At 42.6% G+C, this 116658-nt stretch overlaps 6 protein-coding genes across 9 annotated transcripts; 2 read left to right on the top strand and 4 right to left on the bottom strand.

The window, feature by feature from the left end:
* Positions 1-14448: 14448 nt before the first annotated feature.
* Positions 14449-42130, bottom strand: RTF2 (replication termination factor 2). The gene is made up of 9 exons (XM_086474627.1): positions 42034-42130; positions 40773-40867; positions 40576-40669; positions 40267-40406; positions 39887-39965; positions 21640-21753; positions 18559-18613; positions 18387-18479; positions 14449-15920 (listed from the first exon to the last, which is right to left on the bottom strand). Exons 1-9 carry the CDS (start codon positions 42100-42102, stop codon positions 15736-15738), a joined length of 924 nt encoding a protein of 307 aa, XP_086330753.1. The 5' UTR covers positions 42103-42130; the 3' UTR covers positions 14449-15735.
* Positions 30322-32856, top strand: LOC104349128 (putative beta-1,3-galactosyl-O-glycosyl-glycoprotein beta-1,6-N-acetylglucosaminyltransferase 7). The gene is made up of 3 exons (XM_009954569.2): positions 30322-31297; positions 31766-31861; positions 32630-32856. Exons 1-3 carry the CDS (start codon positions 30322-30324, stop codon positions 32854-32856), a joined length of 1299 nt encoding a protein of 432 aa, XP_009952871.1.
* Positions 42131-43721: 1591 nt separating the features above from the next.
* CASS4 (Cas scaffold protein family member 4) lies at positions 43722-66130 on the bottom strand. Its single transcript, XM_086474958.1, has 7 exons — positions 66095-66130; positions 53482-53910; positions 50218-50322; positions 49029-49178; positions 45894-47228; positions 45016-45075; positions 43722-44292 (listed from the first exon to the last, which is right to left on the bottom strand). Exons 1-7 carry the CDS (start codon positions 66128-66130, stop codon positions 43879-43881), a joined length of 2529 nt encoding a protein of 842 aa, XP_086331084.1. The 3' UTR covers positions 43722-43878.
* Positions 66131-69238: 3108 nt separating this feature from the next.
* Positions 69239-77669, bottom strand: CSTF1 (cleavage stimulation factor subunit 1). Of its 2 annotated transcripts, XM_086474714.1 has the most exons (7): positions 77119-77669; positions 76307-76477; positions 75407-75602; positions 73685-73962; positions 72658-72855; positions 71698-72088; positions 69239-70170 (listed from the first exon to the last, which is right to left on the bottom strand). In XM_086474714.1, exons 1-7 carry the CDS (start codon positions 77236-77238, stop codon positions 69911-69913), a joined length of 1614 nt encoding a protein of 537 aa, XP_086330840.1. In that variant the 5' UTR covers positions 77239-77669; the 3' UTR covers positions 69239-69910. The 2 variants fall into 2 exon arrangements, with proteins under 2 accessions (XP_086330840.1, XP_086330841.1); XM_086474715.1 differs by lacking the exons at positions 76307-76477; positions 77119-77669 and adding an exon at positions 75774-75876.
* A 767-nt stretch (positions 77670-78436) lies between these two features.
* On the top strand, positions 78437-85393 carry AURKA (aurora kinase A). 3 transcript variants are annotated; one of them, XM_086474692.1, is made up of 9 exons: positions 78437-78457; positions 78838-78925; positions 80059-80341; positions 80919-80997; positions 81595-81786; positions 82628-82766; positions 83133-83281; positions 83876-84050; positions 84683-85393. In XM_086474692.1, exons 2-9 carry the CDS (start codon positions 78872-78874, stop codon positions 84866-84868), a joined length of 1257 nt encoding a protein of 418 aa, XP_086330818.1. In that variant the 5' UTR covers positions 78437-78457; positions 78838-78871; the 3' UTR covers positions 84869-85393. The 3 variants fall into 3 exon arrangements, with proteins under 3 accessions (XP_086330818.1, XP_009958007.2, XP_086330819.1); XM_009959705.2 differs by lacking the exon at positions 78437-78457 and having other exon boundaries at positions 78772-78925; XM_086474693.1 differs by lacking the exon at positions 78437-78457 and having other exon boundaries at positions 78772-78926; positions 80054-80341.
* Positions 85394-85888: 495 nt separating this feature from the next.
* MIMS2 (mitochondrial inner membrane scaffold 2) lies at positions 85889-94227 on the bottom strand. The gene is made up of 3 exons (XM_086474640.1): positions 94058-94227; positions 90580-90741; positions 85889-89129 (listed from the first exon to the last, which is right to left on the bottom strand). Exons 1-3 carry the CDS (start codon positions 94225-94227, stop codon positions 88913-88915), a joined length of 549 nt encoding a protein of 182 aa, XP_086330766.1. The 3' UTR covers positions 85889-88912.
* Positions 94228-116658: the final 22431 nt, after the last annotated feature.

Genomic DNA, 116658 nt, shown 5'->3' with positions numbered 1-116658 from the left:
GCTCGGGCTGCAGCTCCCTGTGGTGTCCTGGTCTCCGCTCCTCTCTTCCAGTTGCTTTCATTTCCCAATTAATCTCTGTGGTCACGAAGAAATGGGACATTAAATATTCAAGGATTTAATTTTTTTTATATATATATATATAAATACAGCTAAAATGTGAAGATGCAATTAGCAATAAACCGGGCTCCTGCTGGGTGTGTGTCTACTACACCCTCCCCACTTCTAAAGGGAAGATTTACATCTAACTCTTCTGGTTTAAAATTGGGACCTTTCTCCCATTTAACCCTGGTGCTTGCCCTGCGCTCCCTTACAGGTGGCTGCATTTCAGTACAATGGCTTCTCCGGGTTAATTAAACTAATGTGAATTACTGCATTTCCTAAGGGGTGACCATATGAAATACTGTGTTTGTGTTTCTGCAGCGAGAAGCACCTGAGTGCAAGCTCCCTCTGGTTAGAGGGTTGCCAGCAACGCATTAACCTCTTCAGCCTGGCCCTGGGCCAGAACTCACAGGCCAGGTCTGAAGGACAAGTAGCAACAAAAATTATCGTCCCCGTGCCCTACTTATCCACACAGAATCTGGCAAATAAACACCACTCCAAATACACACTCCAAATGAACAAAGAGCCAGAAGGGAGCAGAGAACCAGTCAAACTGACATGGGGTGGGAACCCCACTCTTTTCCTTGCAGGGAGGATGCTGTTGCTGCCTGGGTGGTGGCCCAGTCACTTGGATTGATACCTGAGTCACCAGCTCACACAACAGCAAAGCCTGACGCTATGGCTGGGGGACTCTCCTTCCCTCCTCCAAATCCTGCATACATTTCTTCAAACTTTTCTAGGCAAATTCTCTTATGATTGTACCTTGGTAAATGCAGACAGCAAAAATAAAAGAAATGAGTTTATGAGAACGTGTGCCATTGTTAAAGGAAGAGCTGTTGCAGCTGTTTGCTCACCTATGGAGTTGTCCAGAAAGGTTTGCCAACTCCTGAGGACCCTCATGGGTGACCTCTTCAGACTGGTAGTAGTAAGTGGTCACACATAGGCTATTAAGGACTAGATAGGATGTTTTAAATTCACATCCTTAACCCAAAGTAGCTTTCATGGTCAAGACTAGGTTTTGGCTAAAGAAACAGTGGTAAGATGGTAATTGTAGAGGAAGTTGTTAGGTTGAGAGCTCTGAACATTCAGACTTTTTGGGAAAAAAAATAAAATTACCTAAAAGTTGTGTCCAAAGTTTGCAGTCCTTTTTTTTGTTGACCTATCCTTGGTGGATCTGTAAATAGGCAAGGATTACTGCACTTTGCTAGAAGCAGGTAGAGTTGGGCAGCACAAAACTCCATTCTCAGCAGCCTTGGTGAGGTGATAACCAATGGATCCTGCAGCACTGTCAGCTTTGGCCTGCAGCCTCAGCTGCAACGTTCCTGAACTTTACCCAGGTGCCCAAACCAAGCTACAGTCGTGGACAAAGACAGACATATGAACACAGGTGAAGTCTCACCTCCATTACAAAACAAGTGGGTTAGCACTGGGTACCGCAGCTGCTCCCTACCAGTGGGCAACTGGACAACTCTCCCTAGAACATCTCCCATCAAACAGTAGCCAAAAATAATGTTGAAGAATTAACCCGTTCAAGCAAACAGATTTTTATTCTTCTGACATAGTATTTCTTATTCCATTTTGCCTGAGGGATGCTCTGAACAGCCCTGTTTAATACACACAGTATCCAAATGATGTGTCAGATCATCTCACCTGGATGCAGGTGCGAGTCAAGGTGTTCCTCTCCTTTCCTGTCCAGCTTTGTTTCCCATTCCCAGAAAAAGCAGGTAAGTCCTGTTATCCTGTCTGGTGAACCCTGATTATTTACTGTGATTTTTCAAGCCAACTGTGATACTTTGGCCCCAGAAGTACTAGCATAGGAGTGGCTTTTCTGGAACACCTCTTGGGGATCAAAATTCACTCCCTTTTTTTTTCCCTAGGTGATATTATTCCTTTGGGTGGGTGTGTTAAACCAGCAACACCAGCAGGGGAATGAAAGGACCTGTTATACTCTGGTGCAAGGAGGTTTTCCCATTCTTCGTGAGGAGCATAAAGACCTTGAAACTTATTAGGAATCATACAAAGCAGGATTTATATGCAGCCCAGATTGATGAGCTATGTCATGCTACCTTTTTTTTAAAAAAAAAAAAAAAAAAATCACAAAGCGATCCACACCCAGCACAAATCATGAGAATAAAGGCTTTTAACAGACAGTTGCTGCTTGTGAATTCTATAAAAAATATTCCATCCTGTCTCTACAAAAGGTTGGTGAGGAATTCACAAACATCCTAATCCCCCTCTAATCCTTTAAAACGCCAAGCTGTGGTCGCACATGCTGTTTTGTGATTATGTGTCTTCAAGGGCTTGTTTAGATACTTACTAAGAGATACCAACTCTTGTCATAGAAAGCCAAAATTGTTATGTTTTTGTTGCACTTTACATTCTTCTGAAAAGAAACAACAGGTCTGCTTGGAAAGACAAGCCACCCCCATCCTGTCTCGTGGCACTGCCAAAGCTTTTGGGGACAACCAGGAGCTTTTCTCCATGGAGGAGGCCATGTACTTCAAGCTTGTTGAAGGCGCGAGCAGAGAAATGCTCCTCTCCTTGCTCTCTGCCTCAGCTGCTTCTCCTTTGCAAGTGAGGATGGCAATGGCTCATCTAATTTTTTCAAAATATTTTAGGACCTACATAGAAAAAGCTCTAGAGAAAGGCACAGCATATTATTACGTTGTTTGGTGCTGCCTTTAGCAAGCACTTAATGGAGACTATGGCTGGTTTAAGTTGTGTGTGATATTTCTATGTGCACAGATAACCAGGGCAGAGCCAACTCTTAACTGCTCATATGTGTTTAATTAGAGCTGCATTTTAAATCCTTTTAATTTGTATCTCTTTCTTAATAACCTCAGCTTGGCAAAGGTTGAAAAGGAATAAGTTTCATTTGAATATTGGGTAAAACTTGGTAACAGCAGAGCAGATTGTTTAGCAAAAAAGGTTACAGCATGTTCTTTAAAGACTATGGGTAACAGTTTGGCTCCATTAAACTCTGTAGCTAGCTAAGCCTGTGTTTGAATCCTTTGAAAACTATTTCAGAGAAGCTTCATAAAAATACGCTGGAGCTCAGTATATCATTCAAGCTTGCTAAGGGAAGTTTAACTATATCAATGGGATGTTCTTTGCCTGTGATCTCAAGGCAAGTAAGATCACAACAACATTGATCATTCGCAGCACAGTTCTGAAATCTTAATGCAATCATGTTATAAATTCTAATTTAACTTTTGCCCAAAAGAAGAAAAAGCCATTGCAGACTATTGCAATACCTGCTGATGAAAGGAAATGTCCTCAGAGGTTAAAAAAATCCTGCAGGAATGCTCCAAGCTGAATTAGTGAAAATTGTTTCAATAATCTCAAAATCTTAAACCCAGAGCTAATAGAAAGGATAGAACCTGTTTCTCAAGCACTTGCTGCTTTGTTTCATATAAATTTGAAACTTCATTTCAGAAAATAAGACCTGTCATTAAATACAGTGTAACTTTAAAAGAAGAGCAGATAAAATCAGCAAGCTTTAGTTGTAAATGCTATCTTGAATTTTACCCAACATACTGGTGGACCTCAGCCCCAGTCAATATCACAGGAAGACAGACCAGGTTCCTCAGGCAGGCGGCTTCTGCTTTAAAAGAAAGAAGGCAAAGAGATCACATAAAACCACAGTGACTTTCAAAATGACATTTCAGATGTATTCTGCGGCATAATCTGTTTCCTGACAGTTTTGTTGTGCTATCAAAATCCAACCTTTTGGTGTTAAAAATGACTATACTGGAAAACTGTCTCTGCCTTTCAGAAAACAAACACTCGAAGTCCACCTAGAATAGATATTTGCTGGTTTTGATATATCTGACTAAATACTAACAGAGGGCAGTTCTCAGCCTGTTTAATTCTGGTGATATCCAGACTTCCCAGCAGATGCTCAGGAACACCATATAGTGAATAAAAGTTTATTTTCCTTTGTTATGATGCACAGGTCACTTGGAAACAGCTCATGAACCCCAGAGGCTGCTGTAGCTGGCTGGAAAGCAGCAGTGAAGATTAAAAAAAGGCAAAGTGTAAAAGCAATGGCTTAATTTGTGCTGTGGCAAATCGCAGCATCCTTATCCTCAGGACAACTATCATGCCAACAGCAGCAATGCAAGCTTAACAAATAACCTCATTTTTCACTCCTGAAGGTGTTAAGGAGATAGCCCAGTTCATAGACAATCCTCAGCCCAAGTCGCTGCACTGAAGCTGCTCCTCCTTCACTTTTGATATGATTCAATATGAATTCTTGTTCCAGATGCAGAAGGCTCACTACTACTTTCAGACAGCACTCCCTCCCCTGCGAGTGTCGATGCCTATACTTAAATTAAATATAAAGGCATGTCTCTGCATGAAACTTGTTGCAGCTGTTGCATATCTTCATTAAGTGATCTTCAACAGTCATTGTGTGAGCAGCATGTCTGCACCACTTTGATTCTCTCTGCCTACTCCAATTTTGCCTCGGATTGTTGTGGCCACGTAGCACTGGGATGTTTTGAAATCAATAATCGGCGCTCTGGTCAAACTTCTTGCTCAACATTGCTCCATGTCTGTGCTGTCCGTGTTTGATGGGATGTTTCATGCTGGGTATTATATGATACTTCCCAGAAGGCATCAGAGTTCTCGGATGAAATTATATAGTTTTCATAATTCCTTTTGTTCATCCCATCACTCAGTTGTTTTCATATGGACCATTTTCTGACACTGTTGAAGAACAAGGATAATCCTTGTGATCATGAAATGCCACCATCCTAGAAAAGCACGCAAAGCTTACCACAGCAGCAGAGGGTTGCAATGTCTTTGTGCAGAGGGGTATAGGGCTATTGATAGTTGCAAATACCCTGCTTCCATTTCTACTAGGAAAAGACTAGCTAATGTAGTACTTAGAGTTCAGCTGTTGAGGAGAACCTTTTCTCAAAGAGATAGATCTCGGAGGGGGATATACTGCTACAGCGTGGGTAGGGGGTGTGTGCATGCGCAGGGGGCTCAGAGTTGTATTCTGCCCTTCTCAGTGCAGGTGCTGGTAGTTTGTCTGATCCTTCTGGAGTGAAACAGCAAAGGATTTCATTATCCTGGTGGTTTGGCCGTGGAGAAGTCCAGCTCTGGCACAGCTGCACTGATGAGCGTATCCCCAAGAGAAGTATCCAGTGCAGGGGTAAACTGACAGCAACATGGGCTGTCCCTCCATCACACCAGCAGTTGCTCCCAAGGACATGCCTATGTCCTTTCTGCTGTTCACCTTTTCCACTGTACTTCCAAAATCTGTACTGCAGCCATCTAGCTTTGTTAGTGATACAAATTCTTTGAATACCTACCTGCCCTGAATTCCTTTTCTAGCAATATTATTTAGACCAGCATTCAAGACAACATTGTCAGCTATGCCAGAGTCAGAGCACGACAGCAGCTATTAGGGAAGAAACATGAGAGACATCTACTCACTCATCCAGTCAACAGTGCTAACCCACTGTCTTTTCCTAGTTTTTTAATCATCTTGTTAAAGAAATCCAGCGTCAAGTGCTGGAACCTCTTGCAGATGCAGCCTGGGTTCTCCTGGTAATAGCAAAGTCTGCGAACTTCCCAAAAGTTTGCCCTGGAACTGCCCTGACTGTGCAGCACCTCTACCAGAGCCGGAGCACTGCCTCGCAAGCACCACAGAGCAGGGGCAGGCACACAGCTCCAGCGAGCCAGCAAACCAGCCAGAGCAAACGTGGGCAAGGATCTGCAGGTGCCCCTCATCTCCAAGAGATACACACACACCTACTTTACTGCTAGATCATCACAGCCAAAGCCCACTTCCAAAGCAGACCGATACCATGTACTCAAATACAAGAGGGTTCGCATCAACATTGCTTCCAGATGCAAATGTCTTTAGTCTGAGCGAGCACAAAAACACGTACAACGATGGGAATGGAAGCTAATCACCACTGACTGCGAAAGGTATGGGCAGTCCCAGCAAAAATGCAATCCGCTTTCAGTGGCAATGTGACTTCCACCAGGACAGCACACTGCTGGAGCACACTGCCCTTCCAGGATTGTGCTGTGTCGCCGCTTCACAGAAGGCTGTTTGCTCAGACCTCTAACACCAAGAGAAGAGAGGAGCAAATTTACCAGACTGTACCATGACCAGTTGTATCACATGTGGTCAACGCGAAGGAACATGACACAGGCAGAGCAAAGGGCCTCCCTAGTGTCCTACTGCCTGAAATGGTCTGAAACCACGCGCTGATGCCAACAGCTTTAGTAGGATGTCAGCCTGGCAAGCAAGCCAGATCATTGTGCCATCTTCCCAAAAAATCCTTCTCTGCCTTTGATATGTTAATCCTGCATAAGGCAAATTCTCCCATTAGAATATAGTCCATTCTGGTCTCCATGCAATCTGCATTATCCAGTTCAAAGTTAAATTAAAAATCCCAACCTGTGTGAATGTTGCAATCGCATTATGAAATCTGTAAATCTATTTTTAATGTCTTAATGCTGCTGTAGTTGAACAAGGCAAATAGGCTGCTGCATTGCATTTGCTTTACACTTTTTTAGATTCTCATGCACTAGTTAAATATTCACTCTGCAGCGTTTGCATTTCCAGTACTGCAAGACCCTAAAATAGAAGACAAGTTTTTCTTTCCCTCTTTAGTTTTTAAAATTCCAATTATGGGCAACTTGACTTGGGGATCTCTCCAAATCAAATGTGGAGTACTAAACATTGCAAGGAGAGCTTCTGAAAATGTTTCAATGCAATATAGATGCCAGAAAATAGGATTTAAATCCCAAACGCTCAGCTATTTGCAGTGTTTTTAGGGGGTGACAGAACAAAATATTTAATTTCAAACTTAAGATGTATTAAGTGTTAATTCTGAGAGGAGCTTGTTTTTAAGAAAGAAAATATTTGAACATAGCTGGAACAACTCAAGCAATGGGCTCAGCTCAACTACCCCAAATCAACATTTTACAGAACGTTATTTCGGGGAGCAGTTTGCGCTTTTTATTCTGATCTGGCATGGAAACAAGCTCTGAAGCACTGGAATTTTCTGTGGAACAAAACTTCTCTTCTCTGACCAACTGTCTTTGAAAAATCAGTGCCTTAAACAGTCAAGTAAATCCTGCTGTTTTCACTCGAGAGTCGTCCTAGGAACAGACGGGCACTGTCTCTCCACTGTCTGCTCCCTCTAGAGATGTTTCCCCACTTTTTGCAGTCCATCTCTTTATTACTACCAGTATTTCTCCACTCATCATTACGATGCATTCCCTGATATTAAGTGCATGCAAACTACAGCCGGACGAAAACAGCTGAGAAAGAAGGAAAGGACGATAGAGACAATAAAAAGGGCAACAGGGACAACAGATTTACCCTGTGATCCCAGATTGTCCGGGGCAGACACTGCCGCAAGCTTCTGCGCTCCCAGATCCTACGCAGCAGCTCTTTCTGCACGCTGGACTATAACATCACCTACGTACTGGGACACGCAGTTGCAGGCAAGGAGCGCACGTTTCTGTAGGTGACCGAAGGGGAAGCTCTAGTAACCGGCTGCAGATCGCAACCGCACCGCTAAGCTCCGCGAACCGAGACGACTTACAGCGCGGTTAGGGAGTTTCAGCAACTTTGGGCAGCGGAGAAAAGCGAAGGGGAAGGTTTGGAAGGGAAGGAGTTGAGCTGTGGGGTTGCGAAGGTGCCCCGCTGGGCTCGGCTCCGCGCTGCCCGGCGGGGCTGGGCCGGGCTGGCTCCGTCCCCCGCGGCTCGGCCGTGCCCGGGCTCAGCCCCGGCCGCTCCTGGCTGAGCCGCTGGTGCCACCGCATGGACGGCGCGGCCCAGCGCAGCTCCTGCCGCCGCGCAGCGCCTGGGCGCGGAGCCGAAGGGGCGGGGGAACAAGAAAAGAGTATAAAAGACCCGAACCAGCCCAGGTGTCTTAAAGAACAGATACAGTTTAGTGAGCCAAGGACCGCGGTTTCGGCTCAGCCCCTCGCCCTGCGGCTGGCAGCAGGCGCATGCCGCAGCACCCAGGGGTGCCACGGGCGCACCCACGCCGGCTCACCGCTTCGGAGGGCTGCCTTCACCAGGAGCGCACCCTCCTATACAGTCCCAGGTGCTCGGTGCGTGTGACACTAAATCTTCACCCATTCAGTCAAATCCCAGCTCTTCCCTGCGGTTTCGAAAGGCAGGAGAGCTGGGCTGGGGCTGCCTCCGGACCGTGCCCTGCGCAGCCGGCGGCAGCCGCTGCAGCCAGTCCGACGGGTACGTTTGAGACTGTTTAATGATTCCTTAAAGTAGGGAAACATGCAAACCAAATGAGCTACGAGTAGCTTAAATCTCAACGGGGAAGTAAACGGCTACAGCTTAAAAGATCCAACCAGCCCAGCATGCCCGCTGCTGACCACAATTCAAATGCAAGCAGATTCTGGTTCACTGAATTAAACAAGAGTGCTTGTTCAAATATTAGGAAAGCCGAGAAAAAACGTTCTTGGAGAAACAAATCCTGCTGTGCTGGATCAGCTCCATGGACTAAGTAATCCGAGATTCTGTCCTAGGAGTCACCAGCACCAAATATCTCTGAGAAAGGTGCCAGATACACACACCTCATCTCATCTCATCTCCAAACTGTAGGGATGTTAATAGTTAAGGGAAATACGTAAAATAAATATATAAGAAGTAGGTAGTCTTAAGTGGACCCCATGAAAGCTTAGATTTCAACTTTATAAGCTTGAACAGACAATACAGTTTTAATAACTGAATTTTCATCTTTGTTAGTGTAATTTATTGGTCTCTCTCAGATCCCAGCAGGGAAGGGGAGAGCCAGCTTCAAAGCGCAGTTATGGCTTAACCAAAAATACATGTAATCACATTAGGGATACCATGTTCTCACAAGTAACGTATAATGCAAAGCCTGACTGGCAGGACGGGAGCTGGGACGTGGCACCTTCAGCATCGGACATGGAGGGGGAATCGTTGGGGGGTGGGGGGCGAGGAGAGCGAGTGCGGGTATTGCGGTGGCCTGGGCCACTGCTAACAGTCATTTCCATTCATAAGCATAAGAGAGTCAAGTATTCCCCCCCCCCCCCCCCCCCTTCCCCGTTGCCATTTAAAAAGTATCTGACCTAATTATTACTATCCCTGTTGTGTAAATTCAGCACTTTGTCAGTCTGAATAAATGTACATTAGCCTTAACATGAGTTAAACAAGTTTAAACAATGAAGGAAGCTTTGTAAAGCTCCCTTGCTTTTTAACTTACTTGACACCACACTAAAGAGCCCATTTAGACTAAAGAGTTCAGCACATTTCAGGACCCATTAAATACCCAGGTTGAGACTAGATATTCCCTTTTTCTTTTTTTAATTTGTCCTACCTAGTTGCTAAAGTCAGCACAATTGAGCAATAAGCTGCTTTGCATTTCTTTAGCTTTGTAGGCAAGTTGAGGAAAGCTACACCCATCCCGTTCAATGCAGCCCTTTCAACTTCAGTTAGTAAGTCAAACCCCACTTATCACTGAGAAGTGGACACTAAGTGATTCCTCAGAATTACTTCTAGTTTAAAAAGAGGAAACTCACTGCATAAACCCCGTGACATTTGCAACTGTTAGGAAAACTTACACTGTGGGGTTTTTATTTATTTATTTTTTCTATTTTAAGCTAACAGTATATTTCTTTCCAGAGTCAAGTCAGCCTTTGACAGCCCAGAGAAAAACATTCCTTGTCTTCTGCTTACAAATTACACTGTATCCTGATATGGACAACTTCCATCCTCCAAACTTAGTAACTAATTCTTAAGACATCCTCATACAGTGGGAAAATAACCTACATGGGAGAGAAGGGAGTGAAAGACTCGACGTCCATCTAGGACCATAGAAGGAAGAGGCACACACCTCACCAGTAACATGGAAAGGAAGGAGATTGAACATCTTTATGTTCTCCACTGTGGATACAGCTCTGGGCTTTAAAAACTGTCACACGGGAAGCAAAATAAGTAATCCACGCAGTGACAAGACACAAGCCTGTCCTGACTCAAAGGGCCATCAAACTCAGGCTGGGGCCTGGAAGACCGAGGAAGTTCAGCTGGGTGAGGCAGCCTGTCTTGGCTGCATAACAAATGCAAATCAGCCCCAAAGAGCAAACAGGGCTGCAAACTCAGAGCATCGATCACCGATCGTTCCCTACTCCCTGCCTTCCTGGTCACCATCAAGCAAAGCACCGTCTGCTCTCTGTAGGCAGCAGAAAGGCAAGTGAGAAGGAACAAGGGAAAACCTGGGTGGAAAAAGTAGCCGTGCAGTCTGACAGACGGATGCTTCTACAACGGGAAGGGGTTGTTTTTCCACCAACTCACACCCTTAACTCCCGAGAAAACCTCTTAGAGCTGTCACGACCACCACACAAAGGTTGAGTTCTGCTGGATGTGTTACAAAGAACCGGTAGGGCAACACTTTAAGAAGAGAATTTCATTTTACTCAATGTCATAGTGAAATCAGTACTTCCCCCAAAAAAAGATTTGTGGTCAATCTGCAAATTGAATTCTGTCACTGACCTGTAAGAGATATTTTAATCCACATGAAGTTAAATGCTCGACAAAACCACAGCTAGGAAATTGTTAGCAGTACCTCCACAGTAACTGGGCAGCTGGATGGATATTTAGATTAAAATCCTGGCTTATAGGCAGAATTCCCATCAATTGCAGATGGATTAGCATTCCACCCCTCTTGCTCATTTTGAAGGTTGGTAAAGTTTAAAACACAGAAAAAAAAAAAAACCCAACTCAATTATAGTTTCTAGCTGTCAGGAAGGAATTATATCAGTTCCATCTTACAGAAGGAAATCTGCGCTGTCTAGCGGTAATCAGTTCCATATTTGTGAAGCCTTCCAACAAAACACTTTTTGTCTATGATTTGTATTCTTCTTGGGACATACTGATTTCAGACCCTCTGTGGATTGTAATGTATAAACAGCCCTTTTATTTTTAAATGCAACTAAGAAACTATTTGGCAGGGTCACCGCAATTCTGAATCTGGAGCAAAATATACCAACTGCAACTGGCGTCTAGGCTGCAAAGCAAGCAAGACAGGACACTTAAAGACAATTGTGTTCGTTCAGTTTAGCTAAGAATAGGACATTAATAAGAAATATTTTAATCTAACAAGCATCATGTTTTAAAGGGAACTTTAAGCTTTTTTTTGGTCAATATGACAGGCATGTGATGATCTCATGGCATGGAAGTTGGAGACTGAAGCAGAGAGATTCCAAGATTCCTACAAAATCTTCCAACCATCTTAGCAAACCGCATGCATTTTCCCACTGTACGCCTCTCAAACTTTATTCCCATTAGAGAGAAGATAGTTCTACGAGACTTCTAAAAAAAAAAAAAACAAAAAAAACAGTCAAGGGAAATAAAATTTAACATATCCTTACAGAATAAACTCTGTCCCTCGAAGCTTACTATTCACTAACTAGAGTTTTATCAGCAGGATGTCACTAAATCCCAGTCTTTCCAGAATAGACACTACGCATTCCTCCACTTCAACTCTGCCTTCCTGATGGCTGTTGGGGCTACTGCTTTTTGTCTGAAGGATTTCAGTCTATTTTTCCAGAGATTTGGGGCTGCTACACCCTCACTTGTACCAGCAACGCTATAAAATATAGTTTAATTTCAACCAAGATTCACAGAGAGATGAAATTCCTGGATATGCTGATTTTAGAGGTCTTGTGGAAAAAACATCTGGAGAGACCAGCCCTCCAACAGCAACGCCCTTACAGAGGGGCAGGCGGCAGAGCTCGGCCGCTACCTGCCAGCGGGCTGACCAGCACACACCGCCAGCCTCGCTGCTGGTAAAAAACACACGGGAAGGAGCCGACGGCACCTGCAACGGGGCGAGGTCGGGAGACGCGCGAAGAACGGAGGTACCAGAGCGGAGGGAGCCAAGGAGGGAAGTCACCTTTACCGCCGCGCAGGAGCCGGGAAAGGGCCATCCACCCAACCCCGCCTTTGGCAGCTCCAGGACGGAGGAGCGCAAGGCTCAAGCGTGCGAGGTTCACCGGCCTCCGCGAAGACAAGAGGCCGCAGTGTCGCCACCTCCGGCCCTCTGCACAGACCAGCACGTGGCACAGGCGAGCACCCGTGGGTTCCTCAGCAGCGGCAGGGCAGCACAGCTGCTCCACGGCCTCGGAGGCTACAGGCGCTGCTAGGATCATCGAGGACAAGGGGAAAAGGTGGTTTTCAGACATCCCGTGAAACAGCATGAAATGCCACATCTGATTTGGTGTGGCGAGGGATTAACGCTGCAGTGTTGAACACTGCTACCAGGCGGATCCCCACTGAGTCCGAGTGCACACATGCCCTAAGGTTTTCGGTTTTAGAGGTACCGTTATTGAAAGGACTGAATGTTCTGCAAGCGTGCAGAAAGACACACAGTTCCCCAGACTGTAAACCAGTATACACAGCCTCCCAGTCCCTTTTCACCACTGACAGCTGGGCCAGGTTCACGACCAGCATTTGATTATTGGGCTATGTGAAGGAAGTTGTCAAATTTCAGTCTAGTTCCCAGTGGGCAGGTTTCACATCACTAAAAAAAAATAAAAATCCCCCTATTATATAACTGATACTAATTGGATCCTTTTTAAGCTCCTCAGAAGAGAGGCCAAGGCTTGAACATCATGGAAACAGAACTAACTGTTCTGTGAACTCCCCAGAACAGAGACACATGGATGCAATGCTGCATGAGACTTATGTGGCATCTCGAAAAACACAGGTTTCAGATCCTAAGACTTCTGCAGTCTTCAACTTTCACCAACATTCAAATTCACCTACGTTAAAAGAAAATTAAATTGCCATCCCCCACAAAAAGCAAACCACAACAAAGCAAACATCCTCCAGCAAACTATTCGCTTGAATCTATTAAAACTTGCCAAGTCAACGTTCCAGTCTCAACTGCCGAACCCAGCCTGCCAACAACAGAAGTGTCAGTTTTTGCTCCTCTATTTTACATTAACAAAAGTCAATTGTGGTGATGAATTGCATCACATGCCAACAATATATCACATTCCTTCACAGCTGTTTCGTGTAAAGAGAAGGAAAAGACCTCATCAGTCACTGACAACACTTCTATAAGCCATAAACATCTTAAGAACTCCATCCACAAAGTCAGGGTGGCAAACTACTAAACAAAATCCTAACAAAGTGGCATAGCACGAACTATCGATTCCAGACAATAAACCCAAGTGGATACGAAGAATCTGCACATTAACCAAACCACAGCAGTGATGAACTTGTTTTAACAGATAAGCAGGTCAGACCGAAAAAAAAAAGAAGAGTCATAATTATGTCCCAACGAGCAGGAAAGCCCGTTACCAAGTCAGCAGGCTGGATTTTGCCTAACATATCATCAGGAAAAGGGAAGCAAAACTGCATATTGTGTTTTCTCATATTCTTTAGCAAAGTAATAGCTAAATCAAAAGCATTACGTTAATTCTGCTTAGGATTTATAACTGATTTAAAGAGCAGAAAAACGCACTTCTACAAACACTAATAGGACTTTTTAACACGTATTGTCAAAACAGGATAAGAAAGCAAATAAAGGGCCTACTATAGTATATCTTTTAGTGCAGTAATTTCATTATCTGTAACTAACAAATAATAAAGGATAATAACAAAGAGGAAAAGAATACAGAACAGGGAGAACAAAGCTGATTACTAGACATGCACACAAAATGTGGCTGAGCGCTTCCTGGAAGCTCAAGTAAACCTCAGACTGTTGGATGTGATGGATATATGCGTTCACATCTTTGGAAACCAAAAATGCTTACCAACACCTAAATTCTACAACAAGCCAATTTTTAATTATACCTATCAAAATAATAACAAAATCCTAGCAGTTTCATTCAGCATGCTTGAATCACTGAGACCACCTACGCAAACATAAACACAGCATTTGAATCTCCAATTAACTATTGCCAATTATAAATGGGGACACTTTCAAAAATAAATTATGAGGATAATTAATCATTTTCACACACAAAGGTAACAATGTAACATCATGCAGTGGTTTTAAAAGCCTCCTACTTTCTGCATTTCTATTCTGGTTAGTTTGTGCCAAGATTATAAAAGCCTATTTTAATTTTAAAAGAGAAAGAGAGGAAGCGAAAAGCTTCCATACCTCCCTTTGCTCATTCCATGTAGATATTATTGAACTCAAATATTCAGCCATTAAATCATTGCTATGAAACATTAACATTTTAAAAGGATTCCTGTGTTTGGAATCAAAGCAAAGAATAAAAGGGCAAAAGGAAAGCCCATAAAAAGTTAGTCTGGTCTAACACTGACAAAATAAGCACTTGTGTCTCCGTTCAACTGAACATGAAGCGTAACGGTCATATGGCAAGAGCAAATTTTATTTAAATCAACATCACTGGGATAAAAAACATAAATATAAAAGCAAAACTGAATGACGTCTCATGCTTAGCATCTTTCTGTAACAGGCAATTAAGAGTCAAATAGTTGCTTGCTGTTAAGAATTTTATGTCAGAAAATAAAACAATGTGTACTACAGATGTGGTGAAAGTAGCACATTTCAGTTGCCTGCAAAGGGAAAGAGAAACATTCTCAGAAGCTGACTCCAGCCTTGCAGGGTTCCCTCCATCACCCACCAACGGGTTTGACTTCCATGACACTGGTGCCCAATCATTTCTCCCTACAAAACCAGTTAAGGTCTGCCTGCTCCTATTCTGTCACCACCTGTTTTTCTCTCACCCTGTGGAAATACTTGTATTTTCATGTAAGCTGCTGAATTCAAAATGGCAAATTGCTCCTCAGAGATGTACACAGAACCTTGCTGTTTCAGCAGAAAAGTAAGGACACACACACTTTTGTTCTACTGTATTCCGATCCTCTGACAAAAGAAAGAAAGCTCAGACCTGATACTTCTAACTTTAAAACACATGCCCACAAAGAAAACCCCCAAAACCTTCTTGGGAAAGAAACAGCCTTACTATTACAGGCTTGTCTTTATAGATTATGATTTACAAGTGAATACTCTGTTATTAAAAACAGGCCTCAACAATATATACAAGAAGAATGTTGTAGAAACATTTTCATGATTATGCTTTCATATATTCCATCAAAAGGTGAATTACTTGAAAATACCTACAGAACCTTTAAGAAACATATACTAGTGCTACTGAGGGCCCAGTTAGCTAGTACAAAAGAAAAGCATTATTGCTTTTTTTACTGTCAGAAAGTTTCAAAAAAGTTTTAATTTCTGTACTAATATGTTGAAAAGTGTAATTACAGCTGTGGCAAACATCAACAGAAGAGGACAGGAGGCAGATCCTTCTACCCTCACTCCTACTACTCAGGACACTAGCCTCTGTGACTAAGAATGACAGCATCCAACTGGGAAAAGAAAGATTTTTGTGCAAATAATCCATTATTTTAGAATGAGGTTTGCTGATACAACACGGATTCTGGTGACCCATTTCTTATTTAACAGAAGTTGCAACTAACACAAGTTCATCAGTTATTCACAAATTTATAAACCACTTACAAACTGAGTAACTCTAGATACCATCAGATTACAACAAAAGTTCTGTATCAGAGCTGTACAGAAAAAGCCCTAGGGAAGGAAAGCAGTAATGAATGTTACAATCAGGCTCATCATTGTTTCAGAAATAGTATGCTGTGTGAGTAACCCAATTGGAACACTCTTCCTTTGAACGTTTTGCTGAGCTGTGCGATGTAAAAATAGATTTGTACGCCTCAGATTTCTCCTCACTGTCTGCAATGGATCTCTTCGTAGTTGTAGAAGCAGCTTTATTGACTTTTCTTGGTACAGCTGAATTTTCATTATCTGACAGAGAAAAAGGAATAGAATGAAGCGCGCGTAACAGCTTACAATGATAAAAGAATTTAAATAAAGACAGAATAAAGTATTTAAAAAATAATGCGTACAGAGATGCAGTACACGTGTTTTTTTCAGGGCTATCGCGATTATATCCCATAATTGTACTCAACAGCGAACATGTTCCTAACTTTTAGAATTTATACTCAAAATGCACTTAGAAATCTTGGAGAGAGGAATTCTTTCCTACTTATGTAAATCCTTTGCACTGTAATTCAGCATTGACAACATTTATTCCTCTAAGTGAAAAATGGCTCTGAACTCTAGTCTTAAGAAAGAAACACAAAAGTATTCCACCACCCCGAAGTATTGTTTAGAAATTAGCTATCAAATGACAAAAGCTAAACTTGTGACATACTGTCCCTAAGGACTCTCTCTCCTCCCTTTACTCTTTACAAAGTCATTTATGACCAATAGCAATGGCCTGCATCATTTTACATCTGGGGTAAGAAATGCCCATCCCTGTTTCCGATACCATCTCTCTCAGTGTTATATCTACTGCTACAAACCAGCCCCTTCTCCCTCTTAACAACTACTTAATCGTCTCTGAAGTTGAAGGACAGTATTTTAAAAAGCATGTGCAAAGAAATGAATACACCGAAGTCTGTAGAAACTACATATTTAAACTTAGGCACAACGGCATGTAAACAGCTAGTAGGGAGCCTGTCTGAACATGCACGGAACTGATTTCTGCATGTAATCATAGGAGTTACATGTGCAATTCCAAATTATCATAGATCAGACCCTTTTTATATTTGGAGAATGTGGCTTTTAATGCCACCAATAGCTGTCTGGAAAGAATTACCAAAAACTGGATTTGAAAGAATGAACATGAACACTGCAAGTCCAGAAACCTTAGGGTGCCATGTTCACAAATTAATTCCTATGCTACTGGCATTCCTCAGTCCGTGGATTTTTCTTTATTTTCCCTCTCTCCTCTTAACCTCTTGCTGGTCAACATAACTGCTGCCAGAAACATAAACCAATGACCCAGCATTTCAAAAGGCATATTTTTTCTTTCACACTCTTGGAAGAGAAAAATACATCAAACATTATTAGAATTACTAGGTTCCTAAACATCCAAGAGCAATTATCATCATCCAAAATAAAATACTTTTAAAAGTCTATCCTTTATAAAAAGGCAGCAGAGAGGCAGACATTTCTGATGGAAATTCTCCCAGCTTCTAACATTTACGTACAGTTCATCATTTAACTATTCTCAGATTCTTCAAACAAATCATATTGACTTCTTCTGTGGCTGTAACGCTCACGGTTGAGTACTTCACATAGAAACCTCAGACTGAGTTTAAAAACGTACCTGCTCTTATAGTTGTGTATGCAAACACCAGTACAAATTTAAGACATTAAATAACATTATATATATTGCACAGAGAGAGCACACCATCCTTTGGACTAACGGGCTGCCAAGTTTACTCACAGCTGCATGACTACACCAGTACATCCCGAGTTATATTCCACTGCTCCCAGTGACACGCAGCAAATTAGCAGCTAAAACGGAGGACTAAAAGTCAGGTCATCAGCTTGGGATATTTTAATACACTTCATTGAAATAAACTGCCCCAACTGACTTCTGGACCACTTGTACTTCAGGAGAACAATGACTAATTCTCCTCAACTACCTCCTAGCCAATAAAACATACACCAAACCCTCGACTGTATCACCGCCTGAATCTCTAATCTCATTCATTCAAGTTGGTTGTCACCAATTTAAAGCAGTATTGGAATGACCTAAACAAGTAAACCTGGCTTCTTTCACAGAAGGAAAATATGCAATGTGGTAAAAAGCGTTTATTATTTGTATTAGTTACCTGTATCACTACAGCACTTGCCAGTCACAAGTGTGAGCACAGATCCTGGTGTTTTAGGTATTTTGTGAAAGTATAGCAAGTCAGTCCCTACTCTATGGACTATCTACTCAGAGTATAGGATGATGGATAGCAGATGGGACAACGGCAAGCTGGGTAGAATAAGGAAAAATGGGCAAACAGAAGCCCTCACGCTTTCTGTAGCATCAGTTTTGTAGATTTTGCAGACTGTAAAGCAAAGCTCTGTCGTAAGAAAAAGTTTAATTGACTACAGTTTCCATCGAAGAAGGAGGTTCGTTCATGTTCATGAGGCAGCTTCCTACTCCTGCTTGGAAAGGCAGCCTTTTAGGACAGACTTTTGAAAAACAGCCTTTTTCGAAGAAGTGAGCCACAACACTATGGCTCTCAAAGATAGGAGCTGACCTTTTACTACTGAGAAAGATTAAAAAAAAAAAACCAAACCAGGAAAACAAAAGCTTCTGAAAACCATGGTACAAAATAGCCAGAGAAGGATCTCTCCTACAATATTTTTCACAGCAGAACTTTTTGTTCACATTTTTCACATTTAGATTAAAGAATAAACATCAACCTGAACTTTTGGTGAAGATAATCTGCCTCTTTTCCCCAGAACTGGAATTGACACTATCCTTTCCATCCTTAACCTTTGATGGACCTGGAGAATCTATGAAAGAAAAAAAATGAAATCATGCATCTGCTTCATGACTCAGAAGGCTACATGTAATTTGCAGCTCAGACATTACCTTCAGTGGTATCTTGCTGAGAAGCTGACTCTGCTGACTTACATTTCTTTGATTTCTGAAACAACACAAGTGGAAATCCGGTAAGGCAGTGAAAGGATATACAATTCCCAACTTGTCTTTGACAGACACACAATTCCACTTAGTACATTTTTGTGTCTTAAACTGTGGAACTCTTCCTTCCACAATATTGCTCCACACTTTCGCTATTATTTCCATATGGAAAAATAGTAACCTTGGGAACCTTGAAGTCACCTAACGGAAAAACCTGCAGACCAAAACTAAACTGTCTGGATACGGTATTTTGATTTGTATACTTTGCAGGGTGTATGTGCGTTATCATCATTAAGGTAATCTGATATTCTGAACCCACATGGCAGGACAGTAAATTGCACAGGATATTAATTACCAGTAAATTAAACAGGATACAGTTAACTGTAATCAATAAAGATATTTTTCAATAAATTTTTCAGAATAATCCTGCATCTCATATACATTTAATTTTATTTAGTTAATAAAAAAATCTCTCCTGGGTAACTTTCAACAACTCGGCCTTTTGTTGCAGGATTGCTTGGGAAGAAAAGAGGCAAACAGTTAACCTACATTTTTTTTAAAAGCATCTGTGGACCAGATTTTCCAAGTTAATTCCTGTTTGTAAAGATTAAAAACCACAAAAAAACCAAAACAGCAACATGAATCCCATTACTGGCTTTGAATATATAAATGACAAGCTGAAAACCAAAGATGTATCATTGGTGTTATTATCACAAAAGATGACTCTCTATGGATTCAGAATGGTGTACGTATTTTAAGCAAGCTATACAAATTCAATGAAAGTAAATATATTTAAATGCGTTATAAATTTTAGGAGAATCCCTGCTGCCACCACACGATTAATGCTCGAGAAAAAAATGCCATACCACATGTTGCTGCAAAGCTTAGCCAGAAGGTGGTGGCAGAGGGTTACTATTCTAAAAGCAACTCGGCTCTCCTGGTGCCCTTCAGTGTACATCAAAAACCTCTTTTCAGGGTGCTTCCACCCTTGCTATTATGTGTGGATTGACAAAGAAAAGTTACCTCCCAGTATCTGGCATCTGAATTATGAGAGGTTTGTAAATATACGTATGCATATGTACTATACACAATGAATATATATTATACACATTTCATTATGGGCACATATGATATAGTTGAGCTTGAATAATTTTTTATACTAGTGCTATCTGCGCCTTCCTTATGTTTTGTCTCACGGGTATAAAGAAAAGGAGTTCGTGTTTCCTGCTCCAAATACAGCTTAGGCTGCTCCCGCAGCCGAAAGGAGGAACTGAGGAACAGAGGTCTGAGCAGCAGCGCCAAGAGACCCCAAACTAGAAATTGTCTTCTCATACTGGGACTAGAGCTCACAGATCTCAGATTTGAGCGGATGGTGCCAGTGACAGCAGAGAAGACTGGTTCCAGCTGGTGCAATAAGGCAAGGCAGTATTGCAAAAAACCATCAGAAACAAACAAAACATATGTGCATATTCACCCAAGGTGTATAGAGCCCAACGACCAAAGCATAATTTCCTTTTGTCTGCCACCAGAGGGACCCTGCTGACACTGTAAGAGGCAGAAATGCTCAGCACACTTAGGTACTACATTGCTGTGCACACGTTGGGGACAGCACCAGCTTTCAGACTATTCCAAATTATTTGAACCAACACTGCAAGTGCTTTGTTAGGGCCACCTTCCTAATGAAAACCAAGTGTAACCAACCACTACTTTTGGGGCTGATTACTCAACTACTGAGATCTGAATATTCTATCGTCAAATTATCTTTAAAATTCTTTCAAATCTTTGATTATGAAGTACTAAAAACAACCAAACAACAAACATCTGAAGAGACAGTATAGGATTTACAGTACTGCTCTTACAGCAGAAGCTACAGGACACTACGTGCAGAGGCTATGAACGGAGAGGAAGCAGAAGAGCAGGATTTCTGTGGGTAACCATCCTTCTGTGGCATTGCCCAGGCCCAATGATGCTGTGTTGGCGCAGAGGACTAAAGACCCTATGGCGAGAAGGAATCATGCGCTCGCTGGTGAGTAAACAACTGTATTTCAAAACAACCTAGGAAAACATTTGTGTGCCATCTAATCCTACAGGCAGAGAAAATCAAGCACAGTAACAGGGGTGAGATGATCAACCTCCATCTGAAGTCTCAGGTGCTGAAAGTGTCAGATGATGATTCATGCTCTAGAGATTCAACTAAACCTGTCTGCACTCTGGACTGACTTAACACTGAAGTTTTTGCTTGTTTTGTCATCTTCCAGAAGAGCAACGCCAGTTCAGAAAAAAAATAGCAATGCTGAAAAATGTCCCATAGGCAGAACTGTTATGTGACGGTACAGCACCACAGGACAACCACTACTTCGGAGCAGTACTATTCAGTAGAGCATAGAGTAGAGCTGCAATGACTTTATTTCCATGGCACTTCGCATAAAACCAAAACAAAACAAAAAAGAAATGCGAAGACCTGAACAGTATGGTGGGAATTAGCATCACCAGTAATCACTCAGGACTCGACAAAATTTCCAGACAGTGGTTTTAGAATCAGACGAGGAATCAAACCAGGAACCTAAGTATCCCAATATTGTGTTTCTGGCAGTGGCCAGTACAGGATACTTGGAGATAAAAAAAAAAACCAACAACCTGCCAGTACAATAAAACAGGAACTACCATATGAAATACAGGTAAGATTCTGCTCCTTACTAGAATTAACTAACACAAGCTCTTTGTTTTGAGAAAAAAAACCCTAAAATACAGCTGTCCATTTTACCCGTAGCACTGAATTCTGTGATTTTCAGAGCACTATGCACTGCCTGCTAGTCAAAGAAAAGTTTCAGTACACACAACTTCAATATGCTATTAGTAAAATATGCAGGCAATCTCATTACTTTTAAAAGCAGCACTGAAGTATACACAGTTTACTGAGTAAATCCTCCACTATGCATAAAGATTAGCAAAGCTATGCGATCTGAGAGCAGATTGCATTACAGACAAGAATTCTTTCAATTTTGTTTTAAACAATGTATAAAATATTACCTTTTCTAATTTACTTTTAAGTCTTCTCTCCTCCATTCTTTTCTTCAATATTTCCACATCTTCTTTATTGCCATTAAGGATAATCACATCTTCCTCTTGAAAGGGAACACCACACTTCAAGGAAAAAAAAAAAAAAAGAAGACAAAATATTATTTTTTTCAAGATCTTTATGCTGTTGAACCTCTGTTAGAATTAATACTGTGCTTAAGCTCCCCAAGGAGAAAAATCTCTGTTGTTTGATTGACAGCATCCCTCTTCACGTAAAGGAGCACAAATACCTATCTTGCCAGTGAACTTTTGATAACCACATTTAAAAGCAGCTTGCTTTTTATCCATCTGCACAGCAAATTCTAAAAGAATTCAGAAATACAGGAATATTTTGTTCTTCTTCAAAGCCCCATTCCATGCAATAGGGCTATGGAAATCGCGTATTTATTTCACCATCAGTCCCTTATAAACAACACTCTTTACTAATACTTTTTCTTTCAAGAAAAGGTCCCGTGATGTACTTTCTGCTCATGGGTTCCTTCTTTTACTAGCATAAAATGGGCATAAAAGTGACTAGATTAAACAAAGTAGTCCTAACTAGAATCTACTCAATTTTCTGAACACCATAGTTAAAACCCAAAATACTAAGGTAACTTTGTGATTTTTTTTTTTTTGTTATGAATGCATTTTTTTTTAAGATCTAAGCATTATGCTCTAGAATTTGTCTTTCAGCTTCGCAGTACAAGTAGCAGCAGTTCCCTTACACTGACTAGGAACAACCCCAAAGGTGCTATTCCTCTACGTGCAGAGCAGACAGCACCAGGAAAATCTGTTTTGTTTCTTTCCTTTTCTTATTATTTTTTTAAATGACTATGGGGATAAAAAGAGGTCAAAGTGGCATTACTCATTAACCCAGCACTGCCATCCTGTTGTCCTTCATCTGATTTATTAAACACTACCAAGTTTCAAAGCACATTTATAAATTAATCTGGATAACGCATGTAATGTGCTTCATTGCCAGCTGAAGACACAGATGTTTTGCTACGTGCATTTTCAATCATTTGGTGAAGCCAGCACAACACATTGACTATGATGTTTTCTTTTCTAAGATCTCAATTTCCTTTTTTTTTTTTTTTGTTATTTTGTTAAATCCAGAAGCTTTCTGTTAATCTGCAAGATTAGTTTATAATCCTGCCCCTGTCATTACTCTTCTGTTTTCTAAACAAAGGTTTAGAAAGGTTACTCACATATTTGCAGTAGGAATTAAACAAATGAAAGCACATATGGACAGTACTTTGACTACAGTCTGCTCAAGTGATGAACAGTTTAAAAAATGAATCTGAATGCAAGCGGTCAGAGAGATTATGAAGGCGAAGCAAGGGTTAGACAGATGCATATTAAGTAAGTCAGGCAGAATAATAAGTCACACACAAGAAATCGATGAGTAGCCCAAATTTTTCCATTGCTACTCAATGAGCTAGTGTTAGAAATACCAGCTTGGTATGACCTCAGACACTTGCGAGCGAGAAGTCTAGAAAATCCTGACAATCAGTCTTCATACTGAGGCAGGAGCGACTGGCAGCTGTCTTCACTCTAAAGAAGCCCTACATGTTCATTTCTAGTGGGGTGTTTTCTTAATACAGCATGAGAGACCAGCATCCTCTTACAGGCTAGTGAATAAAATAGTATTTTCTGCAGTAATTTTTAAAGTACATTCTGTTAAGCATACAAAAATAACTGGACACTTCCCCCGAGTAGAAGTTCATTTCAAAGGACTCTTATTTCAGTAAATGCTGAATTTTGAAAAAGCAAGCAAATCCAAGTTCCCATCTGGAAAACACAGGTGGAACTGTTCTAAAATGAAAAGTATTTACAAGAAACAGGGAAATAAAGACACTGTCCTCTTTCCATTCACTGAAACTGATAACTTTATCCCATGACAGCAGCCAGATTATATTACAGAGACCCTATCCTTCCAAACATACTTTAAGCCCAGCAAGTTATAGGCATAGCACCAACTCCACCTTCCCAGGTTTCATGAACTCCAGCAGGTACAAGTTGTTGTTGCATCATACATGTGCATCAAACACTTTTCAACTGTCAGTACTGCTGGATGCAAAGCTTTAATTCTGATTTTTTTAAAAAGCTCCCTATCTCTTCACGCAAGAAAGGAAAGATTTTTATCTCAACATTCTGAAATGCTGAGGTGAAAAGCAGAAAGAAATTCCAGTTTTGCAAATTCAGAAAGATTGTTCCATCAGATGAAGGCCTTGTGAGGGACATGTTTGTTTTATGGTATCACAGGGTCTCCCTTGCTGTACCTTTTTTGTACTGGGACTTGAAATACATATAAAGGTACTTGCTGTTCCTTGCTGGTTTTGCAGCACCTTGAACAGAAGACATTCATAAACCAGACTGAACTTGAAAACTATTCTGGAAAGGGACAAAAGCATTAGAGCCACAGTTTGCAGATCTGAATGCAAGATTCAGTCTGTAACTGAAGACGAGTGGGACGTTAACTACAGATGATGTTGGACAAGCAGCTTGATTTTTGTCTAAACCCCCTTTCAGGGTCCAATTATAAATGTGTTCAAAACAGTTTATATCTAAATAGCTTAACACGCTTGCATCAAGGAATTACTTAAAAGGTCTATAGGTATGATCAAAAAGTCTTCAAAGTCTGATACTCATAAATTTACGTATCCTACACATCCCATGTGTATATACATACATACACACACAGAGAAATCAACTAAATCCAAACCCTAAAACAACCCAAGACACAAAATGATAAGAACAATAAAGGGATTATAAGCTGTAAAAGACATATATACTAGTTGAGGCATAAATATGATCGTTTAAACTTAAAGTAGTAAGCAAAACAGCAAAATTACTTTTTTGAATGATGAAGATCTAAATTTCACGCCATTTTAACATGGTAGGGTAGTTTCTTATCTTTCTTAGAGAATAAAATACAAGAGGTTGGGTTTTTTTTTAGTAATAATGAAAACTTAGTTTAAGATGATTTCCTGAATTCTAAAGTTTACAGTTACTTAAGTTTCAACTACGTAAGACAATGGCTGTACCTTATTTCTTGCTGTAAACTACTTTTGACAGAGGATTTTTTTTTGTGTACAGCATCTAGGACATAGTTCCATCTGTCTTACTATAATACAAACAAACAGGCAAATACGTTTTCATATCTAAATGTTTATGTCAATGTTCCAGTTTAATGTCTTACAAGAAACCTGAAACCTCTTTTCCGAACTGCAAGTGGTAAGTTAACTCCTGCAGTCTCCTAAACATGACCATTATTGGGAAATGCATAAAGACATGAATACCTTTCCAAAACAATTTCCACCAGACTATGGAACATGTATGACCACACCTGACTGGCCTTCTTTAAACAGGGCAGCATTTAGAACGAGGATTAAACACACATCCTATTCAAACAAGGATCATATCACCATTCATTTACCAGCCACACAAAGTCACGTACTAAAGATTACTGTCTCTTATAACAGTCAACTAAAAACATGCCTTAAGAGAAATACTCTTCCAGAGGCTTATTCATTAGAAGTTCAGTAGTGTAAGACTTGACGAACACAACTTTTGGCATTGCCACCCTACCGAGACATGCAATCGGTCAAAGAGTAAATGACTTGGGAAGAGCGGAAAGTCTCCTACATACTGATTCACAGAACGTGAACTTTCCCTTGGAAGTTGTAGCACCTCCTACAAAAACACTGCCCAAGCAGAAGCCTCTATTTACAGAGCTTCCCTTAAAGTCAATGATAATTTTATAGCTGCCATATCTGCAGCTGTGCCTTAATTCACTTTGAGGTCTTCTCTCTATTTCTGACCAGCATGCTATTTTTATCCAAATATGTCCAAAATACACCAGCCTTCTTACTCTTTTCCAGAACCCCAAAGCTTCCTAATTCCAATAAATCTAAGCTGCGAACTTTCCACTCAGAAAAAACCCCAAGAACCTTTATAAAAGGTAGCAACACAGCAAACATTCCGTTTCTGAGGGAGGCATTTCATTTTTTATTTTCTAAGCTTCCAGCTACTAGAAATGACCAGAGGCAATTCTTTGCTATACTTATGCGCTGCAAATTGGAAAGTTTCAGCAGGTAAACAGTTAAGAACTGGGGAGGGGAGGAGGAGGAGGAGGAGGAGGAGGAGAGGGTTTGTTTCCTTTCTAGTTCTCATCATCCAGCATGCTCCCTTAGCAGAGCAGAGGTTAAAGCCTCTGCGGTAAAGCAACACTATTTATAATCATCAGCAATGTACTCCACATATTTGAAAGTCTGATTTCAGTCCTTTAAAGGCTGTCTCGGAAAGAGTGGCAACAGAATTTGGAGAAGCTCAAGTTTTCTCTCATTATTGTGACTTGGAGGACATTTCTGAAGCCAAACAGCATTACTGCAGAATAAATATGCTAAGCATTGCGGGAAGCCAGATGAAGTCTTAAATGAAAACATTCACGTTAATGTTTAACCCCTTTCACTTACACGAGATCTCCACACAAGCGACAGAACGAAGAATGCTGTCTGAATTCTGCTGAAGGACAATGCGACTCTCTATTTTTATTATGCTGCCGTCTCCTGGCTAATTTTGTACAAGGTAAGGCTGAATAAATTACATTGTAGGACTTCAGGGTTTTGATTTTCCTTTATTAAAACACAAGATGTTTTAATTTTGTAAAGTGACAAATATTTTCACTTCAGAAGGACCGTTTCACTTAAAAAAATACTCAAATCTTCAATAAGGTTAATTTTGTTTTTCTTTTTTACTTTGTCATAGATTTACAATAGGATGGAGGTCATCACTACTACTGTTGTTTGTATCATAAAATCACAATACTTATGAATACTTGTATGCTCTGTTGCAAGCAACGTAATTTTTTTACAGCTCTATAACTTAAGGGTTTAAATAGCTTTCATAATATCTGTTTTAAATTGTTATGAGGTCAAATACACAAGGAAAAAAATGGTAACAGGAAAACAGAAAAAATAGCAAAGATGAACAGCTAAACCTCCACAAAGCTGTTGAATATGTATCAGTAAACGCCAATGCAGTATTTTTAATTAAGAATGATTTAAAATTTCTACGGCAGTATTAATTGGTTTGATGAAGATATTTTTTCTTTTACTTGATGCATGTTGCAAGACAGAAGCAGACTCAGCATACTTAGCCAGGCTCAAGCAAAAAGCAAAGCAACATAAAAAGCAGTTAAAAGCACTGATTTTAACATTAAATTTTTAAAATTGCTTGTTTATAAAGTGTCTATACTAACATCTGCATGAACAGCTTTCAGACAAAAAAAACAGACATAAATTTAGAAATAATGAGTTAATGCCTTTTAACCATTTTATTAGAAGATGAAGCACTCCCAAGTTATTTGTTTCACTGAATTATGAATTCATATGAACGAAATTTTATCTAAACTTTAATATTAAGCAGACACAAAGAGTACAGACAAAATATAGTATTTAGAGGTGCAATGATGCAGTCCAAGATCCTATGGCAGGAAGAAACAGCAAATTGTAAAATGATTTGTTACTATGAAATGCACAGCAAAGTATATAGCTAATGGGATCTCGATGAACTGAGATGGTATTTCAAAGGCTTGTTTTCAGGCATAATCGTAATTCCACTTTTCTCTAGAGTTTACCCTTTTTTAATTGAGATGGGAGGAGCTTACACTTACAATAACAGTTTTCTGTTAAGTAATATACATAAAAGCAGCCACAAAGACGCTTGAAAATCCCTACAAACAGGTTGTTTTTTGAAGAATGTCAAACACTAGTCTTAGTAGTTCTAAAAATTAAGACAACTCCATCCTCTAGATTTAGAAAACCTATCCGTAACATCGAAAAGGTTGAGTTTCAGAAAGACATTCTGATTACAATAAATACCTAGCAAAACCAAAAGGCAAGATAGTCACAGACTGGGTTATGCCTGGACTGCGGATCTTCTCAACAGTACGACATCTTGCTCTTCAGGGGCAGGAGGAAATATGGTAGCATAGTCCTTGACAGCAGACAATAGCACAGGGGCTACAGGATTCTTTGAAGTGGCAAATTTCATACACAATGGGACTAACAGCTGCAATTCTAGGTCTAAATCTGGTAAAGCACTAATGGAAAGCCAATGCTTTCATTCTATAGTATACCCCGAGGCTAAAAGATGTCAAATAGGCAAGGGTTCAGCATTTAGTCATTCCCTGGAAACACGTTAACACTGGAGAAGAAATTGTTTCTTCTTACCTGATAACGGGCTGTTTGTGTACTTTTATGCTGCCATATAAAATATGGCTTCTTGATGCCACGCAGTTCAATAGGAAAAATCCATAGAATACACTTAACCTGAAACATCCCTGGAAGCCATTATTTGAAGGGTAATAAAAATTTAAGTGTATGAAACAAACAGGGTATGGCTTGGCTCCCTAGGGAACTATCCTTTGCCACCTGTCCACAGAGATGTATTTAAGGAAAAAACCCAAAGAGTGCACTCATCCTGTACAGATGTTCAATATTGTACACAAAGTCCCAAACATTTCTACAGCTGCCAGGCGTCTTCAGCAATTCTTATGTCCAGAATGAACCTTCCCTGTGACATGCCATAGCGATGTCATCACATTCACTAATTCAGAGCAACCTCAATGCTCCTCCTGTAATCATTCACTCAGAATAACACAGTTTTTCTGACTCCAGGCCCACAAACATCAGTGCTTTGCTAACAGACACTCCCTCTCCCCAGCTTCTGCTATTGGGTACATCGTGGCCCTGATGCAATCTATTCTCAGTCTGGTAGGCAGCTGCTAGCAGGCTACAGCAGTGCTATACTTGTTTTTTACTGTGACAATCCTGGCTTTCACTTTTCAGAGGTGTTCCTTTTCTCCTCCTTTCCTCACTATACTGAAAGGGTGACGTGGATTTGGTCTGCTGAAGTTTTTCATTCAAATGGATGAAAGACTCATGTCAAGCTTGATTACCCAGGAAAAGTATTCCTTGGGATCTGTGAATCAAAAAATATTCTTCTGGGACCTGACTTCCTAATGTTTTTCTTTGGCCTGTGCATTCGATGCAGACTGAGGAGCACTGGCAGAACATACGAGCAAAATGGATGAACCCTCCACCTAACATAAGACTTCACTTTCTGGAATGCTAAGTGGAAAAGAGGCATTCTTCCAGCATGAAATCCAGTGCATACCAGTAAGGACAATAAGATAAATACATTCTTTCCCAACAGCCTAATAAGATTTTAAAATTGTGGTAATATACAGTATCCATTCTCCTGGTTCAAATTCTGTATTCTCAATGCTTTTTAAATTCTATGCCTTATTTCTACTTTAACTACAACGCCCTCTACTTTGAAGCTTTTAAGACAGACATATTCTGAGTTTTCATTAAAAAAGTATTTTCCATTTCTTTCTAATGAAAACCTAGAGCCTTCTAACCACAGCGAGCCTTCTAACCACAGCAGCATTCCTATTAAGAAACTACCTTTATAAAAATACGCTTGTTCTCTATTCCTATGTAAACCAAAATACATTGTGATGTTGATGGCTGCAGAGCATGAAATATTTACAGGTGAAATACAAATTTTGTTAAAAACAAATTCATTGAATAAAAGAAGAGAAAATTAATTATCTTTAAAATAAATCTTAAAAAAATCTTTCTTAATTTAACTATTAATCTTAAAAGCAGATGACGGACCCTCGCCCCACCCCTGGTATTTTCTCTAGGAAGTTCTATACCAAATGCTTAAACAAGCATAAAGACTCCATGTAATTGCTGTGGGATTCAGGACTGGCTCACCCTCATTCTACTGCCTTTTCAACAAGGTATACAAAAGAAAAAAAAAAGTCACAATGGAAAAACTCCTATGCCAATACAGATGCAAATTACAGTTATCTCTGAATGCTGATACTGGCAGTAGTGCACTTATCTCAGGATATGCATACATGCTAAAAATGAGTGTTGTCCGCATGTTCTGTTGTCCAAAGCACTAATACAAAGATGCCAGAATAAAAATAAAATCTCTCAAAGAGACAGAAACATTTGCTGACTTTATAAGGATAAAAACCAGTGTATTGTGGATTACATTTTTGTCTCTTCCTTTTGTTTATTTAATAAACTTTCTGCTGATTGAATTTACTGAATTCTGGTCCTCCGGCAGAACTTAAGGTTTCCCAGGCCTTAAGGAAAGCTCAGCAGCAGCTGTCCCTTAGCACACAGTGCTCACACATCTTCCCTATTCTAAAGCTGGATCGTGACCAACCTATGGCACGGGACTCACCTACTGGCACATACATTGCCTCAAAGTAGAAGAAACTTCTATCCAACGGGCTAGGCCTCCCCTTGCTCAAGTAATGAAGTGTACAAAGCCACTTTGGGTTCTTTGGATAATTTTGTTTGTCCTAGAAAGACTGCTTCATGGCTCTGTAAGTACCATTTCCAGTGGCCAAGTACACTGCAGCATGAGCACAGGCAGAGCTCCTCCTAGTACCTGGAAAGAGAGTAATCTCAACACTTACAAATGAATCACTAACAGGGGGGAAAAAAAAAAAAAAAAAAAGAAAAAAAAAGGGCAAAAAGGTTCTCTCCCTTTTCTTTATCTCACTTTTCCTTTCAGATAATCTGAACCCTTAATTAAACTATGATGAGAAGAGGAATATAAAAGATGAACCCACTTGATGCAACAAAATCAGGATTTTTAGTTTGCATTGCGATCTGTATGTTCATCTACACTTTTATCTACCTAAAGAATATGCTTACTGAAGAGCCCAATGAACAAAAATTTAATGCAAATATAGCAGAGTGTGGTTTTTACCCGGATGAACTTTGTTCAGCTCTTTTTGTGGGGAAAACTGCTGCCTTTAAAATTGGAAACTTTTGTCAGAATACCTACCAACCTAAAACACTCAGCTGCGTTCATACTTCGTGCAACTGCTCCACGGTTTTGAAGACTCTGCATTTTATCACAAGACCACTCTCAGATGAAGAAGGAAATTTCTCGTTGGCATATATTATCACAATTCACAAGGAGCTAGAAATGTTTGTAAAGCTGCTAAGAGCTATTTATATGCCTCAGAATATTTACTGCGTACATGTTGATGAAAAATCACCAAAAGACTATAAAGCTGCTGTACAAAACATCGTTAATTGTTTTGAAAATATTTTTATTTCCTCAAAAAGAGAAAATGTTGTTTATGCAGGATTTTCGAGATTACAAGCTGATATTAATTGCATGAGAGATCTAGTTCATTCCAAAACGCAGTGGAATTATGTTATTAATCTATGTGGTCAAGATTATCCCATTAAAACAAACAAAGACATTATACAATACATCAAAAGTAAATGGAATGGCAAAAATATGACTCCTGGGGTGGTGCAACCACTTCATATGAAACACAGGACACAGGTTAGTTACAGAGAATATGTACATTCTGGAATGTCATACGTGTACCCAACAAAGAATATAAAAGATAAACCACCACATAATTTGACCATATATTTTGGTAGTGCCTATTACATACTCACTAAAGAATTTGTAGAGTTTACATTGACTGATGCACGTGCAAAAGCTTTGCTTGAATGGTCAAGAGACACGTACAGTCCGGATGAACACTACTGGGTCACACTGAATCGTTTAAATGGTAAGATATATGTTATTTCTACTATGAATAACCCTAACTATGAATAAGGTCTCTGACACAGAGAACTAGCGAGCTCCAATTCAGAGCTTAACACTACCGCTTAACTGAGCTGCATTGCATCAATAAGGTAATTTCTTCAGCCTTGATGCTGCCCTTTCAAAAAGCCACATCTCCTGATGGATGAGAAACACAGCTTGACTCCAGAAAAGTACTGCTTATGGTGCAGACCATTAGCTACAAGGCTAGAAAAATGTTGATTAAAAAAAAAAGTAAATTTTTTTTCTACATGAAAGCTCATGCTCTCAAGGAATAAAAAAAAGCAATTAAACTGAGAAAGATGTTTGCTGTTAGGCTGTAAACATCTGTAAATAAATACTTAACGGGGATACATTTAAAAAGTCTTGAGCAGTGAAAATTTTCCCTGTAATAAGTAGAAAGAAATCTTATTAGAACTTCATGTTTTTAAAGATGCTCCAGGGGCTACGCCCAATGCAGACTGGGAAGGAAACATACGAGCCATTAAATGGAAAGATCGAGAAGGAATCATACACAAAGGTTGCAAAGGTAATGTGAATTTTGATCACAAACTCAAATTTGATTCACTGACTAGCATTCATTGCAAATTACATATTATGCTTTAAACTAGCTATTAGATGTGCCTCAGTGGTCATATATATTTTATATTGAAAGTATCAAATGAAACAGCTAACATCCTACTAAATTACTCCACTGCATCCAATCTAAATAGCTTCTGATATATTCTCGCAAGGATTGTCACAGCATCCATATGCTGACAGCCCTTCTTTCATCCTCCAATTACCAACGCATTCACTTGACCGATCAGTTTTCAGTGAAGAGTAGGGGGTTTACTTGACAAGCATGTTTGCCAGATACTTTCATCAACATGGGGTTAAATCTCTTCAATTTGAACAATAATAAAAAGCAGAGTAGTGCTGACCACACGGAAAGCATAAAAAAAAAAAAATTAAATAGGTAACTGCATAAACTCAGCACAGTGAAGTACTGCATGATTAAACAGGTATCCAAATAGAGGGTGGAAATCAGAACTTCAGCATGTGCAAAGACAAAATATTAAGCAGAGCAACATGTCAGTGAAGCAGCTGGAGGTAACATATACCCATTTGTGTAAAAAACCAAACCAGACCCTTGCTTTTATGTTTAACATCTAGCATTACCATCTGGATATATTTCAGTGATGCTCTATGTGAAATCAAGAGGTAATTTTTGTTAGTGACAATACAGGGTCAAACTATTTAACTGATTCTGTTCAGCTTTCTGCTGCGTTCAGACACCTTCAATTTGTCTTTGCAGGTCATTACGTCAGAGACATTTGTGTCTATGGACTAGGGGATTTGCAGTGGATTATTGAGTCACCTCATTTGTTTGCCAACAAATTTGAGCCTGCAACATACCCACTTGTTATGGACTGCCTAGAGAGACGCTACAGGCTTAAAGTACTGCGCCAGGCAGAGGTCCCGATTGAAGATCACTGGCGTCTTCAGGAAGAGAACTACTTCAACATGAAGCTGAATGTTTGAGCTTAACATCTAAACAATTGTTCAAAATACTGACAGAAACCATTAACTTTTTTAGCCAGAGACTTCACTCTGTGCATTACAGCATGAGGGTTCGCACAATACTGTACTACCAGTCTGCCAGTGAAATAAACAGGGTTTATTTATTACAGGAAAACAAAGAGCAACAACTGCTAATGGGTTAATTCTCAAAGAAAATGACATATCTAAATCTATAATTTAGTGAAGACAACGGGGAAGTTCATAATCCTTTAAAGTGACTTATTTAACTGGAAAAACACATATTCCTCATGTCTGCAGCCAAAAAAAGGACTAAATGGCATGAAAATAATAAAACAGAAGCAATGACGGAACAAAGATAACATATGAAGAGCACGAGTTGAAGTCATATGTACTGTATGTCTTATGAAATAGATTATTTTGACTAATGAAGTTCACGCTATAATTTCAGAGCTTGTAGATAAGCAAGTGACAACCAGTTTCAGACACAGTCCATTTCACTTTTTTTTTCCCCCCTCATGGCCAGCTGTATCTCTAATTTCATTGTGTAGCATGGCAACATCACTTGTACTACTCAGGCTCTGCTCCTAATGAAAAGGGCGTGTGTGCCTGTAACAGTAGCAGGGATTCTGCAATGCGTGTTTACTTTTAAGTCCCTATTTCTGAGTCTCTGCAGGAGTTTAGGGCAAGGAGACATGGGAAATTTGAGGCCAGGGAACAAAGGAAAACTGAGTGAAAAGCCACTGAGGGAAACAAAACTTCCCTGAACCCTGCAACAATCTGCAGCAATTGGAGATAACCCAGCAGCAACCAGGACAAGCATCTCATTTACCAAACCTTCTGTAGACCAAATGCGGCACTCACTGGTCCACAGTAAGGAGGCTTTCAAGACATAACACGGGCAAAACTAGGGAACAGTAACACAAAAAGAACAAGGATCCAGCCCTTTTCCAGGCAGGAGTTGCTCTTTCCTCTTCAGGACTCTTAAGTTAATCCTTTCACTTGGGCAACTAGAAAGATTGGGGTAATATAAGGAAACAGAGAGGATATAGGCAGTGGTCTTCCTACTATACAGCTCTTCCACAGGATTAAATGTCTCACAAGACCATCTCTACACCCTGCCTCCAAAGGTCTTTAGTTAGGTGCTACTGACTGAAAGAGACTAGCAGAAATCTGAGTTGTGAGAAGTCATTTCAAACTGTTCACCCTCCTTTAGAAGCATTTTAGCAAGAATGCAGATGAAAGTTTCATTCCAGTAAATCCAAAAAAACTCCCAATTATTTGGCATAAACTCCCAATTATTTGGCATAAACTCCCAATTATTTGGCATAAACTCCGATGGGAACTAATAAAATATATCTTGCTACTTACAAGCTCACTTGATTAGAAACTACAAGTTATAAATAGATGTCTAGGAGCAATTTAGATGTAAGCTTCAGCATACACCCAAAATATCGCTCAGTTTTTACAAGAAAACTGACTTACAGATTGTGTTTTTCCAAAAAATCAAATGAATCAACAAATGATCCAACAATAGAACATGAGTGTTTCTTATTACAGACTTGTTCCCAGGTTCCTGGAACGATACTGCTCGTTTTCTCACAGGAGTTTCTTGGAAACATAATTTCTTTCAAATGAACTTTAACCTAAAGAAAGACCATCTGGTCCTTATTTATTTACAGAAACTCACAAACTCAACCCAAAGGCCTGTACTCAGTTTCATGTATAATCCAGGACTTGGCTTGTGGCTAAATGTTGCTGGAAATGCTTTTTTATGGAGGGAAATAAAGGGAAAATAGAAAGGTAAAAGAAGCAGCCATACAGCATGTTCACACTGAGCTTGTTGACAGTCCCTCTGAAAACCATTACTGCAGCTAATGGGTCTCTGGCATGTATTAATCATAGAAATATTCATAATTAATTTCTCTCCAAACCACACCCAATCCGCTGTAGGGCACTGCCAGCATTTATTCCTCCATGTTGTCTTTTAAAATGGGAATGCAACGCTCCCCGTACCGTCACCGCAGCAAGCCAGTACCTCGCGTTACCCTTCTGTCACCGACACACAGAACAACAGTCCTGTATCACTTCTGAACTGAACCCAAAGGGCAAATGCAACAGCAAGGCACTACGCAACATGGGCTTGTTTTGCAGAAACTGAACCAGTCGAACTGAAGAAAATCTGCACAAAAAGCCCTCAAAAACAGAATTTAGGTATGACTTTATCCACGTCAATCCAGGAAAATCATTGGAGCGTGTCCCTCCTTCTTTAGAGAGTTTTGCCTTTTTTTTTTTTTAAAAAAAAAAATTTTACATATATAAAGCCCCCAGGAAAATCATAATGAATCCACCCCATTCTCAGTCATCAAGAAACAGTATTCTATTAGTTATTCTGAGTAACCATAACCACATTATATTCTTGAAAGATTTTTTTTACTTCCAACAACAGTAAAAAAAATAAGCAGTAAAACTGTGAAAGCCGAGAGCATTGAAACGTACATAAAAAGCGTTCACTAAGTTCTGCACCCGTTATCGTGTTAAGAGTAGATCAGTCACAGCTTTTAGATCTCAGCAACCAATGTTTACTAACTTTTGGTGACTGTTGATCTAAGGGCACAGTGTCAATGTGACCTTGTTCAAGGAAACCCTGCTCTGTAACACACCGCACACACATTAACTCCATGTCTGAAAGACATATGCATAATTTCCGTTTCAAAAAGCCCGGGGCACACGTTCAACAGCTCTATATCTAAATTAAACATTTGATTAAGTGTTTTATACAGCACAGACCGTAATAGTTAGGGTACTATTTCAAGTGTGTGTTAAGAGTCTGTTGACTCTGAAAACAATTGCAAATAAATTTTAAAGTGATACAAGAAATGACATTTTAAAATGTAATCTTGTCCTTAACTTCCAGAAGAACCTGAACCCCCAGAATTTGGGGCTTCCACCCCAAATTCAATAACCACTACCCTGTATAAACTACCCCTAGCATACTATTACACCCATAGTAACTTCTTAGACAGGAAAGTCAACATCAAAGATTGGTAACAGTGCCTTTTTCAGCCCCCCAAAAGCCACGTTAGATAAACGCTATACACGGCTAGGTAATTCTTTTATTCCATGATTTCTGAAAGCATAATTTTTGTCAAACAGCAGACTTCCAAACAAGCAGGCACCAACAACTGCCCATGCAAGAATCAGGAAGCCAGTTAGAACAGAAGTTCAAAACATTTAACCACTTTGGGTCCCACCAAAATCTACAGACCAACACCTAGATTAGCACTAATTTACAATCTTCAAGATCCCATCAAATACAAAAAGAGTGAGTACAACAGCCTTGCTTGTTCTTTTAATTTTAGCAGTCTCACAATAATAGGTGAGAACATCCTATTCAAAAGTGCCAATTTTAAACTGACAACTTCCATGTCCTGTTCCTGCAGAACAGGAAGCAGGAGGCAACACAAAACTGATCTTCAGGGCTTCAGAGCACACATCACCAAACTCCATTATCTGGAAGCAAAGTTGTTTCTCTTCCTGCTGACTGAAAGGTCTACCCTGCACATTTTAGCGTGACTTAGTACTGATAGTTTAAATATTCTCTCCTCAGTCTATAAAACCTCAAAAATATGGCTCAAACAAAACACACATCTGTGTAAAAAGGCATTATAAGTTTTGTTTGTATTCCTAAGTTGCTCTGCTTTAGACAAAGCTCTTTGTCAACTCTTTTCAGTCTAGTTAGAAGCTTCAAAAACTGTCCCAAGCACTTAATCTAACAAGCTCACACTCGGACATAAACCACCACTAAAACATTCTCATTGGTCTTTCAAAAAAATCTTTGGCCAGGGAGTTTTGTATTTTGGCAAGACAATTCAAAGTATTTACCATTCAGGCAATAAGAACCCATCTCTCTCAACACTGCTACGGTGTCTGACTGTCTGTTGGCCTTAGTTTTCATATTTTAATGTTATTTTTTAATTTGAATCCTTCAGTGTACTGACACTTAAGATGCAAAGCAAGAAAGGACAGTTTACTTCTGAGTGAGGCAAGTCACTTAGAAAGAGTCCTCACATGTCAATTACAGTTGCTTACTAAAAGCCCTCCATCCATGACAGTTTCCTCACATTCTTGTGCCTTTCCCTAGTACCAATAGTCTTTTTAACAATTCCAGTGAAAGCAGATAAATGCCTGTATTTAACAGTGTCAGCTCTTCATGTGAGGTTTCTATTGAGGCAAAATATGGTATTTTGAAATAGAACTTGGATAGAAAGACCACTTCACCCTCCCTGTACCTAGAGTCCATAAAGCCTTTCAAATCTAGTACTACAGCAACCACTGTCGAGATAAACCAAGGACTGCCAAATTCTTCACCTTGGTGTTTTCCATTTCCTTGAGTTAGCCAAAATCTGTGTACGCATTCAATTTTTTCCTAAACACTTACTTCATGATCTGCAGATCACTGGGCAAATGGATTGCTCTGTTCTTGTATGAGCTGCTACAGGAAAAACTGAGAAGCAAGCTGAGCAGCGAGACAATTGTCTGTGGGATGTCCCACAAAGTGGTAAGCATTCCCATGAGCCAAGCAGAAGGCCTGGAAAGGAAGGAACCCTCTGCTCTGAACCCAGGAGAGAAATTTCCTACAGTTTCATGATGCACAATATTTTGCGATATGCATCTTGTAGCATGTAAATACACTTTCTTTATCTAGTTCAGATGATCTAGTTTCAAGTATACGAGCACGAAGGTGAGGACTCAGAAGTGTTGTTTGCGCTGCTGGGTATCTGTATTCCCCGGTGAATGTTTTCACCGCATCATTACAGCGTCTCTTTGACGAAGTCCTTCGGGAAACGGTTGCTGTTTACAATTTAGCAGACTGTCGAGACTGCTCTGCAGGCTCAGAGGCAAAATTAACACACAAGAACAACTTGTTTTGAAAGAGCTTTCTTGAATTTCACAGTAGGAGGGAAGAGAACCGCCATACAGCTCCTAGACTGACACTTCTCCAATTTACATCCACGCTATAAACCTCATCCCCTGGGATGAAGGGAAAACACAGACCCTGCCAGCTGAAAAGCCTGACTGAACACACAGTGTAAACAAGCAAACACAAGATTATTCTTTTTGAAGTACTCTTTATGTCACTCTCTGAAGTCACATAACAGTGCCTCCACACACACAGATGGGGCAGGGACACACAGGGCTGGGCATCTGGCAGGCAGAAGGTGGCAGGGACATTAAAAAAACCCCAAATGTGGCTCACATGGATCTCACAGGTTGGATTTTGGTTCAAAAAAACCTTCCCAAAAACATACTGTAATTCTTAAAATACAGCAGTTAGCACCCGTAGGAACATATGTATGGCAATCCACAGTCCTGTACTGAATTTTTTTGTTTGTTTTTAAAGAGCATGTATCAGAAGAGGATTCTATTTCCTAATAAAAAAAATTTCTAATCCTAGCATATGTACAGTACACAACACTTCATTTTTTTTTTCCTTCTTCATTAGTTCTAGTTCGTTTTACTATATGCCCCATTGCTGCACAAAGATAGAATCTGCTGGGGGAATGCTGCTAATTAGTGCTTTGGATATATACAAACTGTTAGCTACCAGAAAGCACAACAACCAGCTCCCCATGATCCTATTTAGATGGGATCTGTCCCCTTCTTGATTCCAAATACAGAATGACGACATTATCAGTATATATCCAAAAATCTACCAAATCAGTCTTGGACCTTAATCAAAGGAAATGTGGACTAAAACATGTTCTCCCAGCTGGTTGCCATTGTCTTTGTGCACCAAAAATCAGGTAATGAAAAGATGACAGGCTAGATTATATCCACTTCATTGTTTCTAGAAGCATCCTTCTGAATATTGTGAAGAATTCACACATACATGAAAACAGCTACATGCAAATACGAGGTGATGCTAAATACTGATTATTAAAAAAGCCCAGAAATCATGTGGGATTCATTTCTTTATCAGATCATCAGACTGGCCAAACTATGGACAAAACATCCCATTCCTGCATTTAATAATCAAGTTACATCCATCCATCACCAAAAATTTATATGCAAACAAAAAACCTTATTAAAAGTAAATTAGTATCTCCCAACAGGAAAGCAAAGCCATTAGGACTACACTGGTATTCTACAGGAGAAAATTAGCACTGAATGCAGTAGTATGAGGCTAAACCCAACAATATTCCATATCACCTGCAACAACTTCCTGAGAAAGTTTTTCCTTCACAAGTCTTGTTAATATAATTATACTGTATATTCTATCTAATATCAGGGTGTTTGCTGAAAAATAACTCTGCCTAAATGGTGACAACTATGACCACAAATCTCACTGATAATAAAAGTAGTGATAGGAAAAAAGAAAGTATTTGCAACTTTTATCATTGCCCCTAGAGACAAAGAAACCTGTATAACAAGATCAAACGAGCACTGTAAAATGAAGTGCAGTCAGTATTTTGTACAATAATTCATGTAATTGCTGAAAATTCTTTGAAGAGTTCACCCCAAAAAAGACAACAGCAAATATCCTCTAAAAATACAGGGATCAAAAGATTACCTGAAAATGTAATCGGTTTAAACAGAGTGGACACCGATAAAACACAAACCACATGCACTCAGAAAAAAAACCCCACAAACTAACCAAACCAAATACCCCAAACTAAAAACAATCACTCTTTTTAAAACTGAAATTATAACCAAATATTTGAAAAAATGAAATTTCTAAAGTAGTTATTACAAAATCAAACTGCCTCTGAGAACAAAAATATTATTTTTTACAACTACTTAGAAACACATTTTTATTAAAAATCCCCATATAGAATTCCTTCAGGCCAGCATAGAGCAGAACTTTTAAAAGGTCCATTTCAATTTGCACTTTCAGATAAAAATCCCCACTTTACAACAGGGGATGTGAATGCAATTGTATATACACACACAGGGACGTACCTGTAGCTGTATAACTAGCTGTGGAGGTCACATGTGACCCTGTTGCTACTAAAGCTGATGAAAAACTCACCTTGTGACAAACTTCTGATTTAATTTCTTTGAGAGCACGTTCAGAGAACACACAGCCACAGTTTCTCAAGAAGCAAAACCTTCAAAGAAAAGACGACAAGACATACAGTCGTTTGGGAGAAAGTGAGAGACGCGCCGTGCTGACATAACACCGAAACAATTCTGCAATGGGCTGCAGGACACAGCTAACTTTCTCTTTACAAAGTCTTGCAGCTCATCAAGTGCCTCCCTCCTTCTGACTGGAGGACAAACATTCCCCACAAAGGCTTGAGCAAGTATAAGATTTGCAATGTTGTCTGTTCAAACGTTTTCACCTGCTCTATACTGGGTTTAGCCTAACACTTGCTTCTAAAAACAAAATCCAGAGCCTTAAACACTGACCTGTGTCTTCCGTTCATTTCCAATCCCACCACGGGGCATATAAAACACGCAGACTGGATATCATCATATTTGTCACCTTTTATACTCTCTTTATCACCACTCCAAGCTGGATTATCTGCAAGGTTCAGTTCTGTTACATTCTGAAAGATAAAAATGCATGCCTGAAGCCGTTTACTAACGATTTTTGAGCCATAATAACATTCCCTAAGATTTTTTTTTAGTTTAGCAAGAACACAAGCAAATCGAGGTTTTGTAGCCCGTTTTCACTTTCACGGCACTCTCTATCTAATATTGACACAACCTGTTTACCTTAATGCTCTTGATATGTGATGCAGCTTCCATAGGAGTTTTATCAGCTGACTTGTCCAACAAAAATTCAATGACGGCATCTTTATTATACAACCTATAATATAAAATTTTTAGTAATCATATTTGATTCTTCTAACATTCTTTTATTCATAAATTAGCACCTTTTAATATAGCAGTCCATATGGAAGCATTCATACCTGCCCAGCTCACAGGCTACAATTGGCCGACGTAACTTCTCCTGACTCAGGGCACAGTAGTACCATCTTGCCACCAACTCAGCATTTTTGTCAACCTGAAGGGAAAAAAACCCCAAAACCTCATGATTTTAAAACAGCTTTTATATTTGCAAAGTATTTAAACAGAAAATCAAGTAATACTTGAAGCATTAATCAAATCCCCATGTATCTTACCAAAGCTACCTTCTGCACTCAAAGCTAATCCGTACAGTAACTTTAGCGAAACCTTTTAGCAAAATTCATGACCAGTTTTGAGGGTCTGCCTCTATCTCTTGAACGTGTTTCTGCATCTTGGTACTTGGGACCTATCTTCCTAACTCTAACTCAGTTTTCTTTCCCACTTCCACCTTTTCACTTCCTTCTTTATTGTTTTTTGGGGTTTTTGTTGTTTTTTTTTTTTTTTTTTTTTGCTTTCCATTACCCTCTTCTCTCTAGTTCTACACACCCTCCCTGCTTGGGTCAACTACCAGTTCCACTCCCTGTAAGGAATAAGATAACAAGAAAAGCAAATCTGGGGATGGTAGGGCACTACCTGAACCTCCAGTCTGAAAATATTAATTTTACGACACATTAGGCATAGAAGAAAAGCTGAGGTTCAGAGCTACTCTGACAGGCAGGTGTGGGGAGAAGATGGACTTTATTTACTTATTTTATATCCGCATGTGTAATTCGCCTAAGTCTTCTGCCACTTGCTGTAAATTTTTTCCCCATCTTCACGCCCCTATTCACACATGTGATGCCACTGTATACCCCTTCCCCTAAAACATCCTGAGCAACGAGCAACATTCAGAATGCAAACAGACGGAATGCCGAAGTGACCAGCAGTCCAGCCACGCTATTAAACGACCTACGAAAAGCGTTTCCAGCAGATACCACAGCCCTAGGCGCAGGAGACCCCCAAACCCCACGCACGCAGCGGAACCCTCCCGCAGACAACGGGGTCTCCGCTGTAGCTGCCCGCTGGCGCCACAGGCACGGCCACCCCGAGGCGGTACCCGCCGGCCGGCCCGGTGCCACGCAGAAGGACGCTCTCCTCCATGCTGCCAGCTCCAGGAGCGCCGTGCCCGGCTCGCAGGCACTGAGGGACGGGCAGGGCCAACCGGGCCTCCGCGGGGCCTGCCTCCGCCCGGACCGCGGGCCCAAAGCCAGGGCCCAGGCGCCCAGAGCCGGTCCGACGGCCCCGGGCCGCGCTCCCCGCCGCCCTCACGCCGCCCCCTCCAACCTTCTCGACTTTTCGGGGCCCCTTGACCAGCTCGTGCCGCTTGGGGATAGTGCCGCCATCGCATCCCATCTCGGTGCCGCCGCGGGACGATTCCGGGTCCGCGCTCCGCACAGGCCACCCACTTCCGGGGGAGATGAGTACTTCCGGCGTGCTCCGGAGAGCGTCATCGCTGTTCCATAGCAACCACCCGGCTGGGGGCGTGGCTACGAGCGCACGGGCGGGAGGGGCGGGGCAGGGCGGGCGAGTCCATCGGGCCGGTGCAGGAGGGGAGCGGAACGTGCCACCGCGCGCAGGGGGGGCTCGCAGCGCCCCCGCCCGGCGGGGTGGCGCGGCAGCCGGCGCCTCAGCGCTGCCTGCCCTCCGCCGGGCCCGCCACGGCGGAGCGGGTTTTCCCCTTCTTTTGTGGGAGACCCCCGCCCCAGCACACCCACTTTGGGGGGTTTATGGCCCTCTGAGGAGTTCCCGAGTCGGGCCGGGGCTGGGCCGCGGGCTGCCCCCCGCTGAGGCGCCGCCTCTCGCCTTTCCCGCCCTCACCCGCCCGCCCCAGGCCGCGAAGGCGGGAGGGGGCGAAGGCAGGTTACAAACGCTCGGTGGCGCCGGGAATGAGTTTAATACAAGACGTAGAAAGCCAGCGTGAAATGGAGTTACTGCATTTAACTGTGCAAACAATAATATTTACAAACGTCGACCTTTAAATAACAGCATAAACCATGGCGACTGCCGAGGGAAAGCCAAACAGAGGAAGAGGAGGGAGGTGGTCGTTCCACAGGCAGCTGGAGCGTCTGCACCGGTGCAGTGCGGATGAGCTGTAACTACTCAAAATCTCAGTCGTCCATTTTCAGGGCAAAGACAGGCGCAACGTTGCCAAGAAAGGGCAGGCTTTGAAGACAAGTTAATTTGGAAAACCACGAATAACACAGGCGTGCAAACAAGGTACCTGCGTGGTACTGGGCCTTCATCGCTGTTGTAGTTCAGATCCAGCAAATCTGGGGACACGGTTACCAAGCTGCACAGCCCCACTGGGCAGCCTTACGCGGGAGCTCGGGGTGCCCAGCACCAAGGTTCGCCACCTTTCCCGTTGTAGGAAGAGCTTCCAAAGCCGCTGCAGGCCCAGTGAGTAAAATTAATGCTGTTTTAGTTGGGGCAATGCTCTGAACAGCTTCAGGCCGCGACAGAGGACGACTGAGGTGTGCTCCCTGTAGAGTTAGCAGGAGCCAGGGCTCCTCCAAGTCAGTTTTCCTCTGTGCTCAGATACCAGCTGGAGCATTTCCCATTAACATCTAGGCTAGGTATAGTACCTGCCAGATTTTGTCCCATAATACGCTCATCGCATTTGTATATTAAAAACAAAATTCAGCTTTGCAGCTGTTTAAAAAAAAAAAAAATTACAAATTTTGAGCGACGTCCTCAGGAAACAATTGATGACAGCATACCATAAATTACAGAATACTGTGCAGCAAAGTTTAAAGAGAGACTTTACATACGCGAATAGAAAAAAAATATATTTATCTGACCTATATAAAAATTAAAAAATAAGAAATCAGCTGGATAATAAAATCATTGTGCACTAATACACAGCAAACACTCCTGCCCAGCCACTAAGATGACAATGTTTCCAGGCAAGATCTGAACAATGGAGAAGATTTAATTCTACAAATCCTCTTCTGCATCTGCTGCTGTGTGGATCTTCCCCTGCTAGAAGTGCACCAGCACCCAGGGAACTGCCTGGCAGGAGTGCGTAGAGGTGACAAAGTTGGTGTCACTGAGCTGCTTTTGCCCCCCTTGGCTGCCACAGGCCAAAGGAGCAACAACAATGGAGAATTTTTAAAAACAGCGAAGTGCCTGTCATTCCAGCATCGCTCTGAACTGCTGCGTGTACTTAGTCAGCTCCTCCGTTTGATCCTGAAGTTCCCTCGTGGCATCTGCGTTTGGATATCGTATTGCAGCATTTTTGGTGGCGAGAGCCAGGTTCTTCAAGAGGCTGCAAAACCGGCTGCTGCTGTGGAGAATGTCATTCCGAGCCTCTCTTTCTTGAGTTTCCTGGCAGAGGGAATCCACTAACTTTTGTCCCACCATAATGATCAATTTGCTATGGGATATGAAAACTTCAGGTGGCTGGTTGTTGCTCAGACTATTAGTAAATACAGCAATTGCCTTGTGAAGTGCACTGAAGCACAGCTTACAGTGTTCTGGGAGAGCGATTTTCTTTGCAGAGTCCTGCTTGCTCTCAATTACAGCCTTTTTTGCAGATGGCAAAACCTGGAAAAAGGTTAAAAAAAATAAATAGACTCAGCTTGGTGGCACACTGATTGTTTCTTTATTTGCTCTATCCTATATTCTTCATGTTGCTTTGCTTACAGGGAGTTTTGTTAGTTAATAGTCTCCAAATTGCCCCGGCCCTGGAGACTTTTAGAATAATTTCTCTTTCCATAAAGTACTGGACTTCTAAGTGGTATTTTCTCCCGATTGCCTTTTTTCTCTGAACAAGTTTCACTGAACGTGATTTTAATAATGGATAGCACACAAAGTGCTGTAGCTAAACACCGATCCTTTCCAGCGCCTGGACTTCAAGCTTTCAGATAGTACAAAACATTCAGACTTGATCTTTAATGGTGCTGACTTCATGAGGGTTATGAATGATTAAAACTGTGCAATAACAAGAGGGTCACTCCTTACACCAGTGAATGACAAGGTATTTTGAAATACTAACTCTCACAGCCTTATCTCAAATGACACACAAGGCAAGCAAGTAATAACACAACTTTAAACTACAGTGGTTCGTTACACTCGAGGAACATAAATATTTTTCCTGGGTTTTCAGCAGTAATTCTAAGAACTAGTTCTGAGAAAATGAAATATGAGAAAACAAATAGATCTTTATGTATAGATATGGGTGTCCAAATGCAAGTTATTTTGAATTTTAGCAAGCACAGAAATCAGGGGCTGAAAGTCCTCCTAAGTAACAGTCAAAATCAGAAATACCTTTGGTTTTGAGTCTGTACTCTTCTTTGCTGCTTCTTTATCTGAAATGATTTTCTGTGCCTGTTACAAAATGAAAGCAGAGTTGAAGTGGTTTACAGAAAATAAATAAAGACAAATGTGGTTTTCGCTTATTTCAGGAGGAAACAACTCCTTGCTGTGCAGCCTTCATGTTATAGACAACAATGGTGCACTTACTAGAAGCATTAGGTTTTTTCCTACTAGAAGTTTAATATCTGATCCTGCAAGATCTAAGACTGAAAACTAGCATCAACAAAACATACAATTTCCTAAATTCTAAGGACAAGACAGCATTTCTTTATAAAACCAAGACAGTTATGTTCTTAGAATAATTTTGGATGTTTGTTAGAATCATTCTCCCTACAATTACTGAAATATCTACTAACAAATAAATTCAATAATTCACAGTAAGAGTTTAATTTGTTAAATCAAAATTTTCTGTGAAAGTTTGCTTTCCAATACACCTCAAGCTGGAAAGTTAACATCTTTTGTACAGTCATGTCAGCATCAAACAAAATGTACTGGCAAGAAGAGGACAACTAGTCAAAACAGAAGAAACAAATTGCTAATCCCCAGCTAAAAGCTGTCTCTCAAATGAATTCAAATGTGCAAGCTAAAAATCTTGTGTCAGTGCTGGCTGGCTGCCTGGGTAAATTCTCAAACGCCAGTTCTCTGTATTACTTAAAATTACCGCTTCTGCATGAGCCGTCTAGCACCCTAACAAAATCCTGAATTCACGTAGAGCCTGGAAAACAGGAAGGAGCGCAACCTGGCGTTGGTGCTAGCGCAAAGATGAGGTGGTGCCGGTAGCTTAATGCTGCAAACGATCACGAGTACAGAGTAAAACCCATTGCACTGACCTGTATCGGAACGTAATCACAGTCCTCGGGGGCGCTGCCTTTTGGTTTCTCAGAAGAGACCTGACTTTGGTTGGGTTTATCAGGAGCATTTCTTTGAAGTGAATCTATTTCTACTCTTCGTGGCACCGTGATTTGTTTTGCCATTTTGTATTCTGGGCTCGCTTTTGGCTGCTGCCTTTCTTGTTCCTTCTCATTCTTTCTGAAGAGCAGCCTTCCATTGGCAATGATGATGGATACAAACCTCTTGATATCATCTGGAATCGTGCGGGCTACCATAACAAAGCGATCGAGGTCATCTGGGTTGTTCTGAGGTTTCCTGAGGACCAAAGCCTCTAGTGACCAGTTGCAGTTGTTGAGAGCTTCTCTTGTTTCTGTTAAAATTTTGAATGAGTTCTTAAGAATTTCTAGCTGTTTTTTAATTCTGGTCTGAAGGTTGTTATCAGTGAGGTACGAGGCATTTACTTTTATGACTTGAGCAAAGGCCAAGAATTCTCCCAGTGATACTTTTATGTGATCAACTGCTCTATGGATTTCTTCAATGCTTTTCTCTAGGTGTTCTTGTAACCTCCATTTACTGCTCACAAAGATCATTAAACTCGCAACCGAGCTGGATACGCTGTGCTGCAACCTAGTCACTGTCTCTATGGCTACGTCAAGGTCCAGTTTGATTTCTTTGGCAGGCTCTTCTGATGAGGACGTAGAAAAAGACTCAGCAGAAGAGCTGGAGGATGTAGAGAGCGTGCTGCTTCTGCTGTCCACGCTAGAAACAGATAATCTGTCTTGTTCTAATTTGTCATCTCTTGAGAGCTGCAGGGGAGCACTGTAGGCTTGGTCTCCAGAACTATCGCTGGTTTTTTCCATCTCTTTCTTGGACTGCACAGCAGCAGGCAAACCTTTTGGAATATCGTAAACATACTCTTCAGAGATCTGATTCTCAGCCTTTGGAGCCAGGAGACCTGGGGGTACGTCACAGCTGCCATTTTGTGGCAAAAGGAGCATGTCCCGTGAGGATGGAACATCATAAAGATGGATATCTGGAAGTGTTAATTTCCGTTGTGTTGGTGGAACATCATATAATTGTGGAGTTACAACTTTGGCTTCAGTATTTGCTGTTAGTGCCTTGTACCTGGCCGGTGGTATATCGTACAGCACCTGGTTCTCCGAGGAAAGGCCAGAAGGGTTTTGTTTTAAGCCTGTTTTTTCAGGTGATACTGGAATATCATAAATCCATTCTGACTTCCGAGGATTTGGCAAAGTATTGTAATGGTCCCAGCACTTTTTCTGAGATTCATTTTCTGAAACATCAGTTTCTCTTTTGGGAGGGACATCATATAGCTGCAACAGAGCAAACAGGATTCATAAACCGTATTTTTAAACAAGAAATGAGAAACAGAACTGAATTCTCAGAGCACGTAAAAGTCTGCAACTCCAGTCACGTCAGTGGAGCTGCACCACAAAAAGGCTGGCCTGTGATTTTTATTTTCTGTCTAAAATGCACAAGCTGCATATCTGAAGGTTAAAATATTTTGGGCACAGGTGATTAAATCATACAGCAGTGTCCCCAGCCAGTGAAATCTGTAGGCTCTTCCCTGGCTCCTGTGGGCTAGGAAACTCGTAGTTTTCTGGAATGGCTACAAGAAAAGTGAAATGCCAGTTTATTATTACTACATAGTGTTAAACATTCAGTTTTAAAGAACGGAGATAAGATTTTATTAGCCTGTGCATATGAAAACAGTTAATTTTCCAGTATCCCCATCCTCATTCATATGCATACCCTGACAAAAAAATAAATCACCGGCAGACACCACTGACTGTTCTCTTAAACTTTTACTTGATGCATGTTGGCCAAGATGGATGCAGATCTTGCCCAATGCCTTAAAAACATCTGTGTGCACAGCTTCAGTCCAAGCTGCAAAATGCAAATGCAGGACCACTGCTTATGTAAGAAAATTCTAGTAGGCACTTCAGGATAGATCCTGCCTGGACGCCTTACGAGCACGAAGCACAATCACGAGGGAGTGCGAGGAACTATAGGAGTCTGCAGCAACAAGAAACAACCGAAGGTACTGCTATGTAATAAACGTTTTAGAAAGAACTGTCCAGGTCAGGCTTTCCTGTTTGCAGAAAATGTGCGTGAGAAGGGGAGCCAAGACAAGGGTGTTTCAGACCAAAGCCAGAATTGTCCAAATTGCCTGTAAACAAAGTATTCTAAGAAAATTTGATTTTGGAAGCAACGATAAGCCATTCTCTGAAAGTAAACCTGCTCCCAGGCTCTTGCAGCTGGTCGGTACAATTGCTAACAGCCATGGAGACTCCAGGAACGCCAGCTTCAATGAGCAATTGCTCATAGGCCAGCGCCCCAGTTCTGGGTAGCACCAGTCCTACTGTCGCTGCTGAACAGGCTCTGTGCAAGACTGGCTTCTCCAGCTGTGGGGCAGCCGTGAACCTACAGCACTTCTCTTCAAAGGCACAAACCCAGGAAGCCTCAGATTTCCTGTGCTGGGATGGTCCTCCCCGAGATCCTGCACCGCAGCCCTCGGCATGGGTGCTAAGGAGCCTGTCAAGATTCTCCTGGATCCTAAAACCGTTCAGGAAACCTGAAATACTTGGCACTCAACTAATAGAGTTTCCATTGAGTCATATTCTTCATTGTGGAATTTCAGATCACCCTTTCTTCAAGGATGGTACTTGTTAAACAGCGGGGAAGAGATGGGAAGCCTGACCACCGCCCCCTGCCCCGAGCCACGTGTGCTCTACTCCCAGAAAAGGTGGCAGGAGAGTGCTGCATGGAACGGGGACAGCTAGTTTCTGTCTGCTTGAATATTACAAACAGACGTGCAAGACTGTAGGGTGTTGAATTTACTTTTCACACTGTCATAAAAAGAAGCTAAGGCAAGAGATCTTGATGCCTGCAGTCTAAAAAGCAAATGCAAATTCAGGGGTAGTCCTAGTCCTGTAGGTACCCCACCTGTCCAGGAGCCAGGCAGTATTTGGCTCTTTAATATGAAGGACAAAGTACTGCACTGCAGATGTGCTGGTCTTATCCCCGCAATCACCTTGAGGGAGGTTCAGCACACGTGCCCAGCATCATGGTAATGAAAGATTATTCTCTTGTGTCCAACAAGTCTTACTTACGTTGCCCACTGGCGAGTCTTTCTGGATAACAGCTCCTGCCTTTTTTGGGCTGGACAGGATGTCATAAAGCTGCTTCTGCTCTTCCTGGAAACACTCGGTGGATCTGGCCGGCACAGAGCCCTTTCGTGCGGTGCGCAGAGTTTCACCGCTCTGGTGAGAGGGGAAAAAAAAACCCAACAGGTTTACTTCAATCCTTTTTAGAGCCTACTGAAGACTTCGGTGGAATCAAAGGCTTTTCGGGTCATAGACTGCGTAGCTCCTGGTTTGGGCAGCGTGGGTCAAACTCAACCTGCGGGAGAGCTGCACGGGAGGGCGGTGGGCACTAGGTGGTGCAAGGCAGCCGCCACCGACACCCCGCCTTTGGGTCCGAGCAGGGATCACCCCACTCAGGCGAAGCGGGTAGCGCTGACACCGAGAAGTTTGTGGATAACTTGCTAACGAATGCCTGAGGGCTGGCTGCTGCCCTGCGCCGTGGGGGCTGCTGGGGAGGCCAGGATGCGGGGAAGCCCCGTGGCCACGCTCCTGTCCCACCCACACCTCTGTGCGGCAGGTGGTGGGCTGGGACCGGGTGGCTGTCCCGGCCTGGTGACCCGCCCAGGCTGCAGCAAAACACAGAGGAAAGGTGGTGACAGCCCCTTCTGCCCAGGGGAGCATGGTATCAAGGGCACGATCGTGTCACAGGACGCCTCAGTGGCAGATGCAATCAACGTGTTGCCCTTACCCCGAGTGCAGCGTGGTTACGTGATCTGGTGCCCTGCATTTTGGTGCCCAGGAGGTGGGTGGTGTGGGTGACATTTAGTGTCTTTTTTGTACGTGCACTAGCGACTCTTGTGTAAACATCTTGAAGTCTTCCTGATCAAACGGCACAGAGATAAAGCCCATTTCCTGGTGGATAAACCGTGGCAGAGAGGCTGATACTCTGATACTGAGAATTCATCTGTGCCTTGGAACTCGGTAGAGGTAAAACTGAAAGTGTTTATTAGAAACGTACCAAATTTAAGACACGTTTCACTAAATGTCTAATAAATTCAAAAGAAAACTGCTTTAGGTTTTGAACTTCCCTAAAAATACATGGTTTTCTGCCAAATTTTACAGAAAGCAAACAGGGAAACACTAGAATTTACCTTAAAACCTATTCTGAGGTCCTACAGGGTCCCAGCTGCAGGGGGGGGACCATGGCAGGACTCACCTGCGTGAGTGATGACTCCTGGCGCTGCGTGGACGGAACATCATACACTTCACTCCTGATATTTGGGACTGAAGCCCGGCATGCTCTTGGGAGAGTAAGCAGGTGCTTGTAGGGGAAAAAAAAGCACAACAATAATGAGAAAGCTGCAGTAAGCAGTAAGCTCAGGACATCTCTGAAAATTTGTTTAGCTGAATAGACCACCATTAGAGTAATTACTCTTAAGTGATTAAAAACCTTTCAGCTTTTCACTGATGGTGATACACGAAAACTGACCTTACAGGCAGGCATGGTATTTTTTCCCCCCATAGTTCTGCTTTGTCAGCATTTCTGCTTTATTTCAGATAAGAACTGGCACATACAAATCAAAGGCAATCTACCTTACTAACCAAGAGAGGGAAGAGATTTGGAGAAAATCCAGCTTCAGTTATCACTTAAATCTTTAGACTACCCAAAGCAGAACCACTAAAAAAAGAAAGGAGGGGAATTTCTACTTCTCCAGTCTCACAGAGCCATTAGGTCAAACCATATTTACTGAGAGCAAGAGCAGCAAAAAGGTAGTGGGGTGCCTTATTCTGTAGTCAGGACAAACTGACTCGTTTGGTAGGAGTAAACAGGTACCTTGATGTCCTGTCTGGCTCCATAAACAGAGAAGGCTGACGTGGGAATGACATGACTTAGGGTCAATTACAGACCAATTCTCCTGTTTGCTTAAAACATCATTCTAAGAACTACAACCAGATCTATGGGCCAATTAGTTAAGATGGCAAAATATGGATGTTAGGAAAGGACCCCTTTAAAATTAATGCCAAAACCACGGAGTTTTGTTCATTTAGCATGGGTTTAGTCTGGCTCTCTGCAGCTGGTTTATAAACGGAGTTTTGTAAACTACTGACCCACAGAAAACACCGCTGTGTTACAATAAATTATTTAAAATTGGAGGTAGTGTTCTCCATCATGTGAGCGTGCTCTAGTGACTAAATTTAGGGAAATTATGGTAGAGGAACAAGACTCCAGCTTTACAACTGCTTGTTTCATCTTTGTGAAAGCTCTTAGCTCTCATCTAAAGAAAGGGAACGAGGAGTGAACACAAACTCCCATGATATGAGCCATCTTGCTTGCAAACAGGCATGAAAGAACAAGACTTTCCTGAATGGAAAGGGTAAAAGGTAAGTGGTATCAAGAAAGTCATCCTTAGCCCAGGTCTGTTTTCACATGGACAAGTCTTCCTCAGAATACAGCAAAAAGGAAACTCTCTGAATATCACATCTTACTCCTTTTTTAAAAAGCACTTTCAGTCTTAGTGAAGCAAGAAGGTGCCCTGTGTATTAGGCTGAAGTGACGAGGCTTTTCTACAGCATGAAAGCCCACAGGCTTTGAGGGAATTCATTTGTTTTATTGCTTTCAATCAGCTCCCTCAAAGACTTACAGTGGCTTTACCCGGCTGCTCCGAGGACAGCTGAGTATGCCAGGAGCTTCGCCAGTTGTCCCACAGGATCTACGCGGGGCGGCCCAGAGCGCTGCAGTGTGTTCTGCACTCGCACAGGCTGTTCACCCCCGAGCCTCCCCGCGCATCTGCGCGTGGCTTGTGACCGTGGGGGCACAGCTGGTGTCGCAACAGCTGTGACATTGTGCGAGGGGCAGCTCCGGCAAATCTGAACTTCCAAACAATGGAAGCCGGCTAAGACTCCCCCCGCTTTCTCTGTTAGGGTAAACAAGGCTTAGGTATATAAGCTCATGAAATGACAGAGAGACAGGAATAGCCAAGCAGCTCTTCTACTGGGCCGTTCATTCAGATGAAGAATACTAGGTGACATTTTCAGCCTGATCTGCTGGCACAACATGGAAAAATTCATACCAATCTTACATTCAATTTCTACGGTTCGGAACGTGGAGAAATCGGATCACAGCAAGTGCAAAAGGGTCTTTTATACCTGTTACTCAGTTTGAGCTTGCAGTTATGGTAACTGTACCCAAAGGCTGAAAGTGCAGCTGCAGCACTGGAAATCAGGTTTCAGTCACCAGAGGTGTTCCAAGTTCACCTGTCTTCCAGCACCCGATTGCCACACAGAAGGAAGCAGCACCTCTGTTTCCATAACTGTCCTTCTGGCACGGTGGGATGAAAGCTGGCTGACTGAGTCCCATAGATCAAGTTATCATTAAATCAGCCTCAAAAGCTATATAGTTTAGGGCTGAATTGCTTTCCTTTTCCAATTAACATTTCTAATGTGATTTTCACACACAGAATAAAGAGCCACCCAGGGCGGAAGAGCTCATGGGACTGAACAAAAACTTGCACTTGAACTCCCCCTCCACCTGATCTGTTTACCTTTTATTGTAAAACATTTCCCATTCATTTTACGCTGAAGAACGCACAAGTTTATGATGTTAAGGCACTTGGTACAACATTTAGTCAAACAACATGTTCCACGTACATGTTCCATTTGAACACCCACCGCAAGCAGCAGGGGGAAAGAAGAGGCCAGGCCAGGCACCTGTAATGAAACCCTGGAAAGCTGGACTTGCAACTCCCCTCCGTAACTGGGGGGACTGGTGGCTGCTCGCATCCTGTATACCCTGGTCACTGTCTCACAGCAGCAAAAACAGGCTGGGAGAGAAGTTGATTCAGACCCTACAAGCAAACCCTGGGCCCTCCTGCATGTCTATAGTAGGTGCTGCTGTTTTGTGTGGGAGTAGTGACAACCTTGAGTAGCAGAAGAGAGTGGCAGCAGCACTCTGAGCTTGCAGAGGTGCTGGAAATAGTACAAACTAGAGCAAAGGCAACAATCGCACAGCGAAGGGTATTTTTTTTTTTTTTTAAATTATGAATCATCTTCCTGTGCAGATGGATGCAAACACCCCATGTGTGCCCAGAGGATGCTGGATGGACTCATGCTGTACACCAGAGGAGAAAGTTCTGTGTCTTGTTATTTAAACTTTGGGGTAGGTTTGTAAATAATATCTAGATTCTTCCAAACAAATGGTATGTTCTTTACTTCCTGCCCTATTTTACAGCTGCTTTAAACTGTCAAAGAAAGTGAGGGACTACAGAATATAGGGACTCATCTGTTGCCAACAACAGCATTTCTCACATAATGCTATAAACTGTAGTAGAATGGATGGGAGTTTCCTAACCACCATTTATTAGAATGGCTTTGCTGCAAATTCCACTGAAATGCTCAGGCCAACAGCCTTTATTATTTTTCTGCTCCCAATGATTGTTTTAATAAGAACATTTGTTGCTTTTATAGCTGCTTATATTCCTACCTGGTTGGTTGAGCTTTGGGTCCTTTCACTGAGCAGCTGTGCAGCCAAGGCTGGTACCCGATATATTCCTTGGGCAGGTAGGGTAGAGCCCCTGGCTGGAGATTTAACCCACCCCTCCATCTTCTCATAGGCAGACGACAACACAGTAGGCTTGGGGACAGAGGGAACCTGGTAGATGTTTTGTTGGCCTGGTGGCGACTCCGCGGAGTCGCTGCGGGTGGAAGGAGGCAGCAGGACAGCCTGAGAGGCGGCGAGGAGCTGGAGGCGGTTAGCGGGGGCCAGGCCCTGCCTGCCGTGGAGGGAGCACTTCCACCAGCCCTCGCTGCCAATGACATTTTGGTCCAGAACCGTCAGGATGTCTCCTTTGCGGAAGGCCAGCTCATCTGAGCACTCCGCTTTGTTGTCGTATAGCGCCTTCGCCAAGGTATTCTGGAGAGAGAAAAGACATCGGCATTGCATAGTTACACCTGCAAAAAGGTTAATTAGTTCCTGGTTTGGTGTTTATCTTCCCCTTAATTTCAATTTAATTCAAGTCTACTCATTTTCACATTAAACAACACATTCTCAGAGCACTGGTTTCAGGGTTAAACGTTTGCAGCCCATCTCTGCTATGTTCAGCGCAGAAACAGATCGTAATAATAATATTGCAATACTTTCTTGTAAAGAAACTAAGGAGTTGGATCCTACTGATCCCAGGCTAATGATATCTGTGACATATTAGCTTAGGGAAAAATCCAATTATGCCCACAGTGGCACCAAACAAATAGCTCTGCTGGCTGCTACGTCTTCGTGGCAGGTCAGTGCGTTTGTGAGCTTATCTTTGGTAAGCACACCTGAAACAGCATCTGTGTTTCTCTCCATCGCACAGGCATCACCCGTATCCAAATACTTCTGTCTCCAGTATATCTTTCAGCATCTTCACAGAGTGCTCTTAATTTTTTTTAGACAGGAAACCAAGGAAGTAGAGAGTAAACGACTCTCCTAAGATCACAGAAAATCTGAGAGTGCACAAATACTCGTATTTCCTAGCTTCTTTGCCACGGGGCAGCCCTACCTGTCTCTGCTGAAGCCCAGAAATTTCTGGCAATCATGAGTGCGTAGATCACAGTGTTTTATTTTTAGCATATTTATTTTGGGAATGTGCTTACTCATTGCAAGATGACAGTTAAAAAGAATGAAAAGCAGCAGCATTAGATCACTTCATTCATCCGAGACATTTGTGAAGGATAGAGCGCGCTGTGGACGTAGTGTTTTCATTTGCTTTCAGCTTTAAGACGAGACTGACTGCTTCCCAGGCAGCGGGACCCTGGCTGTGTTTCAGCATTAATGTCTTATCAGAAAGTGCAAGTGACGTCCAAAGAGATAGTACCCAAATAGGAAACGTGATGCCTTGTATTTTTATCCAGAGCATTTGCTGAAAAGCAACAGCTGGCTTGAAGTTGCAGCAGCAGCAAACTAATTTGTCAGCTCAGCTGATGAAAACAGCCTGTTGTCAGCAGCACACGTTTCTTCGTTAGGATGGCCATGAACAATGGCCTTTTTATGAGGCATGGGCTTGTCCATCAGCAGCTGCCAGAGATGGACAACAGTCCCATTTACCTCGTGTCCTAGCCTGGTTAGAACAGCCTTCTTGCCTTGAACATGGGAGTCCACTTTTTATTTGGACAATGCCAAATGCTCTCAACCACCTGTGTTGAAGTCAGGTCTCCAGGAATCCCACCACAGAGGGCAGCCCAGGGTGGGCTTCGGCTTGATATGTTGTTGCAATTGTAAAAAAAAAAAAAATTAAGAAAAAAAAAAAAGAACAAAACAAAACCAAAACCAACCCCAAAACAACACACCACACAAAACAAAACCAAAAAACCCACAAAAAACCCAAACCAGCCAACTTTTCTTATTATTCATCAGCAACACTTCTAGATCTGCCTTAACGTTTGCTCCTTGGTTGCTGGATGCTGTACAGACACACTGAAAGACAGACCCTCTTCTTCAGGCCTGACGCAGATGGGCAGAGGGATGCTCTCCCCCTTTTGCGAAGAGCCTTATCCAGGCGCACGCAGGAAATCGGTGGCAGAGCCAGGAAGCCTGAACTCAGGAACTGAGCCCCTGTGTAGTGCGTTAGACAACGAGACCATCCTTCCCAGTTGCACCAACACGAATAAGAGGAAAATTTAGTTCACAATGTGGTTTTAGGAGGCATCTAAATGTTGACAGTTCCCCAGCTAATTTCTTCTTGTGGAAACAGCATACTAACCACATTATTTGGCCTAATTCTTTAATTAACCAATGTACAAAATTATGCAAGTCTAATTTCAAATCCTGTTTAAGAGTAAATATGCTGATTTTCACTGTACACATCTCTGAGAATTTCTGCAAGTAATTACTGTAGACTACAACCCAAGTTAGGCAGCCTGAGGAGGTACTCTTCCCATTCGGCAGCAGTAAAATGCGACTGCAGCAGGTATTAGCAGGAGAAATAATTCCAACTATCCTCTCATCTCTTTGCCTAGACATTGCTGGGTCTGATTTGCTGTAAAATGAGTGAAGCAAGAGAACAGGCAGGTCAGTGAATGCATCAGGGAGGTCTACGCTCCATTCAACAGCCAAGCTGTTCCACAGAAAGGTCAATACTCCAACGTTTCATTTGGCAAAGGCAGATGAGTATATTGAGGAGCACTCACACCGAATGAGAAGTTAGATTTTAAACTTACACCATGACAGTCACAAACCTTTTTCAATAGAGGGGTCTCTTCGCTTGAAGCACAGCACACATTGCTTTGGTTTTGCCAATAAAGCTGTGCAAACATCTGCAGGCAAGTAGCCCACAGTGAGATACTCATTCAAAGCAGAACACAGAGGTTCAGATTTTGAAAGGTGCTCTCCGATTTGTGGAGCTCAGATTAGGGCATGTGGGCTCACATCTGTAGGCAACACAAATGTCCAGGAACCTTTGAAATCATCTCAGTGGCAAGACAAGCAGGAGATTAAAAAATAAAATTAAAAAAACCCCCAAAACATAGGACACTTTGGGAAACCTGACCTAGCTAGAACAACAAATCTGTTCGTAGATCATCTTATATCCCATCCACAGGGCTGGAACTGAAACATTTAAGACCTTAAATAGAGAAGTGATGGAGGCAGGCCCCAACCTCCACACTGTAGAACATGAATGAATTGGAAGATTGTCAGACTTCTGCAGGTCAGCGTAGCTCTCAAACAGGTGAGGGAAAAAGTGGAGGAAGAAAAAAAAAAAAAAAAAGAAAAGAAAAGGTTCTTCCATCTAAGGCAGTGCTAAATTAAACATCAAGTTTCAGGACACATGGTCAGTACTATAGAGTTGGAAAGCAAATCTTTCCCATCCAGTCTCAGCTTCAGTATTGTGTAAATTCATTTTTTCATTATTTTCTTTCAGGAGTACCAGCCCATCACTGGTGTAATAGGCCAGCCTCTGGTACAGATACAATTCCGGGTGACAACGAAAGGCATTAGTGATCTCACTGGCTTGCAGCCCTCAGTGACATTTTTCAGTGCATTTTAAAAAGGGGGAAAAACCCCAAACAAATCAAATCAACCAACCAGCCTTAGGAGGGTATTTTAATGAAGATTTCTTATCCTTTTGACTTGGAACTAGTCTCCGAAGGAATTTATAAAAGGTAGAAACCTGCGTAACACAGAGTATATTAGTAATTTGTAACTAGCAAACTACAGGAAGGTCCCAGGCAAAATTCTTTCAAAGGACAGCCTCTTGTTGCAGTGCAGTGCGAGGATGCAAAAAAAAAAAAAAAAAAATCCAAACCATCAAGACAAAACAAAAACCCTCCACCACCACCATCTTCCCTGAACAGACTCTTCTGTGTGTTTTCAGTGCCCACAGCCTGGCAGAAAGTTGCAGCAATACATTGAAAAACCTATACAAGCAGCACCACAAAAACACAGGAGGAGGAACATTTTCACAAGGTGTAAAAACAACAGGTCAAACAGGTCTGCCTTTATATTGTGCGGTGTTCTCCTTTGCTGCTCTATTTACAGGATTAGCAAGTCCCCTTTATTGTTTATTTCCTTTCCAAACATTCTGGGTGCATCGCCCAGCCTCTCAGGACCTGACACTGCACCAGCCTGGTGTGGAAGAGACTGTAAAGCATTTCTTTTATGCAGCGTTATCAGCAAAGGAATGTAGGCAATACTGTTTATTTAAGCTCTGTTAGTTTCTAGGAGTCCCAGCTGTGGATTCAACAAGTATTAGCCCAGGATGCTGAAGCAGATGTTGAAGATCAGCTTGATACCAGTAAAACAAACTATGACAAACTCACAGCAATGCCGAGCACCACAGGTGCTGATGTGTTTAGCCATTTTATAGGAGATATATGTGTGTATATATATATATACACACACACACACACACACACAAGCAGGCATTACACTGCTTAGCTTTGGTACTGAGAAGTGCTGTAGTTCTGGCAGCAAAGAGCTTGCTGTAGGCTAGCTGATTTTCTAGTGGAGTTTGAGCTGGTACTGAATCTCACTGTGCTAGAAAAAACGTGCTGGAGCCGCCGAGCTGGGTCAGTTATGAAAGCTAGATTGGTTCTGTCCATGTTCCACTGGAATGAACCCCCCAGCAATATTCCCATGCGGAGGGCATGGCCATGCTGACTAAACCAAAGCACCGCGAGGTTGGGCAAGGAACCACCCCTCTGCCAGCACCCAGTCCACAGCCAGCTCCGCCGCTCAGCGTCCTACGGGTGCCATCTGCTCGTGCTAAGAAACAGTTACTGAGAAGCCACTGGGTGCCAAATCTCTTCCAATTTGCTTCCCAAGGAAATCTCATTTTTTAAGAGAGCTCATCCCAGCCAACTGATTTTGTGATCCCAATAACAGTAGGAGCAATTTTATAGACAAGTTACAAGAGGTTTATGTCAGGTGAGTGCTTGATCCAGCAGCACGGATAGACTCAGTAGACCTCGGCCATCTCCAGTTACGTGGCCTGAGGTTATTTGTAGCACAGGCTCTGGCTCTTCCGATGTGGGCCCGTTTGTCAGAAACGGGGCCCCAGCTACGCTTCCAGCCATCTAGGACATGTGTAAAGAATCACTGTGGCAGCCCCTTTCCATCATGTTAGCAGAAGCATCCCTGACCTGCCATTAACTATAAACAAGGGCTGCATTCCCAGGATCGCAGGGACCTTACGGGATGCTTAGCGAGGAGGAAGCTGTGCTTTGGGGCCAACGGGATCTGCGTTTTTTTCTCTGTTACCAGAAAAGCGGAAGCGGGCTGTCTGACGCTGTAACCCACACAATGCCACCCAGGGCCAGCTGCGGATAGTTCTTCGTTATTTTATGCGATCTCATTAACATGTCCTTACAATAACCAACATGGAATACAGCAACACAGATGAGATAAAAGTGTTTTTCCTTCTTTGACGTTTGTTGCTTCTTCCCTGTCAGCAGCCCTGAAAAAAACCTCCTAAGACAAAGAACATCTTAAAAGCCAGTTCCTCACCCCAGGAGAAAGCACCTCGGCAGACAGCGCTGTTGCTTTTCTCACTGAGCAGAGTTTAACACGACGATGACAGAGCACAGACCTAGAAACTGAGGCTGCATCCTCTGCAACCTCTTCCTGAGACATTGTTCTCCCCCATACAGAGTGCGTGACCTCGTTAGAGCAATGCAGATTACTCACACATATGGAGCCAACCATACTGAACAGGTTTACAGTACAAGACCTCTGGTAACCCTGGTTTGGTTAACTGAGGTGTGAAGAAAATTCTCGTGTGGCTAGAAGTGTGTCTTCTGTGACGGAACTGTAGATGAGATGTTAAGATAGTCACCTTCCCTACCATCTGAATTTTTCCATCTTTATTGTTTGTGTATCTTTATCCAGCAACACTCCCACTACAAAACCTAACAGCCCTTGGGATTCTTCAGAATGAAAGCTGTTCACTCATGTTTATTAATGAAGAAAGAGAAAATCTTAATTAAGATTTGGTAAAGCTGATATAATTCTATAATACAAAAACCTCAAAATGGGAGTGCTCACACAGACTGACATCTGTGCTCTATGTACATGATAAATAGCTGCGCTAAGGCAAACCCCCTACCATTACTAAGATTTCCTGATCCCCTTCCTATCCTAATCTCTAGCCTCAGCCTACAGTAGAATCAACAGAAGAAAAACACCCTCATAAAATATATGCAAATATTGCTAGAAAAATCATTCATGATTATTGAATGATAATTTGAGCTTGTTCCCTGCAATTCTGCCAAAATAATTTCTGTACCCCCCCCCTTCCCACTCAGGTTGTATTTGGAAACTCCAGTTCAGTGCTATGTGCTATGTGCTGTTTCACGTGATACATAGGTACTGTAGTACTTGACGGCATTTCAAAATTTAAAAAAAGTAACATTTTTTCATCTATTGTCTTAAATTTGCTTCTTAAAAAAACCTGGTGAAATAATCTAAAAGAAGAGAAAGCTTTAATCACAGGGGCTTCTTTGTGGATGAAGATAAATATTTCTCAGCTGAATTTTGCACATTACAAGTCTGTAAGCACTTTTACTGCAGAAAAAATGGGACTTAAAATATTTGAGGAGAAGGAAAAGACACAACAAAAGGCAGCAGGTTGTGTTTGCTAAACAGTTATGTCCATGCATCAATGACACCCTCTGACATGTTTACGGAACTGTTCCCAGTTAATCTCTTCACCTCCAACAAAGCTGCAGAAATAAACATTCTCCATTGCCCCCTTCGCTGGGAACATGCTTCCCAGAGAAGTCCCTTGTAAACAGTAGACCAAGTTGAGTCAATTTAAGTTTTGCCCAGTTAATTGTAGACAGAGTTCACATGGTCAACACCCACAGAAGAAAGAATTCACCTTAAATGCTCAGATCTTTCTCTACATATATGTGCTGTCCTTCTAGCAGAGGGGCTTGCACATCCCACTTGATGTGCAACATTTTCTGTGACTTGCAGAAAGTCCTTCCACTGCAGTTTTTGGGTTGTTTGCTTATTTTGGAAAATAAGTGCTCTGGTCATAGAGAAGTTTCAGATCTTTTTGTACGAGCTTCAACAAGGAATGAGAGTCAGGACTTGCTTTTATTGCTCATTCAACAGTTAATTGATTTTTCATAGAATCATAAAATAGTTTGGGTTGGAAAGGACCTTTGAAGATCATCTAGTCCAGCCCCCTGCAGTGAGCAGGGACATGTTTAGTGCGATCAGGTTGCTAATCAATTTTTTGAGGGTGGAACCAGGTGCTGATCAGCAGGTTTTAAATTCTGGATGGTCAAACCAGTTTTTGATAAAATAAAGAACCAGTTTAAGAATTCAGGCAGAACCACTTAGAAATTGTGCAGCTTCACATTAGTCAGTGCTGCAGAGGGGGGAATTACAAGCAGATTCTGATAGTTTTCCCCAAACTGTCTTTTATCTAGAAATACAGTTAATCAAATTCTGGCTGAGTTAAAACCAACAGAACACCCCCACTGTTCTCAGTGCAATCAGGATTTCATTCCCATTCATAGCATTTTCGCATGTGTGGTCTCATGCCCAAGTTCAAGGAAAAATAAACTGCCATTTCCTGGTATTTAAAAAACTGAATATGTATGTATTCCTTCGGTTTGGTTCCTCCTACTATCCAAAGATTTTTGCCCATATGCACCAAATTACTTCTCTGACTTTCTAAACCCTTGGTATCTTAATTACATTTACTACAACATTTATTTCCAAACATGGATTTAAAGATACAGAAAGTTCCGAGGAGTACAAGCTTTCTCCTTCTGCCTCCTAAGCAAGAGATGCTTCACAGAGACTCGTCAGAGCAGGGTCCTTGCTCTCCTTCCTCTGCCCGCCCACGGAACAGGCAAGAAATTCCGAGGACAGGCTGTCAGGAGCAGATTGCAAATTTTTCATTTGCAGTGACTGCCGTGTATTCTTCCTCCTGGGTAACACGAGCATGACAGGGTGCTGTCCCTGCATCCCATCTGGCCTGTGGCGGAACTCCTGCTGATTCCCTGGACGTGGCAGAAGCGACAGCACCCACGGGGGCAGAGGCTCAGGGTGGGTGTTCTCTGATTCATAATGAATCAGCACCACCACAACTCCCAGAGGCTGCCGCTTCCTCCAGCTCTCTCATCGCAGTTATCTGCCCCAAACCATTAATGCTTTTTTAAGACTACCCTTCTGGACAAAGTTGCATTTATCTGTGGATGGTTTTTCACCTGCGCTGATCACTACTGTGCATCACCGCTCCCGCGGCAGCTGTACCTTGTGCCTTCCCCTGTCGTTAACGCAGGGGACACAGTGGCCACCCAGACCCTGCCCTGCGGTCACCTCCGCCTGAGGGATTCAGTTAGTTTCACAGCCAAAGAAATCCTGCTTAGCACAAAGCGAGCTAATGCCAGGTGCCTGCGCGCTGGGCTGGAAGTCTGGGCAAACCCACGAACATAGGACAGTAAAATGGATTTGATCCAGCCACTCATTCCCCCCTCATCCCAGAGCAGGGCAGTATTTCCTAAAAATGAACACTGCCACCACTCCTTTCCTCTTTTGAGCTTCAATTCTCTTTGCAAAGAGCTCGGTGGGACATGTTCAATCATTATCCTAGGGTGCACAGACTTCCCCAGTCTCCATAACTCATATTGAAATTACTTGACATTTTCTTCATCAAAGAGTGACTCAAGTTGTTAAAATATTTCCACTACCCATTTTCTAGCAGTCATCACAAATAAAAGAACCCAGACCCAACACTTTCCTTGAAATACTGTATAGCTCAAGTGTTAATCATTTAAGCTCATTATTTCCAAGAAAATATGGCCAGCCAGGGTCATTTGTGGTGACTTTTTTTAAGAAGGCAGATTATTGCCTAATATGCATGGTACAAAACCTTACCCCTCTTAATCGTACTGCTCTTGATAAAGAATTTTTTTCAGCTTCACTTCGATCATATTTTAAAAATTAAGACCACGTGCTTTGTTAGTAATGTGCAAATAAGATCAACAGCATGCTCTGAAAGGGATCCTGTCAGATGCTGATCTGACACCACAGACACTTCCACTACAAATGGAGTAAGTAAAGCCATTAAATTAACTGCAAAAGAAATAAAATAATCTGGTACTTACATTGACCTTCATTTTGTTGTCTCCTATTTCCCTGTCACTCCATCACCTAAGGAGGAGGAGAGCTCTCCCAGTCTAGCCCAGTGGCTCAGGCAGGAGCACTGGAGGGTCTGGCTGGAAGCCCAAAGAGCAAATGCTCAGCCTCCTTCCACCTCCTGCTGCATTCGCTGGGAGCCCCAGAGGGGAGCAGCTATTGGGAACGAAGGGAGCTAATTACGTAGCAAAATTATCTCGCCGGTGCAACTGGCCTGCAGCTGCGGATGCTAATGAGGGCCTGGTGCAGGGCGCGCAGATGTCCCTCCTGCAGACCCCAGGGAAATGCCTTTTCTGCTTTGCAACTGCCTCTAACCAGGAAACCCCAGGGCACTGGGGCTGAACCAGAAACCCTGGATTGGATTTTAAAGCGTTTTTTGCAGCATCATTTATCACTCCTGGTTTTTTGAACTTAAAAGTGGCCTGATAGTCTTTGAAATGTTCGTGTTCAGGTTTCTAGAAAACTGAACAGATCTCCTTGGTGGTTACGGAAATCCTGCAACATAATCACACACTTCAGAGGCAGAAAAACTGAGGAGGAAAGCTAAACATTAACTGCAGCTGAAGGGTTGTTTCTTTGATTATTTTTTTTAAAAAATCTTTAAGTTTATAAAATAATAATGTTATTTAAAATTATTCATAGTTGCTATTTGCTCAGCAGCAGTTCCGCCCAGGCTACGCTTATGCAAATGTGCAGGTTCACAGCTTTGTGCATATCTTGGGGTTTGCAAACTTTTACTGGTTTTGCCTTTGTGCATGCTGCCTGTTCCCCAGCAAAAGCCTTTTCCTTCCTCTTTCCACGGTAACTTCAAGATGAAATTAGACACTCGCTCCCAAACTCATAATCACGTAACTAGAAAAGCAATGCGTCGTGAATAGAAAATGCTGAATTGAAAATGCTTTCCTGACAAAATCTACGCCTCTGGGCTGGGGCTAGGAGCGGACAAGCAGCTAATGCAGTTGTCGAGATGGGAGCAAACTCCTGGCACAGAGCAGCTCATTTGAATGCCTTTGGAGTTTTTCTTTTTTTTTTTTTTTTTTTTGTTTGTTTTTAAATATTACAACCAGCAGTTTTACTAGTTTGAACACTCTGCTTCATGCAGATGATAAGGAAAAGCCATTCACTTGCTATCCTGGAATTTTTCAGGTGCTACCAGCATCTGAAATGAACCAAAAACACAAGTAACGAAACCACAACTTGTGGCCACAGAACTACTTTCAAAGACAATCAAATGTTCTCTTGAATTAATCCCAGACAGAATCCCTGCCATGCTGGGGCAGGGACAGCCTCCGCAGACTGCGGGTGTTCCACAGCACGGCAGGGACAGAGGCGCCCAGGAGTGGAGGAATAATGGGAGTGGAGGAGAACGGGCAGCAGCCAGAGAGCTCTTCCCCCAGCCGCAACCTCCTGTGCCATGATCACCTCCTTGAAGAGACTGGGGCAGATGGAGTGTCTGCTCAAAAATAAGGCAAGCTGAGACTAGGAAGGGGGGGCGAAGGTGTTTACTTAAGTGCTTGCTTAATTGTTCATGGTTTATTCATTCTCAATTGCTCGGATCAGTGGTTAGAAGTTTGTGTTAACTGGCAATAAATTAAATGAGGTGAAAATTCCCTGGATTGAGGCCATTTTGCCCATGACAGGACTGAAGTTTTATGTCTAAGATTTGCCCAGGAAAGCTGGGCATCGAGTCCACTTCCACCCCACTGCATCTCTGAGAATAGCCCCAGATTTATTGTCTGAAGCCCGGGAAAACAGAGGCTTCACCATTCTCTCTGGTATTTCCCCTTGGCTATTTAACTCCTTGCTCAATATATAAGCTCTGGCAAGGCCTATTTTGAAGCACACTTTTGCTCCCAGGTGTTTGAGATGGAGACTGGGGGGTGACAGCAGGCACCCTAGAGCCACGGGGCTGTAGAAACAAATCTCACGTCATCCTTCATGCACTTGTTTGTGGACAAGATGGGAATACGTGAGCAGGGTATTTTAGACGGAAAGACAAAATTCACATCAACTTACTGTGTGTTTAAGGACCGGTCCTGTGTCAAACAGCACGAGAACTATTTCCCAAGCACAGCCCAGCATGCTGGCTGGGTTTTAAATTGCACCATGAGGTGCAACGTTTCCTGTGCAGACTATGGTGCAGGTGTATAGACAACAAGAAAGAAGTAACACCATTTCTCTGGCTGTGCTCATGTGCCGAATTCACTTTCAGAAACGGTTTTCCTCGTGAAGGTGGAACAGTTGGGGCACAGCGATACTTGCGAAGCGTTAGCTGTCACAGTAAAGCTACTGATGGTTGGCACATGGTGCTTCAAGGAGTCCAGATGGCAGAAAAAAAACCATCCTTGGTATTTTTGTATGAAGTATAACATTCAAATGTTATAATAAACAGCACTGCCAGGGTAGTAGGAACTTATAAACAGTTCAGAAATTATATAGCAGAAATAAATTCGACTTTTTCAGTTGTCGCTCACACAAATTTGACTGGGTGTGCTATGGCTGTGTGTAAAGATCTCACAGCAGAGCAGGGAATCGGCTTGCTACCGTTACATTTATTTAGCCATTGGCAATCCATTTTAAGAAAACTGAAAATAACATACCTAGAAATAGAAACTCTCTTCCCTGCACAGAAATGAAAAATGTCCTGCATCAATTTCCTTTTATCTTTACAGGCCTCAATAGAAAATTTTGAGTTAAAAAAAAATGACTCATTGAGCTAGTACTAAGCTTTCTCCTCCCCTGTATTTTGTATCAAATTTCCAGAAGGCGGTTTATTTACAGTAAACACTGAGATCATAATCCAGGATGAAAAGAATAATTCCATTACACGGCTTATTAGACCTGCAGACAGTAGGACAACCAAGGCACTGCATTGAATCAAGACTTCAGCATTCCATAACCCTTACAGCTGCAGCAGGGTACTTTATCTAGGTATATATATAAAATTACACTAGATGCAATATGAACACACAAATAAATGTAAAAAACCTTATAAACTAGTTCCCATCTTTCAAAACAAATAAATATAGTGCTTCAAAATTTCTTCTGTGTGTAATGAAGGGAAATTATCTATCATGCAAGAGGTCACCTGGACTGTCACTGGAAGTCTCTGACAATATAACCGTGTCTCTAATGTTACTACAGGATAGCAGTTAGACAGATGGAACCTTGAAGTTATAGATTTATTATTTCACAAATGTGTTTATTCACAGGTATTTGTATTTGGGAATCATGCTTTATTCAGAGTTCTCCCTAAGCAGACAGTTCTTCCAGTTAATAATTTTGTCACCACAAAAAGCACAAGGAGACATGAGGTACACTGGCATCGTAAAGAGCCCTCCATCCACCTCGAGATGGGAACACCAAACATTTCCAACATCGCCAAGCATCATGCTGAATGCATCCAGCCCCACCCTAGGTCGCTTTTTTCTTCACTGTTTATATGCTGTACCCAAAAAGCCAGACATACCTTTGCAGTTCTGCTGATTCTTCGGTTTTCGTTCATTGTTGCCATCCACCAGCAGCGTCACTTTGAGCGATACAGAGAACTGCCGCAGGACGAAGAGACTTCAGCTTTGCTGAGAACTACGTCTCAAGAAAGCACATTTGACAGATCTACCCCTAAAAGCATTTAGGAATTTCCAGAAAAGATTATAATGAGAAATAATTTCTGTGACAAGAGATAAGATTAAAAAGAACGGGATGCAAACCAGACCTATTAGCGTCTCAAAGTGAGAAAAAAAGTCTGTCTGCAAGTGGAATTTTCCTTGATGTCTCTGTCACCAACTTGTCGCAATTAACCGCAGTCAGAAGTCTCACCCTTCTGTTTTGCTACATGTTCCTGTGTTTCCTCTTTTAGAAATGTAATGAATACAAGAATACTATGCACCACAAGGGGCTGCACAATGCTGGATAGAAATAAGACTGTCACAATCATACCAATCCAGGATTTCGAAGCCAGCATTTTTCACGCCTTTCAAAGTTGCCTCAACTTTTAAGGCACCAGCACGATTTTTTGTTATAAAGGGGTTTTGCAAAAACCTTATGTATTACTCTCCATACCTGGGGGTGAATGCTGTGTGAAAGGCCCCTCCTGGCTGCACCAAGGCTAGCACAGGTACACAAGGAAATGTGAGGGCTTCGGCTCCTGTCCTGCAATATTCTGCTCAGCAAGTAAAGCAGCCGTGCTGCGGCATGTTTGACGGGTCTCCTACAGCCACACGGAGAACTTCCTATCCTGAACTACAATTATCTTACCTACTTTTCCTGTATTGCACTTCAGTTTTTCCTGGGGTTCAGTCTCACAGGGCAGCTCTGGTGGAAAGACAGCCTCTGGGTCCAGGAAACGAGACATGTTTTTCCCAGACCAGTTCCCTCTCTTAAGCAGAAGGTCTGAAATCCATTCCAGCGGGTGGCAAACAAGCCTAATGCCAGAAAGAGCCTTTTAGGAACAACCTTCCCTAGAGCCGTGCGCCAGTTACTGACCACCGAGTCAGTGTGCCAAGGAACACCGAAGGCCAGAAGATACAAAACGGTGATTATGAGTCATCTCCAAAGTTGCTTTGCTTTCACGTCAGCATAGCTCATCAGCCTAACGAGTTCGCTGGGGCACCACCTTGCTGTGGTTCCACGATAGCTTCTTCCGAGGAGAGGCAAGAGTAGTTAGGTTACTGCCAGAAGGATACAACGGACCTTCAGAAGGTGACAGAGACTTTCTTGAGGAGGTGATAAATCCGGAGTAGGACAGTGCTGCTCCAGGCAGAGCAGCTCGCTGGGATGTAGCTGCCATGAGGCACTGGCTGCAAAACTCGTGAGGGGCGAGGGGCTGCACTGGAACCGACCAAACACGGCTTTGAGGTGTGAAGCTTCTCTGACCGTATCAGTAAGTGGGATCACACGAGGAATGTTCAGCTACTTCCAGACTTGCCCAGCGAGAAGGTGTGTTCCCGCCGGTCAAACGCAGCTCTAACAGGACGGCTCGTTCTTCAGGATGCAGCTACGGCTCCTCTTTCCTGTTCTTCCAGGCGTTCTTCCTCTGAACGCTGCACAGCAGCCTTGCCCCCTCTTGTTGTCATCCCCCATCAACCACCTTCGGCTACCAGACCACCACGGGGATGGTGTAGTACTAAACTATTTCCCTCTGGGGTTGCATTAGCTACCTAAATAGGACACGTAAAGCTTCTTCCAGCCCTTATTTCTTAAGCAGAAACCCCCCAAACTTCTGGCCTCAAGCAAGATGATATACAAGATGAAAAAAAAAGAAAGGTGCCAATGGCAGGATGTTTTTCCATTAACAGAATAGAACTGTTTCTACACTGCAAGTTAAAAGACCACAAAATTAAGGAAGCTCGAGATGAAAGCTAGCATGCTGCTAACTTGTCAGCCACAGCGGTGGTTTAATACATCTAACACCAAAATAGCGTTTCAAAAATAGGAGAGTCCCAACACCAGTAGCAAACGTGTTACTTACAGACAGCTTCTTTAACAGAATTGAAACAAATGTGCCACCCCAAAAAAATGAACGGCCACTGCTGTCAGTTCAGCAGGCTGCTGCAGCAGCAGGGGGCTGCTGCCAACGGGCGAGCGCGGCCTGCGTTAATGACTGTGCGGCAGGACTTCCCTCTTCCCTCCCACCAAGCTCTGGTTCTACTTGTTTCTCCACCAAAGCAGCCACCAGAACTGCTATCTCATGTCTCCCACCTCTCTAAAGTTTGAGAGACTTGAAGGGAGGCAGAGGAGGAGCAGAGGGGCGCTAAGAAATGTTCTTCATAGCAGTTGCTTTTAAGGGAAAATTAAATTTCATTCTCCATCTTTTTAAAAACCTTTCCACATTCTCTACTGTAAATCTATAGTTGTATCTGATTCAGACGTAATAGAATTCATCATGCTTTAACATGTCCCCAAAGACACAGCCTTCCACTATTCAACTCTCCTTTGGTGTATAAAAAGAAAACTAATACATTTCCTTCTTTATATATTAAATAACTTTTTAAAAGGTGATCTTTATTTAAATACAGACAAAACCTGTACCCTCATCAGCCCTTAACAAGACACTTCATCAGTTGTAATGGCAAATGAACCCAGCAGTAAGAACAATCTTACATTTAAAAATCTTCATGAGATCTTTTGACTCCAGGAAGCCTCCCAAAAGTGAAGGCCAAGAGCACTGCACAAGGATGCTTAAATGAACACACTCAAAACTTCACAGAGGCAACTAGCTGTAAAAATAAGTAGCAGATTTTCAAACTCACAGAAGGCTTAAGCACAGAATTTCTTAACGATCTGCCGAACAGGGTGAGGTCTGGGAAACTTGGGACTACTAAAGACAACATGGAAAAGAAACAGTGAGTCTGGGTTTTTGAGTAATTAAAAAAAAGACTGTAATTCAAGTGCTGTGTGTAACAGAGCGAAGTGACATTTCTGAGGTACATATAGGAAAAATACGCAAAAGTTTCTGTCTTTGAAAGGATACTAAAAGGTCTCGATGGCAAAATTATTCTCATTTTCACATGCTGCAGCACTGTCACATTTCACAGTTGCAATGTGGATAATCCTTGAAAATACTATAAATTTACTTTGAGGTCCCACTTGTTAAGATAAATTCAAAAGACGATGAAATTTCAAGTCTGAGCTTTAATACCAGAACTAGAACACCATTTCTTGAATTCATCTAAACAATTCAAAATCCCGTTTCCAATTCTTAGGGCACAGGACTGGCTCAGAACTGAAGGTCCACTTGGCCAATTTAAAAAAAAAAAAAGAAAAAAATCCACCAGAAAACCCGCAGACTAAAAGGATACAAAACAGAGCTTTACAAAGAATGAATCAGAACTGAAGGCAGCTTAAGGCTTCATTGAAATATTCGCCAAGTTCTGCTGTTACTTGTGTAATCCATTCTTTAAACAGACTTCAGTGGGATTGCACAGATACAATGCAGAGCAGAACTGGCTCATACTGCCCAGTTTGAGCAAGACAGTCACATTATCTTTGCTAGGATCTAGAGAGACGGGAGAACAAGTTTAACCCTTCCCGCAAGGATCATTTTATTCTCCCCCCCCCAACCCTTGAGTACAATCAGAGATGACTTACAAAAATTAATGCCACACATACTAATAAAAAAATTAGCATGGGGCAAAACTTAGTCTCAGTATTTTGATGTTTTTCTGCCACTTTAGACAGAATCAAAACCAGACACAGCACGGCTTTCATCTAGGCAGCTGTTGGCAGTACAATCAATACAAGACGATATAATGAATCTGGACAATCACGTTTTATAAAGCCGTCCTTAGTCTGTCGTTGACCTTCTGTACCAAAATCGAGCCCTGTAGTCGTCACTGCAGGTCATGAAGCCAGGGTTGGTAGGAGAATGGACAATACAGCGGACGATGCTGTTGTGCCCAAGAGAAAGAAGATTTCTCCGTTCAGCAGTTCTTGAATCCCAGCAGCAGAGACTTATGGTCCTTTCATCTGGAAGCAGCACGTAGTCTTCTGTGTGGTTGAAGACAGCTTGTGTCCTGTGTACTTGTCTTCCACTCAAACCAGCCCCTAAATACATGCAGCAAAATGTTAACCCAAACAGGATAAATTTTACGAAGTTTCTAAAGAATAAGCTTCCCAGAAGTATAAGTTCTGCATCTACAAAGGAGCCTCATTTTCTCAGTACCACTTCCACATACAAGAGGTGAATCAATAATGAATACTCTGTTGTACTTATATACATCATACAACCCTAAAATTTCTTAAAAGGACAGGACGATTAACTACTCCAACTGTGTCAGTCAAGTCCAACCACACAGTAGGAGCGCAATCACTTAAGTTTAGGAGCACTTTTGCCTTGTATTTTTTTATATGAGGCTTACAGCTGTAACTAAGGGGAAAGACCACAGGCAGTAGAATACACAGATGCTCATTATCAGTGACGACTTTTGGGTTTAATGTATGTATCATATGGCACATTGTATGACCTACCTTGGCCACACCTTCCCTCCACACCCCTCAAATAAAACCTTTCCTATATAGGCATTTACTTTGCAGTGCAACACCTGCATCGTACCTGGCACTTCGCAAAGTTTATCAAGGAGGTGCTGCACCCTGCTGGTTGAGAGCAAGATAGAGCTAGTGTACAAAAAAGGACCGTACACAGCCCAAAAGCTGATATACAGAATTTTCGACAGCCTCTCCTCTTCTATGATATGACTCCCAATATTTAAGCACTTCACTACTTGATCCAAAAGCTTCCCCCATCACATAGCTGCTATCATACGCCAAGCTTCTAAATCCTTCACCATTTCTTAAGTCCTGCTGAGATCAAAGCAGGGTATTGGCAGCATGCTCTGAGTATGACTACCTTGCACAGCACTGCACCCTTGAGAAAAAAAAAAAAGAAAAAAGGAAAAAAAAGAGGGAAAAAAAGAAAGAAACAAACAAACAAGACGAAATGCTATTTTTCAGAATATTGCCACGGCTTATTGGAGCCGTATTTTGCACAAGTCTAATGGTTAAAACAACTGCCCCAAAGTAGGCTCAATTCCCCCTGTCCGGGTGGGTTCTCTGCAGGAAGGTGGCCTACTCTAGCCAGAAATGGATCAGGTGTTAGTTTTAACCTTTCCAATTTAAACTGTGCCTCTAGTCTAGCAACAAATAGGAAGGTCACAAAATGAAAATGATCATCGTCAAGAAATGCCATTTTGTTTTAATAATTGCTGTTTCTAAAACACATTAAAGAAAAACTTCAGAACAAACCCCCCTGCACAGATGTCCTAGTCCTTAGGGCAGTGCTCCTTTTATTTCTCCCCTAATTTAGTGATAACTTCCCTCCAAAGCAATGGAGGAATGTCAGAAAAGTCTCCACAATCTGCTCAGACTAAATACATTTACACTGACTGACGAACAAGCAGCACAGCCGCTCTTCTGAAACTAGTCTACATTGTTCTCAAAAATTTGGGGCAATATGTCCTCAAAGCAGCAGTCTCCCATTGCCTTTAGGAATTGCTATTCTTCTGACCATATTACCACCCCTGCTGTGGGTCAGTACCTGAAAGAGAAGGTACTGGAAGGTCACCTGCCACATACCTGTGTATTTGACCAGTGTTCGACCAGTGGATATCTCCCATAGTTTAGCTACAGAGTCTTTTCCACTTGACAAGATATATTTTGAATTTTTGGAAAAAATAGCAGAACAGACTTCAGCTCCATCATGGGCCTTCTCAAAAGTAGTGATACAACGATTTGAAACACCATCCCACAGTTTGATGCATCCGTCCTTACTTCCCGTCACATACATGTTTGCACTTGCGTTGTAGTTTACGGAACATATAGCATCAGTGTGCTGATCTTGAGGATTGCAAGACACAAAACACTGGAAAGTATTGATATCATACAGTCGTAAAGTAGGGTGCTGGGTACCAACGAGTATGAAATCTCCAGAAGGGTGAAAAGAAATTGAGCGCAACATCTCTGCTTCCTGTTTCATCAAAAATACATAACGGGTGTAAGAAAGAAAAACAGTCGGACATGGAAGTGTCAATTCTGGTGGCATTAAAGTGCTAAAAAACTAGTTCAATTAGCAGTTAGCACAATGTGTCCTGGCTTTATAAAACAGAAAAAGCCTCCTATAGGATCAAAATCACAGGCTACCTTTAAAGGTATCGTAGTGCTCACCCTCGAGCAGCTTGCAGTGCCCACTCATTTTTGGGATATTGCACAAACGTGACAGGAGGCTTTGTCAGCCAGTCACACGCCCCAAAGCCCACCACCACCTAATCCCAAACTCTCCTCCAAACAAAGATAATATAATTGACTTCAAAGTTACCCATATTAGATTCGGTCTAGAAAAAAGACAGGCACTTAAAGAACAGAGGTATCCATTACGCACAAACTCCTAACACAAAATTACCGTAAGGTCTGCAAATTTTGGAGCTGCACACTCCTACATACCTAACCACTTACAAACTCAGACACAGTTCATCTCACTGATACCTCAGTACTTAGACATTCAAGCTTTGGTTGCTCTGAACTGGTATTGTATCTAACCTGTATATATTTGAAGGCTCTTTTGGCAGAAGGTTTTGAATAATCAAACAATTTAAGCGTGTAGTCCCTTGAACCAGATGCTAGGATCTGTTCTGTTGGATGAAAAGCTAAACACGTAACTTCATCCACATGATCATACAGAGTCCGAATAACAGGATGATTTTCCATGTTTTGCTGTGCTGTCTCATTCATCATGACCTACAAAGAACATTCAACAAGTCAGTGTTAGAAAGCAGAACATGCTTTTGACAGGAAAAGTAGTTTTACGCTTGCCAGAGTGGCCAAACAACAGGTACCTTTCCGACACGTGACTAGGCACGTAATCACTATTATCCTAATTGTGTGAAGGCCCATTATATATTGTTATCAGATAAGATCCCTGTATCTTTACAAAGGTCAACTGACTTGCTCAAGGACAAACTAGTTTTAGTAGCAGAGAACTGGTGCAAGGAAGTCTAGCACCTTCATCAACAGTCCAAACCAAAATACTGGACTGCTGTAAGAACTCAGGGAAGCTGTACCAACTGGGAAAACTGCTACTTTTAGTCACGCAGGATACGGCTGAGAATTTGGGGTGCATCCTGTGCAAAAAAAAAAAACCCAAACGACCCACTTTTAAATTGCTACCTGGTAACTGTATTTGAGAAAAAAAAAAAAAAAAAGTAGTGAGCATGTACTCTGTGAAACAGAGTTCTGAAATACATAGCCACGGGAGGCTGCAGAGGCCAGAAGTTTAAGTAGGCTCAAAAATGAACTGTGTTCATAGACTACAGCAATTATCAGCAACTATTAGAAGCAATTTCTGGCTCAATTCTCTAGACTGCAGCCAGAAGCTACACAGGTATACTTGCCCTATTTCTTCTTCTTTTTCTTCAAGGGTACTTTATGAGCCGCTGTTGGAGTCAGAAATATGGCGAGACAGATATTTAGTCCAACCCACTGAACCAGCCACAAGGCACAGACACGGCATGGAACAGACAGCACCTCAAGAATTCACAAAGTGGTTACGAATCAAGCCATATTTTACCTCAATAGGCATGGCACTTTTGGCCAACATTCTCTCTGTATCAAGAATTTTTATTGAGGCATCAGCAGATCCTGTAGCTATTAACTGTCCGTCTCTGCTGTACGTGGCTACTCGACACGGTCCTTTATGAGATGTGACATAACAAGTCTCGTATTCAGAAGCCTCGGGAGACATGGTCTGTACATCTGCATCAAACTCCAAGTCAATTCCTGTGCCTGGAGCTACCGTATCTGACCGTCCAATTGCATATTGAACAGCACTGTCATCGTTCTCCATCCCTGAAAAGAGAGAAGTTGATGCACTTAAACCAGGTTAACCTCCTCCTTCGACAGCCAGAGCTATGCTACAGCCTTCTGCAACAGCTGTGAGTCAGGGTTTAAGAGAGGCAGCAGAGGCGATTTAGTTATAGAGCAGTACTGCTCATGAGAAACGAAAGGCACCCTGGCTACACTAGAGCTCTTAAAATTAACGGTGGAACAGCCAGCCCATGCTGTAGAATGTGAAGTGCTGATAGAGGCACGACAATCAGCGAATGAAGCCATCGACAGGCCTCGAGTCAGCTTTGCGCAGAGGGAGAAGCAAGCCCCAACGCTATTACATGAGACTTAAAGTAAAAACGGAAGCAGATTCTTTTCCTTTCTGTTTTATTGCATTGAAGGGAAAAAAAAAAAAAAAAAAAAAAAAAAGAAAGAGTACTCCATAAACAACCATCCCAGCATTGCAAGTGAAATTTTTTACCCCTCTTCACACTCACTCTACACATTTCTTTTTCCCTTTTTTTTTTTTTTTTTTAAAATTTTTATTTCCAGGGTGTATCTCCAGAACAAGGACAGTTCAGTGCTGGAAGTGGTAACAGGGCAGACAAAAATTTTCAGCTATGTGCCCAACCATGGCCATCAATCGATCAAATGTGACAGAAAAAATTTTGTTGCTTCCATCCACAAATCACAAGCCTAGCATTCTCATTTCAAACAGACACAAGGTTTCACATATTTATATCCTTGGAACTCAACTAGTTCAGGCAGCAGAACCAGTTCAGTTACAGTACAGGGAAGACCTGATGTTATGGCTAGGCCTCCTCAAGTAACACAGTCAACTTGTTTCAACAGCAGCTCAGGTATTTTGACTACATACTGCGGCACAGATGTACTTTCAGAGAAAAAGATACACAGAGAGAGAACAGGCAATACCTTTGCTGAGAACCTAGACTTAGGTGAAGCTTCTTTTCTTGAGACTGATATATAAAAGCTAGCAAAGATTGCCAGCGGAAGGGCTGGTTCCCTTTTCAGTACTGCCAGGAAGAATTATATAGGAAATATTTCTAAAGTTGGCAGAGAACTGTGTGGGTCAGTTTTCTATCAGGTCTGTGGACTCAGGGATCCCATTTACTGGAGTGTATTTTTAGAAGGTTGCCAGTCACCCAGGACCCTGAGCAGGTATTCTTACGTGTTACAGAAGCTCAGACAAAGAGATTTTGACAACACTCAGTGATCTGTTTTGCTTTTAATGAACGCTAAAGGATGAAACACAGAGCTAGAACACCCTTCAAAAAAGCCCACGGAGGCAAAGGCTGTATCTAAATATACAAAGTGTTCTGTTATTGCTAGACATAACCATTGCGTAAAAGACGTCTTTTCAGTAACACTGAACTCTTAATTCACAAGGATTTAAGATAGGGAATTAGAAACTGGACTTTTATGTTAGCTTTTTATTCCAGCTTACCTAACTTAATTAGGTGCAGCAGTTGTTCAGATGGTGCACAGACTGACTGTGGTTTTATCTCATTTATCAAGCCATTGGCAATATTTATGTATCCATCATATAGCAGCTGACTAATTATCAGTTTATAAAGTTGCTGACGGTCTTTCAAACTGACTTTTGTTCTATACATTGTGAGCAAGGAATGCCTTGGAGGGGCCTGAAATAAAGAAGAAAAATCACATACAAGAGAGTTGCATGAAAACAACCACAACCTTTAAATAAAGCACATCCTGCCGAATTTCAGAGCAGACAGCAAATACTGCCGTAATTTAAGTAAGAATCGGAGACATAGAAATGAAAGTGAAAAAAAAAAAAGAAAAAGAAAAACCTGTTGCACTCGTTTGCTGTTGAAATGAAAATCTCGCCAACGAACAGAACACGAACCGCGTTAAGGAGCGCCAGAGGAGGCAGCGCGGCATCAGCTGGCGGAGCGGTCCCGCCGGCATCCTCCCCGCAGCCTCGCCGGCGGGCCCGGGCGGCGACCAGCGCACGGCGAAGCCGATCGGCGGCGGCCGCCCCCGCCCGCTCCCTCCCTCCCTCCCGTCCCCCCGGGAGACCGCAGCCCCCCGCGCCGCCTCCCGCCCGGCAGGTGCCGCCGCCCGCCCGCACACCCTCTGCCGGCCCCGGGCGGCGAGACCAGTAACCGGGTGCGGGGACCAATAACGGGGCAGGGAGGGGGCGTGGGGGAAAGGGACTGAATGAGGGCGGGGAGTGCTTGGCCGGAGCGCAGCGGCCACGGAGAGCGGGCTTGGATCGCCCGGGGGGGCGCGGGCGGCTTCGGGCGGGACCTGCGGGGGGCGAGGCCCGGCGCGGGCAGCGGGGCCGAGAGCGAGGGACCCGCGGAGCGGCCGCGGTACCTACCGACCCTTCCTTCTGCCTCCCTCGCTCGCCCCCTAAAATGGCGACCGGAGCCCTGAGCGCATCGATTGGCGGCGGCGGCAGGGGAGGAGGCGGCGGCGGCGGCCGGGACCGAAGAATGCTCCTCCGCGAAGGCTGCTGCATCGAGCGCCCGCAAATCGATTGGAGGCGACTCTTGAAGGAGAGAATGGCAGCATCACATGACCGTGACACCGCGCGCGCGCGCCGGGGCACTGGCAAGGCCCCGCTGTGTCACGTGACGGGTGACGTGCCCAGGGAGCCCCCGAGCGGCGGGGAGGGGAGGGGCTCGGGGGGGGGGGGGGGGGGTCGCGGCGGGCCGGTCCGGGGAGACACGGCGACCCGCCGCGGCGTCCGGGGGTGCCTCTCCCCGTTCTCCCCTCGGGGCAGGCCGGGGCCAGCAGAGCCGCGCTCAGGGCGGGGTGCGGGCGGCAGGCCCCGCGCTGGCTGAGCGGCCCGGGGAGCTGCGGGGGGCCGGCTTCCAGCGGGGGGGGGGGGGGGGGGGGGCGGCTGATGGCGGCAGGCGGAGCGGGCCGGGGTTCTTTTGTGTCCCAGCTGCAGAGCTCCGAAACGCTGCTTCCGCCGAGACCCCGGGATCCCCAAAGGCGGGGACGTGAACGGGCGGTGGAATAACAAGTTGCCGGCAGTGCTGCTCGGCGCCGCAGGCCGCCCCGGCGATGTCAGCTGCTGAGGCAGCCCAGTCGCAAGCACCTCACCCCGCCAGGCTGCACGGTCGCCCAGCAGGCCCAGAGCCTGTCCCGAGAGCACGCCACCACCCTCCCCAAAGTCCTACTCACGTCAGCCTCAAGAAACGGCAGTCGAAGTGGACGCGGGTCAAGGAGGGGGGATGCCATGCTACCCATGCCCCGTGGCAGCTGACGTCTGTCACACGCTGCAGCGACACGGCGACCTGACATCTTCTTTTTACCTATCCTGTACCACTTGTAAACACCAACACACACACCAGGGTCGCCTTCGCACTTGTTTTCAGCACCGCAGAGACAGCGAAAAGTTGCCTTCAATCACGGTTCTTCAGAGGCCCGAAGGACTGAACCTAGTTTCGGCCGCCGCTTGTCGCTCAGCGGCCAAGGTCCCCCTCACAGACGTGAGCAGGACCACTGGGGCAGCCACCGGCCACTGAGACAGCTCAGCCGCCTCGCGCTCCTCACGCACCACTACTCACAAACTGCGCTCACGGACCGTCCGCTGTCAGCGCTGTCCCGCTGCTGCTCGGCGTCTCCTCGGGAACCCGTACGCGTTTGGAAGCTGCCACGGGCTGCGGGTCACCGCTGGCGTGACACGAGGGGGTCGCGGGTTCGCGAAGGCACCTCAGGCCAGGTGTCCCCTGGCAGGCTGCGCTGCGCCGGGGCGGGCGTCCCCTTCGCGCTTGTCCTCAAGAGCCGGCGGCACGTGGAGCGCTGCCCTGGGCCACGCGTCCGGGCGAGTGCGAGGCAGAGGCCTGCTTCACCCCTCCGCCCGTCCTCCCGCTCCTCGGCGCTGCGAGCTGCCACCCGGGGCACCTACCTCGCCGGCTGGACACAATGGCCCCCGGCCCCACTCGCGCTCGGCTCCACGCGAGGTGGCAGCACCGCCTCTCCCTCGGCCCGGGCCGGCGGGTGCGTGTGCGGAGGAGGAGAGGGAAGAGGCCGGTGCCTCGCAGGATGCCGGACTAACCTGACGCCCTTCCCCCCGCCGGCGGCGGCAGCACGCTCCGAGGCCTGGGTGGCTGCGAGGAAGGGATGGTAGTTGTAGCGTTGCCACAGGTGGGTGGTCTGGGCGTACGCGATTTGCGTAACGGAAGACCCGGCCAGGCAGAGACTTTGCGGAGAAAAGTGTGTAAGCGGGGCGCCGATCCACGCAGTTGGAGTACGGAAGGAGCCAGCGGCGGAGAGACGGTACGTAAAATACGCATGTAGCGCAAACACCGCCCTCGGGGCGGGCGGGTTGGACCTACTCGGGATACGCAGCAGGCTGCCGTTGCGCATGCGCCCCAGAGGCTCGCGGCGACGAGACTCAGCCTCGCAACGAGCGGAGCGTGCGGAGAGCCAATCGGCGGGCGGGCCGGTTGAAAAGGAGCCAATCAGCGGGCGCGAGCGGCGGGAGAGGGGCCAATGGCGAGGGGCGGTAGTTTAAAGGGTATTTAAGGGAGGGCGGTTTGAATTCAAACAGCCGCAGCGGCCGGAGGGAGCGGAGGCCGGGGGTGAGCGAGCGGCCGGGCCCGGCGGTGGGGGTGCGGCCCGCGAGCAGGGCCGTGGCGCGGGCAGCCTCTGCCCGCCAGTGGGGCCGGGCCGGGGGGCGGGTGGGCGGCTGCGGGGCCGGGCCGGGCCGCGAGGCGGTGTGTTGCGGCGGGGCGGCAGGCCAGGCGCTCCGGGCTCTGCCTCGGGGCCTCCTGGCGTTCGGATTGGGGGGGGGGGTGGGGTGGGGTGGGGGTGTGTGTGTGTGGCATTTTGGAAGAGAGGTCCAAGGCGCGGTGTTTTCTGTGGCTCTGATGCCTACTCGCTGCGTTTCCCCCGCAGGCTGAGCTGTGTGTAGTTCTCCTTCTCGGGCACTATGGACAAGAACGCGAAGGAGAACCCCTCTGGACACCCCAGTCGTGTTACGAAGGTAAGTGACTTACTAGGTTAGTGGGCGCGGTTCTCCTGATAGCACAAGAGCTACAGGTTTCAAACTGTCTGTGGTAATTATTAATTGTATTAAATAGCAAAAAGGAAAAAAAAAACTGCTTTGAAACAATGTTTTCTGGGTGCAGGGAACAACGGCCAACTCTGTCTTTCAGTAGCTTTCTTTGGGAGAGAACAGTGCCCAGGGCGTACGCTTTAAAATTGTTAATATTGGTATGTCATACTTGAACTGGGAAACTCTCCTTGTATTTTAAGTCTAGTGTAAGATCCTTTAGAGATAGAGCAAATGTGTGTAGCCAGCTTGTTCCAGATATGGCTTCCAGAAGGAAGCACTGTGTTAACGTCACTACTGACATGCCTGTGCAGCAGTACTCGAGACCACCCTGATTATTGTTTTTTTTCCATATAGAAACACAGGCACTTTCTCACTATTTTAACTTAAAACTAAATAGGTTCTGATAAGACTTCAGAATAGCACAAGCAAAGCTTCTTTTTAATCAAGCTGTCAATTATTTTTAGTGAACCGAACCAGAAGAATAAATAATATCTAGGGGAAGAAAAAAGTACAAATTGTTGCATAGGTGTCACCAGAGGGTCAGGAATGTGAGAAGCCAGTCATTAGCATTTGGCCTTAACTGTAGGCAAAGTGTCCTAGAACAGCTAAGAACTTCTTAAATGTAAGTCCAAACTACCTTCCTTTACTGGAAGCAAAAAATTAAAAGCAGATAGCTGAACCTTACTAAATAAACCTGCTTTGTCCTGTTGAGCTCCCACTGTAGTACAAGGTATATTAAGGTGCATTAAAGGCAGCAATGATTCAAAGCAGTGCATGCTCTTATAGTAAGGATCTGCTGTGTTAATACCTTTGGCTGATGTTCTTCAGATGTGTGTGGAAAAGTTCTGCTAGCTATAAATAAGTATGCTGTTGGAGAAAACTGCTAACTTTCTTGTCAATGTAGAAATTGAAGAATGTCTTCAATCATAAAGCATAAGATCAGACGACCCTAACATCCCCTGTTAAATGTGCTTTGTGGGTTTTTCCCTGCTCTACTGAATGGGGCTGTAAAGGTTACAGTATGCTATTCTGCAATTAATATGTAATCTCTTCTTTTGAAGGTTGCTAATCCCATTGGGGATGGCCCGAAACGTGTCCCTGTGTCTCAGCATTCTGCCCAGAGCCGGTTACTGAACAGTGGAGTTCAAGCACAACGTGTTCTGTGTCCTTCAAACTTTGCCCAGCGAGTTCCTGTGCAATCACAGAAATCTGTACTGTCAAACCAAAAACTGTCTAATAACCAAACAACACAGCAGCCCCGACCAAAACTTCTGGTCCAAGCAGCTGCTAGGCCTCAAGTTCCAAGCAAGAACAATGAAAAACCTCAACAGGCTCCAGCACCTGGTAATTCTGAAGATGATGTACATGTATTTATAGAATTGTGGCACTCAGGATACTTCTGTGGAGCGCAGTGCAGGGCAGAAAACCTAAAGCTGCTGCTGCTGATGGTGTGGGACAGTCCTGTAGAGAAGTACTTGGTTGTGCCCTGAAACAGAACAGCAGCACGTGCTTCAGCTTAGCTGTTCCTGCACTACCCTGGTTGCCATGTTGCCCATTTAGAGGCAATATGGGTGCTTAAAAACTTCCAGATGCTCACTAGTCAGTTGTGAGTTAATGTAATTGGCACTCACATCACAGGTTTTCCAGTATCCATGTTACTCTTGTGCACAAGAATGCTGGGGTTTTTTTTGGGGGGGGGAGGAACTTGATGTTGTTTTTATTTTAAGAATGGCTTTAAAATTACATTTTGATAGCACTGAGAACTGCTCTGCCAATAGTAAGTTACGCTAGGTTGTTTGGAGTGTCACCAAATGTGTTCCAAGACCTGTTTCAGATCATGGGCAGAGGTTAGATTTGCTCCCATGTGAATTTTTGTTTCATGGATCTGGTTCATAAAGTTGATCTACTTCTCTATACATAGCAAAGAACTCTGAAGCAGAAAGCACCTCTAAACAGAAACATGAGGAGACTGCTAAAAAGAAAAATGAAGAGACTAAGAAGTAAGTTTTATGTCTAAATTGTTCTAGCTGAGTCCTGTTGGATTAGGCTTGCCTTTAACTTGTAGGCCTTCATGCTGCAACCAAGTTGCAACTCAGCCGAAGGCTACTTAAGCCCCTGGGTTGTGGAGACCAGTGGCCCTACACTTCAGAGACAACATAAGAAACTAGGAAAGCTTACTGTGTCCTGATAATTCTCAGGAACAAGGAGTTCCTGTAACCTAAAGCAAACTCTTGGCTGAGTTGTAGCTCTTGTTGTGAGAGCACAGATAGCCGCTGCTCCAGTCACGAGATGTACGCTTGAACACAAAGCGTCCTTCATACGTGCAGGAGACTGGAGTCTAAGGATGGAGTTAGGTTTGTCGTGTGGCTGCTGTGAGCAGTTCTGACCTGCACCAGTAACACGTCTGTATTGGGTGTGTTGGAGGGAGCCTGGCTTGGTATGCAGTCTTGATTTTTGTAGTGGTGGGGTTGATAGTCCCTATCTCTGTGCTGAAACTTGAGGAAGGAAGAGACTACCTTTCAGAACTTCCTTTTGAACAGTCTCCATGCATATTTTACAAGTATCTAGCTCTTGTAACTTTCTCTTTCCTCTTGTAGAAGGCAATGGTCTCTTGATGATTTTGAAATTGGTCGTCCTCTGGGGAAAGGAAAATTTGGAAATGTGTACCTGGCACGTGAAAAGCAGAGTAAATTTATTCTTGCACTGAAAGTGCTCTTTAAAACACAACTGGAGGAAGCCGGTGTAGAACATCAACTACGAAGAGAAGTTGAAATACAGTCTCATCTTAGGTAAAGTTTAGACATCAATTACAGTCCTTGTTTTGTTTGTGTTCATAAACAAGGTCACTTTGTCTATTTGATAACATACCCTCTTGAAGAAAAGAGAAGTTTTTTTAAAACACATGACATCTTGAAATTGCCAGTTAGGATTCTTGCCTTTCTGTATCAAGAGTTACCTTTGAGATTTACCTTTGTCTAACTTGCAACAAAGCAACCTCTGATAATGGATCTTCCTATTGCAAAGAAACCCCTGACTGCTGCTTGGATTTCTGTGGGTAACTGCCATTTCTTAAGTCTGAGCTTGTTTCTGGTATTCTGCTTCCTGGAAAATAAGGTGTTTAAGCTTAAATTCCAAACCCCATAGGAGTTGATAATAATTCAATGGTAATCTGCTCTTCCAGCTGCTGTAGGAAGGTATGTTCAAGAAGATAAGAATTAGCCAAACTGTTGGCTAGCTGCTTGCTAGTAGGGAGTCTAAGCTGCTGCTTTGATAAACACTGAAAAAAGCATCTGCTGTGAAGCTCTCAATGGAGATGTTGTGAGCTGCAGGAACACTTCCAGGATTTCAGAATTGCAGAATGTCATGAGTTGGAAGGGACATCTGGAGATCACCTAGCCTCCCCCCCCCCGATAAAGCAGGCCCACCTAGAGCAGGTCACACAGCATTGTGTCCAGGTGGGTTTTGATATCTCCAGAGGAGACTCCACAGCCTCCCTGGGCAGCCTGTTCCTCAGAGTAAAGAAGTTTTTAAAGTACCTGTGCTTGCCTTGAAAGGGGGGATGCAGGAAAGGGAAATTTAAGTTATATGGACAAATACCTTGTTCAGAAGAAAATTTGTATCTTTTTGCAGGCACCCCAACATTCTCAGATTATATGGCTACTTCCATGATGTTACGAGAGTCTACCTTATTCTAGAGTATGCACCTCGTGGAGAAGTCTACAAAGAACTTCAGAAGCTTACCAAGTTTGATGAGCAAAGAACTGCTACTGTAGGTTGTTGTAGCTTCTTAAACATTACTTGCTCTTCATATCTGGAATATCTGCAGCATAAAGCTAGCTCTTCAGATAAAGTTCTGTATTCTGTTGGGTGAAAGAGATTCCTTAATGGTAATTTGCTTGTGCACTTGTTACACGGGATAAGTTGGGAAGACAAATGGCTGCATGGCACTAATGTAACTTCAGCATTGCTTAATACTGCAAGTGCTTGGTCACTTCAGGCAGAGCCTGTATTACCAGACTTCAAGGGAGTAATTACTCTAACTTAAACTACTTCTGATGTCTAGAAAAGGCAATATTGTAGCCAGATAAGCTAGAGTGGCAATGTCTTCAAAGATTTGTTCTCTTTCTAAACACAGTACATCACAGAACTAGCAGATGCCCTATCATACTGCCATTCAAAGAGTGTGATTCACAGAGACATCAAGCCAGAAAACTTGCTACTTGGCTCAAATGGAGAATTAAAAATTGCTGACTTTGGATGGTCTGTGCATGCTCCATCTTCTAGGTGAGAATGCAATATACATCTCATGCAGTGAAACACTTCTGTAGTGGAAAATGTTAGCTTTCTTGTCACATTTACAGTTGGTTAAATGTGAACTTCCTACAATACTGGGGGAAAAAAAAAGTCCTTTAAGAACTGGGCCACTGCAGCAAAGGTTGTAATAGTCAATTGGTGCAGCAGGGAGGGAGTGGAGTTATCCTGTGGTTTTTTTTTTAATTTGTATAGTTCAAAACTTGCTAACCTGAAACAATGGAAGGTTGGTGTACTGTTGTAGGTTATGGTGGTCCCTGAGATGACAGACCAGCACTTGTGTTCAAACATCACACTAGCAACATACTGAAGACGTTTCTTCAATTAGTCTGAATCCACGTGACAAAGGAAGACTGTATTTGATCTAGCAATGCAGTAACTGAGGTGCTTTAAAGCAAAAGTAGAAAACTTACTGCTGGAACTTCTTTACCGGGTGTTCTGGTGGTGCTGAGTCTGTCCAGGGTAGACTGAGGTCAGCTGATTGTCAGCATTAGCTTCTATCTGCCTCTTGAAATGGATCTTATAATAGCCATAATTGGCGAATGATTAACTTAGACTTTCCTTCAGGAGAACAACTCTCTGTGGGACGCTTGACTACCTGCCTCCTGAAATGATTGAGGGAAGAACGCATGATGAAAAGGTGGATATTTGGAGCCTGGGAGTTCTGTGCTATGAATTCCTTGTAGGGAAACCACCTTTTGAAGCAGAAACATACCAGGAAACCTACAGAGCTATTTCCAGGGTATGTGCCAACACTTATGTGGACTAGCTGAATTGTACTGCCTTTCAGTTCTATTGTCCTAAGTTTAACAAGTGGTTGTTTTGAAGAAGGACATGCATTAACTAGAACTGTAGCAAGACATAATGATATGCATAAAACTAGATCCCTACAACTGTCTTCAGTCATTCTGTAGAATGACTGTAAGAGACCTTCTGATACCTTGCCTTACTTCCTTGGTTCTACCCTGTTTCTGCCTGCATCTGAACTCCTACCTCTTTCACAAAGCAACAAATCTTCTCTACATCTTTCCTTTTCTAATTTAGAAAATAAATATTTAATACTCAAGGTGTTACTAAGAACATATAAGCTTAACTTCCTGTTGCATGCCCTAGAAAGGTTCCAGCAAACTAATCTTGTCTGAAGTACATTAAAGAATACACTAGTTGAACTTCTACAAGCAGCAAGAACCTTGTTTTCTTCAGGATTACAGTGAAATTACTTGATCTCACTTCAGTACGCACAATGTGCATAGCTCACCAGCCTGACACAGCTTTCCTTTCCAGATCTACCTGAGAGGGTAGAGCCCTTTCTCTCCAGTTTGGTTATTGCCAAAGAACTTTTGTGTCATCTTTACTGTCCTTCCTTTTCCTTAGGTGGAATTCAAGTTTCCTCCATCTGTAACAGAAGGTGCAAGGGATTTAATTTTAAAGCTTCTGAAGCATAACCCATTCCAGCGCCTGCCCCTGAAGGATGTACTTCTTCATCCCTGGATTACAGCGAACTCTACAAAGATACCCAACAGCAGAAAGAGCGATGTTGCTGCCTCATCCAGAACATAGCTGTAGCAGGGGTAACCTCATAGGATCAACAATAGGAGTCTTGTACTGTGACTACTGTAACGCTTACCATACGAAAAGCAGGTCTTGGAATCTAATGGCAATTGGAATGCAAATCTTTGGGTTGGCTGTTGTCTTAAACTCTAATTGAAATGTAAAAATATTTGACTTTTAGCTGGAGGTTGTGGAATACTTAACATACTTGAAATCCAGTTATGAGTGGGCCAGGTTTGTTGATGTAAGTATTAGCTGTTCAAGGCTCTTATGTGGTCTGTCCTGGTAATGGTTCATTGTTCCAACAACACGAGGAAGCTGTTGTTCTAGCGTATTGAACAGTGCAATATCCCAGAGATACCTGCCTCCTAACTTATTGGGCTGCTAAGGGTATCCTAACTGTGGTGTAATTGGGAACTGAGTGAGGTGAATGCATTTCTCAATGTCCTAAAAATGTGTGCGTTATTTTTGTCTCTATTTTGTCTTAAATGTGAGCACTCAACTTTTTAAATAAAGACTTGTTCTGTACCGTTACCAGCATGGTAAGGTTCCTTATGGCATTATTGCTTCCACGGGCTATATCTAACCACTTGTCTTTATCATCAGTACAGCTTGACTCCTCATCTATGATCACAAATAAGTCTGCTTCCCACCTCTGTCAAAAAGGAAACTGGTATAAAGATCTTGCTCAAAGTGCTGGTACCCTAAAGTAGGTGTGGCCACTTAACTAGTCTATCACAACACAGGATTACAAGGTAAGTACCAAACGTGTTGCTACTTACCTTGGTTTTCTACAACCATTGAAACCCAGGTCTGCTGCTTCCTTTCTTTTTTTAATGCAGTTATTCAAAGACAACATGGTCTTGAAAGCACTTTTAAGAGAAGGGTCTGGAAAGTATTGTTATCAAATGGAATATGAACAGGAACTAATGTCAACATCTGGTGTTGTAACATGCTATTCCGTAAAATGTAGCAAGGGTCAGGCCACATAAAACCCAATTATTTTCCAGTAAAACACTTCAAGCAAACTAAGAGAAAGCAATTTATTGTATTTTCATTATATAAGACTGTAAGGTCATCTTCACTATTTTACAAACCATTTTTAAAAAATGATCCTTTTACAAGCAAGGATTCTAGAATTCAAAATATATTCTCAAATTAATTTAAAATATACTTTGCAAAAAAACCTTCATTTAAACAAATTGCCAGTAGTTTATACAACCATATTTATCTTAATGGGGAATCTGAATTCTGGTTATAACTTAAATGAAGTTCTGTTTCTTTACTGCAAGAAAATACCAAGTTAGTGCTGGTGCTTTTTAGTAACTTTTAGGTACATTTGCTTTAAATGGTTCCTGCTTTATATTATTCCTTTTGAAAAGGAAAAAGCTTGAGTGTTTCTTTTCTATCATCAACTTTAAGACAAAACATACTTATCAGAAATGACATTAAATGAAGAAAACACAGATGCCTTGTGACTAGTCTGAAATTAGTTATTACAGAACAGTACTGGAAAGAGAAGGCATGGAGGAAAACACACAAAGCTTTCTCTGAACAGGAAGAAAGAATGAGCCCAAAGAAAAAATTTCTCTTAAATATTGCCCATGTGAAATTTAAAAGCCTCTAGCTGTTCTAGAACATAGTAGGTCATAGAAAGCTACAGTAGGGTTGGTTGCATATCATCATACCATGGTAACCCTTCAACTGCTGGGTACATTGGTAAAAACTGCCCTATCAAACACTTAGCAATAAGCTTCCATCCATGCAACAGGTACAGTAATCACACATTAGTCAAAGGTAAAGGCAGAGCTTCCTTGAGGGACAAGCTGATTTGAAATTTAAGCTCTAATGAGAGCTGGCTCAGATAGCAGCAAGCTGAAGCTTCAACAGCCCTACTGCAAAGCAGGCATGGAGCAGGAGAAATCCCATGCGTGTTACTGTTTTGAATAAGCAGCTAGTCAAAGTGAGCTTGACAGCCCTTCCTGCACACAGGGGTACGGGCAGCAGCAGGGTACTGGCTCCACATTCAAAGCAGCAAGCCAGGCAGCTGTGCGTGACCTCAGTTCTGCCAGTGCCACAGCTTACAGCTCCTGGGGAAGGAGGCCAGGTTGATTCTCCTGCTCCTAAGGTTGGTATTTGGAGCGGTGTGTAACTATGTATGCTACGTATGTACATCCATCAAGCCTTTAGCACATGTACCTGCTCGCTCCTGCAACTGTTTCCATCCTGACACTAACCCTTCATCTGGGCTAACAGCCCACTGAGCTGAGACCAAGTCCTTGTCAAGGGCGGCTTTGTTTTCAGGTGGCAGTATCAGCTTGCTGCCACAGGGCAGGAGAAGTAAATGACTACTCTTCCAGCTTTCCCTGTCTAGAGAAAAACTAATTAACCAAGGGGCAGCAGTAATACAGAGGTACAAGGATCTGTGTGGCTGTGCCTCATCTTTCTAGATCACAAACTCTGCTTGCTTGCTCGTTACTCTGAGAATCATCAGTGCTTCCAAGCAGCCTGTGGGTTGGACATGCTGAACGGGAAAGGAGGTAGGGTGCAATTTAATGCTATGGCTGAGGGGAGTTAATAGGTTGCTCATAACAAAGAAATTACTTGTTCCTCCTTCAGTCAACTCTCATCCTAACCACATGATTCTTCCCTCAATTCACTAAACTTCAGCCAAAAAAAAAATTACTTTTCACCAGGGTAATTTCCTGCCATTTTACTTTAATCAGATTCCTGTATGAACAGATCTGTCAGCACCACCCTGGGGTAAGTGTTAAGCACAAAGACAATGTAAAAAGCAGACCTGGAAGGAGGAACAGGTCAAAAAGACTGATAGGTCTGGCTCAAGCTATCTCCCAGAAGCACAGTTTTAAGTCTGAAACCCAGGTTTACCACAGAATGTTACATTGACTATATCTAGTTTTGGGATCCAGCCTTTAGATTAACTGAAAGGTGGTATGTGAATATACACATGTGTAACTACATTCTGATAGGAATAGTGTCTAAATGAGGAAATGAAAAGCACCTCTAAGTGGTACATTCAGCAGTCTGTCAGACAACAGCACAGGAATTGCTCTTGAGAAGCTGTGAATTGTAATGTCTGGACTTCAGGTGGAGATTTGGATTTCATCCACAGGAGCAGAAAGCTGCTAGGGTTAGTTTTCAGGTAAAAATGTGTGTCTCCAGTACAAAGCACGATCTCAATACATTAAAAACCCACGGATACCTTGCCTCCGAATTGATGATCTTTGGAATGTATTGACATAGGAGGTAATTCCGGTGACACTGATTTCATAGACTCAGGATTCCTTTTGAGTCTATAGGCATTAAAAAAAGATATTAAAAAAATGACTTTAGTAAGGCCAGTTCTTAGCCTATAAATAAAGCACATTTTCAAACAAAATCCTGAAACATGGAAGCACCACAAAGGTTCTGTAGTTTCAGAACAGTGCATCGCCTACTCTGGCTAAAACAATTATCACTGTGCAATAATTAAGCACACAGGTACTCCCTCTTAAGTTAGTTCAGCAGGTGTGTTGTACTGGAAGACTGGGGTCAGAATGTATGCCTTTAGTAAGAAAAGGAAACACCTACCTACCACCTTGGATTCCAATATACACACTTACCAAAAGAACTATTCATATAGTAGGGTATTGTTTATTCCACAGACTATTAGGAAGAGAATCTTACTGTCCCAGCTTCACAGTAATAAACTAATGCTGCCACTCTATTTTGACAAGAAAAAAAAATAAGGCCCAAAAAGCTAGATTATAAAGACCCAAAACTGTGTGTTGTAAAGAGACTGCTCATTGTCAAGCATTTATATTACCACTTGCAGTGGAAGCCAGATACCATTTTAACAGGTTCTTCTAAAGAAGAGGTGGCAAAAGGGAAAGAAGGACAGCACTTTTCACAGTGTGACATTTACCTGAAAGAACAAGGAAGAAAGGCAAGAGGAGGCCAGGATTACCATGACTCCAAATAAGTCTTTTAAAGACATTTAGCAATCTGAAAAGCCATATAGCTATAGAACATTTAAAAAATAGTAAAAAATCATCATGGATTTGGGGCAGGAGGTTTGAAGAAACCAATCTTCCGGAAGTATCGGACAATAAATGGCACAGAAACGATAGTAATGCTGATTCGTACTGGAGCAAACAATTTGTGAATAGCATAGGCCAGCACAAATGTGCTTGTACCAGCAGCCATTTTAGATTGCAATGACGATTCACTGAAACCAAGTTTGAAGAGAACTGCAGTCATATCCACACCACTGGGGAAAAAGAAAACAAGATTTCCTTAGTTTATTTTAAGATTGCATATACATAAAGTGCTATTTTTTTTCAGGGATTTTAACACAGCACACTTCCAACTCTGAAATTTATGTTTAAGTTAGATAAAAACAATGAATTATTTCAGCTGTAACAGCTTAAGTTACTTCTGTAGCAACAACACATGCAATAATTTCAGATGCACATTTTTTTTCCTTAAATTGATAAGTTCCCTGTGAAGTCAAGTATGTTCTTAGTTTTACAACTGTAAAGCTGCAGCATGTGCACAGAGAATACTCAGCCCCATACTCAACCTTTAGAGATAAAATAATCTATTTCTCTATTTTTGCATTTTAAAAAAAGTTCAAAATTTGCGAATTTGCCTTGGAAATTCATCTTCCCCAAATTCACAATAAAGCCTATTCTGTGTCTTGATGAAATTTATCACATAAATATACATCAACCCAAACAAAGTAAGGTACCTGCTGTTAGGCTTACAGTGTTCCAACAGAGGAGTTCCCAGCTGTTAAAATGACAAGTATCTCACCTAAAATCTAGCAAGTGAAGGAAGTATTATGGATCTCAAATAAGCACTATTCACCAAATCTATTAGTATTTTAATTCTCTACAGACATAGCAGCCTTCATCAAGGTTCCTATGTTTGGAGTGATTTTCTAGAAGTTGTTACTGTAAATTTTCCCCCTTCACTTGCCAGTATAGTGTTTTGTAACTGGGAGTTAACTCATATACCTGAAGGAAAAAGTCTTTATTGTTGCCTTGTGCCATGATGTAGCACACAAGAGAAATCAGGCATTCACGTATTCCCTCTGAAGGCAAGAGTAAGTGGCAGGGAATGTTTTGAGAAACCATGTGTTTCCCTATCTCATCAGTTGAAATACCTCCTGCTCAACAGACATTATTTGTAACTGATGCATTCCCACCAGAAGGCACATATGCAGTTTCCCACCTGACTCCTATACAGTTATCTGGTATTTTCTTTTTTAATCTAACCCTGTTTTAGTCATTGCCTTCTGCAGTTCAACTGCAGAAACAGTTCAACACCCAGAAAAATAAATTTATCTCTAAGCTCCAGCACTTTTGTCTGGCTCTATCTCTACAGACCATAGTGCTCTTTCAGAACAAAAGATATCTCTGCAGAACAAAAATAAATTCTCTCATCTGGTTAGTTACTCTGGTGCAGTCTCTACCCTGCTGTTTTCACCACAGACCGTGAACCTATGCAAAAAGACCATGTACATCTATCTTCTCTCATGCCTGGTGGGAGATCAGATCCATTTACGGATCCATCTACACTCAAAATTCAGAAGATTGTTGTATATAGATCAAGCAGGCATCAAGTACATGTCTCCTTCCAGAAGTAAGCGCAATGATGAGATATTTTTCTTGGCTAAACCGTTACCTAGAGACTACAGCCAACTGTACAAACCTCACCTTGACACCGCCAGGTAGAAGATTCCTAGAGATACTAATGAAATCCCAACGTGGAATGAAACCCCTACAGCACCATATTCTTTGAAAACTTGTTTCAGCTGCTGGGATTTGTTGAGTTTCTTGTTTTCACCACTGGGATCCGTGGCTGTCTTTTCAGAGGATCTAACTGCATCCTAAAAAGAAAACAATTAAAAGCATTTATTAGCATTGAGTACAATGTCATATTCCAGTCAGTTGAACCAATCTGAAATAATCAAAGAAGTGGCTTGCATTCGGTGCCGCTCAGAACGCTTTGGGAAGACAGTAACACATCTTTGCCCTTTCACATCAGGATAGCAGATGCCTGTGGCAGAGCCCATGCAAGCTCCCTCTTCCCAACCATTCCTATCAAAGGGATGCACTGAGCTTGGTGCAAGTTCTTACACAACGCAAGTTTCATAATTAAAAGGAGCCATCACAGTCCCAGACTCCCATTGGATCCAAATGTGTGCCAAGGCACACCCACTCAGTTGCTTGAGGGATGAGACTGAGACGCCAGAGATCTTTGCGTACACCCACTGCTGAGCTTTATACAGTGAATTCTTGTAACACCGCTTTTTGTTCCAGGCTGAGCAGCTGATGGCACCGGGAGCCTACACGATACCACACTGACACTGGCTTACTAACAACTTACTGATAGAAGAGGTCCAACATTTAAGTTCCTATAAATTATCCTCTGTAGATCAGCTGTAAAAAAGGAGGAACTGGGGAACTGCTACTGTTGACAGCAACAAGCAGTACTGTTGCCACACTGTAGACAACAGCTACACAGACACGCCAGCGCTGCTGCAAATAGCCCAACTTCACTGAAAATGTTTGTCATAGTAAAATTTATGGACAGCTTTTCATCTGGGTAAATTTAAAGTGCAGAACTTCATAATAAAATATACCCTAAAGCAATCTGATAGCCTGCAATGCAGGCACAGAAGGCCACATATGCTGGTAGTAATAAGACAGCCCTTGGGTACCTCCTCATACTTGCCACAGAAGTACTAACTGGAGAAAGAAAATGTTTCCACAAAGACCTCAGGATTTTTCTCTAATTAGTAAGCAGTTGTCAGGAAAGATTAAAGAGTCCTTTCTTTTCAGCTGAATTCAGTAGCAGTTGTGACAACATGACAGCCAGACTAAAGGCCACTGCTGCTCACCAGACAGGTACAGCTGCTGAGTGCCTGGCACCACTTTGTCCTGCTGTAGATCAGCTTCAAGGCACACAAATTAGAAGAAAAATATTCTTGAGTAATCCTTGGACTTGGCAAGACCGTAAAAAGGATATAAGACAGGCTCTTCTTACAACGCTCAGGGTAGGATGAACTCGCTTTAATCAGTGATTTTAACCATACCAACCACACCACCCACCTCGAACACCCCCCAAAAAACCTACATTTGCTGCTGTTTTTCTCTTTTAAATTGTAATTTGTGTTATTTTGCATTTCATTTTGACAGGAAATCACACTGACCCATCAATATGTATTTAGGGAATTGTGTTGCTCAACTTATTCTGATTCTTGTATTTTTAAAATTTTCAAACATAATGGATAATGTTAGAGTATTTGGGTTTTTGGCTCATGAGCCAAAGCAATATTTGAATAGAAACCGAAACTTGACTAAGGAAGAAAAATGTGCAGTAGAAAAAGAAATCCTTTATTGCTTAAACCAAGCAGTTTTAATATTAGAAGGTAAATAAGGAAAAAGTGTTCAAATATATATATATTTTAAAGCAAGCTCATTAAGCAAAAGAATGGATTCATAGTTAGATAAGCTAATTTTCAGCCACTTGAGGTAATTAGGTTCCATACATGCTACTTCACCGTGTTTCAGAACTCATTCTCTCACTCTCCAGTTTTATTACAGGAAAGGGGGGGTGAGGGGAAGGAGGGAGGAATGCTCTTTTAACTCCCAGTCTGTAAAATTTAAATACTGAGTTACTGAATGGGACTAGTTGAATAAACTGAACAAAATAGTCTCATACTTCTGCCAAAAGCTGCCATAACAATTCAATCGACTTCACATGCTTAGTCAAGAATACTCATTTATTCAACAGGGTGATGTTCTTAAAAGCCAAGCATGGTCTGAATGGTAATTTAAGATTTAACAGCTTATAGTGAATTTTTCATCCCAACAAAGATGATCATTATCTATCTAAGAAGCCAAATGTGAAGATTTTCATCAGATAGCTGCCATGAAAACAGGAGCTGACAACCTACAGAGATACATAAGCCTCAGAGGAACTCTGGGTCTTACAGCCACGCTTGCAAGATGGATCATAAGGACTGAAAAATAGCTTGTTCTGATCATCCAAGTATTTCAATTCACTCATGCTCTCAGGCTCACATGGCAGGCAATTTCTGAATTGTATTAAAGCAAGATGTTAAAGAAGTACCACTTCAACAGATACTATATGGACTACCCAGTACGGTCATGTCCTGAATAACATACAACTTGGCAAAGCAAGCTACCTATTTTCCACGTAATTCTGCTACAATATTTCTCCTAGAAAGCCAATTTTATTCACGCCATTCAAGCAAAGGTTCAGCTAGGCAAAGATTCAGCTTCTGGACAAACAAAGGCATGAAAACAAATCTGAAATATCATGTTATATTTTGCAACAAGGCTACAGAAATTAACCTGAGAATTAAGCTGTAGAAATTAAACTGTAAATGAGGCTATCTATGGAAAGCTCACATTCACAACCTTCACCCAGGCAGGCGTAAAACAGGTCCCCGTCTCCTACAGAAGCCCAGCATAAACGTGATTTAATAATCTACCGCAGTGCAAAGAAACAATTAATGTAAGGCCTTCCTTCGCTTTTCTCCCCCAGACAGTTCAAATTTGAACACAAAACAATGACTGGTACAAATTCATAAATTTTTTTCCTTCCCATCTCCAAAAAATCAACTGAACGGTGAAAGCACACTGAAACACATAGTTAACCGGGTGCACGTTCATATTTTACCTCTCAGCTAACGAAAAGGCTCCGAGTCAAGCACGGCACCTCTCCGCAGGCCGCCCCCAGCCTGCCACCCGCTGCCATTTCCAGGGGCTGAAGCCCACGGCATTTTTAGAAAATCCTTTCAGCCACCGCCACCAGGAACACCCGGGCTTCTCTGCGTCTGCCTGAATGACTGAAACCCCCTTGTTTTCCAGTCTTCATGACTCACCTGAAGTGCCCAAACTCTGCAGCCCCAAGAGAAAACACACACCACCACCACCCCCACCCCCCCCCAGGCGCAGCAGGCCAGCTGAACCCCTAATCTTGAAGACGCTCCCAAATGCTGAGGAAAAAACCCCAACACTTCCATGGCAGGACGACCTGTGCTTTAATCAAAGCTACGATCCGCTCCCCACCAAGCCATCCCCCTCCAGAGGCGGGCCCTGCGGCCGCGCTGCCCCCCTCACACACCGCAGTCCTTCACGGGGAGGCCGCCCCCCCTCCCACCCACCCACCTTAACGGAGCTGCTGCCGGCAGCGGATCGCAGCGTTACCAGGGGCAGCGGCGGGCTGAGGCCGGCCCAAGCGAGGCGAGGGCCGCAGCCCAAGGGGCGGGGGACAGCGGTGAACGGAACCGCCAGCGGCCGGAGCGGGCCCAGGCGCAGCAGGCGGGACATAGCAACGGCGCGACCCCGGCTCTGCGCGCCGAGCGGGGGCGGGCGGCCAGACCTGACAAGCCGAACACCCGCCCCCCACCCGGCGGCGGGAACCCTCCTCCTTAAAGGCGCAGCGCCCTGTGGGCGCTGCGCCTTTAAGGAGGAGGGTTCCCGCCAGCGAGGGGTTGTTTGCGGGAGGGCGGTGGGAGATGTCGCCGCCCGTTGAAGGGGAGCGAACGCTCCCGCGCTTTTAGTCTGAGGGAAAAAAAGTCTCTTAAGGGCGACGTGTTGTCACTTGGGACGGTGGGAGGGAGTCGCCCGCCTCCTCTTGGCTGGTTAAACCCCGTCCAGCGCCTTTCTGGAGTGTGCCCGCAGCAGCTTTGTTTGGTTTTGGTGTGGCCTTCCAGGTAGCTCGCTAAGGGGGGGGAGGATTGGCTTTTCAGTCCCCTCGGCGGTATTTAGGCCTGTGAGCGTGGATGCCTGTCGTTTTTCAGGGTGCACGTACGTTAAAGTGGAGAGGGGGTTCAAATGTCATCGCTGCTGCGTGGGTGCTCATTGCAGGCAGTTTAATTACTGAGTTTATCTTGAAAAGCTGTAGTCATTTACCAAGACTTCATGGTGCAGGGCAGAGTGCAAATGCTGAGCTTTTCCCGTCCCAAAGTGTTGATAGCCTGTCTGAGATTAGAAGCAGCCTTCCAACAAACACTGAGAAGGTCTCGCTTTTATAGCCTTGTTTCTATATTAAAACTGCAACAGGAAAAGTATTAAAAATACCATTGAAGTATAACGTCACTGTGGGAGAATTGTAGATGTGGTGGTGGGGGGATGTGAATATTCCTGGCAGGTGAATCCCAATGCCCTAGGGAGCTCTATTTCAACCAGTAGGGCTTTGGTTGATAGGAAAAATCTGTCCACGTTGGGTAATTTTCAGGATCAGTGCGTAACTGTAGTGATTTCCACACCTTTTGTGGTGGTTCAACGATTCAATTTTAACGCTACTGAGCATGGTTTAATATCTGCAAGTTGACCACTATCCTGCATCATGCCAAGGCTTTTCATAACTGCGGTCCTGCAGTTTTCTGAAATGATGGCTCCTTGCCATCGCAGACAAGCCTGTCACTGCAGGGGGAAGGGTGAATACTGCGTAACTATATTAGTGTACTGTAACAATGCACCTGAACGCTAAGCTCCAGCAATAAAGTACTTCTCTTCCTAGTTGCTAAGCCTTTCCTCTTCAGGCACGTTGTTTGTGCAGTGATGTGAGCATACAGGGCTGTGTACAATAGGAGAGCTGTGTCAGATAAATAGGAGGTTCTTCCCTCCGGAAGAGCTTGCACTTTAGGAGCACAAGCTGGAACCGCACAGGACAAAGCTGAATGGCACAATGCTGAAACCGCGTGGTGGGTGGCTCTTGTTAAGTGCAATGCACCACAGAACAGATGGGTTTCAAGGAGTGTCTTGGAGGAAAAGAGGGAAAGAGCTTTGCATGTGTTAAAACGGAGTCTGTTCTGGGCATAATAAACATCCCTGCCAGTTCTAGGGGTTTACACTTCCTTTAGTTCTTGCTTCATAAATCTAGTCTCTCTCTGAATACTTTGTAGGAGAATAGTTTCTTGGAACACAATTTCACATATTTATTACATTTATTACTGTTCCAGAGCAAGGTGCTAATGTGTTTTCTGTGGCTATACACCAGCACCACCTGAGTAGACAGCTGATATTAACATGCTAATGCTCTAAGCGTAGCACACCACAGTTTTGTCAATTTTTTTCTGAATTATAAAAAAAATCCAGGAGTTAATTCTGGTCTTGGTAAAGCAGACATCAGTCAAGTTCCACTGACATGCATGACCGCTGGGCTCTGCACACACACACAGGGCACTTCCCTGTGTTTGTCTGGCAGACCCATTAGAGCCATTGCACGGTAGGGAACACAGAGCTGCTCTCCTGTGGCATGTGTGTTACGCTGATGCTGGACATCTAGAAATCCTGGGAAAGTGCAGAAAAGAGCAGGAGATGAGTTAATAAGGCATAAAAGCATTAGCGTTGGCAGTTTCATGTGTATAGTCTGGCTGTCTGCTGTCTCCAAAATCTCGGTGGGAGATTTTGCTTAGAAGTGGGAAGGAACAGTATGATAAACATCAAATGATATACACTTGTTGAAAACCAGCGAACACCCGGGCTTTGATTGATAGGAAAAATCTGTCCACATCGGGTAATTTTCAGGATCAGTGCATAACTCAATGTGAGTTTACAAGTGTGGGGAAAAAGACAGTAGCTCTGTCCTGCTCACTGTAACGAATGAAGACAAAGGGGAGAAGGTACAGCTTTCAGAGACAGCTGAAGAAAATGCTTCGCGTAGACACGCATTTGTGTTACCCTGGATATGTCCCTCTGTAACATGTTAACAACACACTCCTTGCGTGTCACTATATTTATCTCTCTCTGCCTCCAATAGTAGGACTTGGGACCATCTTCCATTTGCAAGTTCTACCAAGTTGTTATTTACTGCCTGAAATTTTCAGGCATTGCCAGGACACCTAGAATCTTACCTATAAACCTGGAAGTACAAGTAATCCTGGTGGTGCAGCTGAAAGGCAGTTTGACAAGTATGAAGTTAAGGGGAAGACTGATGAGCCTGAGAATTCACTTGTAGTTCATGGAATCATAGAATCACAGAATCATTTGTGTTGGAAAAGACCCTTAAAATCACCGAGTCCAACTGTTACTATAACACTACTAACTCCACCACTAAACCGTGTCCTTAAGCGCCACGTCTACACGTTTTTTGAATACCTCCAGGGATGGCGACTCCACCGCTTCCCTGGGCAGCCTGTTCCAATGCTTGACAACACTTTCAGTGAAGACTTTTTTCTTAATATCCAATCTAAACCTCCCCTGGTGCAACTTGAGGCCATTTCCTTTTCTCCTGTCACTTGTTACTTGGGAAAAGAGATCAATCCCCACCTCACTACGCCCTCCTTTCAGGCAGTTGTAGAGAGCAATAAGGTCTCCCCTCAGCCTCCTCTCCTCCAGACTAAACCACCCCAGTTCCCTCAGCCACTCTTCGTAAGACCTGTTCTCCAAATCCCTCACCACCTTCATTGTCCTTCTCTGGACACACTCCAGTACCTTGATGTCTTTCTTGCAGTGAGGGGCCCAAAACTGCACACAGCATTCAAGGGGCGGCCTCACCAGTGCTGAGTACAGGGGCACGATCACCTCCCTGCTCCTGCTGGCCACACTATCTCTGATACAAGCCAGGATGCTGTTGGCCTTCTTGGCCACCTGGGCACACTGCTGGCTCATGTTCACCCGGCTGTCGACCAGCACCCCCAGGCCCTTTCCCGCCTGGCAGCTTTCCAGCCACTCATCCCCAGCCTGTACCGCTGCGTGGGGTTGTTGTGATCCAAATGCAGGACCTGGCACTTGGCCTTGTCAAACCTCATACAGTTGGCCCCGGCCCATTGATCCAGCCTGTCCAGATCCCTCTGCAGAGCCTCTGCAGATCCCTCAAGCAGATCAGCATTCCAGCCCAACTTGGTGTTGTCTGCAAACTTACTGAGGGTGCACGTGATCCCCTCATCCGGGGCGTTGATAAAGGTGTTAAACAGAACTGGCTCAAATACTGAGCCCTGGGGAACACCTCTTGTGACCGGCTGCCCGCTGGACTGAACTCCATTCACCACCACTATTTGGGCCTGACCATCTGGCCAGTTTTTTACTCAGCGAAGGGTACGCCTGTCCAAGCCATGAGCAGCCAGTTTCTCCAGGAGAATGCTGTGGGAAACAGTGTCAAAGGCTTTACTAAAGTCTGGGTAAATAACATCAATGGCTTTTCCCTCATCCGCTAAGCACGTCACCTTGTCATAGAAGGAGATTGGGTTAGTCAAGCAGGACCTGCCTTTCATAAGCCCATGCTGGCTGGGCCTGATCGCCTGGTTGTCCTGTACGTGCCGTGTGATGGCACTCAAGATGATCTGCTCCATAACTTTCCCTGGGTGGAGGTCAGGCTGACAGGCCTGTAGTTCCCTGGGTCCTCCTTCCGGCCCTTCTTGTAGATAGGTGCCACATTTGGTAACCTAATTTGAGGGGTGAGTGGGAAAACAAGACTTAGGCCTACAAAAAACTGCCTTGGACTTGTATTACTAGCTGGAACATGCTAGCTCCCATGGGAGAACATGACACTGTATCCACCAGAGTGGGCCCAATAGCAGTTGAATGTGAAGGAGAGATTCACTTTTTCGTTGCTGAATATCTCTATTACATTCCTACAGCGCATTTATCTTTCATGTAAATAGAGATGATTGCTGTTGTTAGTGAGCAGGACTGACTAGTATTTTTCATTTTTCTAAAATTAACTCAAATTGTCCTATTGCTCTTTGAGAATTAGAATATCAGTCTTTATAATATGTTTGTTTTTCCAGCAATACTTTAATAATTTATCTTATATAAATGTACTTCTTCCTCTGTCATTCGTTTTCTCACAAGTGCTCATGTATCAAAATGTTTTGGTACCTATACTAAATATAAGATAAACTGAAAAAATGAATGCTACAAAATGCTAAAATATTTACAGATCTCAAAAGTGAGTACAGCAGTCCTGAAACAAGAGCACAGTATGTTGAGATGTGAGCTGCAAATCAAGATGGCTCAGGGATCTATTATTTAAAAATAGAAGTAGATTGACGATGCACTTGATCTACTGCGTTTGTGTCCTGTCTGCACCATTGCTTCATCTCTCAGCCTGTTGCTATGTAGATTTACTGTTATTTTTCTTTGCAATTTTCTAACAGCCAGATAGTCTGCTCTGGTTTTGTGTTATTCATGTTATTATTGCATAGTTTATTGTCAGCAAGAGTAAAAAAGCTGGGAGTTCAGATGAGGGATTGCCAAAGAGGCAGTAAGTAAAATGTCACCAGAACATGCATTTGGATTCCCGTGAGGCAAAAACTTTTCCATAATGACCATTCTAGTATAATTTGGCAAAATGTTTGTCATGCTTTTATCAGAACATTTATAGTGAAGTAACACAGGGTATACCCTTTATCAAGACATCTGTTATAAATCCCTTCCATAACCCTTACACTTCTCTAATTTGACTTTTTGAAGTCAAAATCTCTCTTGGTTTTACAGCGCTGTAGGAACAGTGACAGAACTGAAGTATGCTGTAACAGGCAGTTTCTGTAACTAGAAATCCGGGCTGCAGAGTTGTTCGGTCTGTGGTTTGCCGAGAGTGCAAGCTAAGTGCTGCCTCGTTGGTGCTCATGGGACCCTGCAATGAGCTAGTTCAAGAGATAAGTTCATTTAGAAAGAAAAATGTGATTAGTAATTCAGTAACAGCTTACTTTTAATAATGTCTCAGTCAAACTACAATGATGTTTTGATGATGAAGAAATCTCAGAAGTCTTCTGAGTTTTATAAATTGCATGAGAGCAAATTCATTACACGTTTTTCAAATAATTTCATCTACAAATAATTCAAAGATCGTGAATATGATAGTTCCAAAATATAATGCCTTCTAATGGACAAGTAGGAACTGGTTCCTGTATGAGAGTGGGAGGCAATTGCTTATGCGTGATGGAAGCTGTATCATTTAGTATTACTACAAATGTAGAAATGCCATGTACATAAATATAATGAGAGGAGTTGGGAATTGATCATGAACCTTGTTCAGAAAAGAAGCCAAGGTAAAGTTTTTTATATTACAGTAAATTAAGGGCATGGCATGTGAACTAATATTAAGTGGCCTAGTTCTTTAGTACATTGGCTTTTTCACATCATGTTCCAAGGGTGCTTAAATTACGAAGATGAGATAATGTGGGTAGTTGATAAGATGAACATGAATTAAAATATCAGGAAATTTATTTCCTTGAAATTAAAATTTATATCTGTGCAAATTATAATACAATATCTGTTTACTATTTGAGGAATCCATATGCAGTTTATAAACTTATTTAGTTGTAAATTTTTGTGTCATGAATGCTTGAGTATGTACAGTTAGCTTTCAGGAACATCTTGCTTCTCTAGCAAAAAAGTGGAAAATCATTAAAACTTGGTATCTTCTGTTCAAATGGGACAAGACTGCACTGCTAGGACACCTAAATCCAAAGGAAGCCAGCCCAGATATTTTTGTCTGTGAGAGGAATTTAGGGTGAGAAATATCTCAAAACAGGCCAGCAAAGAAGGAATTATTTGCTTTATTTACCTGCAAATCCTTGAAGAATGGGGTTGTGTGGCCCTGTTTCATGTCAGTGCCCTGGAGATGTGTGGGAACCTCCATTGCAGAACTCTGGTTGTCCGAGCAAGGGGAACTATGGCTTCAGCCCAAATCCTTCTGAAAGCTAATCTGGCAATTTATGTGATGGCTCGTGGGAGCCTCTGCACCTACTAAGCAGATCTTGCTCTTTGACCCCCTAGTCTTGTTGAACAAAAAGGGGTGTAAAGCAGAAATAGAAGAAAACAGAAGTGAAAACATCCATATTGCTTGTATTTATGTGACCTGCTGCTGATTTCATGTGCCCATCCTTGGCATGCATGTGCGTGAGCAGGATGTTGCTGCTGAGCAGTGGAGGTCTCGCTCTGTCTCATGGAGGAAGCATAGTTCTTTCCGGATCTTTGTGAGCTAGTCGATACAAGTCAGCAGCATTAATTCTACTCTCCACAAGAGTCCTCTCCAGTAACCTTCTGATGAGATGCTTTCTCATTTGGATGCATAGCCATTTGGTTGTGTAAGTGAAAGTCACATCTGATGTCTCCTGCTAGGTGTGGGATTGATAGCCCCAGCAAAGCAAGAAGGTTATTTTTTCACAGAACAGATAAACTACAGCAAGTGGCAGAAGCAGCAGTTTCCTTGGCACCCACTAATGTGTTTCACCCTAACGGGGAGGGTAACTGTCTCCATGTCCAAACAGCTCTTGGCCTTTTTGTGTAATGGTACTGCACTGAGGGCACACACAACTTCATGAGAGCAACCAGCTGTTCTCTCCTTTCAGTAACTATTACCCTGGGTTGCCTTGAAGCAGCAGTAATTGCTGCACCCACTGCTAGTTGCTTGAGACGAGTTACCACGGACACATTTGCAGTTTGGAAGACAGGCTTTAACATTTAACTCAAGTCATGTTTTTTGATATCCAGCAGTTTCCATTCCTTATGTCTGCAAAGAAGTTACCATATTCTACCTTTAGACTGATATTTATTTTGCAGTGAAGTGCAAACAATTCATTCAGGTACCTGGGATTTGGCATTTGGAGAAGATTTCAGATGGCTATTTAGTTTATCATTCAGTGCAACCCACTCTGAGGAGAGGTGTCAGCTTTATACCTGCAGCTCTGGAAAAGAGCTATCAAACTTTTAAAACGTGATGTCAGCTAGCCCTGTGAAAGTGCAGTGTCTTGTGCTGATGAATGTAACACAGAGTGTGATGCAAAATGATACTGTTTAGCAAATTATTTTTTAATGTCTGCTCCTACTGAAATGGGTAAAGTGGAGTGAAAAATTGTGGGGCCAAATTTGGAAGCTGAATGTTTAAACTGTTTGCCTCCTCAAGCTGTTTTACACCTCTTCTGATTCCCTTGGACTTTCAAATCTGCACAGACTCCTTTAGATGTATTTTTTGACTTGTGTCACTACCGCACACATCATAATTTATCTTCGTGAGGAGGAAAAATTAGACAAGAGACGTGTTTTGTGTTTGTTTTTCTAAATGTTCAGCAACTTCAAATTTTGTTTTCACAAATAAAAAAGCCAGTTGTCCTCTTCCCCTTCAGGCTTAAAAGCTATGTAAATGGTTGATAACATGCTGTTGCAGCGGCCCATGACTCAGATTCTCAAGTGCAAATTTTCCTGCCCTTTGCTCCTCACCAATATTTCTATAAAGCAAATTGTCAGCCTATTTAGATGTAACAAGTAACAGTCAAGGCCAGATTCTCTCTTTTCTACCTCTCACTGCATAATGTCATAATGAGATTCTGGCCAAACAACTCAGTGCAATGCAATATTCAATCTGCAGTGTACTCAAAAAAGGCTGCTGTGAATTACTAAACACAGTCATTAGCCCCTATTTGTATGAGGTTACTGGAAATTGTTCCCACATCTTTCAGCTGGTTATGCTGCTGCACTGGGATGCGTCCTTTCAAAGTGAGTGACGCACCCAGTCTGTAGTCTAATGCATGCAAGTGAGTTTACCTTGCATCTTTGGAATATATACCTTTGGTTTGCTGAAGAGGTTCTGATGTCACTGTCCATATGGAAAAAACCCTCCCGTGAACTCCCTTAAGAGCATGGGCAAAGGGGCCAAGGTGGTCCTCAGCTCCTGCCTGCTCTACTGAGCCAGCACTCAGGAGCAGTGCAATAAGAGCGCCTTTTGCAGAAGGGTGGGTCCCCGTGCTTGTACCTTATCTTTGTTCTTCCATCGGAAGAATTGCATGAATAGGTTTCCTGAGACCAGAAGAGGAGCTGGTGCAGGAGGAGACCGGGCCTTCATTTGGTGTCTTCTGCTCTGTTTTTCAGCCAGAGTTTGAGAAATGCTCAAAATTGTAACTACTTCGAATGACCAAAGCTAGTAGGAGCTTTAAGTTGATCTTTAAGGTCCCTTCCAACCCAACCCATTCGATGATTCTATGATCACCGTCATTGACACAAGCATTTAATAGATGTGAGTAACTTATAGTATGAACCCATAGCTAGAGAGCATTGTGGATTACAAACCACAGCTATAAGCAGCCTTTTGGTCGGCTGACCTTTCTAACAATCCCTAACAAAGGTGCGTATTCTTTTAAAGCATTTAACCTATCATTTATAAAAAAAAAGTGACGTATTTTCAAGTGTGATATGGTAAAGTAGGACCACTATAAATAGAGTAATTCTGTATAGAGCTGTCAGCTTTGAGATCTTACAAAACAAGCAGCCTTTTCTTGGGCTCTGGGCATGTGATCACCCTGTTACTCGCCGTATTACTAGTGTCACGTTACTGCACTTCTTCTGATCTTGCATTATGGTGGTGCTGGTTATACGATCTCAGTAGGAGAAAAGGAAACAGCCTGTTCTTTGGCTCTGGGCATGTGATCACCCTGCGACTTGTCGTATTCTTCTTGTGACACTTGTTAGCTAGCACAAGCACCCGTCCATCACGAGTCAACAAGTGTGAATGCAGATATTCTGTCTGTAGGCATGAAGTCTTCTAACACATCTGGCAGGTGTTGCTTGAGAGCAGACATTGTAGGAACTTGTTTGGGGCCAGAGTCCAATGTATAAAGACTTTCTTTGGCAAATATTATCTGCAATAGCAAGAAGGCAGAATATAGGGATGTTGCTTGTCCACTGATAGATATTTCTCCCTTGCCAAGCGCATGCCTTACAAAGTTTAGTCAATGGATGGCACTGCTGGCTTTTCACAGCTGGGCTAGTTTTGGGAGCTGGCTTGTGTAATGCGTTTATTACTCATTGTTCAGTTTAAACCATGTCTGAAAACTTGATGTTGCAAGGAGCAGTCACGCAGCCAACTGCTCTGGAACAGAGGGAGGAGACGTTGCAGGCCATTGAGAAGTTCTATTAGGGAAACATAGCCGGGTCCCTAGCCAGTCCTCATTCATCACTCCCCAGTTCTCATTAGGCAGGAGGCTTGCTGCGCCTCACCCTGTGTGGGTACAGAACATAGAGTGGGATTTTTTTAATTGAGAAGCTCGTGGCACATTTTACTGATAGGACCTCAGCCTGCTTGGGCTCGGAGATAACCAGAAGTCATGTAACTGTTCTGTGCTGTGCTGAGCTAATGAGCCCTGCTGAGAAAAAGCTGTATTATTTCAGGCCCGATGCCATGCTAATGTGGTTACCTGGCTTCTACTAAAACTTGGAGCCACTGCCGAGTGTGAGAATATCTGCTGGGAATATGGACAAGTATCGACTAAATTGCTGAGGTTTTTTTTTACTGCTGCAGAAGGTTCTCTAGATGTGTATCCAGTTGCCTAAATATTCTTTCAAGAACCGCTGTATAAAATCTGCTACAGTAGCAAGTCTGGAGGAAGGAGAACTTGGAAGGTATCTGCAGCACTAGGGAATGAGGAAGGACAGCCATTCCACTGTATTACTCCTCATTATTCATTATTTCTTATTAGTAATGAAAAAGACATTCTTCGTTATTTGTTATCCTATGGGATAGGATAACATGAAATAGTACATGAGAATTCACTTGTTATTCTTGGATTTAGCAAGTTTATCTGTTTACTATAGACTACTCACTTGAGCTTACTGAGGCAAATTCTTAATTACACTGTAGTAAACCCAGAGTTTGTAAAATGGGAGAGAAGAACAAGAAGATATAGCAGTGGGTACTTAAATGGGAATCAGAAAAGAGATCTGAAAAATTGAAAACAATAAGGATCTTGGATGTTGTGCAAAGGTTATTCAGCATTCAAAGAAAAGAAGACAGAAAAAAATGAAAGGGGAAGGTTAGAAAAAAAGCTGTCTATGAACATATCCGCTTACTCCAGAAGCCTGGATGAGTTTTAAAAAATAACCCTATTCCAAAAGCTTCTAAAGAAACTCAACCTGGTAACAGTCTTTGGGTGGATGCAGTTAAGTGAAGTGAATAGTGTTGCAATAGTATAAAACTGACATAAATCAAGGAGTGATCTGTGCCTTAATTACAAATCTGCCGTAGCAGCAGATTCAGTCCTATGGAAACCCCAAGTGGTTTCCTTGCTACATCATCCTCCGCATACTAATAGGTCACTTGCCTTCTAGAAATACTTTCAAGATAATTAAGAAAAATAATAAATTGATAGACCATTTTGCTTCTAACTGGGGGTCAGATGTATTGAACCCTTGAAAATCTGACGGTTTCGCTAATAATCAGAAACAAGCAGCATTCTATGGTGCTACTCGCTCTGTTCTTAGTTGTTTGTGAAGTGTCAGATTTTAATGGATGCACCACAGGTAACCAAGAGACTATGGTTTTGGAGAAGCTGCTCTGCTGCCAAAGTGAAACTGAATTTTGCTGGCCTGAAAATAAGGTATTTCTTATCTTTGGGATTACAAAACCTAATTTTGCCTATTATAAGAAAAGCCTTCAGCTGCCTCTGACAGGACTGCAGGCAAAGTAATTGTACTGGAGAAAAAGACCTAACAGTATACATTGCCTGCTAAAAACTTCACTAGGTTAAGCAGTTCGGTTTTATACTGATTCATGAAGTAAACAAACATCAATGTTTACCAATTGCTGGTAATGGTCCATATGAATTCCTCTCTTTCATGCAGCCTTTGGGATTTGGAGTTGTTCTTGGATAATGCTTGAACTCACAAACATTAGGCATATGGTTGTAACCGATTTCCATGGGAATAACATTAAAAGCTATTTAAAGAACGAAAGAAAAATGAACATCTCTTTTGTAGATTTTTATGCCAAAGTAATTGATCCTGAAAGCTAGTGTGAAGCAGTTCACACACTGACACAATGGTGCACAGAGATGTTTAATTCTGCTTTTGTTAGCGGTGACGTATTTATAAGTACTTGTGACAGGTGAACACTGCAGACATATGTTATATGAACATTTATAATTCTGCTCTGTCTTCACTTTAGGTGCAGAGGAACTATATTGATGAACACTGCAGTCTTTCCTAAGCCAGTATTTAATATTAGTATTTAATTCTCAGTGAACAGAAAGAGCTCAGGCTTAGTTCAGATTATTTCCTTCTTTTTTTTAATTTTGTTATTAAGATCAAGTCAGGAATTTAGGAGGAAAAGAAAAGAGAAACACTTTGGTCTTTTTTTGAAGTTGAGGAAATGGCACTGAAGTAAAAAATCAGGGCATTTGGCACTCACAGATACCCTAGAATAATAAACCAGCATGTAAACCGACAGTGAGCAAAAAGGGGGAAACCAGACTGTGCAGTCCATCTGAGTGACTCTGCTTTTACAGTAGGTAACTGCAGGGTGCAAGGAAGGGAAAGGAGAGGGTAGGAACACGGGGCAGAACTGGTTAGAGAAGCAAAATCTTATTACAGGCTGCCTGGCAATAGTGGCTGACAGAAAATGTAAATGATTAATTCAACAAGATCTGAAAAATGCCTTGTCAGTGTAATTTTGAACTGGGTCTGTTGCTCCAGTGCAATATTGTCGTCAGTGCTGGATGTGACGAAATCAATGGGAACTAGGAACGTTAATTATGAACCAAGTCAGCCATCTTTTACTATTAGTGACAGTCATCAGTCATCCAGCTGTGATACCTGAATAGACTTTCTCACACGCCATTGACAAACACTAATTTTTAGGAGCTGATAGACCCCAGATCAATAACCTGGCTAATACGTTTTCTGAGCCACCTACAAGCAACTTTACACATGTGAGATTGGGAAGAAATAGTCCTGAGTTTATGACACTTGATTCTCTTACAGCTGTTCCCCTTGGAATAGGATGTTCTCCCCAGGCATCAGAGGGTGCGTGTCCAGGACTGCCAGAGGTGCAGCTTTGGCTGTGCCCAGCTTCCATGAGCCCAGCCACGCAGGCAGCCTCTCCTGCCTGCTTGTTCGAATTGTTCTGCATTGAGCACCACCATCAGGCGGGAACTGGGCGGGGGAAAATTCACTCATTTCCAAGAGTTTCCCTTTTGTGATGGAACAGATATAAAAATGTGACCCTGGAAGCACATGCTGACATTTGCCTCGTTACTTGTTGCCAAACAGGGCAATTAGGACCTGACCTTGTGGCGAATGCAGCATGTGCTGCAAGAGATGCTTAAAAAACCTTGAGACTTTTCAGAACTTTATTTAGAGGAGTGAGAAGATAATCAGTTCGCAGGAAGTACTTCAGTGGACAATACCAATCAAATTGAAATTCTAAGCTGTATATTCATGCTTGGCAATAGATTTTTTAAAGTTATGTAAAATGCCGGCTGGAAAAATGGTTTCCATCTAGGTTAACAATAGGAGCTCTTGCATAAGCCACTGGAGCTTAAAAAAATGCTTGAAAATAATTTCCTGAAATCTTCTAAATGGAACTGAATGAAGATAAAATTTGGAATAATTTCCTCCAGAACCTACATTACGTTTAACTTGTTGTTATCAACATCTGAATTGCATTTCTGAGGCAGCAACCGTATGTGCTCACAAAATAGGACCTGTATTGCATGCTTTTATTTTTGTAATTAGAAAGCCCCAGATGAAGGAAGGAACCTTTGTTATTAGGAAAAATACTTAATGATAATTAAAAAACCCCACCTTGTCCAGCTTGTTATTACCTGCTGTAGACTGCCTGGTGCCAACTGGGTATTTTTCTTCTGTAGTTGGAGCATTTGTATACAAGTAGAGTACAGGAATGTCCAGCAGGGAAGATATTCAACTTTCTGGAAGTGTGTTGAAGATCATGGAACACTGCCAAATATTTTTATTTTCTAAACATGTAGCTGTACATCTAATAAACATTACCATTCCCCTATCTGCCTTAATATGAAAGGACCTGAAGGTTGCACATTTCCAAGCTCAAAGGCTAAGATCCTTGGCAAGGAGAAGACAAAACTAGATGAGTAGCCTGTAATGAATACAGGGTTTTTTTGTGTGTGACTATGGGAAAGTCTGGTTAATAGATTTGTCTTCTGATTTCAAAAGGATTCTGATTTCTTCTTCACTTTTTTTCTTAAACCATAGTGTAAGACTACTCTGTGTTCTCAGGCAGATGTTTCATTGTACCCCAAAAGAATTTGGTGATTTTTTGCACATTTCTTAAAGCATGTAAGATAAAAAGAATTATATTGGTGAGCAAGTACTTTATAGCAGTATTTGGGGCTCTGTAAGAAAAGAATACTTATCCACTGTTGTAAAGTATTTTTAACTTAGTTGCTTCCTCATTCATATAAAGTTTTATTCTTATTTAAAAACAAGTTGGCTTTGTAATGAATACTCTGGGCTCTTTATAGTGCTGAGTTGCTTTCAACCTGCTGCTTTAACATGGGGATGTGGGACAGTTTTTTGCTGGCCAGCTGCTTCAGAGAATTATGCAGATCCTGAACTTTAATGAAAGGCTAATTACCTGGTAGTGGCTGAGCCTCAGAAGCCTGACTGTACCTTCAGGCTTTTGACTCAAGACTCTACGGAAGGCAGCTGCCACTTTCACACTGTGTTTTATCTGTTAAGGTCCTGGCTTAGTACGCAGACAGCCTTGTTACCAGCAGGCCCAGAATGTGAAGGAGAAAAACACCAATTTACTTTAAAATTCACTTGGAGTTCAACGTGAACTTTAGGAGATACAGGTGCTAATGACCTAGGGGTAATTCATCCATTATCAGATAAACTGCCTTTCGCTGAAATTATCTGAATACAGTGAGTTGAAGACAGAAATCCAGCCTTCTAGAACAGAGAGAACTTCACGTAGAGAGGAGCAAAGTATTTTAAGTTAAATGAACACTTTCAAAATTAAAAATATCTGTCTGCTTTGGGCTGCTCACTGGAAGCAAAGCAGAAGGAAATCTGATTTACCACGCATTTAGATGGGCTTTCCAGCTTCTTTGTTAATGGAGTGCAAAGTAGCAGGCTGAGGCTGGTATATCCAGCTGTTAGTTCTAACCTGACTTCTCCTCTTTTTTTCCTTCAAAAATAATAATTATGGAATGACTATTTCTTGGGCTTGTTTTAATGTTTAAAATGAGCAGATGCTCACCTAGCAAGGCTTGATACCTATTGATTTAAAATTTTGTTTCTGTTTCATCACTTACATCCTGATTAAAGTGGCACGGACCATCTTCTGATGTTCAATAAATCTCTTGGGTTTTGATGTTCAATAAACCAAGCAGCAGAGAGAGCTGGTAGCCTGAGTGCTGAGGGCAGTTAGCAAAACCTGTGGATCAGTGCAACAGCTTTAACTGGAAATAACTAGACTTTACGTGGCGTTGGACCCTGACATTTATTTTCAAGGTTTTCTTACTAATAAGGTTTTTCTTTCTTTCCCTTTTGCCTTTAGATAGAAATGTTTTATTTAATGGATTTGTCAACTTTTCTGTCCTGCCAGAAATCAGACAAACAGCCACTCATTTATAGTGGAATAAGTAAGGTGAGGTGGTATTGATATTTTGTGCACCTAAAATATCTCAAGGGAGCAAACAAGTTGAGTGTCTGATCCTGCAAGTCTCTTCACAGCAAAGCTCATATTAAGTCTTAACTTTTCTGTGAAGAAGTCGTAGTCTTACAGAGTAATAATAAATTCATATCTTTGTCTTAGAGAACTGACATTAATGGATGAGAAGTTTCAGGTCTCACTTGATGAATCTGGATGAAAATGTAGCCTGGAAAGTGCTCTTAAAACTACTTCTACTTCCTAGGTTTACATGCTGCTGAAGGTAGTTCTTGTCTTAGTTATTTTTGTATTTATAAAGTAATACAGTGATGAGAAAGTTTATAAGCTTTTGGAAGAACCAGTGATTATTTTAATGTAATGCTTTTTTTTCCAGGAACTTGACATATCTCTTTTACATATGCTGGATCTGAATCACCCTCAATCTGAAGTTAAGTATTACTGATGAATTCTCACTTGTATCACTTGTACATCATTTGTTTCTTTGTCTGTTGTGTTTGATTTTCATCTTGCATTGGTGAGAACTTGCACTAGCTCTCTAAGGCTGGCTACCCCAGTACCAAACTAACGTAAATAGAGGATTCTTCTCACTTCACATATTTGCCATTTTTTAATTTAAGCAGCCATAAAAGAACACACAAGTGGCACGTGACTGTGGAATGACTCCCTGCCTCCTCCACATCCCTTTTTTGTACCCTTTTTCCATTTTTTGTGCTGTCTATACTTTTGTACCCTGTGATGACAAAACTGACCTCAGCAGGTTGCCAGTTCATGAAAAGTGCTTAAAAATCACTTGCGGGACTAACTAGAGGGAAATTTATGCCAGTGACTTCTCTATTACTAGGTTGTCTGCACAGAACAGCAGGCTCTTAATGCTGGGGCACACTGAGGTTTGGTGCTCTGGATGTGGCCGGGAAGAATCAGAAGAGGTTTTGGAAAGGGATCCTTCCTGTGAAGAGAGACTGGTCCATGGCCATGGAGAGAGAAGGCAGAAAGGAATTTCATTAACTTGGAACCGTGACTGTTTCTTTGAACCAAGAGTTGAAATTACCCTAAGAGGTGAGGAGGAAAGAAGAAAGAAATAATCTCTGGATTTCTTCCACCCACCCTGACCCCACCAATAGGGTTTTTTTTTTTTTTTTTTTTTCTATTTTCCTTTTTAGAAAGTATCTGTGATTTAAAAAAAACCCCAAACCCGACAACCCACAATGAAACAATGTACAAAACTTCTCAACTAACCCCCTCTACTAAAACACCTACTTTTTTGCTGTTATGCCTTTCTAGGGCTGAGATTAACTGTGCAGGTGAAAACTTGGGGGAGATCTGTGTGGGTTTGGGAATTTGGAGGGCTGAATTGCAGAAGCATTCAGACGGAAATCTGCTCAGGAGAGTGCAGTCGAGGGCCCAGAAACCACAACCAGGCTCTGCCCACGCCACACTACGGTTGTTTACAAAGGCCAGGAGCTATCCAGACAGGACTGAGTCAAGAGACGAGAAGAGTGGGTGAAGAGGATGAAAACATAGCTGTTAAATGCTTCGGTGCTGCAGTCAGTCTGTGCACAGAACATGGGACATCACGTCATTTCAGTCATACAAGTAACTTGGCAGTCCTCTCATGATTTGATGTATTACCATGTAGTCTCATAGCTAATTTGGCAGCAGGACTAAATTAATTCCCTAATGCAGAGGTCTGCAAGATAACTAGTCTTTTATGTTATGTTTCCCTCAATTAATCTGGAAGGTAGCCAGATAAACAACTGTGATAATAATGGTGTGATTGTTCTCCATCAAATCATGAATGTTAGAAAGAAAAAGCCCAGCTTTCCTGTACTGCAGGCAGACATTGTCGTCACTCTCTATTCCACCAGGTGAAGTCGCCAGTCACCAGTGTGACTGAGAGGAAGGGGAGATAGATACTGAGCAAACTGTGCAAAACAAGACTGCTCCTGATCAAGAAACCCTTTGATTTATTTTGAGCCCAAACCTGGCTTTTTTTAAAAAAGAAAAATAAACCAATCAGCAAAAGTTTCAAATGTAACATGTTGTTTTCTAAGGGAGGAAGATGACTTTCACATCCAAAGCAAGCACCGTTTCACTGCCCTCTCCCAAAGTAATGCTGCTTATTGCCAACATAGCCTTTCCCACCTATAATTCTGAAAGCTTTTTTTCAAAGGTGGGTAAAATCTTTAACTCTCTTTTACAGATGGAGAAGAAAATAAAGGCTAGGCGTCTTTCCTGAGATACACTATAGATCCGTAGTAAAGACAGTGAATCACCCAATTTCGAGTTACTGCTAATGAGACTAGAAACACCAGCACAGGAAAACTGACAAAATAAATCATAATCCTGTATGGATTTACAGTGAGTGAAAACACATATCATGAGTGCTTCTCAAACTGAGATGCCTAATTTGACCCCCAGTTAGGTGACAGTAAACTATTTGCTTTTGCTGTTTGAATTGTGGGCAGAGATTGTACCCACTGAAAGAACATCCTTTGAAAACTTTACCATGTTATCTGATAAACCAGTTGGGTGCTGGAGGCTTATGGAAATTAAGGCATGAAGGCTTGGCTTTGTTGTTGAGATTGGGTGTTGAGCAGGGCATCTCTACGGAAGATCCAGTCCCAAAGCTATTCTGCATGTACAAGTGTGGGATTCTGGATGCTGGATGGAAGACACATCAACATTGGCAGGAGCAGACAGACGTGAGGTGTCTCTGGTTGTGTTAACCCTCCAACTGCAAGTGCAGGATCGTTTGCACCAGGCTCTTCTGAGTTGTCAGGACGTGAAGTGGCCTGCATGCCGAGTGATCTAGCTATCCTAGCCCAGGGTCAAGGCTTATTAGCTAAAACACAGCATGAAGCTAGCTAGTGAGAGTGCTGTGCAGCTCCAAACGTGAAGCGTCTTTGTAAGCTACCCACTTGCACTTTGGTAGATCCTCAGGGCTGAGGGCATGCTCTCCACAGGGACCTTAGAGGTTTATGAATCAAAGTTCTTTTCCAGGTTTCACTGCCTTGAAAGAAATGCTTGACCTCGGTTTACTTAATTGTAGGTTAGATTTTACTATAACCACTTAGAGTAGTCCAGCTGGGTAGTTTAAGGATTAAGAGAAGGATCAAGTGATACGTGAAGCAAGAGTTGATCCATAAGAATGTCTTCTTTTGAAGTGTAATCCTGATTTTTGATATAGCTTGGCTCAGACTTTGAAAGCCTGGCTCTGGGAAACTGGACCTTAGCCCTACTCCTAGACTTTCTGAATGCGTCCTGTTTACTGAAGGTCTGAATCCCTGTAGCATCTATCTTCATTCTTGTCCGAATCTTGCCTTTCGTGCAGATCTTAAGAACTGAGAACTTGATAGTTAGGGCATGATAGTTTTAGGTTATATCAAGATGAACTCTGTACTTTCAATCTATTATAATGTTTGATCTTTCTGACCTCAAATCAAAGCTATTTTCTGAAGCATTACCATGGTGATGCACAACACAACATACTGTCATTGCCAGTGCTTTTAGAGCTTTATTGAAGTGCTTTTGAGCTGAAGAAAAGATGTATATGAAATAAGAGTACATTATGTTGGAGACTGACTTAGAATGGGCTGACATATAAAACATTTAATAGAATCTCTAAAACTATATCGAGACAAGTTACTAGAAAATTAAAAATACCTAAGTATATAAAGCTGCAAACATAGACATTAGTGTGTGAGTACAACCAAGCCTCTCCTTCCAAAGCACCGATGGAGGAAATGTTTGCCAGCAAATTGAGTAATTGTTTCTGAAAATTGGCATCTATCTAGTTTCTGGGTAAGCCTTCAGTGTTACCTATTCCTAAGAAACTTCTTTGGATTCACAGAGTGCTTACTATTGTGAAGCTAATAGATATGCTTTTGATGAATACATTTTTCTATTTGAATTGTGAGAGCAGTAGCCTTTAGTCATATACAGACAAGATCATTTCAATTCTAGGCTTAGTCCAGCAAAATTACTTGATTCAGAATCTGGTATGTGCATTGGCTTAATTATTTTCGAAGGTTTTTTTTTTTTTTTCCATTGTGATGAATCTTATGTGATGATCTTTTTGTGAAGTTTATTTTACGTGTATGGTGAATTTATCTTAGGTCTGATTATTTTATTTCTCCTCTGTTTTCCCCTGCTCTTTAAAAATATACAGGATTTCTTTTATTGCTTTTTTAGAATGCCCTTTGTAAACATCATATTTTCTATATCTAATCCCATCTTCCCTAAGAACTAGCAATGGGTGTTTGATGTGAAATCCTGACCCTATTCAGGATTCAGCAGGAATCTTAAGCCCTTAACAGTTAGTTCATACTCCACTCAGTGCAAATGAGGGCCAAAGCCCATTCATTTTCCTACGTTAGGCAGAGTGCTAAAGCTCTGTTGCTGAGATGTGCAAGAGTTGACTGATCTCACTTGATTCTATGTGTCTGCTCTGATTTAGGCTGATAAAAGTGCAGTCAATGCTATATATTTTACCCTGAATATAATTGATTTGAACATATTTTGTAATTTCCTCTCAAAATTCATTAATAGGAATAGAACAATTAAATTTACATACATCAGTGACTAAGCAGTTATGTTAACTGGATTGTTAGAAACATCAGTATTACTTGAAAGTCGGTCTAATTATATACTGCTTCACATATTGAGCGTTATTTCTGTCTGAATTGTAATGTGTCTATTTTGATTAAGCTGATGAGTTCATTTTCATTTATCTCCTTCATTCTGATTGATTTCTTTCAGAAATCTTTTAAATTTACATAGCTGTCCCACTCTGAGAAGCCTCCCATTAAAGTTCAAGCAATACAGTGCTATTCTTCACAAACGTAGAGTTCTTGGGAACTGAGAGAAGGAAGAGAATGGCACAGGATGCTTTAAGTTGTAGGACTGAACTTCCTCCATGAATTTGGGTGTTACTCAAGTAGTTTAAGTTGATGCAAATCAATGCAAATCAGTCCAGCTTTGCATCCAGAAGCCAAATAAATGTATTGAACTAGCAGACTTGAACTTGCTTGTGCTAACAGTCACCCTGATTACCTGCCTTTTCCCAGCAGGTCCTTACCAAGTCTGTAAAAATTATTTTCCAAGGATTTTTATTTTCCATTATATGTGTTGTTTCCTGAGACTGATGTTCTAGTTGGTAACACTGCCTTTCCTGAAGGAGAGGCCAAATCCTGAGGCCATTTCCTAAACAATGGGAAAGATTGCATGAGTTCTTTCAGAATTAACTAGAGCTATCAGTGATGGACTCTTACCACAGAAAAAGCAAGGCTGACAAGGCACTCCTGCTTGTTCTTGTCCTCTCCCTGTCATATGAATAAGGGCTCGGTAGGGAACAAAGGTAGGTGGTTGGTAGGGAACAAAGGATGAAGCTGAGTGCCAGAAGACTCTCCAATCCAGTACATAATGTGTTTGTCTTCTCTCAAGAGGTGATGTCTCAAATCAGATCTTCATTTCCAGATCCATTTATAAGGCTTATTAACACTTTGTCTATTAAGTAATTGTCTTGGTTTGAAAGACAGGTGTCTGCGGAGGAAGGCAGGAGCCTCCCTTGAAATGGAAAGTGCAACCCCCTTCCCTCCAAATTATTATAATTTTGAAATTAATGGGCCTTCAGGCAAAGATATGGGGAATAGGAATAACAGTTCTTTACTAATATATATATATATATATATATATATAACACAAGGCAGGGAAAAACAAACAACCCACTGGTTTACACTGACAGAGTCAGAAATACAACCTGCCACCCTGTTAGGGTGGCAGTAGCAGTCCGATAAGATGCTGGCTGCAGTCCTCCTGAAGCGATGGATGTAGTGCTGTTGAAGCAGCGATCTTGTAAAAGGGTCTGGTCTTCCTCCGAAGGTCCAGTGGTAGGCAGGTAGCTCTTGTCCTCTGGAACTCCAGTGGGGGGAAAAAAACTCCTCTGGGAATCCAGTGGAAGAAGGCTGCTAGGGTGTTGGAGATCTCAGTTTTTATTTGGCATGGACTGCTTGGCTCCTTCTCCCCGGGTGGACCATCTCACAATGGGATGGGGAGTCGTGAGGCAGTTCCTTGATGGGCCATTACCAGGAGATAGTCCAGGAGCGAGTTATCGATGGGTCAGGCGATAAGGCATTGTTGTGCCCAGTAACAGGAGATAGTCCAGAGGGGGGAGGCAGGGAGCACCGCTATGCCTGGTCTCAACAGCTCCTGGAGATGGTAATAGAATACTTTTTTTTTTTTTTCCTTTTGGCACATTTTACACTGTAACCTAGGACAGTAATAATAAAAAATAGAAGTACAGCAATCGAAAGAACAAATTAGGAATGATGGGAATTGTGGCTGAGCATTGGAACTCGCTTGGTCACTTGCTTGGACTGTACCCAATCACCTCCTCGTGTTGCACATCTTCTAGTTAAACTGTAAGTGCTATGATTGTACTTGTTCAGCTGAAGGTTTGCAGACATGGTTGTGGGTAAAGGACAGCCCTTGTACATAACTGCTGTTTGGGCCATATAGAGCTTCAGGCGACGTTAACTGGAGGCAGGTTACCAGAGATGGTGCTGGGTGGTCTGCCTGTGGTAGTACTGCAGATTTAAAGGACAGTGGCTTTATGTGTTACTGTTGTCATACTGGGTTGGTGCTACTCTGCTTTGTAACACCAACAAAATGGATCAGGCACTGCTGATTGCTTCTGAGCTTTGCCAGAGCTCACTTCTTTCCGGCTATGATGTCCGGCGCACCCACTAGCAACATACTAAAGTGACACAGCTACACTGGCTTTCCCTCCCACACTCCATGTCTGACCTTTGCACATGCAGTAAGAAAAAAGGAGGAGAAATACGTTTAGGAGTTAACTTCTTCATTCTTGGTGAATTGCTAGCTTAAACGTTAACTACCAGCAACAGTAACATGTTACATATACCAATAAATGGATTAAATACTGCATTGCTTGTATATGAAAAAATTGCCTCAGATTTTTTTGGTTTTGGCTGGATATCTTGAGCCTAGTCCTGCTCCCAGGTTAGTTATGGCCAGGTAGTCTGTGGTTGCAGGCTGTTTTCTCCCGCAGGAAGACCCATGCCCACTGCATGAGGGGTGCATCATTCCCTAGACGAGCCAGTCTTTGTTTCTGGCTTCCTCCTTGCTTGAATGCAAGCTGTGCATTAGTTCTAGCTCCCCATCCCTTTGCAGTCTGGATACAATGCAGCGTAATTTAATTAAGGATGCTCTGTGGGGAAAAGAGAAGGCTGCAGCAGCCAGGGGACCGCACATAAAAGCAGACCATCAGCTGCAGCTAGATGATCAATTGTATTGCAAAAAGAATAACGGATGCTGTGACAAGCTGGAAAAAAGGCAGTTTTTACAAACTCACAGCGTTCCCATGTTAT

The sequence above is a fragment of the Leptosomus discolor genome, chromosome 17 (assembly GCF_034619465.1).
Source record: "Leptosomus discolor isolate bLepDis1 chromosome 17, bLepDis1.hap2, whole genome shotgun sequence".
NCBI lineage: Eukaryota > Metazoa > Chordata > Aves > Leptosomiformes > Leptosomidae > Leptosomus > Leptosomus discolor.
The sequence above is the reverse complement of the archived record's forward strand: the minus strand, read 5'-3'. Positions and strand labels throughout refer to the sequence as shown.

What these genes read in the sequence shown, in the direction of transcription:
- CASS4 (XM_086474958.1), bottom strand. Translation starts at nt 66,130, where the DNA reads ATGAACGAAAACCGAAGAATCAGCAGAACTGCAAAG. An exon ending in AGGAGTCATCACTCACGCAG is followed by an intron (nt 49,179 to 50,217) that starts GTGAGTCCTGCC and finishes CCCTCTCACCAG; the next exon opens with AGCGGTGAAACTCTGCGCAC. An exon ending in AAGACTCGCCAGTGGGCAAC is followed by an intron (nt 47,229 to 49,028) that starts GTAAGTAAGACT and finishes GCTCTGTTGCAG; the next exon opens with CTATATGATGTCCCTCCCAA.
- LOC104349128 (XM_009954569.2), top strand. Translation starts at nt 30,322, where the DNA reads ATGAACCCACTTGATGCAACAAAATCAGGATTTTTAGTTTGCATTGCG. An exon ending in CACACTGAATCGTTTAAATG is followed by an intron (nt 31,298 to 31,765) that starts GTAAGATATATG and finishes ATGTTTTTAAAG; the next exon opens with ATGCTCCAGGGGCTACGCCC. An exon ending in CATACACAAAGGTTGCAAAG is followed by an intron (nt 31,862 to 32,629) that starts GTAATGTGAATT and finishes TTGTCTTTGCAG; the next exon opens with GTCATTACGTCAGAGACATT.
- AURKA (XM_086474693.1), top strand. Translation starts at nt 78,872, where the DNA reads ATGGACAAGAACGCGAAGGAGAACCCCTCTGGACACCCCAGTCGTGTT. An exon ending in TCAACAGGCTCCAGCACCTG is followed by an intron (nt 80,342 to 80,918) that starts GTAATTCTGAAG and finishes CTCTATACATAG; the next exon opens with CAAAGAACTCTGAAGCAGAA. An exon ending in GTGCATGCTCCATCTTCTAG is followed by an intron (nt 83,282 to 83,875) that starts GTGAGAATGCAA and finishes ACTTTCCTTCAG; the next exon opens with GAGAACAACTCTCTGTGGGA.
- CSTF1 (XM_086474714.1), bottom strand. Translation starts at nt 77,238, where the DNA reads ATGTCAGGTCGCCGTGTCGCTGCAGCGTGTGACAGACGTCAGCTGCCA. An exon ending in TGCCGTTTCTTGAGGCTGAC is followed by an intron (nt 76,478 to 77,118) that starts GTGAGTAGGACT and finishes CTCTCCTTCAAG; the next exon opens with AGTCGCCTCCAATCGATTTG. An exon ending in AACACTGGTCAAATACACAG is followed by an intron (nt 70,171 to 71,697) that starts GTATGTGGCAGG and finishes GCATGTATTTAG; the next exon opens with GGGCTGGTTTGAGTGGAAGA.
- MIMS2 (XM_086474640.1), bottom strand. Translation starts at nt 94,227, where the DNA reads ATGTCCCGCCTGCTGCGCCTGGGCCCGCTCCGGCCGCTGGCGGTTCCG. An exon ending in AGCTCCGTTAAGGTGGGTGG is followed by an intron (nt 90,742 to 94,057) that starts GTGGGAGGGGGG and finishes GGATGCAGTTAG; the next exon opens with ATCCTCTGAAAAGACAGCCA. An exon ending in TTCTACCTGGCGGTGTCAAG is followed by an intron (nt 89,130 to 90,579) that starts GTGAGGTTTGTA and finishes CTTTTTCCCCAG; the next exon opens with TGGTGTGGATATGACTGCAG.
- RTF2 (XM_086474627.1), bottom strand. Translation starts at nt 42,102, where the DNA reads ATGGGATGCGATGGCGGCACTATCCCCAAGCGGCACGAGCTGGTCAAG. An exon ending in AATCAGAAGTTTGTCACAAG is followed by an intron (nt 21,754 to 39,886) that starts GTGAGTTTTTCA and finishes TTTTCCTTGAAG; the next exon opens with TGTGGTGTTCCCTTTCAAGA. An exon ending in TATCTTCACCAAAAGTTCAG is followed by an intron (nt 15,921 to 18,386) that starts GTTGATGTTTAT and finishes TTTCTCTGTCAG; the next exon opens with ATAATGAAAATTCAGCTGTA.